This window comes from Pan troglodytes, chromosome X (assembly GCF_028858775.2).
Source record: "Pan troglodytes isolate AG18354 chromosome X, NHGRI_mPanTro3-v2.0_pri, whole genome shotgun sequence".
In the NCBI taxonomy this organism is placed as follows: domain Eukaryota; kingdom Metazoa; phylum Chordata; class Mammalia; order Primates; family Hominidae; genus Pan; species Pan troglodytes.
Window position 1 is genome coordinate 48244051 of NC_072421.2, and position 144179 is coordinate 48388229.

Genomic DNA, 144179 nt, shown 5'->3' on the forward strand with positions numbered 1-144179 from the left:
CTTTCCACCATGATTGTAAAGCCTCCCCAGCCACATGGAACTGTGAGTTCATGAAACCTCTTTTTCTTTATAAATTACCCAGTCTCAGGTATGTCTTTATCAGCAGCATGAAAACAGACTAATATAGTGAACAAATAAAAGAAGAAATTGAATCAGTGGAAGCTTGCTAACACACATATACATATCTAAAAATGTTTCAGGCACAGGAGAGGAAGAGGAGAAAAAGAAAAGGAAAGTATCCTAATGTTATGTTAGAGGTTTATACTGAAGTGTATGGATGAAATGATATGAAGTCTGGTATTGGCTTTAAAATACTCAACCAATGGGGCTGTTTAACTAGGGGTGGGGAAGTGAGGAAATAAAATAGAATGTTGATAACTGTTGCAGCTGAGTTTTGGGTACGTAGGAAGTCACTATTCTATTTGATCTACTTTGGTGTATATATACAAAAAGTTTACAGTGAAAAGGTTTTAAATGAAGAAAAGAAATGGATGGAAATATTCACAAGTAACAATATTAACATTAGACAAAATATATGTTGAAGTATAGAATTTAAAAAGGGATAAACAGAGGAAGTTCTTAATTTAAAACCATGCAAGCCACCAAGAAGACGCACCAATCATGAGCATTTATATGTGTGTGTATGTGTGTGTGTGTGTGTATGTACTTTTGAAATACATAAAACAAAAACTGACACAAATGGGGAAAATTTTGCGAGTATTCAGTTACAAAGGAAGAATAATATATCTCACAGAAACTGACAAGATCAAATAGATGAAATATGTAAGACACAAAGACTGGAATAATACAATCAATAAACATGGTATTTGATATAGCTATATTCAATCTTTATTTTGTACTCAAGAGAATGCACATGTTTTAAACATGAACAAGACACCCTTAAAAATCCTTGCACTAGTGCAACAAAATAATAAATCTTTAAAATGATATCACAAGGCAATATTCATAACCCACAATGAAATAAAAATGGAGGTAAAAGCAAAGAGACAATAAATATTTCAAATACCTGGACATTAAAAGCACTCACATACAATTAATACTTGGGTTAAGGAGGAAATTAAAATGGATTACCAACTATCTAGTATTATGAGAGCACTACATATAACATCTATGGGCTGGGAAAATTAATATACTTAAGATTATTTATATCATAAAATGCATTTATTAGTAAGCAAGAAATTCTGAAGATGAATTATCTAAACTTTTAGTACACACTGTAGGAAAGGAAAATGAAATACCCACAAAGGAGGTAAGTAAATGTTAAAAACAGAAATTAATAAAATAATGAGCAAAACATTACTAATCAGGGAATTGCCTATTGAGAACATAATGAAATACTCTCTTATATCCATTCATTTGGTAAAAATAAAGCAGTTGGGCAAGATTAAATGTTGGTAAGGATCTCTTATACAGTTTTGGTGGGAATGTAAATTAGGGAAACCACTTTGGAAAGAAGTTTAGCATTTCCTTCTATAATTGGACATCCATACACCTCATCACACGGCAAGTCCACTCCCAGAAATAGCCCCAAGAGAAGCTCTTGCCCAGGTACCCCACAAAATATGTAAAAGGACATTCATGAAAGCCTATTCATGTCATAAAAACCTGGACACAAACCAAATGCTCACCAAACGAGTAAAAATGAACAAACTACAGTAATATTTAACAACACAAAGGGATGCTAAGTGAAAAAGTGTAAATTGCCAAAGATTATATAAAGTATGATACATTCATTACAACATTTTATTATGAACATTTTGGGACATAAAGAAAAGCTAAAAGAATTTTAAAGTGAGTATGCACAAAACCACAACCTAAAAATCTATAACAAATATTTCAGTATATTTGCTTTATCTCATATCTATTCATACACATATCTTTCTTTTCATTCATCACCCCATCTTCTTTTTTTGATGCATTTCGAATTATGTTACAGTCATCAGCACACATCACCCCTAAAGTTTCAACATGCATATCATAAACTACAGTTTAGTATTTGTCTATATTCTAAGGCAAAATTTACACACAGTAAAACACACAAATCTTATGTGCACTATTTGATGAGATTTAACAAGTGAACACAGACTTCTAGTTTCAGCTCTGACATGTTAAGAGCTTGGAAGTAATCACTCCCATCCTTGCAACAATAATAAAGGCTGAACAAACTGAAACTCAATGACTTTTCATAGGCCGTCAGAGAGTTTAGGTCACAAGGCAAACTGCCACCCCCAAGTCTGGAGAGACAGACAAATACAGAGAATCACAGCTGAGATCAGCTTACTTTACCTGGAGCAGAAGCTGCTGGATCCCTAAGCAGATAGGAACACTTCACTGGTGATTTTGACAAATTGCTAGAGGCTGAATATGAATAGCTTGAGAATGAGAAACCTCTTATGGAGGTCTCACGCTTTCCTGGGTTTTACCTCCAGAAAGCCAAGAAGGTCCTCAGGTGAAGATCTAAAGACAATCCCCTCACGTTTCTGGCAAGAGGAGGGCAGGAGGGTAAGAGGGTTCAAGTTGCCATTTTGAAACACACTCAGAGCTTTCTCTGTAACGAAGGACTGCTCTCTAGGGGAAGAAATTTTTCCAGAGACTTGTCTACCTGGGTGAAGGGCACCCAGTCAAAAACATCCTGTATAATCTAAGGGGAGAAAAAAAGGCTAAGAAATACTTTTGAAGGTCACAGCCCAGAGACTAAGGCCCACAAAAAGAGTGAGATTTAATTATAAGATAATGGAACATTTCCTCTCTTTCACTCCTTACTACTGCAGTATAATAACAGTGAATTAAAACTGAAAGAGCTGCAAGACACAGACCCTATTTAATGAAGGCGTTCTTAGGGAAACTCAAAGACACCAGGGGAGGGAAAAAACAAGAACACTGGAGAAACCTGAAGCCTCTGGCATCTAGAACTACAGCAAACATTAAACACAGACCAGCTCCTAGATTAACATAAAACCTCATACTAAAGATCTGTATTTGTTAGATACCTGATACATCATGTCCAGCATTCAACAAAAAATTATAAAACCATGCTAAAAGGCAAGAAAAAATATAGTCTGAAGAGGCAAAGCAAGCATCAGAACCAGACTCGGATATGACACAGATTTTGAAATTATCATGTAGGGCATTTAAGAGAACTATGATTAATATGTTAAAGGCTCTAATGTAAAATGTGGACAACATGTGAAAACAAATGGGTAATTTAAGAAGAGAGATAGGAACTCTAAGAAAATCAAGAGGAAATGCTAGAAATAAAAAAACACTATAACAGAAATGAAAGAATGGCTTTTGTGGGCTTGTAAGTAGCCTGGACATAGCAGAGGAAAGAATCAGTGAGCTTGAAGAAAGGTCAATAGAAACGTCTCAGATTGAAAAGCAAGGATAAGAAAAAATGAAAAAAAAGCACAACAGAATTTCCAAGAACTGTGGGATAATTACAAAGAGTGTAAAATATGCAAAATTGGAAAGCAAAAAGAGAAGAGAGGAAGGAGCAGAAGAGAAATATTTGAAGAAATAATGGCAAGAATTCTACAAAATTAATGGCAAACACCAAACTGCAGATCCAGTAAGCAGGATGTCTTAGTCCACTTAGTGTTGTTATAAAGGAATATCTGAGGCCGGGTTATTTATAAAGAAAAGAAGATTTATTTGGCTCATGATTTGGATGATTGGAAAGTTCAAGATTGGGTATCTGCACCTGGTGAGGGTCTCAGGGTGCCTCTACTCATAGTGGAAAGCTGGCATGTGCAGAGATCACATGGTGAGAGAAGAAGGAAGGGAGAGTGGGTAGGTGCCAGACTCATTTTAACAACCAGCTCTCCTGGGAACTAATAGAGTATAAATTCACTCATCGATGAGAGAGAGCATTAATCTATTCATGAGGGATCCACCTCCATGACCCAAACACCTCCCATTAGGCCCCTCCCCTAACACTGGGGATCAAATTTCAACACGAGGTTTGGAGGGAACAAACATCCAAACCATAGCACAAGATAAATACCAAAACAATCTACACTAGTCGTATGATAGTCGCACTGAAGAAAACCAACAACAGAGAAAATATTGAAAGAATCCAGAGGAGAGGGAATCTTACCACTAGAAGAACAAGATTAAGAATTACATTGGACTACTTGTTGGAAACCATGAAAACAGTAAGAGAGTGGAGAGGCACACTTAAAGTGTCAAAAGGAAAAACCCAACAACCTAAATTCTAGATCCAGTGAAATTATCCTTCGAAAATGAAGGAGAAATAAAGACTTTCAGATAAACGAACACTGAAGAAATTCATTGCCAGTAGATCTGCCTTGCAAGAAATGTTGAAAGGGGTTCCTCAGGAAGAAGGAGAATAATCTAGGTCAGAAACTCAGATCTACTAGGAAGGAAGAGGAAGAATAATTAAAGTTAAAATATTTTATTTTTCTTATTCTTAGTTGATCTAATAGACAACTGTTCAAAGTAATGTATTATATATACGATTATAGCATATTTATAAGTGAAATAAATGACAGCAACATTATAAAGGATGAGAGGAAGGAATTGGGAATGCTCAGCTATAAAGTACCTGTACTACCCATGAAGCAGTATAGTGTTAGTTGAAAGTGGACTTAGATTAGTTGTAAATGTATATTGAAAAGTCTACGGCAACTGCTAAAAAATATTTTTAAAAAGTGTAATTGATAGAGGAGAGAGGAGAGAAAATGGAATCATATAAAATGATTAATTAAAACCAAAGAAGGCAGAAAAAAGGGGAAGATAAAAAAGGAAAAAGTACAAGTACAATAAATAGAAAACAGTTTAAAAGATGGTAGATAATTAAACTACATCAATCATCACTTTAAATGTATTAGTCTGTTTTCACACTGCTATAAAGAACTGCCCAACACTGGGTAATTTATAAAGGAAAGAGGTTTAATTGATTCACAGTTCAGCATGGTTGGGGAGGCCTCAGGAAACTTACAATCATGGCAGAAGGCAAAGGGGAAACAAGGAACCTTCTTCACAAGGCGGCAGGAAGGAGAATGAACACAGGAGGAACTACCACACACTTATAAAACCATCAGATCTTGTGAGAACTCACTCACTATCACGAGAACAGCATCGGGGGAACCACCCCCATGATTCAATTGCCTCCACCTGGTCTCTCCCTTGACTGTGGGGATTATGAGGACTACAATTCAAGATGAGATTTTGGGTGGGGGACACAGCCAAACCATATCAAATGTGAATCATATAAATACACCAATTAAAAAACAGGGAGTGTCAGAGTGCATAAAAAACCAAGACCCAACTATATGCCAATCTATAAGAAGCCCACTTTACATATAAATATACAGATAGTTTAAAAGCAAAGGGGATAAAGAAAGGTATATCCTGCTAACACTAAGTTTAGAGCATTCTAATTTAGGAACATTAAACAAAAACATTCCTAAATGAAATAATAGCAAATAGAATCCAATAGTACATTAAAATAATAATAATATATCTGTACATCTATTATATATCAATAATTTTTTTAAAGAATATTACATCATAACTAAGTAGGACTATATTAGGGTTAAAGGGAAGTTTTAAAATTTGGCAGTATATTAATGTCATGTTAACTGAATTAAACATAGGCAAAATTCATTGAGAGAAAAACCAATACACAGGATTTTAATAACATGAAAGCATGCTCAACCACCCTCATACTAAGACAAAAGTAAATTAAAACTACACTTGAGATATCATTTCCCACCTCCCAGATTGGCAAAATCTAAAAGCTTAACAACCCATACTTTTGGTGAAATTATGAGAAAACTAATACTCTCATCTATTGCTGGGGTGAGTCAAAACAATACAATCCTATGGAGATGAATATGGCAATATTCAATAGTTCAGTTGTTTCTCAGTAGAGCTCAAATAAATCAATGAAATCAAGTCATCAGCATGATTCCAGTCACTAGAATCAAGAAGCATGAAGATATTAGATTAGAAGTAAGAAAAAAATGTGGTTTCAGAGCCAAGACAAACATCTGAGGACCAGTATATCTGACATACTGCAATTGGGGAAGAAAACTGCAATTGATGAGTACAGATTATGTGTCCAGGAGTTCTAGTAGAATATTATAGCAGTACTTATCATTTATTCATTGCACTGATATTTCTTAAGCACTAATTGTGTGTTATACAATGTATCTGCAATCAGAAAAGCAGTAAATCTGATGCTGGGACATGACTATAATTATTCTAAAAAAAAAACCCTACATGCACAGGGAAGGAAAATTCTTTAATAAAAAATGCCAGCTAATACAGAAAAATAATAGAATTAGAGAAGCACATTTTGCCACCCTAAAGTTAATGATTATTTTAGGCAAAGATCATCAATGGACCCAAATTAAGGTTGTCGAGGTAGAAATAATTTGCAAAAGTTTTACTGGAAGCCAAATGTGAGGATCAACCCAGGAAGACACACCAACAAAGTTGATCATGTTCAAGTTTGCCACAGGCTGAAGGGCTTTTATGGGAAAATTTAGAAGAAGGGAGAAGGACTCTTCATGTCAGAGTTGTCCTTTTTATTGGAGGGTGTAATATAGAGGTTATAATCATTAACTATAGATTATAACACATATGCTAAAATGTTCTACACGTAAGACAATCAGTAAAACTTTATGACTTAGCAAAAAATTTGTAAAACATCATGATTTGGAAACAAATTAGTGTCCTTTTTAGTGTCAGTAGGTTATGTATTAATCAATTTGTCAATAGTTTGAGGAACTCATAAGATTTTTTACTCCAGGGACAGGAAGTAAGCCATGAATTCTAAGACTTCCCTGGGTGGGTTAATTTGGAAGCCTGCTAAATGTGACCTGTCAGTTATAAGTGCTAAAACCATTTTTGTGAATGCTTCTTGGGGAACAGATTATTCACAGGGTTCCCAAAGAATGACCCCACAGCTAAATACAAAGGGCAGAGGTGGCTTTTTTTGCAATGGAGAGATTTGGTGGTCCATCCCTTAACCAAGAAGTCAAACTTAGTATAATATTACCAACAGAGTGAAGTGACACATGCCTCCAGATATGACTTACCGAGAGGGAAACATCACCCATGTAGTTTTCTTTTCCAAGTCGTTTGGCCTGAATCCGTTTTTGAGAAAACAGAAATGCAGAACCATCTGTAACTGTAACCATCTGTAACAATTGACATAAGCCCTTCAAAAATATTAACATTGTGACAGACAAAAAAGGCTGTGAAACTATTATAGATTAAGACTAAAGAAGAGATTAGAGACTAAGGAGATACGACAACTAAATGCAATGCATGAACCCTGTTTGGATACAGGATTTTTTTTTAAGTTGTAAAAAAAAAAATTGGAGCTAACTAGAAACATATGGAATTTGGACTGCATAATATTTTTGTATCATTGTTAAATTTCTTAGGTGTGATGAGATTTTTTTGGGGGGGAGGTGTCATGGAACTGTTCTGTATGCTGATGGTGGCGGTGGTTACACAAATCTACACATGAATTAAAATTTATGAAACTGGTCTGGGTGTGGTGGCTTATGCCTGTAATCCCAGCACTTTGCAAGGCCAAGGCAGGAGGATTGCTTGAGGCCAGGAGTTTGAGGCTGCAGTGAGCCATGATCAGGCTACTGAACTCCAGCCTGGGCAACAGAGCAAGACTTCCACTTAAAAATAAATTAATTAGGCTGGGCATGGTGGTTTATGCCTGTAATCCCAGTACTTTGGGAGGCTGAGGCAGGAGGATCACTTGAGGTTAGGAGTTAATGACCAGCTTGGCCAACATGGTGAAACTCCATCTCTACTAAAAAAATACAAAAATTAGCTGGGCATGGTGGTGGGCACCTGTAATCCCAGCTACTCAGGTGGCTGAGGCAGGAGAATGGCTTGAACCCGGGAGGCAGAGGTTGCAGTGAGCTGAGATCAGGCCACTGCACTACAGCCTGGGTGACAGAGCGAGACTCCATCTCAAAAATAAATAAATAAGGTAATTAATTAATTAAACTGTACACCAAAAAGTCAATGTTACTATATGATAATTTAAACATAAAATTTTAAATCGTTTAAAAAAATCTCTCAAATTTCTTAGGGGTGAGAATGGGTTTGTGGCTATGCAAGAAAATGTCCTTGTTCTTAGGAGAGTGGAAATATACACAGATGATCCAATGAGAAAAAGCAGAGACTTTTCAGAGCTTACTATAGTAAGGTATTGGGCCATTATCACTTGGCGTTTGTCAAAGACTCAAAGGCAGGCAGAAGAATGGGAAAGCTTTATATGTAGTAGAAAAAGGGGAAGGCTTCAGGTGTGTCCTGATTGGAGGGTGTTGGAGTGCACAAGCTGGAGGTGGACTAACTGAAGTGGGGCATCCTATGCGATTGATTTGGGAAGTAGATTTGGCTTTTTTTGGTTGGCCCTGAGTTGGAAATTGGGTTAAAAAAATTGAGAAGCTAGATGTCATCAATCAAATCCTGACCATCTGGGCTGATTGCTACTGAGGTTGTGGTTTGGCTTCCCATGCTTATTGCTGTAGAGGTTGTAGGTTAGGATTCTATTGTTATATATGGTCTGGCCATTGCCTGTTTGTATATTCAGTCCCTCAGGAGATACATGCTGAGTATATATCCTGCTGAGTATAAGGAGCATGATGTCTGCAGCTTACTGTACAAAGGTATTGTAAAACAAACACGGTGGAGTCCTCAGTTTCTCTGTTGCCTTCTACCTTGCACCTTTCATCCTTTTTTGCTATCTCTCCCCTGCCCCCATGAGCTCTGACTAGCAGATAAGCCACAATGTTTGCAAAAGTAATCCTCTAAAAATACTGTCCTGAAGGGTTCTGATTGAGCAAGGGGCACAAAAACAGGAACGACCCTGCCACCAACTACGAGTTTCACTTAAAGTCAAAAAATGCTATCCAGGCCAGGCATGGTAGCTCACAACTATAATCCTAGCACTTTGGGAGGCTGAGGCAGGAGGATCGCTTGAGGACAGGAGTTTGGTACCAGCCTGGGCAACATAGCGAGACCCCGTCTCTCTCGTGTGTGTGTGTGTGTGTGTGTGTGTGTGTGTGTGTGTATACACACATACAGCTACCTAAGCCAAAAGCAAGAACACATATTCCACTTTCCCTCATAAAAACCCTGACCCTGCTTCAATCAGGACATCACCTGATGCACCTCAGCTGAATAAAGCCTTTAAGCTCTATAGCAGTCACTTCAATCATTTTCTTTTGACTCTGTTTTTAAATGATGGGGCCTGTATATATGCAAACAGAAATATAAGGCAAATGTGACATAGATGAACAATTGTTACTTCTAGGTGGAAGGTATTTGAATATTCATAAGTGCAATTCTTTCAACTTCTGTGTAGGTGTGAAATTTTTCCATTAAAAAGCTGGGTGTAAAATAAATAAGGTATTATTGCTTGCTATCTACTGAAGTATGTAAATGGTTGTGGTTATTGGTCCTGAGGTCCCTGCTCAGCCATTGAACCTGATACTTTTCACAAAGTTTTCTTTGACTTCTGTCAGTGGAAGACTTTGTAAAATGTTTTCCCCTACTAAAGGGAGGCACACAAGACAAGAGTGACCAGGAGACCTTGGCTGTGGATTAATTTTTGCATCTGCTCTAGGACACAGGTGCTCATCATTATGTCCTTAGCTGCAGATATAAAAATACTCGAACTTTGCATTCTTCTTGGTTTTCAACTGGGTACCCACATAGATGTAAAGAATCCCGACTGACCTCTCTATTTAAAGTGGCAGTTCTGGAAATCAGTATATGGAAGAAATACCTGCACTCCTATGTTTGTTGCAGCACTGTTTACAATAGCTAAGATTGGGAACCCACCTAAAGGTCCATCAGCAGATGAATGGATAAAGAAAACATTGTACTTATACATAATGGAATACAATTTAGCCATAAAAAGAATGAGACCAGTCATTTGCAACAACATGGATGGAACTGGAGATCATTGTTAAGTGAAATAAGCGAGGCACAGAAAGACAAACATCGCATGTTCTCACTTATTTGTGGGAGCTATAAATCAAAACAATTACGGAGATAGAGAGTAGAAGGATGGTTACCAGAGGCTGGGAAGGATAATGGGGGGCTGGTGGGGAGGTGGGGATGGTTAGCGGGTACAAGAAATATACTTAGAAAAAATGAATAAGATCTACTATTTGATAGCACGATAGGGTGACTATAGTCAATAATAACTTAATTGTGCATTTTAAAACGTAATTTAAAACATAATTTTTTTTGAGATGGAGTCTCACTCTGTCGCCCAGGCTGGAGTGCAGTGGCACGATCTTGGCTCACTACAACCTCCACTTCCCGGATTCAAGCAATTCTCTGCCTTAGCTTCCCGAGTAGCTGGGATTACAGGAGTCCACCACCACACCCGGCTAATTTTTGTATTTTTAGTAGAGACGGGGTTTCACCATCTTGGCCAGGCTGGTCTTGAACTCCTGACCTCGTGATCCACCCGCCTCAGCCTCCCAAAGTGCTGGGATTACAGGTGTGAGCCACTGTGCCCAGCCAAAAATTTTTTTTTTAAATAAAAACTAAAAACATGAAGTGGCAGTTCTCCCAGCATTTCCAACTCATACCACTCCCCTATAACATACCCTCTTTAGCGTTTGTCACCTTTGTAATTTGCTCTTTTAAAATGCTTATTGCCTCTATTCCCTGCTAGGATGTTAACTCCATGAAGTTAGGGATTTGGGGGCTGTTTTGTTGAACCAAACATCAAGTACCAAGAACAGTGCCGGATGGTCAATTCATCAAGTATTTATAAGTTCTCCATCTCTTTGGTATTTCATACATTACTTATACCAAATTAATTTTATTATAGCAGTCATGTTGTCCAGAGATGCCTGAAGAGTCTTTTGGGGAAATCATTAATATTTTAAGAAAATGACTCTGAAGTGCGTATTTTGCTGCCCTCTACATTGTATAATAAAGATACTAGAAATAAAGCAGTTGATTACTCCATATATGTAAGAAGCAGAAATCACTGCAGTATCAGCATGAACAAGTAAATGAGCAAACAGTAAACAAATACAATAATTTCTGATACAAAGGAAGGCTATGAAGAAAACTGAAGCCTGGCGAAGAGCTCAAGTGTTGGGATAGACCAGGGAAGAAAGACCTCTGAAGAAGAGACATTTGAGCAGGTAAGTGACTCGATAGAGTGACCCATGGAGCCAGGGGCAGCAGTAAATGTCAAGGCCATGGAGCACCTGCCTCCCTGTTCATCCCACCACTAGGTGGCATCTCTGGGCTGCAGCCAAATGTTTTCTTGCCCCATTAAAGGGAGAGATGCCACTTTTCTCCATACAGATTTTTTCTTTTTATCAGTTAGATATTTATCTGTATTAGTCAGGGTTCTCTAGAGGGACAGAACTAGTAGGTGATATATATATGAGTTTATTAAGCAGTATTAACTCACACAGTCACAAGGTCCCACAATAGGCCATCTGCAAGCTGAGGAGCAAGGAAGCCAGTCCGAGTCCCCAAAGCTGAAGAACTTGGAGTCCGATGTTTGAGGGCAGGAAGCATCCAGCAGGGGTGAAAGATGTAGGCTAGGAAGCTAAGCCAGTCTAGCCTCTTCACGTTTTTCTACCTGCTTTATATCCTGGCTGCGCTGGCAGCTGATTAGATGGTGCCCACCCAGATTAAGGGTGGGTCTGCCTTTCCCAGCCCACTGACTCAAATGTTAATCTCCTTTGGCAACACCCTCACAGACACACACAGGATCAATACTTTGCATCCTTCAATCCAATCAAGTTGACACTCAGTATTAACTATCACATTATCTAACATCTTAATTTTCCCAATTAATTTAAATATGTAGTTACTTTTAATAATATAATTAGCTATGATCGTGCCACTGCACCCCAGCCTGGGTGCAGTGTGAGACTCAGTCTCTAAAATGAATGAATGAATGAATGAATGAATATATGCACCTACCACCCAAAAGAAAAGGTAAGGACTTGATGATAACCTCTATCTATCCATGGAGTCCCCCAATTTGTTGCCTTGCCCTCACCCTCAACTGAGGTAAATATCATCCTGAATCCCAAGTTCGTCGTTTTTAAATTTCTTTTTAATGTAATTTTATTGCAACTACACAAAATCCTAAATAGTTCATATCCTTTATATTAGTAGCTTTTTTTTTTTTTTTTAAAGAGACAGGGTCTTGCTCTGTCACCCAGGTTGGAGTGCAGTGGCACTATCATAGCTCACTGCAGTCTTGAACTCCTCAAGAGGCTCAAGGGATCCTCCCACCTCAGCCTCCCGAGTAGCTGGGATTACAGGCACAAGCCACCACACCTGGCTAATTTTTAAAATTATTGTAGGGACGGGGATCTCACTTTGTTGCCCACACTGGTCTTGAATTCCTGGCTTCAAGAGATCATCCCACCTTGGCCTCCCAAAGTGCTGGGATTACAGGCATGAGCCACTGTGCCCAGCCTATATTAGTAGCTTTTAAGTTTATAAAAGTGTGTTATGCTTTATATAATCTTTTGGGATTACAGTTCCTCCCCCTTAATATTCATCCATATTGTTGGGTGTTGTTCTAGTTCATTCATTATGACTTCTGTTGATGAGCATCCATTTTTTTTTCCAGGTTTTGCTGTTGTGAACAGGATGCCATGCTGGTATGGCTTGAATATTTGTCCCCTCCAAAACTCATGTTGAAATTTATCCCCAATGTAGCAGTATTGAGAAGTAGGGCCTTCAAGAGGTGATTGAGTGTTGAGGTCTCTGCCCTGCCCTCATGAATGGATTACCCCATTAATGAGTTACCATGGGAGTGGAACTAGTGACTTTATAAGAAGAGGAAGAGAGGCCAGGTGCAATGGCTCATGCCTGTAATCCCAGCACAAGGTCAGGAGTTCGAGACCAGCCTGACCAACATGGTGAAACCCTGTCTCTACTAAAAATACAAAAATTAGCTGGGCGTGGTGGCACGCGCCTATAATCAGGAGGCTGAGGCAGGAGAATCGCTTGAACCCGGGAGGCAGAGGTTGCAGGCAGCCGAGATCGCACCACTGGACTCTAGCCTGGGCGACAGAGAAAGAATCCGTCTCAAAAAAAAAAGAAGGAGCGACCTCAGCTAGCATGCTCAGCCCCTTCACTGTGTGATACCCTGTGCTACCTTGGGACTCTGCAGAGAGTCCCTACCAGAAAGAAGGCCCTCACCAGTTATTGCCCTTCAACCTTGGACTTCTCAGCCTCCATAACTGTAAGAAATAAATTCCTTTTCTTTAGAAATTACCCAGTTTCAGGTATTCTGTTGTAAGCAACAGAAAACAGACTAAGAAACATGCATATCCTAGGTTTCTTGTGCAAGTGTTTCTCTTGGTTACGTTCATGAGAGTGGACTCACTGGATTGTTAAGGTATGTATATATTCACTGTAGGAGAAAATGCAAAAATATTTTCTAAAGTGGTTGCACTGATTTACATTCCTTCAACAGGGCAAAAAGATCCTGTTGGCCCACATACTCTCCAACTCTTGGTATTGTCAGACTTTTACATTTTTGCAATTTGAATGGGTATAAAATGTCATTTGTATCATGTCTTGATTTGTATTTCCCTTATCACAAATGACTTTGAACATCTCTTTATATGTTTGCTGGCTCTATATTTCCTTCTTCTCTGAAGTGGTCTAACAGAACTTTCTTTTTTTTTTTTTTTGGCACTATTATAACATCCAAGAACACTAACAGTGATTCTTGGCACTCTATTAGAAGTGTATGCATGCCAAATATGCTTCCACTGATTCCATTCTTCTTTCATTTATTCATTCAACAAACATTTGCCCAGACCAGGGATGCAGGGGCAGAATGACAAGCTGGGATAATCAAAGTTCAACTGCTATGGTTCAAATGTTTGTCTCCTCTGAAACTCATATTGAAATTGCCATTGTAACAGTATTAGGAGGTGGGACCTTTAAAAAGTGAATAGGTCATGGAGGCTCCATTCTCATAAACTGATTAATGCTGTCACTGAGGAAATGGGTTAGTCACCTCAAGAGTGGGTTGTTATAAAGTGAGCCCAGTCCCTTGTGCTTTCTCTTTGTTCATACACTTGCTTGCCCTCTTGTCCTCTGCCATGGAATAATGCAGCAATAAGGCCCTCACCAGATGCTGGCACCAAGTTGGACTTCCCAATCTCCAGAACTATGAGCCAAATAAGCTTATTTTCTTTATAAATTACCCAATCTGTGATATTCTGTTACAGTAGCAGAAAATGGACAAAGATACCAACTCTCTAAAAAAATTAAAATGAAAATCGGACTATAAAAATCTGCCTTGCTATTCATCAGGATGGAAGAACAGACACATATAAAGCCAAATGCAAAATTCACAGGAAACATTATTTCTTCTAAGGACAGGCTGCAGTTGTAATGCCATAAAGAACCCCTACTTTAAGTGCCTATTGCTTTCTTGGTCAATGAGAAACTTTGTTCTCTACAATCATAGACTATCAGAAACTTTGCTGTTTGAAATGATATCAGTAAGAGGGAAACATCTGATTCTCATGGGAGATTCTAAGTCACTTCCAGACAGAGAAGCAAGATTCAGTTTTCAACCCAGGTGCAAAGCTTTAGGCAAGAGTTATCTGGGGACACAAAATTCTACATCTAAATTGTTTCCAAGGAAACAGCACTCTGGGTTCACTTCACAGTCCAGACCTGACAATTACCCTTTACATACAGCCCTGCTTTCCTTTGAGCCCACTAAAACACTGCTTCATTTAATTTCATCTGAACTCCACTATTCCTCAAAATCCTATAAGAACTCTATCTTTTCCTTTGCTTAGTGAGCTGCCCATGGTGCCCCTGGTGTGCAGTCTCCCTTATTGATTGCTGGATCTGTCAGACTAAAAATTAGTTTGAGGCTAATTGGACTAGGACACCTCTAACCTTCGAGATTGTTAAACCGAGGGCCAGAGGGGATAAGACTGGATTGAGAGCCCCCAGCAAGTCCACACTTCAGCCTACACCAGGTCCTCTCAAAATATTTTTTTCACCTGAGGATTCAGAAAGGCTTTCAGGAGGGCACACAGGCTTCTAGCTCTGTCAGGATTCTCTGGAGGAGGAGATATTTGAACTTGATTTTGAAGGATGAATAGGCATTCTTACGTGAAGGACTGCACGACTTCTTCCCCTTCTGCTCCAGTGACATCTCCCAGAGGGCAGGGGCATCTCCAGAATTTACACATTGGAGGTGATATGGAGCAGCAAACTGGTTGAAGGGTAGAAGCAGAGCCTTGTATTAAAGCTACATTTCCAAAGTAAGGGCACCATGACCACATATATTTTACTTCATGAGGAAATAAAAATAATAAAGTTTCCTAAAGATTTTTATTGACATATTGCATTGGACTAAGGACACATTAAAAATTATTAGTATTGGTACTACGTAGTCCCTTTTTAGCTGGGGTAGATGGAGTGGGAGATAAGGTAAATTGCTGCAGCATTCAAACCCCGCATCCAAGCCCCACAGGCACAGCAGGAGGGGAACCCAGCACTCTGAGTTCTCCCTTTTTCCCACCTCATGGCATATTCTAGGAGGGCTTGCATAACCATGATTTCTCCTCCTCCTCCTCCTTCCCTTGTGGTATGTCCTAGGAGAAGCCTGTAACCAGCCTGACATCTCCCCGCTTCTCATCCTGTGGTATCTGCCAGGAGATAGCCGCGGCCGCCCCTGACTCTTTCCAAGAGGCCCTTCAGTTTCTCGGAGCGGTATCACACAGATCCATAGACTACAGGTCCAAAGACCCCTCCTCCAGTTAGCCCGCCCAGAGAAACGTCCCCACCCGTGCTCCCTGCCACCAGCGGGACAGCTCCACCTGAGTTTAGAGCAGACAGCTCTAAACTCACAGCCTGCTCTGTGAGTTCAGAGGTGTCCTCATCCTCAATACGGATGGACACTCCTCCAACATGGTGTACCCCATGGGGAAGCGCGACGTAGGCGCGGCCATGTTCCCCACCTGACCACGCCGCCGAGGGGCACCGAACGTCCCAAAGCACCCACTTCCGTAACTTCTCCATGTTGACTCCTGGCTAACAGCAGCTTCAAAGGTGGTTTTGCGCACGCGCGGACCCCCCCTTCCCTCATTCATGTGAAGTCCCAAACCCCGAAAAAGGGCGGTGCTAGGGGTAGTGACCGGAAGCGGCTGCGGTTCTCGCCGGTTCTCAGCCGGGGTTTGATAGTTGTCAGGAGGATTCGACGTTCAGTGCCCAGGGATGTGGAGGTGATGGGGGGCCGGGGAGGGTGAGTGCTGGGCGATTCTGTGTGGCCAGTGATGGAATCGTTTATCTAACTTGAGTTGGATGATTCACTCATCATTTTGCAGGCTTTTCTCTTTTCTAATATCACCGTTAAGGTCTTAAAGTTCATTCTAAGCCCCATTGGGTTTGGAGCATTATGTTTTTTAAGAGTGTTAACTTGTATTCATTTGTCTTTTACCCGGGAGTTATTCAAAAGTGGGGTTTCATTGTGCAAAAGTTTATCTCTGTAATGGATCTCTAACCTTAGTTTTCTGTGTTAGAAAAATATCTACGTGAAGCTCATTCCTTGAAATATAAGGAGACTTATGGCCTAGTCCGTGGTGAATTTTTAGAAACGTTCTATATATAACTTGAAAATAATATTTAATTATTTAGTCGTCAGTTGTGTCATAGAAAATCTATCCTTTTTTGTCTGCTTCTTCTATTACTTCGAGGAGAGAGAAATTCTCCACTGTGATGGTGATTTGTCTGTGTCTCCTTACTGCTGTCTGTGATCCTCTGTGAGTTACTTTTTGTATAAAGTATGAGACTTAGGTCGAGGTGCATTAATTTGCTTATGGATGTCCAGACTGAAGCACCATTTGTTGAAAAGACTATCTTTCCTCCATTGACTTGTCTTTCACCATTGTCAAAAATAAGTTGGCCATACTTGTGTGTGGGCTCTTTCTGGGTTTGCTATTCAGTTCATTGTCTATGTGTCTATCCCTCTGCCAGTACTACCTTGCTGTCTTGAATTGGATAGAGTGATTCCTCTCACTTTATTCTTTTTCAAAATTGTTTTAATGCCTCTGGTTCCCTTGCCTTTCCTATATGCATTTTAGAAAATCTTGTCTCTATCTACAAAGCATCTTGCTTGGATTTTGATAGGAATTGCATTAAACCTGTATACCAACTCGGGAAGAAGTTAAGTCTTAACTGTGCCAAGTCTTCCAATCCATATACATAGTATGTCTCTCTATTTATTTAGATCTTTTAAAATTTCTATAAATGGTGTATTTTAATTTTCATCACCCAAGTTCTGTACATGTCTTATTCAATTTATACCTAAGTATTTAATTTTTTTGGAGTGGTCATAAATGGTGTTATCTTTTAAATTGCTGCTTATATATAGGAATACAATTGAGTTTTGTCTGTTGGTCTTGTATCCTGCAATCTTGCTGAGCTCAATTATTAGGTTTTACACCTTTTTTGGCAGATTCCTTGGGTTTTCTGCATGAGCAATCATGTCATATACAAACAGGGATAGTTTTATTTCTTTCTTTCCAATCTTTATACCTCTGCTTTTCTTCCCTTATTACACTGGCAAGAAGTTCCAGTACTATGTTGAATAAGAGAGTGGACATCTTTGCATTGTTTTCAGTCTTAGGGGGAAAATATTCAACCTTTTACCATTAAGTATGATTTTAGCTGTAGGGCTTTCTTTTTTTGGACCCTCTTTTTTGGTTGAGGAAGTTCCCCTCTATTTTTAATTTCAAAAGTAGTTTTTATCGTGAATGGGTGTTGAATTTCATCAACACTCTGAATTTTGATGATCTTGTGATTTTTTTTCTTTTTTAGCTTGTCAGTATGGAGGGTTATGCTGATTGATTTTTGAATATTGAACTAGTCTTACATTCCTGGAATAAACCCTACTTGGTTGTGATGTATAATTCTTTGGATATATTGAAGGAATTGATTAGCTAATGCTTTTTTGAGGATTTTTGCATCTAAGTTCATGGGAAATATTTGTCTATAGTTTTCTTTTTTATACTATCTTTGTCTGGTTTTATTTTTTATTTTTGAGACAGGCTCTCACTCTGTTCCTCAGGCTGGAATGCAGTGGTGTGATCATGGCTTACTGCAGCCTTGACCTCCCAGCCTCAAGTGATTCTTCCACCTCAGCCTCCTGAGTAGCTGGGACTCCAGGCACACGCCACCACACCCAACTAATTTTATTATTTTTTGTAAACCGGGTCTCACTATGTTGCCCAGGCTGGTCTCAATCTCCTGGGCTCAAACAGTCCTCCTGCCTCAGCCTCTCAAAGTGCTGGGATTACAGGTGTTAGCCACTGCTCTTGGCTTTGTCTGGTTTTAGTATTAGGGTAATACTGGCCTCATTGAATGAGTTGGGGACTATTTCCTCCTCTTCTGTTTTCTGGAAGAGATTGTGTAGAATAAGTACTAATTTTTATTTAAATATTTAAATATTTGGTAGACTTCTCCAGTGAAGCCATCCGGGCCTGGAAACTTCCATTTGGAAGCTTTTTGATCATGGCTTCAATGTCTGTAATAGTTATGTAACTATTCAGATTGTCTATTTAATATCATTTTAGACTACAGGTTAAGCATCCCTAATTCAAAAATCTGAAATCCAAAATGCTTCAAAATCCAAAACTTTCTGAGTGCCAACATAATGCCACAAGCAAAATTTCACACCTGATTTTGTGACAGGTCACAGTCAAAATGCAGTGAAAACTTTGTTTCATGCACAAAATTATTAAACATGTTATATAAAATTACCTTCAGGCTATGTTATAAGGTAACATAGTGTACATGAAACATAAATGAATTCTGTGTGTATACTTGGGTCTCATTCTGCAAGATACTTTATTATGTATATGCATATATTCCAAAATAAAAAAAAACTGAAATCTGAAACACTTCTGTTCCCAAGCATTTTGGATAAGAGACATTCAACCTGCATTTAATAGTGGGTGAATTGTGGTACTTTGCATTTTACAAGGAATTGGACTGTTTCATCCAAGTTGTTGAATTTATGTGCACAAAGTTGTTGTGGTATTCCCTTACTATCCTTTTAATGCAAGCTTGTCCAACCCGCTGTCCGTGGGCCACATGTGGCTCCGGACAGCTTGGAATGCAGCCCAACACAAATTCGTAAACTTTCTTAAAATATTGTGAGTTTTTTTTGCATTTTTTTTAAAGCTCATCAGCTATCGTTAGTGTTAGTGTATTTTATGTGTGGTGAAAGACAATTCTTCTTCCAGTGGGGCCCAGGGACGCCAAAAGATTAGATACCCCTGTTTTAATGGCTGCAGGATCTGCAGTTACATCTCTGTGTTTCATTTCTAATATTGGTAATTTGTGTCTTCATGTCTTCTCTCTCTTTTTTTTTTTTTTTTTTTGCAGAGACAAGTGAACATTTATTTTTGTGCCTTTCTTCCTATGTGTATTTCGAGTCTTTTTCAAAACAAGTCCCCAGGAATCTCCAGATTCAATTATGTCCCTGGGCTTGGTCGACTGCTGCAGGATTCTTAGGAAGCATTATACAAATGCTAGAGTTACTCATTAACCAACATTAAACCCTAGGATAGAAGATGCAGCAAAGCAGGACTCCTTCCTCCGTGGAATGTGCTGATTTCAGATGAGGCCGCAGCCAATGTAGAAAATGCTGGAATTTTTCCTTGGAACTGGACTGTGATGAGAGGTGCTTGCCATGAACATAAGCTACTGTCTTTTCTTTTCTTTCTTTCTTTTCTTTTTCTTTTTTTTTTTTTTTTTGAGACGGAGTTTTGCTGTTGTTGTCCAGGCTGGAGTGCAATGGCGCAATCTCGGCTCACCGCAACCTCCGCCTCCCAGGCAGGTTCAAGCGATTCTCCTGCCTCAACCTCCTGAGTAGCTGGGATTACAGGCATGCGCCACCATGCCCGGCTAATTTTTGTATTTTTAGTAGAGACGGGGTTTCTCCATGTTGGTCAGGCTGGTCTTGAACTCCTGACCTCAGGTGATCCGCCCGCCTTGGCCTCCCAAAGTGCTGGGATTGCAGGCGTGAGCCACCGCGCCCGGCGAGCTACTGTCTTTTCTTTGACCCTTCCTTTCCAGTTTTTGAAGATAAAGCAGGAGATAAACTTCTCTGAAGATACTTGATAAAAATTCCCCCCAAAAATAAAAACACATGCTTCCACTTCATTGATACAAATTTACTGCAGTTTGGCACCTGGGTCTAGTTCAGCTGGTGGATGAGCAGATTGATGTGTTCACCCCGATAGCCAGGTGTGCCCGTCTCCTTGAGGAAGCCTACTCTATTTTTGGTAGCATGACGGGCCACTGACAGGTGGAAAGGGCTCAAGAACCATGAGATCTCCTCGAAATGCTTCCCTGGGAAGGCAATTTCATGAATGAGGTCTTCCAAGCAAATGACACCAAACTTCCCCAGGTGCTCCTCAATCACTGTACTGTCTGTCAGAGGGATGGTCTTATTCTTGACCTTGGCTTGTCTATGTTTAAAAATGAGTTCCCGGACAGACTTCAGATTTGGAAATCCCCAGGTCACATAAGGTTCCATCATACGCAGCATTTTTAGGTTCTGGGAGGTAACTTTTACAAAGACACCACTAAAAATTTTCTTTAGGCGGTCTTGCAATGGTTCTCTGCACCAGTAAACTCACACCATCAATCCTTTCGATGTGTATGACAAAGGCCAAGGAATGTTTATCTGGCAATTCCAAGGCATGAGGTTTCACTTCTAGTCGTCTGAGACGCACCTTGTCACGTTTCTGCCGGCAGGAATCATGTAGGAATGATTCCAGTCACTTAAACCTAAGCCCTTTTCCTTTCCTCTGCTCCTTCTTTGCCAAAAGTGCCTGCTTTGCCTGGGTGGCTTTGAGGGCTTGATAAACCTTCCTCTTTTTTTCAGGAGATTTTCTGGAACCAAAGGGATTTTTCTTTGCTCTTGCTCTGCCATCTTTCTAGTCGTGTCTTTTTTATCTTTGTCAATCTTGCTGGAGGATTACAAGTTTTATTGTTCTTTTCAAAAGACCAGCTATTGGATTTATTTATTTTTTTCTATTGTTTTTCTGTTTTCAATTTCATTGATTTCTGCTCTTGTATTTATTACTTCCTTCCGCTGAGTTTGAGTTTTCTTTTTCTAGTTTCTTGAGGTGGGAGCTTAGATTATTGATTTAAGACCTTTCCTCTTTTCTCACATAAACATTTAGTGCTATAATGTTCCCTCTCAACAGTGCTTTATCTGTACCCCACAGATTTTGATATGTTACGTTTTTCGTTTTCATTCATCACATTTTAATTTCCCTTGGGACTTCATCTTTGATCCATGGATCATATAGAAATATATTATTTAAAGTATCTGGAGATTCTCCTGTTATCTTTCTGTTGTTGATTGATAGTTCTATGCTATTATAATCAGAGAACATACTCTGTACGACTTCAATTTGTGGAGGTGTTTTATGACCCCCGGTGTGGTCTATTTGGAGAATGTTCAGCAGGTGCTTGAAAGGAAGGTGCATTCCATTAGTGTTTGGCTGGAGAAGGCTGTGTATCTTCAAAAAGGTTTTCTGTTCAGCGAAGTCACCTTTTTCCTGGTCCGTTAACAGGAATGGCTTTTCTTGGAGCCATATTGTTTTGGCGGGGGGAGTCTGTTCCTGTTGATGGTTCTGAGTTGTAAGTTTCTGCAGTACCTTTTGATGATATATGGGAGGATAAAGGAAAACCCAGGGAACTCAACCACTGTGCTGTTCAAGTCCTGAGGTCTGCAAGCTGTCCTCCTTACCTTTCTACCTTTCAGAGTCTTCCGATTTGTGTTTGTTGTTTTAATTTTTTTTCTGGTCTCTTCTACATGTACTAACCTCTTCTTTCTTTTCTGTGTTTTGGTTTTGTTTTGTTTTTTTGATAGAGTCTCACTCTGTCACCCAGGCTGGAGTGCAGTTTGTGTGATCTCAACTCACTGCAACCTCTGCCTCCTGGGTTCAAGCGATTCTCCTGCCTCAGCCTCCCAAGTAGCTGGAATTACAGGTGCGTGCCATCATGCTAGCTAATTTTTGTACTTTTAGTAGAGACGGGGTTTCACCATGTTGGCCAAGCTGGTCTTGAACTCCTGGCCTCAACTGATCTGCCAGCCTTGGCTTCCCAAAGTTCTGGGATTACAGGTGTGAGCCACCACACTCGGTTTCTTTTCTTTTCTTATATTAACTTTGTTAATTTGCATTTTACTAGGGAAGCACTTGTTTTATGGCAGTATTAAAATGCATTGCTATACAGTTATGCATAATGTTCTGCAATAACTGCTTTAAACACCTTCCTATCTGGGAAAGATTTTCCTCTCATTTTGAATATATGTATATGTGTATGTGTGTGTATGGTTTCTATGGTTTTAAGGCTCTTCCATGATGTAATAGGTATCCGTACTTCTTTTTTATTACCAAATAATACTCTATTGTATATATATGGCAAATTTTGTTTATCCATTTATCACTTGATGGACATTTGGATTATTTCCACTTTTTGGCTATTATGGATAATGCTGCTGTGACTATTTGTGTATAAGTTTTGGAATGGACATATGTTTTAATTTCTCTTGCATAGACATGGTCTCCTAATCAAATGGAAGATTTGGGTTTTGATTTGTATTTTCCTAATGACTGATGATGATAATTATCTTATGTTATTCCTATATCTACACACACACACACACACACATTCTTGACTCCTTTATCTGATTTGCTAGAGAGTTTTTTTTATGACATTGGTCATTTCCATTTGTTTATTTTTTTGAGACAGTTTCTCACTCTGTCATCCAGGCTGGACTGCAGTGATCCAACTGTGGCTCACTGCATCTTCGACTTCCCAGGCTCAAGCAATCCTTCCACCTCAGTCTTCCTGAATAGCTGGAACTACAGGTGCACACAACCATGCCTGGCTAATTTTTCTATTTTTTTGTAGAGATAAGGTTTCACCATGTTGCCCAGGTTGGGCTCAAACTCCTGGGCTCAAGCGATCCTCCCACCTTGGCCTCCCAAAGTGCTGAGATTATAGGCATGAGACACTGCGCCTGGCTACATTGGTCATTTCATTTCTTTTTTTTCTTTAAACCTCCTATATTTATTTGATTTAGTTAAGGTTTTATTAATTACTTCCTGGTTTTGGTTTTTGTTTTGCTTAATTTTGTTTTTTCTAATTCTAATGTTTTAGGTCAAATATATAGCTCATTTTTGGGTTGTATTTATTTTTAATTAAAACCAAAGCTATTTAAAGCAGTAAGTTTCACTCCAAATACAATGCTGTATTCCGTAACTTCTGGTAAAATTTGTATAGCTTCTGTATTGATTTCCCACTTTGATCCTGGGTTATTCAGGAAAAAGTTTTCTTCCCCTTTTAAAAAATAAGATTTATTTAGGTATATTCCAATACCATAAAATTCACCCACTTAAAGTATGTAGCTCAGTGGTTTTTAGTATATTAACAGAGTTGTGCAGCCATCATCACAATCTAATTTTAGAACCTTTTCAACACACCCAAAAGAAATCCTGTCCTCATTAGCAGACATTTACCATTCATGCCACCTCATACTCCCAGCCCTAGGCAACCATTATTCTATTTCTGTCTCTGTGGATTTGCCTATTCTGGATATTTCACATGAGTGGAATCACAAAATATGTGGTCTTTTGTGGCCGGCTTCTTTCACTTAGGGTAGAGTTTTCAGGGGTCATCCATGTTGTAGTAAGTATTAGTACTTCTTTTGTATTACCAAATGTTATAATATTCCATTGTGTATATATGCGAAATTTTATCCATTCATCAATTGACATCAAACATTTGGATTGTTTCTACTTTTTGGCTGCTATGAATAATGCTGCTGTAAATATTTGTATACAAGTTTTGGAATGGACATGGGTTTTTAAAAATTTCTCTTGCATAGATATCTATGAGTGGAATTTCTGGGTTATATGGTGACTTTATGGTTGATATTTTGAGAAACTGCCAAACTGTTTTTCAGAATGAGTGCACCATTTTATAATCCAACCAGCAATGTATGAGAGCCCCAATTTATTCACAGCTCACCAACACTTGTTACTGTCTTTTCTTCTTATGTTAGCCATTTTAGTGGATGTGACATGGTCTCCTAATACATGAAAGATTTTGGTTTTGATTTGCATTTTCCTAATGACTGATGTTGTTGAACATCTTATGTTACGATCAGAGAATGTAAACCTGTCAATTCCCAACATTAAAACATTTATCAGATTTTTTGGTGGCCAAGTTATTTGAAGGAATTTTGTAAAAGTTCCATTACTATAAGAGAATAAAGTATATTTTCCCTCTTGTTTTGGTATAACATCCTTTTTATGTTTTTAAAATTTAACTTGTTCATGCCTTTTATTTTATTTTACTCTTTATATATTTTACTTTCTCTTTTCCTCTTCATCCCATTCCTACTTCCATTGTCTTAAGTTCCTCTTTTTTAAGTAGATATTTTTCCTTTCTTAACAAGAATGACTAAATCTACAGTGCCTCTAATAATTGATCAGAATAAAATTGTACCTCAACTTGGACACAGAGACACCCTCTCCTCCCTAGTTCCCTCAACGAGGAAACAGTTTTACCTCTGGATATTTTTGAGTTAATTAAAAAACTTTAGTCCCAGGCTATTAATATTTTTCTTATAGCATGTCTCTTCTGTTTCAAGAAATTTTACTTAACTTTTTTATTCTGAATTCAGGGTCATATTTTCAACATCTGTTAAACAGAACCACATTTATTTTGAACCTACCATGGAAAAGGTATCATATGATATAACTTTGACGGCGTGAACTTTGGAGCCTTGGTAGACTGGGTTTGACTTAACACCACTAAACCTCTAATTCTGTGTGCATAAAATGAAATAATAATGATTATAACAACACACAGATGAAAGGATTGTTGTGTAAATTACCTACTATTACATGCTTCCTTATAACAATACTTGGTAACATGTATTAAGTGTTTACCTGGGGCCAGTTCAGCGCTAAGTACCATTGAAACATAATCTCATCTAATTTTCATAACCACTTGAGATAAATATTTCAAATTCATTTTGAAAAATAAACCTGAAGCAGCTTTTTCATGTTCTCATAGCTAAAAGTTGGCAGAGCTAGAATTTAAACCTTTATTAATTTTAGTCCAAATCTCACGCTCTTGCTCATATTCTATTTTAATTGATAAGCAGAATATGTGTTTCTTGGACTTTATCTACTTCACAGTATCCAGTGCAGTGAACTGTACTTTGGTTCCCCCAGGAGATGTCTGTGTAGTAAGTGCTATCTGCCTCTGATCATATGGACACTGTCTTTCCAGAGTTCTTGGAGTCTCTGCGGAGTCCCTGGGCCAGATCTCACAGTGAAAGCTGCAGGATCTTCCTTCTGACCCCAGCAGTCCCTGTTGAGTCCACCGATCCCACTGGAATTATAAAGTTGTCAGCAAGAAAGCCCCAGGGCTGAAGTCCAAGTCCGTCGGGAACATGCCAGCTAACGAGGACGCTCCCCAGCCAGGGGAACATGGCAGTGCCTGTGAGGTGAGGAGGAGGAAGAGGTGCCCAGGGATTGGAATTCATCCACAGCCCTGAAGGAAAGATACTACCTCATAGTTTTCATTTCTAGTACTTTTTTTAGCAGGCAGGAAAATTTCCCCCCACCCCCATTTTTATTGGTCATTTATTTCCCTTTTGTGAATTTCCTTCTCCTGTCCATTGCTGATTTATTTATCTTAGCTTATGGATTTTAAAAGAGGCTTTTGAAAATATTTAGGTTAATAGCCCTTTATCATTCTTGCATATTTTTATGAATATTTGTTGTCACTTCGTAATTTGCAATTAGCTCTTAGTTTCATTTACAAGTGGTAAAGGTATCAAATAGTTCTCTAAGTCTTGTTTAAAAAAAAAAAAAGCTCTTCCATGCTTTGTTTTCCACCAGATTCCAGCTGCCCAGAAGCAAGCACCCTTACTCTTTTTAATAGTTTTAAAGAATGTTTTGGGTGTTATCTATTGGCTTTCCACTATGGAAGATAGAGATTGAGCTTTTCTTTACACCCCTACTCACATACACATTTCCTAACTCCACCTCCCTAAGACAGGTATATCATTGTTTTGGTGAGATTCATGGTCAGTGTTGATCATTGAATCCCATGGTATCTATGCCGTGATGACTATTTCGGCACAACTTTTTTCTTTTCCCTGGAATTAACAATTTTCTGTCTCAGTCATTTGTTTGTGTTACTATATACACATCAATCATTTAACTCCAAATTCTTCCCTGGTGTTAAATCTCCTTTCTATATATTCAAACATATTAGGTATTAATCACAGTGATAATAATTAAAAGCAGCCATACAACATTTACTGCATGCCAAGCACTGTTACACGTACTCTACATGTGTTCACCCATCTTCACAACAACCTCATGAAGTAGGTGCCATTATTATCTTTAGAGACAGGGTCTCACTCTGTTGCCCAGGTTGAAGCGCAGTGGCACGATCATAGCTTACTGCAACCTCGAACTCCTGGGCTCAAGTGATCCTCCTACCTCTGCCTCCCAAGTAGCCGGGACTACAGGTCCAAGCCGCCATGCCCAGTAGGTGCCATTATTATCCCCATGTCATAGAGGAGAAAACTGGGGCATAGGGGAAAACCATTTGGCCCAGGTTTACACAGTAAATAGCCAGTAATAGGTGGGGCTGCTCTCACTTCTGGGCATCACTGTCTTCTCTTTGAAGAAATCTCTCCTGGAGCTTGACTTGCTAAAGTCTGGACTGGTGTCTTTCTCAGTTTGATACAGAGCTGTTACCTTGGTGTCTTCCCTTCACCATCTCCCAGGAAATCCCCTTGACTTCTCTCTTGGGTCAGATCTGTTTCCTGGAGCTTGTGTCTTCATCTTCCTTGGCTTACCCCTTCATTTTGTGGGGAGCACATCCTTGCAAATGGATGCATGACAGGTACATTTTATGAAACTTTGCATGTCTGAAAATGTCATGCAGAAATATATTTACTGAATACATATAACTGTATAAATTTATGTGTAGAAATATAAATATGAATGCCATGGAAATATACCTATTTGATCCTGACACTAAATTTGTCTTTTTGGCTGAGAATAGAATTCTAGATTAGAAATAATTTTTTTTTTTTTTTTTTAGACGGAGTCTTGCTCTGTCGCCCAGGCTGGAGTGCAGTAGCACAATCTCGGCTCACTGCAAGCTCCACCTCCTGGGTTCACGCCATTCTCCTGCCTCAGCCTCCTGACTAGCTGGGACTACAGGCACCCGCCACCACACCAGGCTAATTTTTTTGTATTTTTAGTAGAGACGGGGTTTCACCGTGTTAGCCAGGATGGTCTCGATCTCCTGACCTCGTGATCTGCCCGCCTCGGCCTCCCAAAGTGCTGGAATTACAGGCGTGAGCCACCATGCCCGGCCTAGAAATCATTTTTATGCCCAATTTGAAAGCCTGTTTCCAAAGTCTTCCTAGGCCTTTTCTACTCACATGTACATTTTCTCTGCTTTTCTAAAACTCTTTTTATTTGGTTGTCGATGCTCCTTTGTAAAAATTATTTGCTTTACTGATTTCCATTTCTATCTCTTTTGTTCCTCCTTCTAGTAGTACTTTTTAAAAACTTTATCTTCCAAATCTTCTTTTGTGTCTCTCATTAATGCTGTTATATTTTTTCTTTTAAGTAGCTCTTTTTGTCTTCAGGATATTCCCGTGCTATTTTTGTTTTATGGATGCAGCATCATATCATTCTAAAGACATTAGTAGTAGTTTTTTTGACAACTTAATTTTTTGAATAGTAATATAGAAAAAATGGCTCAAAAAATTAAAGACATATAAAAAGCTATACAGGTTGAGTATCCCTAATCCAAAAATCCAAAATCCAAAATGCTTCAAAATCCAAAACTTTTTGAGCACTGACATGACATTCAAAGGAAATGCCCATTTGGATTTTGGATTTTCAGATTAGGGATGCCCAACCTAAGTATAATGCAGATATTCTAAAATCTGAAAAAAAAGTCCAAAATCCCAAATACTTCTAATCCCAAGCATTTCGGATAAGGGCTACTCAAGCTCCATGGTCTAAATTCTCTTACCCATCTTTCTCCTGTCTGCTCAGCTCTCTCTAATACATAAAACCAGGTTAGTTTTTCTCTGTATGATTAGGGTTTCTTTTTGCAGATAACAGCAGCTGAGAACACATTCTTATTTTCTCCTTTTTATGTCACAGAAGGTAGCCAATTAAAGAAATTTTTATCAATTTTTGTTAATTTAAAATATTTCAGTGAAATATAATATGAATTATAAGCAATGCTGCTAGGAACATTCTTCATGTCTCCATGCACATGTGTATACCCTCTCTTAAATATATACAGGGGGGTGAAGTTAATGGGTCATAGTTATGTCTTAAAAACGTTTTTATTGTGAAATGTAACATACATACAGAAAAGCATACAGAACAGACATGTATGGCCGAATGAGTTATCCTTCCATAGGCCTAGAAAGAGTCCATAGTTAGCATTCCACAATCCCTCTACTCCCAGAGCTAACTACTACCCTGACTTTTATGATAATCACTTCCTTTAAGAAGTGGCTGGGCGCACATAGCTGGGCGCAGTGGCTCACACCTGTAATCCCAGCACTTCAGGAGGCTGAGGCGGGTGGATCACCTGAGGTCAGTCAGGAGTTCGAGACTAGCCTGTCCAACATGGTGAAACCCTGTCTCTACTAAAAATACAAAAATTAGCCAGGCATGGTGGTAGGTGCCTGTAATCCCAGCTACTTGGAAGGCTGAGGCAGGAGAATCATTTGAACCCAGGAGGCGGAGGTTGCAGTGAGCTAAGATCGCGCCACTGCACTCCAGTCTGGGTGACAAGAGCGAGACTCCGTCTCAAAAAAAAAAAAAAGAAGAAGAAGAAGAAGAAAATCGCAATCCATAGAGTGGGAGAAGATATAAACAACAGAGGACTTATACCCAGAATATATCAAAAACAACAAAACAACAAGAAAAAGCAGAATACCCACTAGTCAGAGGCCTTCTTGAACAGATATGTAACAGATGAAGATATTCAGATGGCTAATAGACACGTGAGACAGTGCTCAATCTCATTATTCATCAGGGAAATGCAAATTTAAACCACAATGTAATACAACTACCCCTTACCACCACCACTAGAATGGCTATAATTTAGAACACTGACAATGACAAGTACAATGACAAGTGTTAGGAGGAGGAGCACTGCTCATGAGAATGTAAATTGACACAATCTCTGGGGACCTTTTAGCCTTATTCATCCGTACATATGTAGACCATATGAGGAAACAGTTCTAGGAAAACACCCACCAGAAATCCTTGGCTGATGTACCAGGACACATGTATAAATACTTGTAACAGCCAGAAACTGGAAATAATGCAAATGACCGTCAATAATAGAGTGGGGCCAGGTGTGACAGCTCATACTTGTAATCCCAACACTTTGAGAAGCTGAGGCAGGAAGATCATTAGAGACCAGGAGTTCAAGACCAGCCTGGGCAACATAATGAGACCCATCTCTTAAAAAAAAAAAAAAAAAGAAAGAAAAAATTTAAAAATAGAATGGATAAATACATTGAACATAATATTGAGTGAAAGAAGGTAGACACCAAAGAATTTGTTGTGTTTATTTCAATTTATATGAAGTTTTAAGACAGGAAAAGCAAAAGCATATAGTATAGAGGGGTACATTTGTAGGTGATAAAACTTGAAAGCAAAGTGAGGAAGCACTCACCATCTGAGGCAGAATAGTGGCTTCCTTGACCAGGGGCGTTGCAGGGAGGGAGGGAAAGAGGCATGAGTAAGGCTTCCGGCCAGGGAGCTGGCCATGTTCTATTTCCAGATTGTGGTGGTAATTAGGTTGGTATTTGCTTCAAATGATTAGTTAAGGTGAATATTTGTTTCATATGTTTTTCTGCATGAATATTATATTTAATAATAATAATCTTTTGAAAAGAAAAAAAGTACCCTCCAATTTTGACCCCAGTGGCCTATATATTCTTTCCCAAGGCAGCTACAGATAGTCTGTCCATACAAACACGTGCACTCATTCACAGGCGCACACACACACACACACACACCCCAACACCCCTATATCCATTTTTAAACTGAAATATTAGCATACAAAATTTCCAGCACTTGCTTTTCTCCCTTAACAATAAAGCTTGGTGATTATTCAGTGTCACTACATGTAATGAGTTACCTCATTCCTTTACAAGGCTATGTCTTATTCTATTATATGAATATATCAAAATATGCTAACCAGTTTTCTATTAATAGACATTTAAATGGTTTCTAATCTTTTGCAATTGTACACAACACTGCAATGAATATCCTTATACAAATCTTAGTTAACACAAGAGAGAGTATGTTTAGAGAGAAATTTCTCCAAGTAGAATTCCCAGGACAGATGATATATACATTTTTACTCTTTTTATTTTGTTTTGTTTACACATTTTTATTCTTAATGGATATGGAAAAATTGCCTGCCTCGTGGGTTGTGTCAGTTGTGTGAGTGTCTGTTTTCACCATACCCAAGCAACACAGTGTCTTGTCATATTCATTTTTTCTTTTTGGTCAGTCTGATAGGTTACAACACAGTATCTCAGTATAGATTTAATTTACATTTCTCTTATGGCTGAGGTTGAATATATGTGACTGTGTTTAAAGAGCCATTTATATGATTTTTTTCTGAGACATTTTAAAATTTCCTTTTCCCATTTTTCTATTAGGGTGTTGCTGTTTATGGAAGGATGTTACATGTGTCCCAGTTATTTTCCCCAACTTCCCATTTGTCTTTTAAATGAAAATGTTAGTGTTTTCTCTGTGCATTGTTTATGAATCTTTTCTGTTCTCCAAGTTTTGTATCAACTAGAAAAGCCTTCCTCATTGTTCCTCATTGCTCAGCTGTATTTGGGAAAAAAACTCTTACATTTTCTGTTTAATACTTAATTGTTTTTATTTTTTACTTTTACTGCTGCGACTAGCTGGATTCTTTTTGCTATTGTTGTAAAGCCTTAGCCAGGGATCTGTCTTAATTTTTCTTCAAGATGCCTACACATTTGTCCCAATACCATTTATTGAATAATCTATATTTTCCCCACTAACATGCAATACTACATTAGCATATACAGGCATACCTTGGAGATATTGCGGGTTCAATTCCAGACCACTGCAATAAAGCGAGTATCTCAGTAAAGAGAGTCATACAAATTTTGTGGCTTCCCACATAAAAGTTATGTTTATAGTATGCTATAGTCTATTAAGTGTACAATAGCATTATGTCTAAAAACAGTGTATATGCCTTAATTTAAAAATACTACTACAAAATGGTAACAATCACATGAGCCTTTGGTGGGTCATAATCTTTTTGCTGATGAGAGGTCTTGCCTTGATGCTGATGGCTGTTGACCGATCGGGGTGGTGGTTGCTGAACACTGGGGTGGCTATAGCAATTTTTAAAAATAAGACAACAATGAAGTTTGCCACATCAACGAACACTTTCCTTCCTGAAAGATTTCTCTGTAGTATACAACACTGTTTGATAGCATTTTACCCACAGTAGAAATCCTTTCAAAATTGGAGTCAATCGTCTCAAACCCTGCCCCTGCTTTCTTTCAGTTTATGTAATATTCTAAATCACTTGCTGTCATTTCCACACTGTCCACAGCATCTTCACTAGGAGTAGATTCTGTCTCAAGAAATCATGTTCTTGGCTTATCCATAAGAAAAAACTCCTCATCCGTTAAAGTTTTATCATGAGATGGCAGCAATTCAGTCACATCTTCAGGCTTCACTTCTAGTTCTCTCGCTATTTCCACCATCTCTGTAGCTATTTCCTCTAGTGGCGTCTTGAACCCCTGAAAGTCATCCATGAGGGTTGGAATCCAGTCTTTCCAGACTTCTGTTATTGCTGATATTTTAACCTCCTCCCATGAATCATGAGTGTTCTTAATGGCTTCTAGAATGATGAACCGTTTACAGGAGGTTTTCAATTTACTTTGCCCAGATTCATCCAAGGAATCACCATCTGTGGCAGCTATAGTCTTACAAAACGTATTTCTTAAATAAGACTTGAAAGGTGAAATTACTCTTTGATCTATGGGCTCCAGAATCATGTTGTGTTAACAGGCATGAAAACAACATGAATCTCCTTGTATATCTCCATCAGAGCTCTTTGGTGACCAGGTGCATTGTCAGTGAGCAGTGATATTTTGTAAAAAATCTTTTTTTCTAGCAATAGGTGTCAACAGTGGTCTTAAAATATTCAGTAAACTATGCTGTAAACAAATGTGCTGTCATCCAGGCTTTGTTGTTCTATAATTCTTTTTTTTTTTTTTGAGATGGAGTCTCGCTCTGTTACCAGGCTGGAGTGCAGTGGTGCGATCTCGGCTCACTGCAACCTCGCCTCTGCCTCCTGGGTTCAAGCGATTCTCCTGCCTCAGCCTCCCGAGTAGCTGGGACTACAGACACACGCCACCACGCCCAGCTAATTTTTGTATTTTTAGTAGAGACAGGGTTTCACCACGTTGGCCAGGATGGTCTCGATCTCTTAACCTCGTGATCTGCCTGCCTTGGCCCCCCAAAGTGCTGGGGTTACAGGCGTGAGCCACCGCGCCCGGCCGATTTGGCATAATTCTTAAGGATCTTAGGATTTACAGAATGGTAAATGAGCATTGGCGTCACCTTTTTTGTTGTTGTTTGTTTGTTTGTTTGAGACAGGGTCTCATTGTGTCAGTCAGGCTGGAGTGCAGTGACGTTATCATAGCTCACTGTAACCTTGAGCTCCTGGGCTCAAGCAATCCTACCTCAGCCTCCTGAGTAGCCGGGACTACAGGCATGTGCCACCATGCCTGGCTAATTTTTAAAATTTTTTTTTAAGAGATGGGGTCTTGCTCTGTTGCCAGGACTGATCTCAAACTCCTGGCCTCAAGCAGTCCTCCCACCTTAGCCTCCCAAAGTGCTGGGATTACTGGTGTGAGCCACCATGGCTGGCTGGCTTCAACTTAAAGTAACGAGCTGCATTAGTCCCTAACAAGAGAGTCAGCCTGTCCTTTGAAGGTTTGAAGCCAGGCATTTACTTCTCTTCTCTAGCTATGAAAGTCCTAGCTGGCATGTTCTTCCAATATAAGGCTGTTTAATCTGCATTGAAAATCTGTTGTTTAGTGTAGCCATCTTCATCAATGATTTTAGCTAGATCTTCTGGATAACTTGCTGCATACAGCTTCTATGTTAGCACTTGAGCACTTGCTACTTCACCTTGTACTTTTATGTTATGGAGATGGCTTCTTTCCTTAAGCCTCACGAACCAACCTCTGCTAGCTTCAAACTTTGCTTCAGCAGCTTCCTCACCTCTCTCAAGCTTCGCAGAATTGAAGAGAGTTCAGGTCTTGTGCTTTTGAGTAGGCTTTGGTTTAATTAAGGGAATGTTGTGGCTGGTTTGGTCTTCTTTCCAGACCACTCAAACTTTCTCCATATCAGCAATAAGCCTATTTCACTTTCTTATCTTTCATGTGTTCACTGGAGTAGGACTTTTAATTTCCTTTAAGAATTTTTCCTTTGCATTCACAACTTGTCTGACTGGTGCAAGAAGCCTAGCTTTTTAGCCTAGCTTGGCTTTCAACAGGCCTTCCTCAATATGCTCAATCATGTCTAGCTTTTGATTTAAAGGGAGAGACATGTGACTCTTCCTTTCACTTGAACACTTAGAGACCACTGAGGGTTATTAATTGGCCTAATTTCAATATTGTTGTGTCTCAGGGAATAGGGAGGCCCGAGGAGAGGGAGAGACAGGGAACGGGCCAGTAGGTGGAGCAGTCAGATCACACACAGCATTTATCAACTCAGTTCACCATCTTCTATGTGCATGGTTCGTGGTGCCCTGAGACAACGACAATAGTAACATCAAAGATCACTGATCACAGAGTACCATAACAGATATAATAATAGGCCGGGCGCGGCGGCTCACGCCTGTAATCTCAGCACTTTGGGAGGCCAAGGTGGGCAGATCACGAGGTCAGGAGTTCAAGACCAGCCTGGCCAAGATGGTGAAACCCTGTCTCTACTAAAAAGACAAAATATTAGCCGGGTGTGGTGGCAGGTGCCTATAATCCTAGCTACTCGGGAGGCTGAAGCAGAGAATTGCTTGAACCCGGGAGGCAGAGGTTGCAGTGAGCCAAGATCATGCCACTGCACTCCAGCATGGGCGACACAGTGAGAATCTGTCTCAAATTAAAAAAAATGTACCCTAAAACTTAAAGTATAATAAAAAAAATTCTAACAATCAAATAAATAAATTAATTAATTAATTTAAAAAAAACCCCAAATCTTCCACCTTAAAAAAAAGAGAAGAAACAGATATAATAATAATGAAAATGTTTACAATATTGTGAGGATTACCAAAATCTGACACAGAGACATGAAGTAAGCACATGCTGTTGTACAAATGGTCCCAATAGACTTGCTCTATCAGGGTTGCCACAAACCTGCAGTTTACGAGAAACACAATATCTCTGAAGTGCAGTAAAGTGCAATGAAACCATGTATGCCTATACATACATTCCAAGATATAACTCTGAGTATATTGGGTATATTTCTGGACCTTATCCTGTTCCATTGAGCTAATAGTCATAATCTTTATTATTCTAATTCCTCTATATTTGTTATTTCTTCTAATAGATGGTAGGGCTGTCTCTGATTACCCTTTTTTTGAGGAATTTACTGTTTTCTTGATTGTTTTCTTTTTTGTACACAATTTATAATTTACTTACCAAATTTAAAAATAATTATATTGCCATTGTAAATAAACTTGCATTAAACTTATATCTAAGATAGGGCCATTTGCTTCTTTATGATAATTCAGATTTCCTACTAAAGAATTGAGTATGGGCTGGGTGTGGTGGCTTATGCCTGTAATACCAGCACTTAGAGAAGCCGAGGCAGGTGGATCACTTGAGGTCAGGAGTTTGAGACCAGCCTGGCCAACACAGTGAAACTCTGTGTCTACTAAAAATACAAAAATTAGCCAGGCGTGATGGTGCACGCCTGTAATCCCAGCTACCCAGGAGGCTGAGGCACAAGAATCACTTGGATCCAGGAGGTGGAGGTTGCAGTGAGCCGAGATCACGCCACTGCACTCCAGCCTGGGTGACATAGTGAGACTCTGCCTCAAAAAAAAAAAAAAAAAAAAAAAAGAATTGAGTATGTTTGCTTTTTTCAAGTAATCTTTGCATTTCCCGTTAATGTGTTAACATTTTCTTCAAATATGTTTTGACATCAGTTTTTGTTTCTATTTTCTAAATGGAAAAAATGCAAATATATATGAATGTATATCATTATAAATTGAAACTAAAATTACAATTATTTCCACAGAAGAGATAGTTGAAAGAAAGTAAGTGAAAGGAAAAGCAAAGAATCCTATGATTCTCTTACTCTTTTTCAGAAGAATATAGATATTGATAGACTTTGGGAGAGAAACATGCATAGAATTCTGGTCTTATGTTGGGATGAGTGATAAGACTAAACGTAGAATGAATAGTAATTTTCAAATGAGCATTAAGGGGGAAAACACCAAAAATTTTATGTGCCAAGGAAATTAAAGGAAACCAAAAGAAATATTTAAATAGCAGAAATCCATCCTAGTGTTCCAATAATTACATATGGCTTAAAATCATTCATTAAAAGAAAAACATCGTCAGCAGATAGGAAAAAACAACTGAAAAATTCCCCAAGGTCCAGCATTATTTTATAAATGTGAGTTACATTTGAAATTAAAAGACCCAGCCGGGCGCGGTGGCTCATACCTGTAATCTCAGCACTTTGGGAGGCCGAGGCGGGTGGATCACCTGAGGTCAGGATTTCTAGACCAGCCTGGCCAACATGGCGAAACCCCATCTCTACTAAAAATAGAAAAATTAGATGGTGCTCACCTGTAATTCCGGCTACTCGGGAGGCTGAAGCAGGAGAATTGCTTGAACCTGGGAGACAGAGGTTGGCAGAGGTTGCAGTGAGCTGAAATCATGCCACTGCACTCCAGCCTGCGTGATACAGCGAGACTCCTTCTCGAAAAAAAAAAAAGTTAAAAGACCCAGAAAATATGAAAATGAAGGGACAGAAAATGATAGACTTGGCCAAAAAACACCAATAGAAGCCTGTGGCTGCAATTTTAAAACCTGAGCCGGGGGAATATAAGGTGAAAAACTTCGCAAGGTATGAAAGTAGATGGTTCTTCAAACTGTGAAATACCAAGAATTATAACATTTATCAACACATATATAGCTAATGATATATCCTTAAACTATGTAAAATTTAAACTAGGTGAAATAGTTAATTGTACCACGAGCCACTTTAACCCAGCCTTTTTCAGAAACTAGATGATGAAGCAAAGAAAAAAAAATTTTTAAACTTTGCTGTAATATGGATCATCACACAGAGCATGAAAGCATGAAATTAAAAATAAAAAGTAAGCAGCTAGTGAAAAATAAATATTCCCTACGCACATTAAAATATTTTACATAAATATGTTTAAAGAGAAAGCATAAATCACCTTACAAAATACGTACAAGTAAACATCAAGAGGCACATTTCAAGGTTTATGCAGTAAAGCTAAACTTACAGGTGGACGGAAAATTATAGATTTGAATGTCCATTTATTCCTTTCCTATACCCATGAACTTTCCTTCCTGTTAGAAATGATCTTTCCACTGAACCCTTTCCCCTCCCTTCCAGTTATCTCCTCTCTTTCCTATCACATCACTTTTCCCCTTCTATGCTGGGCCATTCTCACAAGCATGCAACATGCAGAAATATTTTCCATCTGAAAAAATCTGCCCTTGACCCCTTATCCACTCCCAGCCAAGGTGTTTCACCAGAGGAATAAGTAATTCCTGCAAGCTCACTGACAAAACCTGTGACTTGCAAAACAGTTTAATGTCTTCTCCTGTTAGGTGGGTTTTGGGCCAGGGACACATTTCCTCAAACTGGGGCGAGGCTGGGGGTTACTCTCCTGTAATCTCTGTGGTACACTTCTTTGCAGGTCTTGGGAATCTCAATTACGCCAACCCCTGACCCTCAATTATTCCCCTTTTATTCTGTAAGCTGCCATTCTTACTACCAAGGGTCTCATACTTTTTACCTAATGTTGTGGTATAACAGCCTGCCAAAGAGAACATCAGCACTTACAGATCAGCCTCACTCATGAATAGTGATGGAACTGTTATAAATGAAATATTATCAAGCAGAATCCATCAATTCCTTTAAAAGTCACTCATTCTGACCACGTGGTCCAATATTATAAAATCTATAATCCACCATATTAACATATCATCAGAGAAAAGCAATGTCACAAAATTCAACATCCATTCTTGATTTTAAAAAGTATCAAAGTCAAGCATCCCACACTTCCAGTTCCTTCCCCAAACTCACCCTAGGGATTGTCACTGAAGTAGTGAAGGCTGATTAAGAACATCCAGAACTCTTCATTTGGGAATGAGTCCCTTATAAGTCATCTTCCTTTGTCTTGTCTTATACTTTTCCAGAATTCGTCTCTGGCTGATTAAGATGGAGACCATGCCTCCTTTCTTTTGCGACTTCCTTATACACTGATGATGTTCAGAATCCTTTATTTTAGATTGAGTCTTTTATCTTTATAAAGTATCTTCCTTTGTCTTGTTTCATTCTTTTGCCCTGGAATTCTACTCTGGTTGATATTAAGATGGAGGCCTTGCTTCCCTTCTTTTGGCTTTTTCTGATACACCTTTGCTTATCCTTTTACCATCATTCTGAATCTTTGTTCATTTTTCTATATAATATGTGAAAGATGTGTTTTATATTATACTTTCTAATTTTAATGTTTCTTTTTAATATGTTTCACTATATGCTCTATTTTGCTTTGTTTTTTGTTCTTTCTAATAATTTGAAAGGGTCGGCTGGGCGTGGTGGCTCACACCTGTAATCCCAGCACTTTGGGAGGCCGAGGCAGGCAGATCACCTGAGGTCGGGAGTTTGAGACCAGCCTGACCAACATGGTGAAACCCCGTCTCTACTAAAAATACAAAATTAGCCGGGCGTGGTGGCACATGCCTGTAATCCCAGCTACTTGGGAGGCTGAGGCAGGAGAGAATTGCTTGAACCCAGGAGGCAGAAGTTGCGGTGAGGCAAGATCGCACTATTGCACTCCAGCCTGGGCAACAAGAGCCAAACTCCGTCTCAAAAAAAAAAAAAAAAGAAAAGAAAGGAAAAGAAAGGTTTAAATTCTTTTTTTGGTTCTTTAAGTGGTTACCTTTATAACATTAATTTTATAAATTATAATTAATATTCTAATTATTATAACACTATTAACTGTCCACCTTGAGTAGTGACAAGATTTGTATATGTTATTTCAATAATTCTTTTATTAGTTTTCCTTCAGCCTTGTATTTGAAGGCTTATCAGTTCAACTTGCCTGGGTCAATTTTTAAGAACAAATTATATACTGATTTTCCTCTCTTCCATATTTCTGTCATTTTTTTCCTATTATATTTTGAAGTATTTGTTGATTTCCACTTCATTTTGTTTACTGGCCATAATCCTTTCTTTGTTCCTACCTGTTTTGACAGGAACTGTTAAAGACATTCATATCTGTATTGATTTTTTGTTTTTTTAATCACTTCAAATGGTCATGTCAATGTCTTTTCAAAGTTGATGACTTCAAATCAGAATCCAAATAAGGTCCACGCATTTGTTCCTATGACTCTGTCAAGAACTGTGAACAGTCTGAGATTTTTACCCTACTTGTGAGCTAATGTTAGCCTGCGACAGTGTCCTGGATGCTGGCAAAAGAGATATGAAACTCTGGGCTAGAGAAAAGGACTTTATTACTCATGGCAGTCGTGGTAGCTAGAGTCTTAACATTTGTGCCAGCTCCCCAAGTCCTGATTCCTACAGGGTGACGTGAAGAGAGCCAGGTGATGCACAGTGGGTCGCTTAGGTATCCTGAGTCTTTTATACTGAGTAGTAAGCAAACTTGTCCGTTGCTCTGGAGGGAGACACAATATATATTTCCAAGGCTGTTTGCTCTGCAAACATCCTCGAAAAGATGGCCTGGAACAAAAGGCAGTGTGGCATAATAAAAATATATATATTTGGTTCCTGGCACAGAGCTCTGAAAATTCTTGTAATTTCCTGAGTGGATAGGGGTGCCAGGAACATCTGTTGTTCTAATATTTGGTCTTTGACCCTAGTTCTTGACACAGAGCTCTTAATCCCATGCAATTTCCTGGGTGATAGGAGCATCTTTTGTTCTAATGAGATGACCTTTTTTTTTTTTTTTAAGATGGAGTCTCGCTGTATTGCCCAGGCTGGATTGCAGTGGCGTGATCTCGGCTCACTGCAAGCTCCGCCTCCTGGGTTCATGCCATTCTCCTGCCTCAGCCTCCCAAGTAGCTGGGACTACAGGCGCCCACAACCATGCCCGGCTAATTTTTCGTATTTTTTTTTTAGTAGAGATGGGGTTTCACCGTGTTAGTCAGGATGGTCTCAATCTCCTGACCATGAGATGATTCTTGATGGGCTCCTGGATAGCTTCAGGAGTGGGGCTGATCACCAGAAAGACCAAGCTGTGATTAGAAGCTTGGAACTTTCAGCCTCATGCTCATCCTCTGGGGAGGGAAGAGGGGCTGCAGATTGAGATGATCATCATGCCTATGTGATGATGTATCCATAAAAATCCCTATAAACCAACCCCTGATTTATAGCCAATTGGCCAGAAGTACAGAGGCCTGGACTTGTGATTGGTGTCTGAAGTAGGACAGTCTTGTGGGACTGAACCTTAACTTGTGGGCGTATTAAATTGTAGAACACCTGTTGGAGTCTGCAAAAGATGTGGTTTGGAGAGCTTCAGGATTGGTGAACAGGGAGGTGCTGGGTGGATGGCACGCCCGGAGAGGACGTAGAAGCTCTGCGCCCCTTCCCACATACCTTGCCCTATGTATGTGGATAGGGGTGCTAGGAACATCTGCTGTTCTAACATTTGGTCTTTGACCCTTGTTCTTGACACAGAGCTCCTAATCCCATGCAGTTTCCTGGGTGATAGGAGCATCTTTTGTTCTAATCAGGCTGTTTATCTGGCTGTTCATCTGTGTCTTTTGTAATATTCTTTATAATAAACCAGTAAATGTAAATAAGTGTTTTACTGAGTTCTATGAGCTATTCTAGCAATTATTGAACCCGAGGAGGAGTTTGTGGGAATCCCCAATTTATAGCTAATTAGTGGGAAGTACAGGAGACCTGGACTTCTGATTGGTGTCTGAAGTGGGGACAGTCTTGTGTGGCTGGGCCTTAACCTGTTAGTGTCTGTTCCAACACTGGGTAGTTAGTTCAGTATTAAAGTATGGAACACCTGTTAGAGTCTGCAAAGAATTGCTCGGTGTGGAAAACCCCACACATTTGGTGTCAGAAGTGTTCTGTGTGAGTGGAAGGAAAAACAGTTGTTTTTATCCCTTTTTCAGGCAATCAGTACCTGTCCTCACAAGATCTGCAGAAATGTGAGAGCCCCGTAGAGAACTGTCTCACATCTCCGCCTTGTTTCTACACTGTCTTTGATTCTGCACATGTTCCCATGAGTACACTACTCCACTGGTTACTTTAATTATTCTGTCAGAGGCTAGGGCCAAATCTGTGCAATTTGTCTCATGCAGCACTTAATTAAGGGTTGATCAGCAGTGCTCCAAGCAGCAGTCTGGCCAATACTGGGCCAATACCAGCAACACCGGGCCAATCCCCAGTATTTTCCTCAACCGTAACCCTTAGGGTTCCAGGCCCAACCAGCTGAACAAATCCCATAAACCATTAAGGTCTGTCTCCCTGATAAAACCAGGTGTTTTTCTCCTTAACTTTCTAGCTTGACCTTTCTACTTGGCTTCAGGCCTCATCCAGGTAACATGATGTATTAATATTAGCAATCGCATAAATTCTATCTTGACCCCAAAGGGCAATTTCATTATCCATAACGACCTTGGACAGCAAGTTGAGGCTGACCAGAATGTTTCCAGGGCCAAGGTAGCATTATTAATCACCTCGGCTAAAATCAGGGACAGATTTGCTACCACCTTTTCTAACTGGATGATTCCTATCATGGGAATAACTGCTTGCAGGGTACACATAAATAACAAGCCAGTTTATCCCTCTAGGAAGTTCCTCCTAGCAACAATGGGTAGCCTTGTTTTGGTGAAGTCTCAAGAGTCATTTGAGGGTTACGTGAACCGCTGGTAGTGATTCCTTACACACTTGCAGGTCTCTAATGAGCCCCACTCAAGATGCAAATCACCGTATTTTGGGAGGGAACAAGTTAATGTCTGACTTACACACAAAGAGTACAATCTCGGCCGGGTGCGGTGGCTCATGCCTGTAATCCCAGCACTTTGGGAGGTCCGAGGCAGGCGGATCAGGAGTTCGAGACCAGCCTGGCCAACATAGTGAAACCCCGTCTCTACTAAAAATACCAAAAAAAATTAGCCGGGCATGGTGGCAGGTGCCTGTAATCCCAGCTACCCGGAAGGCTGAGGCAAGAGAATCACATGAACCTGGGAGGCAGAGGTTGCAGTGAGCCGAGATCATGCCATTGCACTCCAGCCCAGGCGACAAGTGAGAGACTCCGTCTCAAAAAAAAAAAAAAAAGAAAAGAAAAAAGAAAACTACAATCTCAGGGTGACCCTGGGAAGAAAGTGTTGTTTAAAACTTAGGGGGCTCCCTAAGTAGGAACCACAGCAGTCCAGGGACACAGGGTGAGAGTACCTCCAATGTGCTCTCACAGCCCACTGATAGTCTTTAATTATTTAAGATAAAATCCAAGCAGTGTAAGAAATTGAATGTATTCAGGCTACTGCAAAAGGAGAGTGCCTCAGATCTGGAGATCAGAGTGTCTGGGAGGGGTAGTTTTGAATCTTACTTTTATAGGTTTGAGTGGGGAGAGTTCCAGTGTGGAGGTGGGTTGTTGTTTTTGCATTCAGGGGAAGTCCTAGTCAGCTGAACAGGGAAATGTTTATCTTTGTGGCTAGCTAGTTTCAGGAAAACAAGCTTCCAATCTCAGTTAATCATTCATGAGACACAGAACAGGACGTTAGAGGGTCTGTCTCAGGCGTTTTGGCAGGTTCAGGCAAAAGGAGAGTGGTCTGTGTTTGGCTTTTTCACAGGTAAACCCGGGAGTCATGAGAAAGAGTGGACAGCAAGCCTTATCTAAGCCACGTGGGGGAGAGGGGTCTTTTGCAGTCAGTGTTTCCAAAACATGAAACGGGGAGGGTGGTTCTTAACTGTTGCTATTTTCAGAGTTCTGGTGGAATTCAACATTGTCAGACCCCTTCTTGTTCAAGGCAGCTATAAGGTTGTCCTTGAACAACTGTCTGGAAATGAGGCTACTGGGGATACCAGGTCTACACCATTGTCAGTCTAGATTTGATCTCCACATGTAACTTTGTTGGCTCAGATTTGGCCTCTGGGCACGAAGTCAGTTGGCAGTGCATTTGTTGTCAGGTCTGCTGGATTGTGATATGTTGAATCATTTGTCGAGACTGGCTGCAGTGTGGCACTAAGACTCTGGGCAGGCTGTATCCCCAATTGCAAAGTGTAAGATTATACACAGGAGAAGGATTAGTAATCCCTGCCATCTACCTGAAAGCTAAGATCTTCTACTTCCAAATTCTGGCCAGGAGAACTTGCCCCATAGGCCGTTCATGTGAACCTTAGAGAGGCAAGTAGCCTTTCCCTGGAGTTTAGTGATTGACTATTCTACAAGGCCTGTGGTGTTCATCCAAGTAGAGCAAGAGGTGTTAGCTATGGTGCAGACACCTCCTTGACCAGCTAGGAGGAAGGCAAGAGCTACATGATTGTACTAATTTGAGCCAGTGAGTTTCAACTTATTTGCTATGTTGTAGGGCAGAGGTGGTATCATATCATTTATTACTTCTGCAAGGGTTTTGGAGAGATTTGGAGCTACTTTTTCTAATTGCGTAATTCCTTGAGTGGGTAAAATGATCCTTATAGTGTGCATAAAGAGGAAATTGCTGATTCCCCTGGGGGGTTCTCCTGAATACCCTTTAGTTGCGTCATTTTGGAATGATTAAGTCTCCAGAGGGACATGTGAGTTGACAGGTGAGGTGGTGGTTTTCAATATTCGGAGGTCCTGGACAAGGATTCCAAAGACACTGAAAAGATTAATGTCGGGAAGGCAGGTGTAGACTGGCTGGCCACATACAAAGTAGTACCATAGGGGTCACAGACAGTGTTTGTGGTTTAGGAATTCTTCATAATGGTTGCAGTTAGTCAAGGGGTGGACCCCTCAGGAGGGCAGAGTCTTTGTGTAAAATTGAACAAAGTCTGTGAGGCTGATTGGAAAGTGGTGGAGGAGAAAATGGTGGATAAAAGCTCTGCTATGTTTTTTTTTTTCCTTTGACTGATTCTGAGGAAGTGGAGTCCATTATAAATAATGTACTGGGATATTTTCTCCTTTCCCCTACCCTATTTGGTTACAAATTATTGCTCGAGATTTCAAGAGAAGCATTAATTATGTTAGGAGATACAGTGTCATTACTATGTGCTAAAAGGTTGGGGTTGGTGAGGTGAGATGGTTTAAATACCAATATGAACCATTAAGGGGAAATGGGTTGTGCTGAGGGGAATGGTGATTAAATGTTAGTGCTGAAAGTCAAGCGAGGGTTGACACATCCAACAACTGGCGAGACTGCAAGTGGTAGCAATAGTTGAAAACCAAATAAGGGGCCAGGTGGGGTGGCTCACACCTATAATCCCAGTACTTTGGGAGGCTGAGGCAGGCAGATTACTTGAGGTCAGGAGTTCGAGACCAACCTGGCCAACATGGTGAAACCCCGTCTCTATTTAAAAAATACAAAAAGTAGCTGGGTGTGGTGGTGGGCACCTGTGATCCCAGCTACTGGGGAGGTTGAGGCAGGAGAATCGCTTGAACCCAGGAGGTGGAGGTTGCAGTGAGCCGAGATCGCACCATTGCACTCCAGCCTGTGCGACAGGGCAAGACTCTGACTCAACAACAACAACAACAAAATAAAATAAAATAAAGCCGAACAAGGGAATATCATCCCCTCTTTGTTTGTACTTTTGTACAGTGGGAATATAAAGGAGGGAGAGGACAGAAGGTACTGTGAGGGGCAAAGCCATCTTAGAGTACAGGATCATAAGGGGACGGTTGGGTCAGAGGTCAATGGAAAAGAAGGAAAAATATGACAAAGAGCAGACAAAGAAGCAAGATGGCAGGGGCTAAATAATTTTAACAGCAAAAACCAAATTCTGGTTTCATATCAGTATAATATTTGATACGAAAACTCATTTTGAAAATCTTACAAATAAACTCATTAAACCTTAGCAAACTTTGTCCACAACAAATAAAATTCTTTCTGTGGACCTTCTACAACTTTCTATATTCATTCAAGTTTTGCCCTCTATTTTTCTCTTTTTCATTCTGGAACAACAAGTCATTTTACTTTAGGACAAAACTACTTACTTTTTCCTCAACAAAAACATATCCTGTGTAGCTCACATACAGAGTTATTCCTTTCCGCCACTGTTGCTCCTGGTAGTCTCATTCACATATATAGATTATAACTTTTAACCACAGTAACTTCTATTTCACAAAGAAAACTATGAACTGTGAATAAATGTGAATTGTCTGTCATACACCAGCATTTTGTAGCAGACTAGCAGAGCTTATGAATATACATCTGCCAATTTTTTATAGCCATACACATCCTTTATAGTACAACTTCTCAAAATGACAAAGCTTAACATGTTCATTAACAGACCCAAATATTTATAGCCTCTCTGTACCATATAAAAATAAGACACAGGCCAGGTGTAGTGGCTCACACCTGTAATCCCAGTACTTTGGGAGGCCGAGGTGGGCGGATCACCAGGTCAGGAGTTCGAGACCAGTCTGGCCAACACAGTGAAACCCCGTCTCTACTAAAAATCCAAAAAATTAGCCGGGCATGGTGGTGTGCGCCTGTAATCCCAGCTACTGGGAGGCTGAGGCAGGAGAATCACGTGAACCCAGGAGGAAGAGGTTACAGTGAGTTGAGATCGCGCCACTGCACTCCAGCCTGGGCGACAGTGTGACACTCCATCTCAAAAAAAAAAAAAAAGTCACAAATGTTACATAAACTTAAAATTATGCTTAATGTTTTAGTTTTCTTTCTTACTTAAAAATAACTAGGTATCTGGTGAATAATGATTAACTTAATTTGACATACATCTAAGGCTTTAAGTTACCTAAAAATATTGGCACCTGTCTTCAAACTGACATACTGACATATAATTACTATAGAAATAAAGTTTGTCAGAATAATGATTCTATTTGGTCAAATATACATTTACATTTTTCATAATCTTGAACATCTAGTAGATGTAATGATAGCATATTCAACCAGTAAACCTGTATAAATATAGAAAGAATATATCCAACTGGAATAGAAATGTATGTTTCTGTTTAGTTTCAATTTTTGATATAGAAAATCACCCTAAAGGACGTTTTTACATCACTTGTGGATTTCAGTCTTTTATGCCACAGCCCTGTCTACTCTTACCTGGAATAATCAAGAACTGGTTAGCCTCCAGGGGAATGCAGTGAAGTCAGTCATATAGTGATGGATGGTATTTTGGAATAAAAAGCAAGATGGTTATTGTCCATGAAGCACTAATGTGATGAACAGCTCCCCAATATGCTGCTTGATGGATGGAGGGAGATGCTGACTATGTAGGCTTCAACCAGACATTCTAGATTCTTCAGGCAAATATTTTATCTAATGGAAAATGACATTGCAGCCTGTTGCTTTGCTTGTCCTTTAAGGTAAGCTAGCAAATAGAGCAGAGGCTTTCAAACTTTTTTAAAAAAGTTTCATTGAATTTTTTTCCAAACATGTTTTACTGTGATGCACAGTGAGAAGTACATTTTACATGGTGATCTGTTTGTATGTATACACACACACACACACACACACACACCCCATATACGTAAACATATGTATACACCATATATATAAAATATATATGTGTGTGTGTGTGTGTGTGTGTGTATATATATATATATATAATCTCCCCACTGTGCATTCATATATGCAGGCAAATGTGCACACACACGCACGCGCGCGCGCACACACACACAAATGCGATAGGAAAAAAAGTTTAGAAGCAATACTCTTCGCAAATAATATACTGGGATATTTTCTTTTCCTCTACCCTATTTTGTTACAAATTTATGCTGGTTGCAATAAAAAAAATGCTTGTATTATACTTCATACTGATAATGCAAAAGACATGGCTATTTTTATTAACTAACAACATTAAACTAGTCTTGTTCGGCAAAGATTTACCTCAATTATGTGAATTTGAATTCTGAAAACATTTGAGTTAGTCTCTATAAGTAATGTCCCCTTATCTGCAGTTTTGCTTTCTACAGTTTTAGTTACCTGCAGTGAACCAGGGCCTGAAAATATTAAATGGAAAATTCCAGAAATAATTTCTGTTTTAAATTGCGTGCTGTTCTGAGTAGCATGATGAAGTCTTGTGCCATCCCATTCTATCCCACGTGGGATGTAAGTTATCCCTCCGTCCAGCACATCCATGTTGTCTGCTTTCCCACCTGTTAGTCGCTTAGTAGCCATTTCGGTTATCAGATGGAAAAAATTTAGTATATACAGTGTTTGGTAGTGTCTACAATTTCAGGCATCCACTGAGGGTCTTTCTTGGAACATATCTCCCGTGGATAAGGGGGAACTACTGTACTTTTAAAAAAGCATATTAAGGCCAGGCATGGTGGCTCATGCCTGTAGTCCCAGCACTTTGGGAGGCCAAGGCAGGTGGATCACGAGGTCAGGAGTTCGAGACCAGCCTGGCCAACATGGTGAAACCCCGACTCTATTAAAAATATAAAAATTAGCTGGGCATGGTGGAGCGTGCCTATAATCCCAGCTACTCGGGAGGCTGAGGCAGGAGAATTGCTTGAACCTGGGAGGCGGAGGTTGCAGTGAGCCGAGATCGTGCCACTGCACTCCAGCCTGGGCGACAGAGCAAGACTCCATCTCGAAGAAAAAAAAAAGCATATTAAAAGTATTAGAAGTTCAAGTTATTGGGGGTGAATTTTAGGAATATTCATTTTTTCTCAGAGGTAGGAAAATATTACTTACTCACAGACACATAAACATACAGACACAAATAGAGAGCTTATAGCTCACTGGTTCATACAAGAGCTGTTCTCTTCCCAGTGGGCTTCCTGGGGCAGTGGAGCTGAGCAGAAAGCTCTGCTGGGTTTTGAGAGGTCCTAGTGAGACAGAAAGAGGTCTAGAGGAAGGCAGGTCATGTAGTACATTATCAAGTTCCACCACAGGTTGGTTTGGATGCTCTGAGGGAGGTTGGTGGGAAAATAAGAGACATTAATGGTGGAAAGTGTTGGCCTTGTGTCTGCTGGGAAGGTGGTAGGATGTCTATGCTGGGGATGATTTTCTCCCTTTGCAAACTGAGTCAGTTCTGGACACAAGGGCAAGGGTCCCTCCAAGGAAAGTCACTGGGGAGATGAATTTTTGGATTCTTGTTCCCTTTTGTGATCTAGAGCTTGGAATTCCAAGTCCAATGTCCCCACCCTATCTGTGGGGGTTGCGGGGAGAGCAGATTGCTCTGGCTCAGTCCCTTCTTAATGTTTGAGTTGTAAAGCCATGGATTTGCATTGTGTTGATTTGGTCTTTTCTGTAGTGAAGTCCTTATGGTGTCGAACTAGTGTGTGTATTTAGGAGAGAAGAGTATTTCACCAATTTACATTATGTTTTTGAATCATGTCTCTAATTTCTGGTTGTAAGCTATTAACGAAGTTAATGACCAAGGCAGATGTGGTTTCATCTTCAAGAACAAGACCAGAGTAGTCCTTCCAAACACGTTCTAATCTCTGTCTTTAGTTAGAGATGTATTTATCTCTTTGTTGTGTACAGTCTTGTGTCTTAATTTCTGAGAGGGAAGACAGTGGGAGTAGATTCTAAAAGCCTCTCCCCTATGGTTTTAACTTGCATGTAAGCCTCAGGGTATTTTCCCATCCAAGTACTAACCAGGCCTGATCCTGCTTAGTTTCAGAGATCAGATGAGACAGGGCTTGCATGGAGTTATGGCTGTAGATTGCTTCAAGGTGTTCTGATTTCTTTGAAGTTCCACCTGCAGGGCCACTAGCAGTAGCACAAGTTGAAAAGAGTCAGAGAGCCCAGGAAAATATGCCCCAAGGAACACTCTGAATTGATTACAGAATTCTTCATTCTTATAGGGGTTTAGAAAGTCCTTAACAGTCTCATGTATATATGAGCAAGACCAAGGCTGAAAGAATACTTGGTTCACATGGGGGCTCAGGTCATTGACCTTCCATCACAGGTGGAGAAAGGCCAATAATACAGGTTAGGATGGGGACTTGGTAGCAGGAGAGTTTAATAGACCCAGAGAGGAGGAGTAGGGGGAATCCACAGGAGTAGGGAAAGGGTTCGGTGGCACACATGGAGGGTTCCAGATGAGAAGAGGGTTTTGAGGTTTAGTTGGGGGTGAAGGAGGAGCAGGAGGAGTGGACTGGTGGTTGAGAGATAGTTCTTAAGGGATTATGCAGTTTGAGATACATTGAAGACATTTTCTCATTTTTCAGCCTCCTCATAGAAAACAAAACAAGCTGACCATTGGTGAGAAGAGACAGTAGAGCTCCAAGGTTTGGGAGCATTTCACAAATAAGTAAGTTTAGGGAGATCCTGAGGGCCTGAAAGGGCCATTGGAGTTCTAAGTTATCCTTAGTAAAATTATGGCATTTTTTGAGATCATGAACTGAATTGTTGCCATAGTAGCAAAGCATTAAATCGCCAAGAGTTTTTTGAAGGCGTTGATAATTGGATCAAGAGTTTCCAATGAGTACCAAGGTTAAACAAAAGCCAGCAATAAAACAAAACCAAAAGAGCACTCAAAGAATGAAAACCACATGCTTACTGTGCTACCATAGACAGTGTCCAGAGCACAGGGATCAGGGTCTGGACTTACCCAGATCCCCGAATCACCAGTCAGGGAGGAACACAGTGGGCTGGAGGCCTCGGTACCCGGGTGGAGGAGGTGGTCAGGAAGTGAGCTTCTAGTCCTCTTCAAGTCATGGCACCAAACTGTCCAAGACAAAAACCAAGCAAGTAAGAAAGTGGATTTGATTCAATCTGTTGCAATAGGGAGAGCACCCTAGATCCAAATAGTAGAGTCTCAGCAGGTGGTTTTACCTTATACTTTTGTAGGGAGAATAGACAAGTTGTAAGTGGAGAGATTTCCAGGGGAGATTGTTTTTGCCATGAGGGGAAGTCTCAGTCAGTCAGCTGACCAGGAAATGTTGATCTTTGGATCTAGCTAGTTTCAGAAGGATAACAGTTTGGTTGATCATTCATGAGAAAAGAATGGGGAGTTAGAGGGTCTGTGTCAGGCTTTGTCCACAGGTTCAAGCAAAAGGGGAAAGGTGTATGTTTGGCCTCGTCACAGGTAAACAATGAGTCATCTGCAAGTCTTATAGGAGTTATGACAGAGAGTGGACAGCAAACCTTAGCTCAGGTATATAGGGAAGAATGGCTCTTTGTGGTGAGTCGTTTCTCAAGAAGGAACTTAAACAGGTGGGGGGATTTCTTAACTCACTGTTTTCAGGGCTCAGGTGAAGTTCAGTGTTGTTGAGTGTTCTCACTTCTGTTTGAAAACTTGAGTCCAGTTCTTGTTATTGGAGAGACTGCCTGATGGCAGTCATTCCTACTGGTCCTACATGCCCATGCCACTAGCCCCATGGCATTCTTCTACCCACAGAATGACTTAGTGACAGCTGGGGGAAGGGCTTGGGGAAGACATTTGGAGATGTTGCTAGTTGTTCTGCATGTGAGATGCAGGAGCTGGGTGGAGGGAGGTTGGGGATTGGCCTCGGCTGACAGTTATTTTTTTTTTCATTTTTAAAAAGTTTTTAAAAATTTTTTTGAGACAGCATCTCACTGTTGCCCAGGCTGGAGTGCAGTGGTGCAATCACAGTTCACTGCAGCCTTGACCTCCTGGGCTCAAGTGATCCTCCCACCTCAGCCTCCCGAGTAACTGGGATTACAGGCATGTGCCACCACACCCAGACAATTTTTGTATTTTTGTAGAAAAATGGGTTTCACCATGTTTCCCAGGCTGGTCTTGAACTCCTGGGCTCAAGCAATCCACCTGCCTTGGCCTCCCAAAGTGCTGGGATTAAAGGCGGGAGCCACCGTGCCCAGCCAGTTGTCAGTTAAATTGAAGGCTCTTGCAATAGTTTGGGAGAGATTTATGAGGGCATTTTCCTTTTTGAGGAAGGCTCTAGGGGTGGTCCAAAGGACAAAGATCATTACAGTTCCTCCCTGTCTTGTGCCTCGTGGGGTCGAAGGTGTTTCCTCTTCAGATGCTGAGTTCTTGCTCTCCCTCTACTGACGCAAAATCTTTGTGGCCCTTTCTAGTAGCTATCAGTCATTCCCTAGTAGTTCCTAGAGCTTTCATCTGAATGGATCAGGTGCAGGAGGGACAAGACCATTTTTTAAAATTTACAGAGGTCTATTATGTTCCTCCCTTTGGCCCATGTGGGTTACTGTAGGGGAACACAGTGAGCAGTGTACTGAATCAATGGTGCCTATCCTTATGATCTAAGACAATGTCAGTCCAACCAGAGAATCCAGGTGGCTGAACTGGAATTAAACTTAAATCCCTTTGGTTCCCTTCTGGCTAGGCTGCCACCCAGAGGGTTACCAAACACTCTAGTCAGGGATTGCTGTTAGGGGAAAGAAAGAAGATAATACCCAGAAATATTCAAGACAGAATTTCAGATTTTCAAAACATGTTCATATGACCCTCGACACTTTTTGTTCTGATCGTTACCCAGGGAGAAGCTGAAAGAAAATGATCCCTTTCTGGGGTCAGGCATATTCATGACCAAACTGCCTTACTAAGGTTTGCGGACCAGGAGGAGGCAAGGGAGGTAGACTCTGAAGTCCTTTTGAGTCAGTTTTTGAGGAGGCTTTTCCAATGCTTAATGATACCAGATGCCTGTGGACGGTAGAGAATATGGAAGTCTGTCGAATACCTTGACATCAGCCCATTGTCACATGGATTTTGCAATAAAAGGTACACCATTTTCAGGCTGTGAATAGTCCAGAAAACTGAAAATAGCCACAATTATGAGGCCAGAGCTGGCTGAGCAGATTGAAACAGCACCACTTTTACCTGAGAAGACGTCAACAGTGGTGCAACCTCAGTGAAAGCTCTTAGAATGGGCTTAAGGAATGATGTCATCAATTTGCCAGGAGTGAGTGGGGCCACACCTCATGTGATGTGACCTTTCTTATCACAATGGGTAATCTTTTAGAAGGAGTCAGAAGTTTGGCATGCAGTGGTAGCTTCTGCATCAGAAACTTAAGAATCTTGTAATTTGTGCCCAGTCTGTGACAGTGGATGCATTGCCATCACCAATGGATGATGGATCCAGGCAGCAGTGACTGTAGTATGAATAGTATGGAATCAGCAGCTTGATTTCACTCAGTTTCATCAGAGAGCGGATCCTTACCATAGGCATCTATGGGGTGACCCAAACCACTCAGCCAGTAGCTACAATTTGTTTCTACAGTCCATGGTTCCAAAAAGAGCTGACTGATCTCAGTCTGTAGTCTTCCAAGTGGGAGACTGAAAAGCTATGCCATTGGCAATAGCTCAAGAGTTAAGAAATATAAAAGAGAATATTGAGCAGAGTTACGACAGTGGCCTTGCATTCTGCCTGCTGAGCAGAGCACCCACATCCATTCTCAGTTCTGCTGAGGTTGAACAGCCACACGGCCCAGTGGAAACCATCAGGTTTCAGCTTAGCCAGACCATTAGTGGATCAGGTCCAGGCTTTTAGGGGAACCTTTGTGAATTGAGGGCCCCATTAAGCCCAGCAGCCTTGCTCTAGTTGGCAGAGTGAGAAATAAATTTACCCCCAAAGGGATAGTTGTCCCATTTTCATGTAAAACCGAGATGCCACTGGGGACAGGCCAGTTATACTCTTGAATATACTATTGGGCCCTTCCTACCTTATTAGTCATCAAGTCTGAATCAGCCGACCCCAAAGTGGGAATGTCAGTCAAGCTGGAGAGTCACAAGGCCTCCACTGGTCAGGTGTTCAGTTTCGACAAAGGCCCAGTAGCAAGCTAATAGCTATCTTTCATAAGGGGTGTTGCTGGTGACTCTGTAAGGACAATGAAAAATCCAAAACCCAAAGGGCTCTTCTGGGTGGAGGTTGCCTCCCTTTGTTAGAGATCCCATTAGGCAAAATCACCAGTTACAAACACTAGTAGCTCAACAGGGTCATTTAGGCTTTGGGGACCCTGAAGGTAAGGAGCAGAGAATGTGCCACAGCTTGCTGGACAGCATCCTCCACTGCCTGTTGGGTTGGGCCCCGCTCAAAGGACATTGGTTTGCAGTTTATCCAATATAAAGGATCTAGTAGAATGTCCAAGTGAGGCACATAATGTCTCCCATACCTAAAGCATCCAGAATGGTCTCTTTTGGGGCTTCCTTTTAGGTGTGAAGTTCAAAGAGATGGAAATTTTTCCTTGACTGAAAGAGGGACAGAACATTGTGAATCCACCCAGAGGTCCCAGATGCTTTACTTGATGAGCAGGCCCCTGAACTTCGTCAGAATTTACCAGCCACCTCTGATGGCAAAGGTGTGCTAATACCACCGTCAGAGCCATTGAGATGGAAGCTTCTGACTTGGCAACCAAGAAGACTGATCTCTATAGTGAAAATTTTGTACATCAGAGGGTAGAGGTGGTCACACTAAAGCCTAACCTACTCACTGGTGTTAAATGACAGGGTACTCATTGCCCCTGGGAGAGTACTGCAAACCTGTGTTGAAGGCCTTTGCCACATGAATGAAAATTGATCTTGGCCCTTGGTGTCAAGACCTGAGATTTTACCCTACTTATAAGCTAATAATTGGGCTTGCCACAGTTGCAAGTGTGCTGGCGGAAGTCACCAGATTCCTGAGTCAGTGATAAAAGACCATTACTCAGAGAAAAAGACGTAGCCAGCATCAGCTTGGCTGCATGTTGGAGAAAAGATTAAAAATAAAATTCCTGGCAACCCAGGAAATCCTCTCCACAAATATAGAATAGAAAGAAAAGAGTTTTATTATTGAATATGCACTAAACCACACTGCAGTGTGCATCACAAGAAATCTGCTAATGAAATTGCAAAGACAGAAGGAAATCTCACCCTTGTATGTAGCCGGGCAGATTCATGTTCTCAAGATAAATAACTTGTCTCATGTAAGAAGAACTGATAGCACCATTTGCTGTATATTCTTTCATAATTCATCCTAAGTTTACCTGGTAATTGGAGTGGCCATCTGTGCTAGTTAATTGCCCTTATCCAAAGGCAAAAATCAAACTTCTATATATGACATGCAGGTAGTTACAGACTAGAGCCAGGCACCTAGGCTAGACTCCCAGGGTGACAGGGAGATAGCACCTAGGCTAAACTCCCAGGGTGACAGGGAGATAGGATCCTTGATGTTTATATATCAAAGAGATGTCTCCTGAGCTCTTAAGAAAAACATTCTTGGTACATGCATGTGTGTGTTCATGGCAGCACTATTCACAACAGCAAAAACAAGGAATAAACCCAAATGCCCATCAATGATAGACTAGATAAAGAAAATGTGGTACATATACACCATGGAATACTATGCAGCCATAAAAAGGGACAAGATCATGTCCTTTGCAGGGACATGGATGGAACTGGAAGCCATTATCCTCAGCAAACTAACACAGGAACAGAAAATGAAACACCACATATTTTCATTTATAAGTGGGAGCTGAACAGTGAGAACACATGGACACAGGGAGGGGAACAACACATACTGGAGCCTGTGGGGGGTTAGGGGGAGGCTAAGAGAATCAGAATAAATAGCTAATGCATGCTGGGCTTAATACCTAGGTGATGGGTTGATAGGTGCAGCAAACCATCATGGCACACATTTCCCTATGTAACAAACCTGCACATCCTGCACAGGTATGCTGGAACTTAAAATAAAAACATTCTTGGATTGTAATACAGGCAGAAGACTTGTTTAGCTTTTAAAAATTCATACACATATCAAAAGAGCAGAGGAAAGATTTACAAATACAAGTTTTTTCAGGAAATGCTCTAAGAAAAGGGAAGAGGGAGGAAGGTCTCTTTCCCTTTTGGTAATAAGGAAAATTTAAATGTTTTTTCTCCTTATGATTTCCCCTTCTTTTATAATAACACTACGGTTTTCTAATTTTCTGTGTCACTCACCATTTCTACCTTTCTCTGGGCAGTTAGACATCTAAAGATCCAGCAAATCCATAGTAAAATGCAAAGCAAGCAATTATGAAAATTACCATAGGATGAATTTAAAATGTCAGTGCAACATTTGCATTGTGGGAAAATCCTTTAAGTATGTCTTACCAGTGGTGAATGGTTAAAGCACATTCTTGATTAGCAACGTGCAGAAATTCTCATTTCCTGATATATTACTTTTACAGATTGCTGGTGTTGTCCGTATTGCTTGTTCTTTAAGATGATTGTTTAAGTATTGTTTTGTAGTTCTTTAGGAAGTCTTACCCAATCCAAGTCTAAGGAGTAGCTTTCCAGGGACCTGATATTCTAATTTTTAATTTAGAGTTTTATAACACCCAATAAATTTCTCTTGAGTTCCTGTCAATCAATAAGTAACACCACATTTACAAAACGTAGCCCTGTAGTACTTGTTCCATCTTCTCAAATAATATGTCCAAGATGCAGAACACAAAGATACCCCTGGCTATTATCGAGTTTATTATTATTAGGCATTCTTTGAAGGGTACAGATTGAACTTCCAGTGCTTAATGTGCTTGGCTCTAATTGTTTTAAGTCTTGAGGAAAACCCCAATCTGTGGGTCATTGCTTGCATTAGTCTAAATCAATAGTAACACCAGGCATGTCAGTCCCCATGAGTAACAGGCATCCACCTGTGTTTATCTGTCCCAGTTTATCTCTGGGACTGGAGAGAATCTGCATCCTAAATTAATCCAATGACATTAAACCTGTTTTCTTCAGTCTCTATCTGTGACTGCCAGATTTGTTTGTCTATTAAGTAGATGCTTTTTTTATACTATTCTTCTGTCTCTTCTGGTATAGTCATAGTCTAATGCCTATCTATTTCCTTAAAGATGAACAGCCCTGTGATTCTGAACTAGTGATGGTATCTGGGACTATTTTATAACCAATTGCCTTGGACTGTGCAAATGAACCTCTGAGACCTTCGTGGTGATTTTTGGTTCCGTCATTAAATTACTCCAAATAGTTCAATTCTATACTGTTTTCCATTTCCACTCCTATTGAGCTCCCCTTGCTTTAAAATATCTTACATGATGTGATTCATACAGTTTGTGATTGTATTATGTGCTTTTGTAGTTGTCCCAAAGCACTATGTTTATTATTCAAAGTCTCAATCTCAAAAGAGTTAGGTATATCTGTACCTGTCCCTATTCCTCCCAGGACTGTATTCTAATAAGTCTCCTTTTGCCCTTGGCTGTCCCCGAACAGGCCTGTTAATAAATTTTATATTGGGAAGGCTCAAGGGATACATGTCTAGCTGTGAAGACTGACAGCAGCCTCAGACAGTTCAAGAAAAACCATCTACCTATAATCCTGGGGGCTATTAAAATAGGCTCAGGGCATTGCCATGTTCCAAACATAGTGGTGGGGGGTGGGGGGGATCTCTCTTATATACATCTTGAGGAGTCTGTTGAAAGGATTCCCACCAGTATGGATGTAATTTACCATCGATGTCTTTACAACTATCAGTAGTTTTATTGAACCAAACCTCTACCATAGTAAAGGTGAGAGAATAAATCACAAGGCTTACTCCTATAGGTATTTTGATTGTCATATAGTTAACAGATTCCTTTTTTCCCTCTAAGGATCCTTCCAGTCAAACCAGTTAACAAAACATTTTTGTATCAAATTTAGGGCTTGAGTATCTGGATGCATATAAGTTACTTTAGTATTATCAAACATTACTAGTGAAGATGGCTCTGCCTTTACTCTGCCAATAATTTGACTGTTGGACTTAAAAGTCCAGATCATGTGTATTCTGAGGATATAATACGGAGTTCATCAGGAAAAACAGGACATGGCGCGGGCACAGGACATGGTCTGTGTAATTGTGGAGACCATTACTGGGAGTACAAAAAAAAGCAGCATAACAACAGATTTGTTTTCTAGTAAAATGAGATTCCTAAGTAATCAAAATAAGCCTATTAAGAACAGGAGAGCAAGGCAGTCTCTGAGGATAGTAGTAATACATTTTCCAGAATACCTCTTTTCAGTCGAATCTCAATACCAGTGTAAGTTACTTTGGAAAACTTAAGTTTCAAGTCTTTTGTCAGTGCTGGCTTCACAAGGAAAGCATGGATCCAACTGTATTTTTTGTTTTTTTTATTTTGTTTTGTTTTGTTTTGTTTTGTTTTCCCTTTTTTTGAGATGGAGTCTTGCTCTGTTGCCCAGGCTGAAATGCAGTGGTGCGATCTCAGCTCACTGCAACCTCCGCCTCCTGGGTTCAAGTGATTCTTGTGCCTCAGCCTCCTGAGTAGCTGGAATTATGGATGTGCACCACTGCACCCGGCTAATTTTTGTATTTTTAGTAGAGACAGGGTTTTGTCATGTTGTCCAGGCTGGTCTGAAACTCCTGGACTCAAGTGATTGCCTGCCTCGGCCTCCCAAAGTGCTGGGATTACAAGACTGAGCCACCACACCTGGCCCAACTGCATTTTTCTTTTACTTTGATAGCAGAGTGGGTGATCACAGCACTTGAAAAGGTGAGCGACGGCCTGTCTTTTCCCAGGAACACTTTCATGTAGATGAAATCTCCTGGTTGAAAAAGGTGGCAGACTTCTTCCAGCAGGTCCATCCAGATCTTTATGACTTTATATCTTAGGGTTCCTAAGGAAGAGAGGAACTCTTCTAAATATTGAATATGATTATAAGAAGATTCAATTAAGTTAGGCACAGGACATGGTCTCAGACCCACATCATAGGTCTGCCAAACATAAGTTCAAAGGGAGTGATACCATGCTTGCTAGCAGGGGTTGCTCTAATTTTTAACAAGGCTAGTGGTAAAGCCATTGGCCATTTTAATTCAGAAAGTCAGTGAATCTTGGCCAATGAGTTTTTTTAGACTTTGATTCATTTGCTCCACTTGTCCAGAGGACTGAAAATGCTTGATAGAGCATACAATAGTTTATAGGATTCTGCAAACATTTGCATAATTCTTGAACAACAGAAAATAAAAGGTCTTACTCTGATTCAATCTGCTTTTGTATCCCCAAAGTGAGAATTATGTTTATTAAGGAAAACTTTACCACTGCCTGAGCAATGACTTTTGAAGAGGGCAAAACTTCAGGGCATTGATACACACCATAACTAGACAAACATCTCTTACCTTCTGCGGGCATTGATTCTATGAAATCCAGCTGCCACCAGGTTCCTGGTATGTTGATTGGGGAAAACTTCCTGTGCTTACCTTGGGAGTGGTCTGTGAAGACTTTTGCTGACAAATAGCACATCTCTTTACTATGTTTTGAATAAATTCATCTTTTTGGTAGGCATAGTGAGAGTCTGAAACCTTTAAAATCCATCTTTTATGTAGCTGATTTTGTTGCTGACACAATACTAACCAAGTAAATAAAGACCAAGGAGTAGGAATTATATTGTTAGCTAATTCCCATAGTACAGCCCCCCTTCCTTAATCCCTTTGCCCATTTTCTTTTGGAATGCATATTTTTGAAAATAAATGAAAGTTTCTTGTATTAGAATTGGGGCTTCTGAGCTGGGTGTCAGCCGTGTGTTAACCGTAGTTTTTACAGCCCTATCAGCAGAATCATTGCCTTTAGAAATTTTGTTTTTCTGCACTATGTGGTCTCTACAGTGGATTATCGCTATCTTACTCAGCAGTTGTGAAGCCTCTCATAACTCGGATATTAATTTTCCATGAGATATTTTAGTTCCCATGAAGTCAAGAATCCATTTTTTCAAATTTCCCCTATTATATGACAGACACCAAACACATGTTTATTGTCAGTATATAGATTCACTTTAAGTCCTGAACCAAGAGTTGTAGATCCCTAGTAGCTGCTATTAGCTTGTCTGCTTGTGCTGATTTAATTCCAGGCAAAACATAAGCGTTCAAGATTTCCTGAGCAGTCACCACAGCATAAGAACCCTGAAGGTGGCCCTTCTCATCCCAGGTATATGCCCCTCAGTAAACCTTATCAAATATGCATTTTGAACGGGAATATCAGAAAAATCAGGTTGCTGCCTAGTATCTTCTATTACTGTTGTACACTCATGATCATCTATTTGACCAGGATCTGGTAAAAGAGTAGCTGGTTTTTGAAGATTGCATCTTCCAAGCACAAGATTAGGATTGGGTAATAATGCTGATTCATAATTAATAAGATAGTGCACCGATAAATGCTGGGTCTTATGCACTTGTAAGATAGTTGTCATAGCATGAAGGGTATGCAGAAGAGTCAGGTGACCCAAGGTAAGGGTTTGAGCCTTTTCACTAAGTGTGGCAGCTATTGCTGCTGCTCGGGGGCATCCAGACATTCCCAACAGCATCCAGAAGAACTGGGAAATGAGCTGTCAGTCTATAGCCTAACCCCGCCTTGTGAGTTAAAATTCTACTAGCAGCACTTTTATTTTCATGATAAAACAAGTGGAAAGGTTTTAAAATTTTGGAATCTCCAAAGCTAGGGGAGAGACCATAGCGAATCTTAGTTATTCAAAAGCCTCTTCGGATTCTAGGGACCAAATCAGAACATTTGGAGAATTACCATGCAGTTGCTCCATCCGAGGTTTTCTGCTCTTTGCAGAAGCTGGAATCCCCTGCTCTATAGTCCCCTAGCAGTTCCCAAAATGGTCTCAGTTGTTTTATTGTAGTAGGCCCTTTCATCTGCAAAATTGCAGCCTTTACCTGACAATAGATTCCCTAAATATTTCACTTCAGTTTGGCAGTATTAGAGTTTGTTTAGTGAGGCCATATGTCCCAACCAAGCAAGGAATTGTAACAAAGCCAAAGTATCAGTTTTGCATTGTTCTTCAGTTTTAGAGGCTACCAGCAAATAATCTACATATTGAATAATTACAGATCCCTCCAGTGAGACAGATTTCCCTAAGTTTTCCTGTGAGTGGCTCGAGAAAAAGAGTAGGAGAGTCCGGAAACCCTTGAGAGACCATTTGCCATAAATATTGAACTTCATCATAAGTAAAACCAAACTAGAATTTAGACTCATTAGCTAGAGGAACAGAAAAAAATGCAGAACACAGATAAACTACACAGAAAAAATTTTCAGACAATGGCACTGAAGTCAGAGTAGTTGCAGGGTTAGGAACTAATGGGGTTAATGGAGCAACAAATGTATTTACTTCCCTAAGGTCTTGTATAAATCTATATAGTGGTTGTCCATCTTCATCAAATGTACCTTTCTTGACTAGAAGTATGGGACTATTACAGGGTGAGTGCCCTTTTAAAATTATTCCTGGTTTTTCTAATTATTTTATACATGGTTTTATTCCTTCTGATTGAGCTCTCAACAAAGGTTATTGTGTTATACATGGCCATAGCTTATCTTTTTGGTAAGCTATTTTTATTGATTCGATATCTTGAATTAAACCAGTATCATTATTCTGTGGCGCCCATTGATTTGTTTCAGTTTGGGGTACTTTTCCAGCACAGTGTGAGATTGCTACCCTCTGCCATCCCCTTTTCTTTCTAAAGGCACCTAGTAACCAGATCAGGTGCCTTTTCCTCTAGGCATCTCCACAAGCACTCCATCTGGAGTAGAGAATATGGTAGCCTTTATTTTGCACAGCAAATCTGCAAGGGAGTCTCTCTTCAATAGCTTTACAGGAGGATCAGGAGAAAGTAAGAAAGCATGTTCGTTATCAGAGGACCTATCTTTATGGGAACTGTGGAGGGAAAGAAACAAGTAGAAGGCTGACCTGAAATGTCAGCAGCCTGTATTAACCTGTCACCAGACGGCAAGTGAGAAATTTGAGGCAGTTGTAGAATAAGTAGCACCAGTATCTACCAGAAAAGGCAAACATAGGTTAGCCTGAGGGAGAGTTATTGACACTTGCTGTTCACTAGTTTCCACCCCTGAAACTCCCTCAATCTGCCAGTTTTGAGCCAATTGCCAGTTGTTCCTTAGTGGAGGGTTTTCTCCGGGGCTTTTCTGATTTCTCTCTGTTCCTGCAATTTCTGCATCCTCTGGGGTCTCTATAATCCCTCTTCCAATGTCCTGGCTTCTCACTCTAATGACAGTTTTCTCTTTGTCCTTGGCTCCCTTTGTATATTGTCCAGGGTAGCGTGATTCCTTTGGAAAATAGTTGTAACTGAACAGTTAACGCAGTGGAGTTTGTTTGTTTGTTTGTTTTGTTTTGTTTTGACACAGAGTCTTGCTGTGTCACCCAGGCTGGAGTGCAGCGGCACAATCTCGGCTCACTGCAACCTCCGCCTCCTGGGTATAAGTGATTCTCCTGCCTCAGCCTCCCGAGTAGCTGGGACTACAGGCATGTGCCACCATGCCTGGCTAATTTTTGTATTTTTAGTATAGACAGGGTTTCACCATGTTGCTCAGGCTCATCTCGAACTCCTTGGCCTCAAGCAATCTGCCCATCTCAGCCTCCCAAAGTGCTGGGATTACAGCTGTGAGCCACCATGCCTGGCCTTACAGTGGGTTTTAATTGCTTCTCTTCTTCATCTTTCTCTAACTTGTCCCAAAACTAAGTAGCTGCTGCTAAGATTTGAGTAATAATCCGTCCTTGGCTGAGACAAAGGCAGACAGGACCAGAGAGTGGTTTTGATCTGTCCCTGGATTTGCACTGGTAAATTTTGAAAAAGCCTCAACAAACTGCTGAGAGGAGTCAGCAAGGAACACACTCATCTTCTAGGTTCACTGCTGTAATTTCTGCCAGCTCACTTTTAGCAGAAAGGGGTTCAAGTATGGGCATTAGCAACCCTTTTTAATGGGTCCCTAAAGCCCTTGTTCTTCCATGGCCATGGGGGATGGCAGATAGTAGCAGTCTTTTGGCCACTATTCCTCCTATTGTGACAGGTCATCTTCCAATCCCTAACATGCCTGTTCCATCAAATAAGCACAGCCTGCTGGTTGCAGAATTCCATGCAGGAGCCAGGGTACATCCCCATATTCAGGGTTGTAAACTGGAAACACACAGCCAAGTTCTTGTGCAAACTTCTGTGGCTCTTGCCTGGGCACAGGAAAGGAAGTCCTTGTGTGAGTAATACTGGCTGAGTTGAAGGCATATAGATTCTTACCATTTCAGGTTCCCCTTGTGTAGGTCTGCGGTAGCTTTGTGATGGCATCAGCCTTATTGGTGATGCAGATAGGAAGGGCTGCTGTCCTCTCATTGAGTCAAGTTAGATAGCACTTGGGATTCCTTTTCCATATTGGTATATATCAGCCTAACACACCTTTTTTGTTTGTCTTTTCCAAGTAGCTACTGCAACTGCTGTCCATCTTGTCACCTGCATATGGGGACACAGTCTTGTATCTCAGTTATTCCCTGATGATGTTGCTTTATTACCTGTGCTTCCCTAGCTATATGGTATGTGGATAATAAAGGACTGTTGGAGGTGCAATCTAGGCTAAGCATGAAATGGAATCAGGGCACACAAACCTCACACAGGGCAGATAATTCATTGCTGGTGAAAACAGTTGGGCTTTTGTCCCTCTTTGCAGGGAAACCCCCTAAGGGAACCACCCATCTCAAAGATTATGGCTTTCTTCTTACCAGGAATCAATTTGAGGCCACGGGGGTGGGGGTGGGTAGAGATAAAGAGGTCGATGCAAGGGGAACAGAGTGAATGGGGACGGCAGAGCAAGGAGGAGCAGGAGGGTTTGGTGAAAGAGAAAGTACCTTTCATTCTCCCATTTGCTCTTCTGTTTTCCTCAATCCTTCCAAATAATTTTTAGCTTTCTTCTTAGAATGACATTCATCCCATAAACATGAGTAATGCATTTGCTTGCAATGAGGTCCTTCTAAGAATCACCACAAACAAGTTAATTCACCCAAATAAAAGGAATCATCCTCAGGTCACACTATAAGACTGGATTCTCATTACAGATGGATTTCATTCCAAATGTTATGTACAGATATGTTAGTGCTTTAAGAGAAAGCCCTGCAGGCTTTCCCATATTTTTCTACCATCAAAGCTAGTGGTGATCCTGATGGAGTTATAGGTTCTGCATTACACATGCTTCTCAATCATAAAATCTGGAATTTGGAAAAGTTGATTTGTCTGGCTAGTGTTTGAAAATAGCACAGAGCTAGAAGGGAGACATTTTATAATTCACCTTCAGCTGGTCTGCTCGATTCAGGAACTTCCAGGCCATCCCATCCTCATCAGCAGATTGCTAGGGGAAAATTAAAAGTAAAATCTGGCAACACAGGAAATCCTGACTACAAATGTAGGGAAGAAAGAAAACAGTTTTATTATTGAATAAGCATTAAGCCCACTGATTTGCATCACAGGCAATCTGCTAATGAGATTGCAAAGGTAGCAGGAAATCTCACCCTTTTATATAGCCAAGCAGATACAATCCATTACATACGTGTTCTCATGATAAATGATAACTCATCCTCATGTGAGATGACTTGACAGCACCATTTGTTATACATTCTTTTATAGTTCATCCTGTTTACTTGGTAATTGGAGTGGCCACATATGCTAGTTAATTGCCTTTATACAAAGGCAAAAGTCAAACTTCTGTCTCTGTGATAAGCAGGTAGTTACAACTTAGAGCCTGGTGCCTAGGCTAAACTCCAGGGTTACAGGGAGCTAGGAGATAGGATTCTTGATATCTGTATTCAAAGAGATGGCTCATAAGCTCTTAAGAAAAACATTCCTGCATTGTAATGCTGACAAAAAACTTATTTAGCTTTTAAAAAGATTTATGTACATATCGAAGAGAATATAAATCTTCTCAAGGAAATGCTCTAGAAAAGGGAAGAAGAGAAAAGGCATCTTTCCCCCTTGGCAACAGTGAAAATTCAACTCTTTTTTTAACCTTATAGGCTAGGGGTTCTCCAAATCCCAATTCCTACAGGGGTGGCTCAGATTGTCCTTGATGAGTGCCTGCACATGCAGTGAGTGAGGTGCACTACAGGAAATGAACAAGCCCAGGGAACCTGCTACTGAACAGCCGCCTGTAAGCAAGGCTCAAACTTGCTTGATGCAGATATAAGCCTGAGACGTGTCCAGGTCAAGAGCAGTCCGGGCCTTGCTGTGTAGTCATACCCAGCAAGATGTGTAGGAGCACAAGAGACCCATGGAAGTGTCTTCCACCTCCAGTGGGGTAGAAAAGAAAGCATAGGCAATGTCCAACACAGTGTCCCAAGTGTCATTCGCTTGTGCAGTGTATTCAGTTATAGTCACTATGTTTGAAACAGCCAGGACAATGGGAGCAACAACTGAATTCAGTTGGTGGGAATCCCCTGTCAGCCTCCAGCTCCTGCTACTCTTTTTCACTGGCCATATAGGGCTGTTGTATTGACATCTTACATATCTCACGATACCTGCTGCCTTTCTGTCCTTAATTGAAGCTGTGATTGCTCTTTGTCCTCCAGGGATTCTCTCTCTCCTTTTTGTTGGACCACCTGGGAGAGGAAGGGAGATGGATTGGGGAGTGGCTTGCATGTCTCACTACCATGTGTCTACCTATGGGAGTCCCTGAACAGGAGAATCCCTTTTGGACTGGATGAGCATTCACAGCACAAGCATGTAAAACATCATGCCAGTGATACACTCAGCCATGGAAGCCCCAATAACCATACACTGAATTGGCCCAAAGGGCCCTATCCACAAGGTCACTTTAGTTTACCTTCCTCACTAATCCCTGCCTAAACCCCATCAGTTGAATTTGGGTGCGCCCCCCCGCACCTTGAGATCAGATAGGATGGTCCCTTGGGCGACTGTATCCAACCAAGCCTTAGAAGTCTGAGTCCTTCCCTTCCCTGAAGTTCTCCAGCACACTCAGAGGGGCGTGTATGGTGGCCTTTGGTCCCTCTTGGAAACAGGGAGGCCTCTGTCCCCTCTCTAATAATTTATTAAAAACAGCTGATTTCAGGGTAGAAGGGGACAGAGGGACCAAGCATGTAGTGAGAGAACGCGGTGCCATGCCAGTAAGCAAGTCTTCCCATTTACTTTCAGTTTCAAGCAATGCAGCAGCTGCTCAGAACTCAACCTAGTGAAACTCTCATGTTTTTAGTATGCCCAGAACTCTGTATCAGGCGGCAAGATCAGCCTTACTGACACCATCTGTTTCGACTTTGGGGATGCCTCAGTTCTACAGCCATGGCCACATTGGTTTCTGGTCATGCCCACTGGTGAACTCAGGCATTACTAGCACAGTAGCAACTTCTTATTTTTAAGATGTCCACTTTAAGCTGGCACATTTGCTGCTCATTTTCCTGATAGCATACCTTAAGTTGTTGCTTAGTTTTAAACATAAAAACGAGGGGAGTTTTCCAGGACAGTGTGAGCTGACCTAAAAAACATCTTGAATTCTTTGGGTCAGTTTCTCATTTCCTAGCATTATAGATCCAATACGGGGCAGTAAGAGCCCAATGCTAGTCAATGCCTCATCTGTGATTTCCCACAAGAGTTCGTCTCAGGCAGCTTACCAAGAGGGCTAACTATAGGCCTAATAACCGCAGCCAGGATCTACTGCAAAAAACCTCTGAGACCTTTTCCTGTTGCTTCTGAAGGGCTCTAAGGTTGGCATGATCGACTGTAGGAGGGGCCGAGCCGTGAACATCCCAGCTGTTGCCATTCTTCCTTAACAAACTTTACATCCCCTCCTGCCTGTCGTGCAACCAGACCAGCCAAAGTTCTGACCATTTTCCTGGTTTCTGTGCCTACCAGTCATGAATTTTCCTCTTTTTGTCTTGAGTGTAGATGCTCTTTTCTGTAACTATTGTCTGCAAAAGGGTTGGGAATTGCACCTCCACCCCTCCCACCAATGATTCTCAATACTGGTTGTTACTAAGGGTGGAAGGGGACAGAGGGACCAGGCATGGAGTGAGATGGTGCGGCGCCATGCCAGTAAGCAAGTCTTCCCATTCACTTTCAGTTTCAAGCAATGCAGCAGCTGCTCAGGACTCAACCTAGTGAACCTCTCATGTTTTCAGTATGCCCAGACCTCTGTATCGGGCAACATTCCCCTCAATGACATCCCCCGATTGGGGGGAACCTGAGACTGACCATCAGATTGGTAAGGAAGTCCTCCACCTGGATGAGACTTTGGAATAACTAGGAGACTCTTTAAACCTACTTCCTGGCACTTAGTGTGTAAGAATTTCCCCAGTTCCTCCTCATTGACAAGCAATAAAGTGGAGGACCATTTATTTCACAGTTGACCATACAATTTAGTCAACATATTCACTGCTGATTCACCTTAAATCCTCTTAATTGCCCCATATATTAGTTTTCTATCACTGCTGTAACAAATTGCCACGAACTTGGTGGCTTAAAATAACAGAAGTTTGTTATCCTATAGTTCTGTAGTTCAGAAGTCCAAAATGGTTCTCACTGGTCTAAATTAATCAAGATGGCAAGGCTGATTCCTTCCTCAAGGCTCTAAGGAAAATTCCATTTCTTTGCCCTTTCCAGCCTCTAGAGGCCACCCATATTCCTTGGCTTGTGGCTGCTTCCTCCATCTTCAAAGCCAGCAACAGTGAGTCCAGTTCTTCTCACATTGGGTCACTCTAACCTTCTCTTCTTCCTCACTCTTCTTCTTTTAAGGATCCTTGTGGCTACATTGGCCCCACCTAGATGATACATGATAATTTCAGTATTTTAGGTCTGCTGATTTAAAACCTTAATACCATATGCAACCTTAATTTCCTTTTGCTATGTAGTATAATATATTCACAGGTTCCAGGGATTAGATGATGGACATCCATGGCAGGGAGTTTGGGGGATTATTTTTTCCTTCCAGGGGTCGACAAGGCCCTCATCTTTCCTTTTCCAGAAAGCTACATCTCTGTGAGTGGCCAATCCTAATCACCAGAACTTCAAGAACTGTGAAGGGTCTGAGATATTACCCTACTTGCAAGATAAAAACCCAGCACAGTATCATGGATGCTGGCAAAAAATACAAGACTCCTCAGTAAGAGATAAAGGACTTTATAATACTTGTGGTAGCCGGAGTGTTAGCAGTTGTGCTGCTTCTCTAAGCCTCAGTTTCCACAAGGCAATGCAGAGGGCTAGATGATACCTGCACATACAGTGGGTTCCATTATATGAGAGAAAGCCTAAGTTTATGGACTCCAGATCTTTTATAATGGGCAATAAATCTGCCTCTCCTTTGTCCTGAAGGGAGAAATTACATTTAGTATAATTTCTAGTATAACCTGCCCTTTGTTCTGGAGGGAGACTCTGTGTTCCAGGGCTGCTTGCTGTATTAACAGGCTTGAAAAGATAAGTTGGAAAAAAGGCAGTCAGTGAGTCTGCTTTCAAGATGTGCAGAGACCTGTGGAGAGCCATCTCCCAACAGCCTCTCAAGTCCCTTTTAATCTATGGCAAATCTCCCAGATTCTCCTCTGTCTTGTTTTTCTCCTTGCTATTTATTTGTTGAAGAAACTGGGCCATTTGCCCTGTGCTATGTCCCACATTTTGGAATTTGCTAATTGTATTCTTGTGGTGTTATTTAACGTGTTCCTGTATCTTTATATTAATATGAACTGATGAATCTAGAGGCTTGATCAATTCAGATTTAATTTTTTTGGGCAAGAATACTTCATAGGTGGTGTTGAACACACTTGCTAATTCATCCCTCCAGGAGGCACATAATACCAAATATGTCTGTGTGTTCAGGGGTTCTCAGCCTGGTCCGTACATTATAAAATTTCTGCAGTCTTTCACTCAGTAGTTTCAGCAGCCATTGATGATCAGTGCTTTCTTTTGAGACAGGGTCTTACTCTGTCATCCAGGCTGGAGTGCAGTGATGCATCACAGCTCATTGCAGCCTCGACCTCCCAAGCTCAGGTTATTCTCCCACCTCAGCCTCCCAAGTAGCTGGGACTACAGGTGTGCGCTACCATGCCTGGTTAATTTTTTGTATTTTTTGTACAGATGGGTTTTTGCCATGTTTCCCAGGCTGGTCTCAAATGCCTGGGCTGAAGCGATCTACCCACCTTGGCCTCCCAAAGTGCTGGAATTACAGGCATGAGTCACTGCACCTGGCCTCGTGATCATTGCTTTTATTAGCATTTCTCAGCTGGAATTCTTCTGTAAAGAATAAATTTCCAAAATCAATTATTTGTGTACCCTGAAATGAAGTACTTGTGGGTGGGATAATAATTTTAATATAAAACTCAGTAATACCTCTTTCTTGATATATAAAACACTTCATTGGCAAACTGTTACTTAAAAGAATTCATGCTATTTCCATGATCAGACTCCAGCATACTTACCTGAATGTTTTTCTCATAATCACCTCCCTAATTGTCTTACTTCCATTTTCTGTTGCTTATAACAGAATACCTGAAACTGGGTAATTTATAAAGAAAAGGAATTTATTTCTTACAGTTATGGAGGCTGAGAAGTCCTAGGTCAAGGGACCACATCTGGTGAGGGCCTTCTCGTTGGTGGGGACTCTGCAGGGTCCTGAGGTGGTGCAGGGTATCACATGGCGAGGGGATTGAGTGTGCTAGCTCAGTCTCTCTTCCTCTTCTTAGAAAGCCACAAGTTCCATTCCTGTGATAACCCATTAATCTATGAATGGACTAATCCATTTTGGAGGGTGTGGAGTCCTAATTAGGGAAAAGGAGTTGGGCTAGTGGGACTGAAGGAAACAAAAAGATAAAGCAGATAAGCTACAAGTCTGCCTTTCTTCATGGTCCAGGACACATAGCCCTCCTGCACAAATAACTCGCAATCTTCCTGCTCCCAACTATTACCAGGCCTTCAGCTGATGTTATCAGTACTGCACAAAGCCCTCTTCAGCATACATCATAAACACCATTCTATAAAATCCCCAGCAAGCCTTTCTTTCCTTGCAGTTAGCTCCTCTCTTGCTGGTCTGCCCATTGCACCCTTGCAACATATTTTCCTACTTTCTCTAACAAATCTGCCTTTCTTCACCTACAACTGTCTTGGTAAATTCTTCTTACCCCTGTGCCACCGGCCCCAGATAGTCGCTGCCTACCTATGACAGAGGGGACAAATATTCAAACCATAGGACTGACATATAAATAGTATTCTCTCTTTTTTACAGAGCTGTTTGCTCTTTACTTAATTCACCATGTATTTTCCTGTTTCCACACTATTTTCCTTGTCTCTTCTGGAAAGTATTTCCCCCACTTATCTTTTCAATTAATTTTTTTTCCCAAGAGCCAATTTAAACTGCACCAACTTTATGGAACCTAAACTTACATCCCCAGTAGAATTGACTGTTTTCTATTTGGGCCCACGGTGTACCCTGAATATATTTCAATATATTTATTTTATTTTATTTTATTTTTAGAGTCAGGGTCTCACTCTGTCACTCAGGCTTGGAATGCAGTGGTGCATCCATAGATCACTGTAACCTCAAACTCCTGGGCTCAAACGATCCTCCCTCCTCAGCCTTCCAGGCAACTGGGACTACAGGCTTATATCACCATGCCTGGCTAATTTTTAATTTTTTTTTAGAGGTGGGGTCTCACTGTGTTGCCCAGCCTAGTCTCAAGCTTCTGGCCTCAAGCGATCCTCCCAAAGTGCTGGGATTATAGGCATGAATATGTTTCTAACATGCCCTTTTGTTTTTTGTGGTTTTTGAAATTGAGTCATATTTGAAATATACTGAATTGCCCAGATCTTAAATGTATAGTTTGATGAGTTTTGACAAGTATATGTGTGTGTGTATATATATATATATACACACACACATATACACACATATATGTACATATATATACACATCCATGCAAATTAAAATATAGAAAGTTCCCTCTTGACCAGTCAGTATTCTCCCCTTGAGGCAACAACCATTGTTAAGGTTTTAAATCCCTGTAGATTAAAATTCTTGATTGTCCTGTCTTTGTAATGGAATCAAACCATCTGTGTCTGACTTCAGTGTTTGGCTTCTGTTTGTAAAATAGCATAATGCTTCTGAGATTCTTCCAGGTTGTTGTGTCTATCCGTGGATTTTTCCTTTTTTGTTGCTGAGTATTCCATTGTATGAAGACACCACAATTTGTGTAGACATTCATGTGTTGATGAACATTTAGAATGTGTCTAGTTTCTGATTATCATGAATCAAGCCTGCTATGGGCATTCTTATATAAGTTTTCTGAGGATGTATGTTTTAATTTCTTTTTAGTAACTACTAAGAAATGGAATTGCTAAATTATATGGTAGGTATATGTTTAACTTTATTAGAAATTGTCAAACAAGGTCTGGCACAGTGGCTCAGGCCTGTAATCCCAATACTTTGGGAGGCTGAGGTGGGCGGATCACTTGAGGCCAGGTGTTCAAAACCAGCCTCGCCAACATAGCGAAACTCTATCTCTACTAAAAATACAAAAATTAGCCGGGTGTGGTGGCACACGCCTGTAATCCCAGCTACTAGGGAGGCTGAGGCATGAGAATCCCTTGAACCCGGGAGGCAGAGGTTGCAGTGAGCCAAGATCACACCACTGCCTCCAGCCAGGGTGACAGAGCAAGACTCTGTCTCAAAAACAAAAAAAAAACAAAAAAAGAAATTGTCAAACAGGTTTCCAAAGTGATGGCTTGGTTTTACATTCCTACCAGCAATTTTTGAGTTTCTTTTTAATTTTAGCTTTTCTAGTGAGTGTCTATGCTTTCTCAATTTAGCTTAAATTGCATTTCCCTTACAACTAATGATGGTGAACATCTTTTCATGTGCTTTATTGGCCATTCGTATATCTTTTTTGTGTCTGCTCAAGTATTTTGCTCATTAAAAAAAATTGGGCTGTGTGTCTTTTTCTTACTACTTTCTAGGAGTTCTTTCTACATTCTTAATATGGGTGTTTTGTATATGTATTGTAAATATTTTCTCCCAGTCTGTGGCTTCACTTTTCATTTTCTCAATAGCGTCTTTTGATGAGCAGAAGTTTTAATTTTGATAAGGTCCAGTTTTTGAAGATTTTCTTTTATGGCTGGGGCTTTTTCTACTATGTCAAGAAATCCATGCTTACGTCAAGGTTGCAAAGATAACCTCTTACATTTCCTTCTAGGGCATTTTTAGTTTCAGCTTTTATGTTTAGGTCTATAATCTAGCTCAAGTTAATTTTTTGTTAACTTTTTCTATGATTTGTTTTCTATTTCTGTTCTTTAGTAATTCCTTTCTTTTACTTCCTTTAGGTTTATTTGGTCCTTCATTTTCTATTAGCTAATGGCTCCTTGAGGGTAAATTTGAGGACACTGATTTAGACTTTTGTAATATAAGTGTTTAAAGCTATACATTTCCTTGTAAATTTGTCTTTTATCTGCTTTTCACAAATTTTGATACACTGTAGTAAGCAGCCTTCTAAAATGGCTCTCAGTGATCCCCACTACGCAGTATTCACACCCTTGTGTAATCCACTTCCCTTTATGTGTGGGCTGGACCTAGTGACTTGCTTCTAATACATAGAATATGGCAAAAGTGATGGGATGGCCCTTCTGAGGTTAGGTTATAAGAGATTGTGGCTGGGCGTGGTGGCTCATGCCTGTAATCCCAGCACTTTGGGAGGCCGAGGCAGGTGGATCATGAGGTCAGGAGTTCAACATCAGCCTGGCCAAGATGGTGAAACCCTGTCTCTACTAAAAATACAAAAATTAGCCAGGCGTGGTGGTGGGCACCTGTAATCCCAGCTGCTCGGGAGGCTGAGGCAGAGAATTGCCTGAACCAGGGAGGCGGAGGTTGCAGTGAGCTGAGATCACGCCACTGCACTCCAGCCTGGGCGACAGAGCGAGACTTCATCTAAAAAAAAAAAAAAAAAAAAAGGAGATTGTAAGATAGCTTGCTGGCATACTCTCTCTGGCTCTTCTCGCTTGCTCTGATGAAGGAAGGTGCCATGTTGTGAGCTGCCCTCATCTATTACCTCACAGTTTCTGTAGGTCAGGAATCCAGGTGTGGCTTACATGGGTCCTCTCACTCAGGGTCTCTCACAAGGCTGCAGTCCATGTTGGCTGGGGCTGCATTCATCTTGAAGGGAAGGATCCACTTCCAAGCTTACTCAAGTGATTGTTGGTAAGATTCAGTTTCTTGCAGGCTGTTGTGCTGAGTGATTCAGTTGTTTTAACTTACTAAGTTTTAGAGTGATTTGCTATGCATCAAATAGATAAGTAACACAGATTTTGGTACTGGGAATGGGGCAGCCTGAAAATGTGGGAGTGTCCTTCAAACTGAGAAGTTGGTGGAGGCTGGAAAAGATTTTAAGGAGAATGTTAGAGAAATCCTAAATTTCAGAGAGATCTATGGGTGTACAGCTTTTGTCTAATGGTGTGAACCCAGTGAGATTCACAGAAAATAAAATTTTAGAGCAAACTATATTAGCAGAAATACTACCACTTTGGACTGAAAGGGATATAAACAATAAAAAATGGAAAAACATGTTGGCCCCCCAAAATTCTTTGGCAGGAAGCAGGTTGAGCAAACTCTTTTGTTGCCTTTCATGAAAAAGGAAGGATACCTCAGATGGTGGTGCCAAGGACCCAGAGTGTGGAGCCAAAAGCCATGAAGAATTATTCCTAGGCCTCGAGACCTAATCAAAGAACTCCTAACATTTAACCAGTCAGATAATACTTTACTTTCTTCAGCATTTTAAAAGTACCATCCAACTGTGTTTTAGCCTCCACTTCTTCTGTTGAGCAGTAAGTGGTCACTTGAATCACCATTTCTCTGTATGTAATATTTGGGGGGACTTTTTGTTTGTTTTTGGCTTTTCTGGCTGCTTTTAAAATCTTGTCTTCTTTGGTTCTCAATAGTTTGACTATGATGCTCCTAGGAATGGTTTTATGTGGGTTATTCTGTTTGGAATTTGCAAAACTTATTGAATCTATAAGTGTATGTCTTTCACCAAATTTGAGGAGTTTCTGCACATTATTTTTAAAAATACCTTTTCTGCCCTTCTCTCCTTCTGAGTCTTAAATTGCATGTATGTTAGATCTTTTGATTTTTGTCTTACTCATCTGTTTTAGTTTGTTTGTCCTACTGTAACAACATTCCTGAGATTTGGTATCTTATAAACAATAGAAATTTATTTCTCACAATTCTGGAGGCTGAGAAGTCCAAGATAAAGGCACCAGCAGCTTAGGTGTCCAGTGAGGGCTGCTCTCTGCTTCCAAGATGGCGCCTTGTTGCTGTGTCCTCCAGAGGGGGTGAATTCTGTGTCCTCACGTGGTGGAAAGTGTGGAAGGTCAAAAAGGAAGGATGTAGCTAGTTCCCTCCAGCCCTTTTAAAAGAACACTAACCCATTCATGAGCCCTCATGACCTAAATAACTTCCAAAGGTCATACCTCTTAATACTGTTGCATTGGGATTAAATTTCAACATGAATTTTGGAGGGATAACAAACATTGAAACCATAGCATCATCCCTGAGACTCTGTTTGTTTTTATTTTCAATTTTGTTCTCTCTGCTTTTCAGATTGGATAATTTCTGTTGGTCTATGTTTAAGTTAATTACCTCTTTCTTCAGTTACCTCTATTCTTCTGTCAAGCCCATCCAGTGAACTTTTTAGTTTCAGATTGTATTTTTCAGTTTTTTTAAATAGTTTATATTTCTTAGTTGGCCTATCCTATTTAATCATTCATTATGAACATATTTGTATGTTTTTGAGCATAATTATAACTAACTGATTTAAAGTGCTTTTCTGCTAATTCTAGCGTCTGGATCACCTCAGGTCAGTCTCTGAGTGCATTTTCTCTTGAGCCTCTTCCCTTTCTCTCCACATCTTTCTGTCTCTTTCTCTGTTGAGTTGTTTTGGATTGTATCTTTGTTGTGAAACATATATTAGAGATGCTTGATTCTGTTTAATTCCTCTGACTATTGTTGATTTTTTTGTTTTGCTTTGTGTAGGGAGCACTTAACTTGGCTAGACTCAAACTAGGAAATGTTTTCTCCGTGGTATGTGGTAGCTCAAATTCCAGTTCATTCAGCTGGTCAATCAGAGATCTGGGCAGAGTTCATTCACAGAATTTAGGTACCCTTCTCTCTTTCAATGCCTTTCTGGATTCCCCCTTGATTTTCCAATGGTAGTGATGACTGCAGAACTCCCCTTCAATTCTTCAAGTCAATAACACTGGTGGTTTTCTTTTCTTTTCTCTCTCTCTCTCTTTTTTTTTTTTTTTTTTTTGAGACAGGGTCTCACTCTGTCACCCAGGCTGGAGTGCAGTGGCACAATCATAGCTCACTGAGCCTTGACCTCTCAGGTTTAATCAGTCTTCCTGCCTCAGCCTCCCAAGTAGCCGGGACCACAGGCATGTACCACTTCTCTTGGAATTTTAGTTATCCCACGTGGCACTGACTGGGCCTATTCACAAGCTAAAGTGCCAGCCTCTCTTCTAAGTGTCAGCTCTCCTCCCATAGATGCCTGACTTGGGTTGCTCCTTAGTATCTTTAGATAGTTTTTAAAATATTTTTTGTTCAGAGTTTATAGTTGTTATGTGTATGAAGGTTGGTCTGATAAAAGCAATGCAGTCATACTGAAACTTAATTTTTGTTAATTTTTGTATATGGTGTGAGGGGTGGGTCAAGGTTTATGCTTTTTTCCTAATACTGATATCTATCTCTTCCAACACAATTTGTTGAAAAGACTTCACTTTCGCCCATTGAATCACATTGGCACTTTTGTCAAAAAACAATTGTCCGTACATGTGTGGGTCTGTTTCTGGACTTTATTCTGTTCTAATGATATATCTGTCTGTGCATACATCGTCCCATACTGCCTGTATTACTGTAGCTTTACAGTAAATCTTAACATTAGGGGGTATAAATCCTTCATACTTTTTCTTGCTTTTGGCTATTCTGGGTCCTTCGCATAGCAATATAAACTTTAACATTTGTCAGTTTTTACCAAAATCTTGACAAATAAGTGATTAAACAAGTAGAAAACAAATCAGTGATGCAACAGGAAATTTCAACAACACTCAACCAACTTGATTTATACATTACAGAACAATACAGCCATCAATAGCCAAATATATATTCTTTTCAGGGAGACATGGACCATTATCCTAGATAGACCATATGTTGAAATCATACAGAGTATACTTTCTGACCATGATGGAATTAAATTAGAAATGAGCAATAAAAGGGCATCAAGAGAAAGAGGCCATATTTTTGAAGAGTAAATGAAAGCAACAGGAGAGGGAGCTATGTGAAATTTTTAAAAATTGGGATGGAAGGGATATATGTGCTTCCTTCTACAAGTTATAGAGCACAAATTTCTCATAAAAATGAGCAACAAAATAGGATCAAGGTCAAATCCTTACTAAAAATTATAATTTTTAATAAATGGAAGAGTAAATGTCATATATAATAAATAGCAGAAATTTATGATTAGATTTTTATATTCTACACAATATTACATATGTGTATATATATAAACTAAGTATTTAATGGGCATACCATATCGTATATTATGATGAAAAAGTATCAAAAAGAGCTTCCTATCTGTTTTCTCTCCATCCTCCAGTGCTGATCATGTTGCCTTGAACAAGATTGTGTTGTTACAGGTATCAGTGTCATTTGAGGATGTGACTGTGGACTTCAGTAGAGAGGAGTGGCAGCAACTGGACTCTACTCAAAGACGCCTGTACCAGGATGTAATGTTGGAGAACTACAGCCACCTGCTCTCAGTGGGTAAGGACAACCATCCTGTGAAGTTGTGAGGAGCCTGTTATGGGTTAAATTGTGTCCCCCAAATAAAATATGTTGAAGTCCTAATACCCCAGCCCCCCAGAATGTGGCCTTATTTGGAAATAGAGTCTTTACAGAAGTAATCAAGCTAAAATGAGATCATTAGGGTGGGCTTTAATCTAATATAATTGGTGTCCTTATAAAAAGGAGAAAACTGGACACAGACACATATACACATACGCACGCACACACACACACAAACACACACACAGAGGGAAGACAATATGAAGATACACAGGGAGAAGATGGAATGTGACTAGAATGATACATCTGTAAGCCAAGAAACACTTGAGGCCACCAGAAGCTAAGAGAGGCCTGGAACAGTTCCTTCCCTAGCACCTTCAAAGAGAGTATGGCCCTGCTAACACCTTGGTTTTGGAGTTCTGGCCTCCAGAACTGTGAGACAATAAATTTCTCTTGTTTTGAGCCCCCTAGTTTGTGGTACTTTGTTATAACAGCCCTAGGAAACTAATACAGAGTTTTACACTTGGAAATGGGGTGTGGCTGTGATAAATACCTTAAAAATGTGAAAGTGGCTTTGGAATTGGGTAACGGGTAGAGGCTGGAGCTAGGGGCTAGGTTTTGATATGCTTGACAGAAAAAGCCTAGATTGCGTTAACGAGACTATTGGTAGAAACATGAATGTTAAAGGTACTTTTAGTGAGATCTCAGATAGAAATAAGGAACATATTATTGCAAACTGGAAGAAAAGCGATCCTTGTTATAAAGTACTGGAGAACATGGCTGAATTGCGTTCTGTTGGGTGAAAAGTAGAACTTGTATGTGATGAACCTGAATATTTAGCTGAGGAGATTTCCAAGCAGTGTTGAAAGCACAGCCTGGTTTCTCTGTGCTGCTTATGTAAAATGTGAGAAGAAAGAGATAAATTGAAGAAAGAATTGTTAGGAAAAAGGTACCAGAACTTGAAGATGTGGAAAATTTTCAGCCTATCCATATGGCAAAAATTCAGAAAGTGTACTCTGGAAAGAACACCAAGGGTGTGTCTGGACAACCGATTACTAAAGAGATTAGGTGTGTGACTTGTGGATCCAATCAACTGTCTCACTAGAAATGCTTCCAGGTTGGACTGAAGGGGACAGAGACAGGAGAAAATGAAGGAAGGCTGTTGGACTTCTGGGATTCTATAAGCAGGAAATGTGATGATAAAGCTATTTTGACTGTGAACATGTGTCATCCTTCAAGAAAAGGGAAGAATGACTTTGAGGATAGTTCAGAAGCTAGTAGGGCTGCAGCTGCCACCACAGGCCCTGAAGGCACAGGCTGGGGAGATGGGGGGACCCATTGCCTCCTTAGTTTCAGAGAACAGTGCCATCTGTTTTCAGGGCTGAGGGGGCAGGGCCAAGGTTGCAGGGTTATCATGTCTGATCTGAGGTTACACCATGTATTAGTTACACCATGTATTAGTCCGTTTGTTCTCACATTGCTATAAAGAAATGCCTGAGACTGGGTAATTTATAAAGAAAAGAGGTTTAATTCGCTCACGGTTCTGCAGGCTGTAAAGGAAGCATAGTGGCTCCTGCTTCTGAGGAAGCCTCAGGAAGCTTCCAATCATGGCAGAAGGCAAAGGGGAAGCAAGCATATTACATGGTGGGAGCAAGAACAAGAGTGAGGGGGAGATGCTGCATACCTTTAAACAACCAGATCTCACGAGAACTCACTCACTTTCATGAGAACAGCACCAAGGGGATGGTGCTAAACCATTCCTGAGAAATCCGCCACCATGATCCAGTCACCTCCCACCAGGCCCCATCTCCAACACTGGGGATTACAATTTGACATGAGATTTATAGGGGACAAAGATCCAAACCATATCAGGTGATGAAGACCAAATATATATATCTTTTTAACCTTTCCTTATGGTTCTTGTTGACTATCAATTTTGTGCACGTATTTAGCCTTAGTAGATGGAGTTTACTACCCACTTTGGGGTACATTCTCAAGCAACATGGCCCCAATAATGCCCAGGCCCAGTGCACCAGAGCCTGCTTCTGGCCTTATACCATCATCAGGCTGGGCCTCAATCAGAAGGACTTGGGTGCTATAAGCAGCAGTGGGGAGTGGGTCTTCTCTATGCCACATTTCCAACACCCCCACTGTGGGGCAGAGGTTTAGCACTGGGCTCTTCCATGTTCACTTGCTGTTACTGAGGGAATCCTTGTTAAGTTTCTTCTCCACTAACTAGTGTGCTTAAATTCAGTGGGTGAGTAAATTCTGGCCCAATAGCAAGCCAAAAATTATTTCTCAAAAAGAGAGTAGTTATCCACTACTACAGGATGGCAGGACTTTGCTCCCAAATCCTAAAGATCTGCACTGTGATTCACCTATAGGGGATTGCCAAAGGCTCCAAACAGCATCCCTGTCTGCCATTGTCACTTCAAGCACCATTGGATCTGCTGGATCATATGGTCCAAGCAGCAGAGCAGCTTGCACAGCAGCCTGGATCTGTTGTAGAGTCTTCTCTTGTTCTGGTCCCCACTGAAAGCTAGCTACTTTTTGGATAACTTGATAAATGGGCCAGAGTAGCTTTACCCAAATCAGGAATGTGTTACCTCCAAAATCCAAAGAGGCCCAGTAAGCATTGTGCCTTTTCTCTTTTTCTTATAGGAGGGGCCAGATACAACAATTTTTGCTTCACCTTAGAAGGGATATCCCGACATGCTCTATACCACTGGACCCCTAGAAATTTCCCTGAGGTGTAAGGCCCTTAAATTTTTTTTCAGATTTATTTCCCACTCTCTGATATGTAAATATCTTACCCATAAGTCTAGCGTAGTTGCTGCTTCTTGCTCACTAGGTCCAATCAGCATTATCTCATTAATGTCATGGACCAGTGTGATATCTTGTGGAAGGGAAAGGTGATCAAGATGCCTGCAGACTAAATAATGACATAGGTCTGGAGAGTTGATACACCTCTGAGGTAGGACAGTACAGGTGTATAGCTGGCCTTGCCAGCCAAAAACAAACTGCTTCTAGTGGTCTTTACTAACAAGTATCACAAAAAAACATTTGCCAGATCAATAGCTGCATAGGGTACCAGGGAATGTGTTAATTTGCTCAAGCAATGAAACCACATCTTGAAGAGCAAGTGTAATTAGAGTCACCACTTGGTGACGTTTACAGTAATCTGTCACTCTTCAAAATCCATCTATTTTCTGCACAGGCCAAATAGGCAAGGTGAATGGGGATGTGGTGGGAATCACCATCCCTGCATCCCTCATATCCCTGATGGTAGCACTGATTTCCGCAATCCCTCCAGGAATGTGGTATTGCTTTTGGTTTACTATTTTCCTAGGCAGAGGCAGCTCTAGTGGCTTCACTTGGCCTTTCCCACCATAGGAGCCCTCATTCCACAGGTCAGGGAACTAATATGGGGATTCTGCCAGTTGCTGAATATGTCCTTCCAATTATGTATTCAGGAACTGGGGAAATAACCACAGGACAGGTTCAGGGACCCACTGGATGCACTGTGAGATGGACCTCAACTAAAACTCCATTAACCACTACACTTTGTAAGCTCCTACGCTGACTGGTGGACCATAGTGGTGTTTGGGGTCTCCTGGAATTAGTGGCAGTTCAGAGCCAGTGTCCAGTAATTCCCAAAATGTCTGATTATTCTTTTTTCCCAATACATAGTTATCTTGATAAAAGGCCATAGGTCCCTTTGGGGAACACTGGGAGAAAGATTTCATAGTATAAGTTTTTGGCAGTGTACCAGGGTCCTTCCCTAAGGGAACCTGGCTTCCCCTTCATTCAAGGGGTTCTGGGTCTGAGTCTGTAAATAGGCTCAAGTCTGGGAATTGATTGAAGAGCTGTGACTTTGTGCTTTTATGATTCGAGTTAGAGTTTTGTTCACTTGACCTAGAACTCCTCTACTTATACAGATCAACTTATTATTGTGTAGACTGCCTATCTGTTTCTTTTCTCAGGACACCATGATCAACTAGCCAGTGCCATAGGTCTCTGTGAATCAGACTATTCTGATTGTTGCTTTGACTCTGCTGTCCATTGTGGTAGCCATGTTCACCTTGCATTTGGCGATTAAGTACCTCCCTTTAACCCCTGCCACCCCAGGATCCAACTACCCCCATTGCACTTAGGTTTCCCTACTCAGTGGCTGCAGTTCCCACTGTAAGTTCCAGCCTACAGACAAGAGCACTTGGACATCTTCAAGGATGCTCGGGCTCCCCTTAAAAATTTGTTTCTCACATTGGTGACAGGTGTGTCCTCTGGACCCTCCCAGAGTAGATGAACAGGTAGGTATCACATGATAAATCCCCTCCAACAGTCCAATTCTTTGGATACCTTCCTCTGCAGAGTACCCAGGCAGTTCTGGCATTTCAACTTCATTTAGTGTAGGCCACCTTTTGGTCCATGTTTAGCCAACCAGCCAACCAAACTGTTAGAGCCCTTTCTAACCCCTCCAGCAGCAATATCAAATTCAGAATCTCTGCTTAGTGGGCCCATACCAATCAATTCAGCCTGATCCAACTTTTTGTTTCTTCCACTTTTATCATACACCCTTGATATCCACATCAATGTATAGTCTTTAGATTTGTCTGCATAAATTAAATGAATCGTGCCGTTCTTTTGGTGTACACACATCCTCATGGGTCATTCTTTGTACTTCACCTTTTGGGACCTGCTTTGACTTAAGTCCAGTTATATGTCTAAAAGCAAAGAAGGGTGGTGAGCATAGGCTCTTAAGGGAATTGGCAGTGCCTGTCAAGGCAAGTACCTCAGGGGAAGCCACTGAAAGTGCTTCAGGCAAAGTAGGGTTAACCTTCTCAGATAGGGTAGAAGGGCTGCCTCTACTGGCAAAGGAGACTCAAGAATTTAAATGTTCAATGTCTAGTCTATTTCCAATTAGTTTTTTTTTCTTTTTTAGTCTCAGATGGTTGCTTTTAGGGTTCCCTCAGTCTCTTGAGAGCCCCTGATGGGAGGAGGGGTCCCAAAGTTCAAGTGACTGTAGGGAGTTAAGAGACTGAAGTAGGAAGGGAAAGGTCTGGCAGGAATGGATAGAGGGGTGGAAGAGGTAGGGGTTTGAAGAGTGACCTATGCGAGGATTCAAGAGAGCTTAAAGGGAAGATCAAAGGTGGTAAAAGGAAGAAGGAGGAGCAGAAGCAATGGGAAGGGAGAGGTTTTGGAGGAGACAGTTGGGGGAGATGTAAAGTTTCCCAAGGAAACCCCTGAAGTTCCAAATTATCCTTAGTAAAATCATGCCAACAAGACAGGAAACAGGTAGAGTTGGTGGAGCATATAGCCAGCAGGGGTTCAAAAAGGGATATTTTGGTAGACTGAGAAGTTCCCATGTTTTTTAACTAATAGTACTTTTATGGTTATAAATAGAGAAACTTGGGACTCTGACCCAGCTTCTGTTCCTTACAGAACCCAGCCTCTTACAAAGAGAGAAACCTAGGAGACTAACCCAGCCTTTCCTTGCATGAGACTCTAACTTATTTTCTTATAAACAGCTGCTTACCTGGAACTTTAACCTACCTTCTAGCATGAGAATCACTTGAACCCAGGAGGCAGAAGTTGCAGTGAGCTGAGATGGTACCACTGCACTCCAGCCTGGGTGACAGAGTGAAACTCTGTCTCAAAAAAAAAAAAAAAAATCAAAATCTGTCCTTACTGTGCTTCAGTGGACTGTCATCCAGAGGCTCAGGAGTTGGACTCATCAATGGGTCCCCAATCAGTCAGGAGTGAAGACAAAGGCTTCGAAGGTGCATACTTCAGATTCTGAGTGAGAAGTCTGGGGTCCAGTGATCAATCTGATCTTATCCGAGTTGTGGCACCAAAACTGTCAAAGAAAACCAGAGCTGGACAATAGTTAAAGCAGTGAAAATAGATTTTATTCAGAACTATTACAATAGGGGAAAAGATACTTCGGTATAGAACTGGGCTCAATTCCAAATACAACGTGGACAAGTGGGGATTTATAAATATAGCCCAGGAGCAGAGTGGGGCCAGTCGATGGAAAATGACTAATGAGAGGAAACATCAGGGGTAAAGGGGGATTGTTACTAAACTGACCTGACAAGATTCTTGCTGAAGGCAGGTGAGGGTGATCAAATATTATGTGGGGGATAGTAGAAGATGAGGAATTTGATCAGATATCGAGGGTGATCAAATATTGAGGCTGGGAGATTCTAGCTAAACTGACTTAACAGGAATCTTGCTAAAATTAGGCAATGCAAGGATTCCCCTTGGTAATCATGATCAGTTACCCCAGCCAAAACCATAGCTCCCTTGTTTGCCAGTTGATTCAGGAGCATGAGGGACCCGAAGTGGTCGGGTGGGAGTTTTCACTTTTAGTTTAGTGGAATCATTGTGTGTCTCCTGGTGGAAGTATTTCTCCCTTTGGAATTAAGACCTCTAGAACAGCAGAGCATAAGGTCACAGAGACAGGTAGCAAAAATTTTGCTAGTGGACCATTAGGGGTAATAGGGGTGTCATTCCTGGCCCAGGGCTACCTGCCACCCAGTGGGCTCAGAGGACAGATCATGGAGACAATGAGATTATTCACAAGCCTTAAAATCTAATTGAATTTTCCCTGCTAGGTTTCAGACTTGGGTCCCATTATCTCTTTTTTCATTCCAGTTTCTCCATTTTGGAATGGGAATATCTATCCTATACCTGTCCCACCATTGTATTTTGGAAGCAGATAACTTGTGGTCTGGTTTCATAGGTTCACAGATAGAGAGGAATTTTTCCCCAGGATGAATTATATCCTCTCTCATCCATAACTTATTTGGATGAATTAGATGATGAGATTTGAGACTTTTAGTTGACGATGTCGAGATGTGATTTTTGACTTACAAGTTGATGTTAGAATGACTAAGGCTTTGGAGGATGTTGGGATGGGGTGAATGTATTGTGCATGTGAGAAGGAAATGAATTTTGGGGGACTAGAGGGCAGACTCTTGTGGGTAGAATTTTGTCTTCCCCCAAAACTATGTGGAAATCCTACCCCTCGATACTTCAGAATGTGACCATATTTGGAAATAGAGTCTTTGCAGAGGTAATCAAGTTAAAGTGAGGTCATTAGGGTGGGCCCTACTCTAATCTGACTGATGTCCTTATAAAAAGGGGAAATTTGGACACGGGGGAATGCCATATGAAGATGAAGGCAGAAATTGGGGTATTGCTGCTACAAGCATGCGTAGAGGGAAGACAATAAGAAGATACGCAGGTAGAAGACAGACATGTCACTGGGGTGATGTATTCACAAGCCAAGGAATGCCAAAGAGTGCCAACAAACACTAGAAGCTAGAAGATGCTGAAAGGGTTCTCTCCTAGATCCATCAGAGAGAGCATGACCCTGCTGACACCTTGATTTTGGATTTCCAGCCTTTAGACATAAGAGACAATAAATTTCTGTTGTTGTAAGCCACCAGGTTTTGGTACTGTGTTATAGCAGCCTTAGGACACCAACATAGAGCCTCGTTGTGTTTCCCTTCACCACCACTGAGCTATCTGGGACATTAGAACCCTATGATGATGTCCTCCTTGATTTGTCTGAGATTCTTCAGTCCCTTTTCACCTCTGTGATTATTACTCAGTTCCCAATGAAATGTGGTTACTTCTCCAAAGAACAAATGGAAAGCAATTTGCTGGACCCAATTCTCTATCGTGTCCTGTTAACAGGGTTCGAAGTTCCTAAACCAGAGGTCATCTTCAAGTTGGAGCAAGGAGAGGGGCCATGGACATTGGAAGGGGAAGCCCCACATCAGAGCTGTTCAGGTGAGTGGGTGTGACCCAGGCAGATGGGGACACGAAGTAATTTTTTTTTTCCCTAAGGAAGACCGATGCCTTTAAAATGCTGTTATTGCTTAAAAGTTGGAAACTTTATAAATTGCTTGAGGATAGGTAGCATTGGCCTCTCGGGTGCCAAATTGTTCTCTCCTTTTATTTCTCTTACTGTTATCACCTGTCTTCTTTGCTTGGCTTTCTTCCAGGAGAATTGCCCCAATTCCTATACTCTGGATCACATGCCAGTCTTCCTCACTAGCGGTCTTGCTTTCTTGGATATTCTTTCCTTCCTTCAGTCCCATTTTTATGTGTAATTCCTTAAACCACACCCCAGAGTCTTAGACTCTTATCACATACATTTCAGTTTTACTGGATTTGACTTTTTGAAAATCCGTTGGTTGCCTCACTTCTGTTCTTCCTAGCACTCTTGCACTTTATTCTTTCTTTTGTTCTCACCTTCTCACTCTAAGGTACCAACAAACTCTCATCTACAACCAGCCTCACCTCCTGTTGCCTTTGTAAGTATCACCTTCAGATTCCTCACTCCTCTCCACCTTCCCATGGCCTAGTACCTCTCTCCCATCTTCTGACTTTATGGTCACTATCACTTAGCATTTCTTCTTTTAAAATCCATTTTATTAAGGTAGAATTTACACAAAATGAAATGTATTTATTTTAAGTGGACAGTTTGATGAGTTTTGATAAAGATATACACCAGTGTAACCACCACCCCTATTGTGATATATACCATTCCTTCACACAGAATGCTCCCTCATGCCCCTTGCAGTCAGTACACACAGCCCCAGGCAACTACTGACATGCTTTTTGTCACTCTAGATTAGATCTGTCTTTATTAGGGTTTTATATAAATGGAATAATACCTTACATACTCTTTTGGGTCTGGCTTCATTTGTTCAGCATAATCATTTTGCAATTCATCCATGTTATTAAGTATATCTCTGGTTTATTCCTTTTGAATGACAAATAGTATTTCATGGAATGAATATATTACTATTCATTAATCTCTACACCTATTGATGGATAGGTGGTTAATATTTGGTTATTATGAATGAAGCTGCAGTGAACATTCTCGTATGTCTTTGTGTGAACATACGTTTACATTTTTCTTGGGTAAATACCTAAGATTGGAACTGCTAGGTCATATAATAAGTGTATACTTACCTTTGTAAGAAATTGCCAAACTGTATTCCAAATTGGCTGTACCACTTTACATTCCCAGCAGCAATACATAAGGATTCCTCTTGCTCTACATCCTCGTCAACACTTGTTATCATCAAACTCTTTTATTTTTGCTATTGTAGCGGATATTATAATTTAAAGTTGCATTTCTCTTATGAGAATAATGATGTTAAGCATCTTTTTATGTGCTTATTGACCATTTGTACATTTTTTGGTGTGAAATATCTACTCAGATATCTTTCTCATTTTTTAATCAGGTTGTTTGTCTTCTTATTAGTGAGTTTTAATATATTTACTGGATACAACTCCTTTGCCAGATATATGTATTGCTAATATTTTGTTCCAATCTGTGGCTTGAAATTTCATTTTCTTTTTGGTGCCCATCAAAGAGCAAACATTTTAATTTTGATGAAGTCCAATTTATCATCTGTTTTATTGTTAGTACCTTTTGCGATCTGTTTAAGAAATCTTTGCCTACCACAAGGCACAAAGATTTTCTCATACTTTCTTCTATAAGTTTTATCATTTTAACTTTTCCAGTTAGGTCTGTGATTCATTTTTCAATACTGATATCTAATTGTTCCAGAAACATTTGTTGAAGGGGCTTTCTTTTTCCTATTGAATTTCCTTGGTATGTTTATCAAAATCAATTGACTTTATGTGTATGAGCCTGTATCTGGTCTCTCATTTCTGTTCAATTAATCTATTTGTCTGTCTGCTTTAAAAGATAGGTTTTATTATTATTTAGGTTCGATGAAGCCAACAGATCAGGAGACAACTGCCATTGGAAAGACAGTTTGTTATAATTCCCAAGAGGCGGGGGCATACCACACCATACAGGGCCATGCATACCACACATGTGGAAGCACCAAGGTCAGTTGGGATCTAGAAGGAGTGAGGGGAAAGCATGGGCCAGAGCCTTTATTTAGGTTTTGTGGGAAGGAATGGACTAGGCAAGGTCAGAAGGCTAGGCAGATTTAAGATTGGCTAGTTTGGATAATTCCACTGGGCTCTAGGGTATAGGGACTCTCCCCAGTTGCTTGGTACCTGGCCCTGGGGTGATTAGAGCAGGGGGATAGTGGCTCAACCTGTGAGAGCTCAATAAAAGAGGCAGTTGTGGGTATGGGCTGTGTATTGGCTGCTTTGCATATGAAAGGCATCCTCAAGGTCAAGTTATTTCCTAATCTCTAGAATTAGCTATCACTGGGAGGGGGCAGTCTCTCCAGGATCAGTTAAGCCCCAGATGCCAGAACATCAAGGATACAGAAAATAAGAAAATATAGTTAATACGTTATCCTTTTAGCAAACCCATACTATCTTTATTACTGTAGTTTTTACAGTAAATCTTCAATCAGGTAGTATAAGTCCTTCAACTTTGCTTTTTAAAAATTACTTTGCTCTTCTAGGTCATTTGCATTTTCATATACATTTTATAATCAGTTTGTAATTTTTACAAAAAAGCCTACTGGGATTTTGTTTGGAGTTCAGTTAACTCTGTAGATCAATTTTAGGAGAACTGACATCTTAACAATATTGAGCCTTCTAACCCATGAACATGGCATATTTCTGCAATTATTTAGTTCTTTAATTTCATTTAGCAGAATTGTATAGTTTTCAGCATAGAGGTCATAGGAAACCTTCATTAAGTTTATCCCTAAGTACTTGATGTTTTTGATTCTGTTTTACATGGCATTGTTTTAGTTTTATTTTTTGATTTTCATTGTTAATATAAAGTTTTTTAAATTTTATTTTTAGATTGTTTATTGCTAGTATAAGTTGCTAGTGATTGATTTTTGTGCATTAACTTTGTATCCTGAGGCACTACTAAATCTACCTATTAGTTTTCTTGTAAGTTCCTCAGGATTTTTCATATAAGTAATCATTATCACCTAAAAATAGGGACACTTTTACATCTTCCTTTCCAAACTCATGTTTTAATTTCTTTTCATTATTTTACTGTCTAAGACTTTCAGTTCAGTGTTGAATGGAAGGGGTGAGTGTGGGCATGTTTGTCTTGGTTCTGATATTGTGGGCAAAAACTTCAGTCTTTCACCATTAAGTTATGATATTAGCTGTAGGTTTTCTGTACCTGCCCTTTAACAGGCTGTGTAAGTTCCTTTCTAATCCTAGCTTGTTTCATAGTTTTTTTTTTTTTTAAATCATGATTGAGTGTTGAATTTTGTCAAATGCTTTTTCTGCATCTATTGGAGTGATATTATATATATGAGCATTTTTTGTTCTGTTATTATGGTGAATTCATTGATTTTTAAATGTTGAATTAACCTTGTATTTCTGAGATAAATACTAGTTGATTATGACGTATTAGCTTTATTATATATTGTTGGACTCTAGTTACTGATATTTGACTTAAAAGTTTGCGTTTTTCATGAGTGATTTGGTTCATGGTTTTCTTTTTTTTCAATGTCTTTGTCATGTTTTGATATTATGGTTATACTGGCTACTAAAATGAGTTATGAAGTGTTCCCTTCTCTATTTTCTGAAATACTTTGTGTGAGATTATTATTTCTTTTAATGTTTCATGGAATTAACCAAGAAAGCCATTTGGACCTAGAGTTTTCTTGACAGGAAGGATTTAATGACAAACTTAATATTTTAAATAGACGTAGAGCTATTCAGATTTTTTGTTTCATCTTTTGCCAGACATAGTAAGTTGTACTTTTCAAGGAATTTTGTCTATTTCCTCTATGTTGTCCAATTTAATCCTGTTGTGGTCTGAGAGCATACCCTTTATGATTTCAGCATATGGTCTACCTAGGGGAATGTTTTGTGTGTCCCTGCAAAGAATGTATGTTCAGTTGTTGATGGGTACAGTGTTCTATAATCTATAACTCAGGTTGGTTCCATGTTGTTGAAATCTTCTAATGCCTTACTAATTTGTCTTCTACTTGCTCATTCAATTATTTGTAATTTGGGGGGGTTAAAACTGTCAAAGAGATTTAAAAATTTATATGGATATGCAAAAGACCTAGAATGACCAACACAGTCTTGAGGAAGAAGAAAAAGTATGGAGGATTGACACTACCAAATGTTAAGATTTACTTTAAAGCTATAGCAATCTGGACAGTATGTTATTGGTGTAAAGACACACTAATATATAAATGGAACAGAAGGGAAAGACTAAAAATAGACCCATTAATATATAGACAACTGATTTTTGACAAAGGTGCCAATGTAATTTGAAGGGAGAAATGAAAGTCTTTTCAAATTGTGCTGGAACAAATGGATGTCAGTATTGGGGGAAAAATTCATACTTTGACCCATACTTCACATCCTATACAAAAATTAACTCAAGTTCTAGTATTATAGAATTGTTTATATTGAAATAACCTGCCAGACAGTTAAAAAATTGTTAACCCTGGAAAGCATATTTTTAAAACTAGCTACTGAAGATGCTGGAGAGTGATCAAAAGAACATTTTTCTGCTCCATCATATTTTGAGTAATTTGGATTGCGTCCTGAACATTATCAATGTTTATGGTAACATGGTATTCTGTTATATTGTTCTGAAGAATGTCAGTGTTCTTATCACAGCAGGCAATTAACTAGGTTAGATTGACACTGGAAATGCTGTCTCACCTAAGGCGAGTGGCAACTCAGGTGCACTTCAGCCCTGCTTTAATTTTGCTCTACCCATGCAAAGTTGAGGGGTCAGCCAGAGACTTAGGCAGATTTTATACACAGAATTAGGAATTTGCTTTTTTTGATTCTTTCTTTTTGAGTTGCCCCCTTAATCTCTAGTGGCCCCGGGTACCCAGGCCTTCTTCCCCTGATTCCTCTCGCAAAAGGATTACAAGCTTTTATGAGAATTTTAGCTGCTCCACATTGCTGCTAGGAGTGCAGCTACTCTCAACAGAAACCCGAGAAAAGGGGAACTCACTACATGCTAGTCACTTCCTCTAACTTTTGACCCCCCTACAAAATCTGCCTGCTTTTGTTTGTTTTTTTATTTTTGTTTGTTTTTCTAGAGATTACATTTACTATCTGTAGAAGGGTCTTTTTCAGAAGCTTACTTCTCCATACTGGAAGTAGAACTCTTACCATTGATTCTTGTACATTGACCTTGTATTCCGAGACTTTGCTACATTTTGCTTATTAATTCTAGTGGGTCTTTTTGTGAATAAATACCATAAAACTTTCTGCAAACATTATCATGCCTTTCTGTCATTTCCTTTTTGGTCTATATGCTGTTTATTTTTATTTTATCTTGTTCCCAATCTGAAGGCAAAAACTTTCAGTCTTTCACCATTAGGTGTATTAGCTGTGATTTTTCTTAGATGCTCTTTATTAATTTGTGGCAATTTCTTTCTATTCCTAGTTTGATGAGAGTCTTAAACATGAATTGATGTTGAATTTTCTAAATGCCAAATGCTTTTTATGTATTTATTGAAAAGTGCATTTTATCCTACTAATATGGTGAATTTTTACTGATTTTTAGATGTCAAACTAAACTTACATTCCTGAGATAAACCTTACTTCATCATGGTGTATTATCTTTTTATGTATTTCTTGGTTTGATTCGCTAATATTTGGTAAGGATCTTAATCTCCATGTCTTTGAGAGAGATTGGTCTTTAGTTTTGTGGGGGGGGGGTTCCCTTATAATATCTTTGATTTTGGTATCATGTTAATTCTAGCTTCATAAAATTAGTTTGGAAATTTCATGCCTGCTCTGTTTTCTGAAAGAGTTTGTGTAAACTTGCTATATTTGCTAGAATTTTTCAGTGTTCACGTCTCTTGTGATTTTGTATAAGATTACTTTAAATTTCTTTTTCTTAAATATGTGATAAAATTCACCAGTGAACTCATCTGGGTCATCTGAAGTTTTCTTTGTGGGACTGTCTTTAATTTCAAATTCAGTTTCTTTAATATAGGAATATTCAGATTTTTTATTTCTTCTTGTTTTAATAATTTGTTCCTTCAAGAAGTTCGTGTATTCCATCTAAGATGTCAATATTTCGACATAAGTTTTTTTCATTAATACTTCTGTATTGTCACTTTAATGTCTTGTATCTTCGCCAATGTACTCTCTTTCTCTGAAGTTGATAAAATTTCAATTCAACAAGAATATATATATATAAACCTAATTTTCTATGTACTTAATAACATAGCCTCAAAATATATAGTAAACACTGACAGTATTAAAAGGAGAAGTAGACAAAATGCACAATCATAGTTGGAGATTTTAACACACCTATTTCTCTAACTGTTGTAACAAGCACACAAAAGAATCCCTAAAGAGGTAGAAGACTAGAACATGATAAACCAATATGATGTAATCGACATACATAGGTTACTACATCCAACAACTACAGAATACACATTCTTTTCAAGTATACATGGCACATTCACCAGAGTAGACTATTTTGGGATATAAAGCTGTTTGCATCAAATTTCAAAGGATTGAAGTCATAGACTGTATGTTCTCTAACCACTGTTAAATTAAAACTCTGAATAGAAAAACAACTAAAAAATATCTAAATGTTTGAAAAGTAAGCAACACACATCCAAATATCCCATAAGTCAAAAAAGATATCACAATGAAAATGTATTGAGTGAAGTGATAGTGAAAATTGACACATCAGAACTTGTGGGGCCGGGCGCAGTGGCTCACACCTGTAATCAGCACTTTGGGAGGCCGAGGCGGGTGGATCACCTAAGGCCAGGAGTTTGAGACCAGCCTGGCCAACGTGGTGAACCCCATCTCTACTAAAAATATAAAAATTAACGCAAATCAATAAATGTAATCCAGCATATAAACAGAACCAAAGACAAAAACCACATGATTATCTCAATAGATGCAGAAAAGGCCTTTGACAAAATTCAACAACCCTTAATGCTAAGAACTCTCAATAAATTAGGTATTGATGGGACGTATCTCAAAATAATAAGAGCTATCTATGACAAACCCACAGCCAATATCATACTGAATGGGCAAAAACTGGAAGCATTCCCTTTCAAAACTGGCACAAGACAGGGATGCCCTCTCTCACCACTCCTATCCAACATAGTGTTGGAAGTTCTGGCCAGGGCAATTAGGCAGGAGAAGGAAATAAAGGGTATTCAATTAGGAAAAGAGGAAGTCAAATTGTCCCTGTTTGCAGATGACATGATTGTATATCTAGAAAACCCCATTGTCTCAGCCCAAAATCTCCTTAAGCTGATAAGCAACTTCAGCAAAGTCTCAAGATACAAAATCAATGTACAAAAATCACAAGCATTCTTATACACCAATAACAGACAAACAGAGAGCCAAATCATGAGTGAACTCCCATTCACAATTGCTTCAAAGAGAATAAAATACCTAGGAATCCAACTTACAAGGGATGTGAAGGACCTCTTCAAGGAGAACTACAAACCACTGCTCAATGAAATAAAAGAGGATACAAACAAATGGAAGAACATTCCATGCTCATGGGTGGGAAGAATCAATATCGTGAAAATGGCCATACTGCCCAAGGTAATTTATAGATTCAATGCCATCCCCATCAAGCTACCAATGACTTTCTTCACAGAATTGGAAAAAACCACTTTAAAGTTCATATGGAACCAAAAAAGAGCCTGCATCGCCAAGTCAATCCTAAGCCAAAAGAACAAAGCTGGAGGCATCATGCTACCTGACTTCAAACTATACTACAAGGCTACAGTAACCAAAACAGCATGGTACTGGTACCAAAACAGAGATATAGACCAATGGAACAGAACAGAGCCCTCAGAAATAATGCCGCATATCTACAACTATCTGATCTTTGACAAACCTGAGAAAAACAAGCAATGGGGAAAGGATTCCCTATTTAATAAATGGTGCTGGGAAAACTGGCTAGCCATATGTTGAAAGCTGAAACTGGATCCCTTCCTTACACCTTATACAAAAATTAATTCAAGATGGATTGAAGACTTAAATGTTAGACCTAAAACCATAAAATCCCTAGAAGAAAACCTAGGCAATACCATTCAGGACATAGGCACGGGCAAGGACTTCATGTCTAAAACACCAAAAGCAATGGCAACAACAAAAGCCAAAATTGACAAATGGGATCTAATTAAACTAAAGAGCTTCTGCACAGCAAAAGAAACTACCATGAGTGAACAGGCAACCTACAAAATGGGAGAAAATTTTTGCAACCTACTCATCTGACAAAGGGCTAATATCCAGAATCTACAATGAACTCAAACAAATTTACAAGAAAAAAACAAACAACCCCATCAAAAAGTGGGCAAAGGATATGAACAGACACTTCTCAAAAGAAGACATTTATGCAGCCAAAAAACACATGAAAAAATGCTCATCATCACTGGCCATCAGAGAAATGCAAATCAAAACCACAATGAGATACCATCTCACACCAGTTAGAATGGCAATCATTAAAAAGTCAGGAAACAACAGGTGCTGGAGAAGATATGGAGAAATAGGAACACTTTTACACTGTTGGTGGGACTGTAAACTAGTTCAACCATTGTGGAAGTCAGTGCGGTGATTCCTCAGGGATCTAGAACTAGAAATACCATTTGACCCAGCCATCCCATTACTGGGTATATACCCAAAGGATTATAAATCATGCTGCTATGAAGACACATGCACACGTATGTTTATTGCAGCACTATTCACAATAGCAAAGACTTGGAACCAACCCAAATGTCCAACAACGATAGACTGGATTAAGAAAATGTGGCACATATACACCATGGAATACTATGCAGCCATAAAAAATGATGAGTTCATGTCCTTTGTAGGGACATGGATGAAGCTGGAAACCATCATTCTCAGTAAACTATCGCAAGGACAAAAAACCAAACACCGCATGTTCTCACTCATAGGTGGGAGTTGAACAATGAGAACACATGGACACAGGAAGGGGAACATCACACACCAGGGACTGTTGTGGGGTGGGGGGAGGAGGGAGGGATAGCATTAGCCGATATACCTAATGCTAAATGACGAGTTAATGGGTGTAGCACACCAACATGGCACATGTATACCTATGTAACAAACCTGCATGTTGTGCACATGTACCCTAAAACTTAAAGTATAATAATAATAAAATTTAAAAAAAATCAACTCCAAAAAAAGAAATACAAAAATTAGCTGGACGTGGTGGCGGGTGCCTGTAATCCCAGCTGCTCGAGAGGCTGAGACAGGAGAATCACTTGAACCCAGGAGGCAGAGGTTGCAGTGAGCCAAGATGGCACCACTGCACTCCAGGCTGGGCAATGAAGTGAGACTCCATCTAAAAAAAAAAAAAAAAAAAAAAAAGAACTTGTGAGATGAAACTGAAGCACTATGATGAAAGTTTCTTATTTTATATATATCTACCAGAAAATTAAAAAGATTAAAAATTGGCCTATCTTGATTTTATAATCTGATGTTTTCAAAAACTATTTTTCACCATGGCCACTGCTTCTCAAACTGGGGAACCCTAGCCATCTTCCAGGAGTGTCATTTTTTTTTTCAGACATAGAGGTTTAAAAAATTTTTAATCTTAAAAAGTCCTGTTGTATATATTCACAGGTAAAATAAGAATAATTTTAAAGATAAAACATATGACTTCAAAGAAATTACAAGTTGACATCTTGGACTCTACCCCTCGTACTTTATCTCCTATGAGGAGGATTTCAGTAATTACAGCTGCGAAGCAATGACCTAGGAGATCCTGATTTCTCAAAGCATAGCCAGGTCTTTACTGACAGTGAATGTAAATACAATTCAAAGTCTTGGTGCATTCTCCTGAGTTCCATCTTCAGATATAATGTAATTCTCTGATTAAATATATATAGTCCTGTCTATACTGATCAGGAATTAAGTCAACAAAAGAACTCTGGACTGATTTTGATTTTTCACTGTTTATAATTAGAGGAATGCTACAGTTAAAGATTACTGCTTTACAACTAAAAATATACAACATATATCATCAAAGGGAGTGGAACTCATGAAGCCAAAAGATTAAAACTTGACCCAGTGAAAATAATAGGGAGAGTAACTGTGGGTGATTTTATCCTTCTTCCAAATTTACATTAAAATATATTATCCCTATTCTTTACTGCTCTTTTGGTTGAAGAGGTAAATACATGCATTTTTCTGAATAATTAATTATAACACCTCCTCTAGAATCCCAAATCCACTAGGGATTCTTTCTTGACCCCAAAGAGATGCTTTCAGTATGTCATGAGTATAAACTCAAACTGCTTGCCAATTATAACTACTTGTCACATAGAAAGTCAATAGCCACTTTCTGTATAAATAACATTTATAAAAAACAAAATGAAGTTGCAAATGAAATTATGTCAAATTTACAGTTTCTTTTTTTAAACAAAGGGTCAATGTCATCAACATTATCTGTAAATCAAGTTATCATCAGATACATTTAATAATTAATGCCTGTAATCCCAGCACTTTGGGAGGCTGAGGCAGGTGAATCACCTGAGGTCAGGAGTTCAAGACCAGCCTGGCCAACATAGTGAAACCCCGTCTCTACTAAAAACACAAAAATTAGCCGGGCATGGTGGCTGGCGCCTGTAATTCCAGCTACTCAGAAGGCTGAGGCAGGGAGAATTGCTTGAACCCAGGAGTGGAGGTTGCAGTGAGCTGAGATCATGCCACTGCACTCCAGCCTGGGCGACAGAGCGAGACTCCACCTCAAAAAATAAAATAAAATCAAGATAACCTCTTGAATGTAATAGCTCATAGCACTTTAATTTGGCAAGCCATTTTTCCTGTTTTATTATAAATCTATATTAGATGTTTGAATATGGTTTGAAATATTTCACTACCGTGCTGAAAAAGATTGGTTGATAGCAGCTTGGAGTGCTAACTGGAAGATCAAAATCATGTCTCTTGCTGATAACCTAAGAGCATTAAGCTCTGAGTCCAGTGAGGTCATAGTAGTGTATGCTCCTTGCCCTTACGGAGTGTCTGTTTTTAGAAATTTAGATTTTAAAAGGCGTGGGACATACGACCAGGCCCTATAGCCACATAAATATAAATTTCATAGAAAAAGAATAAAAGCGGAGATATATTTTTTGACACAGAGGCACCCAAAGAAATACAAACATTGCCTAGCTGCTGCCATTTCTGTAACTGCCCAGAAGGGTGACAGATTTCTGAAGGGGAAAGGATTCAGATATGACCTTTTCTTTAGTCCCAGCCACTAGTTTTAACAAATGTGAATTATTGAAATGTGAAGGGACAAAAAGAATCATACATTTAAACTGTCTTGCTCAGCATACCAATATTGTATGTTACAAATCATCATTTCTAAATCTGGATTGATTCTGTTGTGTTTTTGACTGTTTCTAAAGTAAGTGTGTATAAAAGTTGTCTCCTTTTTAAAAAGATCATATTTTTAAATAAAGCATTTTTTGTAGAAAAAAAAAATTGGCCATCTAAGTTTGCACCTCAGGACATACAAAAGTGAAAACTACCAAAGCCAAAATTTGCTTCTTTGAAAGATTAACACAATTGATAAATTTAGCAAGCTCAATCAAGGAGGAGAAAGAAAACACAGATTATCAATGCCATAAATGAGAAAAGAAACATCATTACAAATCTTACAGGCCTTAAAAGGATACTAAGAAAATATTATGACCAACTTTATCCCCCAACATTTGATAACCAAAATGAAATGAACAGTCTTAGAAAAACAGAAATTACCAGAAATGTCACAAGAAAAAAGGTCAAAATCTTAGTAGTATTTCTATCTATTAAAGAAATTGAACTTATAATTTAAAACCTATCCACAAACAAAGCTCTCAACCCACATGGCTTCATTGGTGAACTCTGGTCTTTTAGAGAAGAAATAATACCAATATTATTCATGTTCTTTTGAAGGAAATAAAGAGAGAATACTTCATATCTCATATGATAGTAAATTGAACTATATTAGAATAAAGAATTACTCTTCTTTGAAAGACATCATTAAGAAAGTTAATAGGGAAGCCACAAGCTGGGAGAAGATATTTGCAATACATATATTTGACAAATGACTTTATATTCAGCATATATAAAGAACTCTCACAAATCAATAGAGAAAAAATAGATAAAAGACACAGGCACTTGAAAAAAGAGGTATTCAAATGGGCATTATATATATGAGAAGGTGCTAAAGATCATTACTCATCAGAGAAATGTAAATTAAAACCACAATGTGGCAGCCCTACACACATACATACATACAAAAAAAAGGGCTAAAATTTAAGACTGACAATTATCAAATGTTGATGAGTATTTAGAGCAACTGGAATTCACATTCATTGATGGTAGGAGTGTAAATTCTTTCAACCACTTTGGAAGATAGGCATTACCTACTAACACTAAATGTACACCAATTCTGTGGCCCAGTAGTGCCACTCCTAGGCATATATTTAAGAGAAACAAGCAAATATATTCACTAAAAGAAATGTACAAGAATGCTCATACCAGCTTTAGCATAATTGCTCAAAATTTGAAACCACTCAAATGTCCATCAGTGGGAGAATAGATGAGCATTATGCTATATTCTTACAATGTGATACTACACAACAATGAAAAGAATGAACTGCTGTTACAAGAACTTGGGCGAACCTCAAAAAATTTGTTGAACAAAAGAAGCCAGACATGCAAATGGGTATATGCTATATGATTCAATTTACATAAAGTTCAAGCAAGGACAAGCAAAACTAATCTATGATTGTGATAATATTGATAAGTGATTGGCAATCTATGGTCAGAATGGTGGTTACCGCTGAGAGTCAATTATTGACAGGAAAGGGCCACCAGAGAACTTTCTGGGATAATTAAAATGTTTTCTACTTTCATCTGAGTTGTGGTTACATGGGTGTATACATATGAGTATTGGAGTTCAGCTTTATAGCTAAGGTCTATACTATATAGCTTTGCATACATTCATTGAGCTTTACAGTTAATATCTACACTTTACTATATATAAATTATACCTCAATAAAAAATAATTAGCCTGTGAGATTATTCCTCAGGGATGTTTATATAGAATTGGTATTGGTTGATCATTGGATCATATGTGCAATCCACAAGTGTGCCTATTTTACCACATTTATGCCAACACTCAGCATCGTTCAGATTTCTTATCTTGTGGCCAATATAATGGATGTAAAGTGGTATTGTGTTCTCTTCCCCCCTTTCTAGTATCTGCTGTACATTTAGGTTTCCCCTTTGTTAATTGCTTGTTCCTATTTTGTCTCATGTACTTTTCATAGAGGCTTTTTTCCCACTAAGATGCACTAGCTAGGGGTACCATTTACTGTCTTCAGGATACATGTTCTAGTAGTAATTAACTCAAAGGGGTCTTCCATTTGGAACACTTAAGGTTTTTTGTTTGTTTGTTTGTTTTTTAGGTTGTCCTACATGGCTTTTATTGTTTTGACGTATGTTCCTTCTATACCTAGTTTATTGAGGCTTTTTTTTCTTTTTCTTTTTTTTTTTAATTATCATACTTTAAGTTTTAGGGTACATGTGCACAATATGCAGGTTAGTTACATATGTATACATGTGCCATGCTGGTGTGCTGCACCCATTAACTTGTCATTTAGCATTAGGTATATCTCCTAATGCCATCCCTCCCCCCTCCCCCAACCCCACAACAGTCCCCAGAGTGTGATGTTCCCCTTCCTGTGTCCATGTGTTCTCATTGTTCAATTCCCATCTATGAGTGAGAACATGCGGTGTTTGGTTTTTTGTCCTTGCGATAGTTTACTGAGAATGATGATTTCCAATTTCATCCATGTCCCTACAAAGGACATGAACTCATCCTTTTTTATGGCTGCATAGTATTCCATGGTGTATATGTGCCACATTTTCTTAATCCAGTCTATCATTGTTGGACATTTGGGTTGGTTCCAAGTCTTTGCTATTGTGAATAGTGCCGCAATGAACATACATGTGCATGTGTCTTTATAGCAGCATGATTTATAGTCCTTTGGGTATACACCCAGTAATGGGATGGCTGGGTCAAATGGTATTTCTAGTTCTAGATCCCTGAGGAATCGCCACACTGACTTCCACAATGGTTGAACTAGTTTCAACAAAAGCCAAAATTGACAAATGGGATCTAATTAAACTAAAGAGCTTCTGCACAGCAAAAGAAACTACCATGAGTGCACAGGCAACCTACAAAATGGGAGAAAATTTTCGCAACCTGCTCATCTGACAAAGGGCTAATATCAAGAATCTACAATGAACTCAAACAAATTTACAAGAAAAAAACAAACAACCCCATCAAAAAGTGGGCAAAGGATATGAACAGACACTTCTCGAAAGAAGACATTTATGCAGCCAAAAGACACATGAAAAATGCTCATCATCACTGGCCATCAGAGAAATGCAAATCAAAACCACAGTGAGATAACATCTCACACCAGTTAGAATGGCAATCATTAAAAAGTCAGGAAACAACAGGTGCTGGAGAAGATGTGGAGAAATAGGAACACTTTTACACTGTTGGTGGAACACTTAAGGTTTTTATTTGTATTCTGATGACTTCCATGTTGACACCACTAGGTGCTGTATTATAATTGTGCTCTAGTACTTACTTACCTGCATACCACACAATTCCCATTGAATATTCTACTTTATTCATCCTCAATATGGGAGGAATTGGGATCATCATTACCCAAATCAGGAATCCTCACATTCCAAATTTTGTCAGATTCTGCTGTTTCTTGTTTCTTCCCTCTTAGCTGTCTTTTCTTACTACTGCAATTCCTATTTTTTCTTTTTTAAAGAATGCTACTTAGTCTCTCATCTTAGTTCCAGTAACATCACTCCAAAACAGGTCTGTATTTTCTTATGCTTGGATTATTCTGTTCCTAATGGAAACTGCAGATTCCATTCTTGTTTCTAGTTAATCTTTGAAATGCTACTGATAGATTTCATTACCTAAGACATTGCATTTATCTTTGCCATTAGCTTCATGAAGTAGTCTTACAGTTACTCCATATTATATAACACATGACCAATAACTTTTCTCTCAGTGCCATCTATAAGATTACCATTATTCCCAGTTTAAAATTTTATCTGTACGGTTTCCTTAATTTATGCTTACTTCAAATTGTTTGCCTGGTCTTTAATGCCTGTCATATATGAAGTGTGTCTGTGTATCTGGGCTTTTTATTATTTTGTGCTCTGCCTGTCCAGGTAATAGACATTTTCCTTTTGTGTTCAGGCTTTCATCTATTCCATGAAATGGCCCTTACCTACTCCAGATTTATTACTCCATTATTTATTATTCTTCCCCATTTCTGTTTCCCCATGTCCCAGATGCTTTTGCCCCCAGTAATTTTTGAAAGTCTCTGAAAGTAAGAGCTCGTATCTTATTTTCATCATTCAAATGTTGAGCATGAAGAAAATACTTACCAATATTAACTAATTGAATTTGTGGGGGATAAGAATAGAATTTTGCTGTGTTTTAGAGGGATTTTAAAAAATTATACTGAGAGGAATTCAACGAAGATTGTTATTGGAAAGTAAACACAATGGCACCAAATATTTAAAAGTTTACCCTCTTACACATTGTGTTTCTGTTATAATTAGGAGTCTATTACAGGGATTAGCAAAATGAATAGCATAGAGAGTGCCTGCTCTTGACATTCAGAAGAAAAAAACTTACTAGCAATATAATTAGATTAGTTTTCTAAGTAAAAATTCTTAAACTGCTTGATGAAGCACACATACCTTTTTTAATGGCATAAAAGAAAATGCTAAGCAGGCTTAATGGGGAAAGAGGACATGAATATGTCCTTTGATTTGAAAATAAACTGGACTCTTTTGAGGCATCTTTGTGTGTGACAAGTAGAATGTAAGCTCACGTGAGCAGCTCTTTTTTCTAGAGTGATGACTCTTCATTTACGTACTCTTCATAGAATCGGGGGCTCAGGAGAGGTATAAAGAAGCTTTTTATTGCAGGAGCAAATTTTTTACGATGAACATTGGTACTAGTGACATAAAAAATAATTGTCTGGTACAGCAAGGGATTTATAATTTAAATAAAGTAAAAAGTAGAACTGCTTCTGAAACCAAGCCTAGGAATCCAGTGCTTAGTATCTCCAGAATAAATTAAAGCCAGATGTGTGAGAATACAAATGCAACCTAAGAATAGGAGGATGAGATTTTGGATGGGACATGTGTCTGAAGTACAGTATCAAACCGACTAAAAGGGGATAAGTGGATTTGATGACTCAGAGCATTCTCAGTATCTAAAAATCTCTTATTGAAAAAGTCAGTGGTATAATTTATTCATGTTAAAATTATTTATCAGTAATCTAGTATGTCTCATGCACTGTACTAGGAATGGAAACATCTGTAATTCCCACTCTGGGCAAGAATAATGTATGAATTATACTAATGCTAATTTGTAGCAATAGATTGTCAAATACAGTGACTAAAATAGTAAGGAATTGTATTTCCCTCTTATAGGAAACCTCATTGCTCATGATTGTTCAGGAATCCAAGTTCCTTCCAACACACATTACTCCACCATCTCTTAGGATTTTTGTGGGATCTGCGTGCTTGACTCTGTGTTTCTGCCAAGTCCAGGTTTTAGTAAGCAAGAAGGTAGAAGCGGGTGTGGAGAAAACATGCCTGTGGTCTCAGTGCTCCCATCTGAAAGTGGCACCATCATTTTCTCTCAAATTCTCTTGATGAGAACATTGTCACATGGCCACACTAATTTCAAAGGAGGCTAAGAAATGCTCTATGACTGGGCATCCATATGCCTGGATGCTACTCTGTTAAATGCAAAAGAATGGGGTAACAGATTCTAGTGGGTAGCTTTCAGTCTCTACCAGAGATGACTTGTCTTTTCTGCTATTTTTTTGTTAGATATATATATATAATGTAGGTCCAAGAAAACAATTACACCTGGATGTAGAGTCAGAGTATAGACATCTATTTATTGTTTGTATAGGTTAGGATGGCTATGACTACAATATTTTTATAGACATGAATAAATTATTTTATCACATAAATTTTGGATTTTTGCTGATAAGCAAGATTAGTGAGGATTTAGAATTGAAAATGAGTATAAATAGCAGAGCATTTGTTATAACAGAAAAAAAAAGTTCTGCAATCCCAGCTACTCAGGAAGCTGAGGCAGGAGGATGGCTTGAGGCTAGGGGTTTGAGACCAGCCTGGGCAACATAGTGAGACCCCTTGTCTAAAAACAAATTATGTAAAAATTAGCTGGCTTGGTGGGGCATGGTCCCCAACACTTGGGAGGCTGAGGCAGGAGGATCATTTGAGCCCAAGAGTACAAGGCTGCCATGAGCTATGATTGTACCACTGCACTCCAGCAGCCTGGGTAACAGAGTGAGACTCTATTTCAAAAAGAATAAAGAAAAGAAAAATATGGAGAATTTTGTCATCAAGGTGAAGTAAAATTCATTCATTTATTGTATTTTGATCATATTCATTCTTCACTTTGTATTGAGCCAGCTCCATGAAAGACAGTAATAGGACCACTTAAATTTGTAGTTATCACCCCCTCTATTAAATTCAATAAACATTTTTTGTTATCTTTTACAAGCAGTGCTTGTTAGAAGAACAGTGTGGTGTCAACAAAGTAAGACATGCACCTTTAGTCCCTATGAAGAAAACCTTTAAGCACATAGCAAAGGACCTACCTATATTAGAAGCCCCACAGAATTAAAGAATTGAAACCCATCGAGAAGAGTTGTTGCAGAGAGCAAGATTCAAAGTGTGAACACTCATCCTTGTCAATCAGGGTTCTCACTCTTAAACACAATGTCAGAAGTAAGCTGATGGTTATATTTAATATTTAGGCAAGAAGATACATGTGTATGCATTTTTGGACTTGTACACATACCAGGATTCAATATAAGTATCATCTATTAGTGGGAAAAAAAAGAATTGAAAGCTAATGAGGACTTAAACTCCAAGCCTAGGCCCTCCTAGATCTTTCCCCTGAAAACTCTTGTATTATCAATCTTCTGTCCACCCTACCTAATAGCCAAGCTTCCTACCAAAATAGGACTAGACTGCTTATGTTGAATGCCAGCCTCCAACACTTAATAACCATGTTTTATGGCAAATTATGTAACTGTCATGAGCTTCACTTTTCTTATCTACAAAAGGTGGATAGTAATAATAGATACCTCATAGGACCTCTGAAAGGATTAAATGAATTCATATGTACAGTCATGTACCACATAATGATATTGAGTGACTTAAGATTGTAATGAAATTGAAAAATGCCTATCACCTACATACATCATGGCTATTGCTGCGTTGTAGTGCAATGCATTACCTTTTCTATGTTTAGATATGTTTAAATACACAAATAGTTACTACTGTATTATAGTTGCCTACCGTATTCAGTACAGTCACATGCTATATGGGTTTGTAGCATAGGAGCAATATTCTATACCATATAGCTCAGATGTGTAGTAGGTTATACCATCTGGGTTTTTATAAGTACTGTATACTCTATGATGTTTGCACAACAACGAAATTGCCTAATGACAGCTTTCTCAGACTGTATCCCTGTTGTCAAGCAATGTTTGACTGCATATATTTCTTAGAATGGTGCCTGGAATATTGTAAGTGTCGTGTAAGAGTTTGGCACATAAAAGTGCTATATATGTATTTCCTGTCATCATTGTCATCATGAGATTTACTGATTTCCACGTGTTCAATTTGTATTAGCTTATGTGTACCTTTTAATCTCTTGCGGTCTATTGTTTGTGTCAATTTTACTTTTTCTTTCTCTTTTTAGATGGGAAATTTGGAATTAAGCCTTCCCAGAGGAGAATTTCTGGGAAATCTACATTTCATAGTGAAATGGAGGGTGAAGACACAAGAGATGATTCATTATACTCTATTTTAGAAGAATTGTGGCAAGATGCTGAACAGATAAAGAGATGTCAGGAAAAACACAACAAACTTCTGAGTCGCACTACTTTCCTGAATAAGAAAATATTGAATACAGAGTGGGATTATGAATATAAAGACTTTGGAAAATTTGTTCATCCAAGCCCAAATCTCATTCTTTCACAGAAAAGACCCCATAAACGTGATTCATTTGGGAAGAGTTTTAAGCATAATTTAGACTTACATATTCATAATAAAAGCAATGCAGCAAAGAACCTGGATAAAACTATTGGGCATGGTCAAGTTTTTACCCAGAACTCTTCTTATAGTCACCACGAAAATACACATACAGGAGTGAAGTTCTGTGAACGTAATCAATGTGGAAAAGTCCTCAGCCTCAAACACTCACTCAGTCAAAATGTGAAATTTCCCATTGGAGAGAAAGCAAACACATGTACTGAATTTGGGAAGATCTTCACCCAGAGGTCACATTTCTTTGCTCCTCAGAAAATTCATACTGTGGAAAAACCTCATGAGCTTAGCAAATGTGTAAATGTTTTTACACAGAAGCCACTACTCAGTATATATCTGAGAGTTCATAGAGATGAAAAACTCTACATATGTACTAAATGTGGGAAGGCCTTCATCCAGAATTCAGAATTAATTATGCATGAGAAAACTCATACTAGAGAGAAACCCTATAAATGCAATGAATGTGGGAAATCATTTTTCCAGGTGTCATCTCTACTCAGGCATCAGACAACTCATACTGGAGAAAAACTCTTTGAATGCAGTGAATGTGGTAAAGGCTTCTCCCTGAACTCAGCCCTCAGTATACATCAGAAAATTCACACTGGAGAGAGACATCACAAATGCAGTGAGTGTGGGAAAGCCTTTACCCAAAAATCAACACTCAGGATGCATCAGAGAATTCATACAGGAGAGAGGTCCTATATCTGTACTCAATGTGGGCAGGCCTTCATCCAGAAGGCACACTTGATTGCACATCAAAGAATTCATACTGGAGAGAAGCCTTATGAATGCAGTGACTGTGGGAAATCTTTCCCTTCTAAGTCACAACTCCAGATGCATAAGAGAATTCATACAGGAGAGAAACCCTATATATGCACTGAATGTGGGAAGGCTTTCACCAACAGGTCAAATCTCAATACTCACCAGAAGTCTCATACTGGAGAAAAGTCTTATATATGTGCTGAATGTGGGAAGGCCTTCACCGACAGGTCAAATTTCAATAAACACCAGACCATTCACACTGGAGAGAAACCCTATGTTTGTGCTGATTGTGGGAGGGCCTTCATCCAGAAGTCAGAGTTGATTACACATCAGAGAATTCATACTACAGAGAAGCCTTATAAATGTCCTGACTGTGAGAAATCCTTCTCCAAGAAACCACATCTCAAAGTACATCAACGAATTCACACAGGGGAGAAACCATATATATGTGCAGAATGTGGGAAAGCCTTCACTGATAGGTCAAATTTCAATAAACATCAGACAATTCATACTGGAGATAAACCGTATAAATGCAGCGACTGTGGAAAGGGGTTCACCCAGAAATCAGTTCTCAGTATGCATCGCAATATTCATACATGAAAGTAATCCTGTTTCTTGAAAATGAGAGCCTTATAAGGCTGACAAAAGTCAGGTCTAACTATATATTATAAAATTCATCCAAGACAGATCCTATATTAATACATTGTATAAGGAAAAGCATCAGGCTATCTCACTTGAGATGGAAAAAAATTATTCAGAAGAAACTCTCTTAAAAATGCATTGAAGGAGAGAGAATTTGCACAGCCTCATGAAATATAGTAAAAGTCATACTGGGAAAAATGTTGTCAGTTTGGTGTGTTAGGAAAAGCCTTCCTATAGAAAGTATTATAAGTTAAATTGTTACCAAATTCTTTATAGGAAGGAGAGTGCAAAATTATGTAAATGATGGTCAGGTTTACTGTGTTATATTAAGCAATTTAAAGTGATAACAAAATGAAAGGTAGTGCAGCAAAATAATATAACTGGTGAGTAGACCTACTTTCAGTTCCATAGGGTGTTTGTGGCAGAACACAGTGCAGAACAGGAGGAATATTACACTTTTTTTCAAATTTAGAATAATTATGTCCATCAAATGTTTCTTACTGAATATGTCTATCAAATATGTTTCTTATTGAATATTTCTATCAAGTGAATCCACAATTTAAAAGTCACTTTGGTTTTATATATACACACATCTGCAGATATAATTTTATAAGAACACACAAATATAATCCTGTCATTCGTACTGGTTTCCATGACATAGTATCTTGTTTTCTTTCATTGTGGTACAATGCAAAGTAGCCACAGATTCCTCCCATCCCAAGTAGCGTCTATTTGTCTACTACTTGACTTTGAACTTGGCCATGTGACTTTCTTTGGCCAATGGAAATTAGCAAAGAGAATCAATAAGAAGCTTGAGAAGTGTGCAAAGCCTGCCTTGAAGCTTACCCTCTCTTGCTGCTCTTTGCAAACCTGAAGAATCTCAAATTGCCCTACTCGGGGGTGAGGAGCCACCACATGGAGCAGTGGTGAGCCAGCCTTGCTGAGGCCCCTTAGACCAAGTAGCCTGCCAATTGTCAGAATTGGGAGTGAGGTTTTCCAAGACCTCTAGCCCCAGCTGAGCCAGCCTAGCCCAGAAGAGCCATACCAGTTATTCCAGCTGATTTACAGAATTGTGAGATAAATAAAATGATGATAGTTTTAAGCAACATGAGTTTTGGGGTTAGTTTGTTGTACAGAAAATGCTAAGTAATATTTGAAAGTATATGTTTGGGGGAGGGGGCATAGTGGACCAAAACGTGACATGTGGCATTGGCTTTGGGTCTGAGTGGCACGTAGAAACTGGAAAAACAGTGAGGAAAACTGTTTTTCCTCAAATAACAAAGGTTGGATAGATGGCAACCCATGTTATTTAGTAGGGAAAGATATAGAAAAAGTCATCACCATACTCTGTGGGAAGATAGAGAATGGACCAAACGAACTGGTGGATCTGGCTAAGGAGATTTGCAGCAGAATATGGGAAGTATCAGTTTGCTTCTTTTAGCTGCATATGATACGATACAGAAAGAGAGAAATGAACTAAAGAAATAACTGTTTCTTTGGCAAGCAGAATTCAGAAGAAATATGGAAAAGCCAAGGATTGCTGGGTTGAAAAATAATGCTTTCACATCACTAGTCTCTCCAGCTATCTAACTATTCTCAAGGTAAAAAATGGCCTCAGGGTAAAGATCAAATCATGGTTGTGTCTGTAAGACTCTATTACAGTGTGTGAAATAGTTCAGTTGGTGCTTAGGAGACCATCTCAGCTAAACTTAAGGGCTTCTAAAAATCTTCATGACGTTGTCCCATAGAAGCCTGACATACTACTCAAAGTGGAGAGAGACCTATCTTAAAAAGAATTGCTGATGTGGCATTTGGGGAAAGGAGTAGATCCAAACCAGATTCATAGGAAACTCACAAAGTTTTTAATAGAGTTTTACTAGTAAAACTACCTCCAGGTTGGACTTCCAGGGACTGAAACAGTTCAAAATGAAAAGTGGCCTCTGGATTCCCCTCCCTAACTTCTATGAATAGTATACATGCTGAGAAAGTTACTCAGATGCAAACATGGTCCATTTCTTATGGAAAATGAAGGGCATCTCAGAGGGAAGACCCAAGAACAATATATTAAAATGAGCTGGGGAGCCATTCCCAGGGAGAACTGTGCCCTAATCAAGAAACGTATCTGCCCCTGGAGACAAGGGAACCGACAACATTTGCTCTGTGGGATTTCAGAATCGTTATGGAACAGTGACTGATATGTGCCTCGTGGTCCTCCTCTTTTTGAATGGGAGTGTCTATTACAGTTATCCTGTACCTATCCCACCATTGTATATATTGGGTGTGTGTTGGGGGGCATGTAACTTGTCATTTAGCTCACAGGTATCTGGATCAAGAAACTGAAAAACTGTACCCAAGGAACCTCAGCCACAACTGAACCTGATACAGAAGACTTGAGATTCTGGATTGGAGCTTGATGCCACAGTTTTGGATGAGAAATTTGGAGGTCCTGGAATAGGGGTGAACACATTTTGCATGGGGTGGTAATGTGAATAATTTGTGACCAGAAGACACCATGTGTTAGGTAGAAAAATGCTACAGATGTCTTCATCCCTGTATATGTGTCCTTCTTCAGTCTTTATTTCTCTTTGTGTTTCAGTTAGGATAATTTCTATTGATCTGTCTTCAAATTCACTGATGTTTTTTCTCTCACCCTGGCTTTGTCAAGTCTACTGATGAACCCATTGAAGGCATTCTTCAACTCAGTTATGTTTTATTTTTATTTGTAATATTTCCATTTGATTCTTACAATTTTCATATATCTGCTGAAATTCCCCATCTTTTCATGCATGTTCATGTTTTCCCCTCTACCCTTTGTCTTAGTCAGTTTGAGCTGCTATAATAAAGCACCATAGACTTGGTGGCTTATAAACAACAGAAATTTATTCCTCACAGTTCTGGAGCCTGGAAGTCTGAGATCAGAATCTAGCAAGGTTAGGTCTTGGTGACGCCCCTCTTCAAGGTTGCAAACTGCTCACTTCTTGCATTTTCCCATGTCTACAGCTAGAGAACTCTTTGGGATCCCTTTTATAAGGGCACCAATCCCATTCATGAGGTCTCCACCCACATTACCTAACTACCACCCAAAGGCTCCACCTCCTAATACCATCACATTGAGGATTAGGATTTTAACATATGAATTTTGGGGGGGATGCAAACATTCAGCCCATAATACCCTCTAACATATTAATCATAGTTATTTTTAACTCCCTGTCTGATAGTTCCAACTACTAGGTCAACTGAGTCTAGGTCTGTTGTTGTCTTCTCTTGCTCTTTTCCATCTAATAATTTTTGGCTGAATGTCACAGATGTTGTACGTAGGACAGTAGAAACTGAGGTAAATAGTAATTATTCCTGGAAACAGCCATGGTTGCCCTTTTGATAGGCCATTAGCATGGGGAGATTGAATCCATCTAATCAGGAGTTGGGCTGAGTTTGTGTTTCTTTGTTGCCAGTGTTACCTTTGCTGTACCATAGACTTAAAATTCCTCTATTGTTATCTCATGCTTGAGGTAGGCACTGGTTTGCCCAGAGAATTTTTATTTTTCCCAGACCACACTTGCCTTTAGGCCTGTAGGCCTTTCCTGTGTGCCTGCATCTCAGGGAGGGTCTCTCTCCATGTTGTTGCCTCTATGTTAGTAGTAGACAACTGTTATTACTTGTTTCTTGCTGACCTGGTGAGTTGGGGGGCAGGGGTTGTCTTGGGCCAGCCTCAGTTTTTGTCAGGCCATGAATCCCTGGGTCTTGAGGGTGGGATTTTTTAGTGATCCTGCCCTCTTCCACTGGTAGAAGGCCTTTAATGATCTGGGCCCAGGATGATTTCCTGCCCTTTTATCATGGGTGGAATTTTTTTTTCCATTTCCCTCACTCTAGTCACAGTGAATCTTTACCTGTGTCCTGAGGGGAACAGGGTTTGCTGCACTTCTTTTAGTGGCTTAAGGATTTTGTTCTGTAGGGGAGTAGGGTTTCATTGGAGCTTTGTGCCATTTCTATATTAGCAGCAGCCCCCTTGCAGGCCTACCTCACGGAGGTAGGCTTTCTCCAGTCTTCTTCCTTGTCCCCGTGTTTCTTGAGAGCACTCAGTGGATGACTATGGAGAAGAGCCTGCAAGCAGAGACCAACTACCCTTAGGTCTACAGCTCTCATGAGTCTCCCGCACTCAGCCTTTAGCAATTCATTAAAAATTCTTGTTGAATTCTTACTGCTTGTATAGTGGCCTCATCTTCCTTCCTGCTGTACCACAGATGGCCCAGGAGAGGCACTTGTCTTTTATTATATTTCAAGCTAGTTGGTTGCTCTGTAATCTTAGCTCTCTGATGGGTTCGAGAAAACTTATGTTTTTGCAGATTACCCAGCTTTGTTCTTGTTATAAAGATGGGAGCAGTGTTCTTTCCAGATGTCTACATGCTAGGCAGAAACTAGAAGTCTGGACAGTCTCCATTGTCTCCTACTATCAGAATATGTGCCCTTTTCAGTGTGACTTTGCCACTTCACCCATCAAGAGGTAGAATCTATTTCTTCAACCCCTGCAACTGAGCTTGGCTATTTTGTTGGCCAATGGGACATTAACAAGTATGATACAAGCAGAGGCTTGAGAAGTGCCTGCACAATGAGGCTTGCCCACTTTTGCAGCTCTTTGGAATCCTGAACCCATGTGTGGAAAAGCCTGAACTGTGCTGTTGGAAAATGAGAGCGATCACATGGAGCAGTAATGGAGCAAAGACCAGCCATCCCAGTTGAGATACCCTACACCAACCAGATTTTCAACTGCTGGACATATGAATGAAGCTATCCTAGGCATCCAGTCTTGGTCAAGGCAACTTTGGCTGGCAGTCTCTGAGATGACCCTGAATGATCCCCACCTCCTGGTATTCTCACTCTTATATAATCCCCTCCTCTTGAGTTTGGACTGGAATTAGTGACTTGGTTCTAGTGAATAGAATAAGGCAGAGGTAATGGGATGTCATGTTCAAGATTAGTTACAAAAAGACTGTGGCTTCCATTTTGGGTGCTTGCTTACTCTCTCAGATGGCTCATCATAGGGGAAACCTGCTGCTACATCATGAGATAGCCCTGTGGAAAGGTCCACATGAGTGAACTTTGAAGCATATCCTCCCCCAGTTTAGCCTTTAGATGAGGACCACAGCCAAACAGCTTGACTGTAAGCCAGATAGCTTGACTCATGAGGGACCTTCAGCCAGAGGCATCTTTTGAGCCACACGAATTCCTGACCCACAGAAACTGCAAGACAATAAATGTTGTTTTAAGTTGCTAAATTTTAGGGTAATTTGTTACACAGTAATAGGTTAATAATACACTGGCCCAGATTAGGAAGGTTCTGCCATCCATCCCAGCCATCCCAAACAACTACCAGAATAATGGATTAAAACGTTAACTGTTTTAAGTCACTAAGTTTTGGGCAGCATGATACCAACCCAGCAAAAAGCTAACTGATACATTGATTATTTATTGCATTTCTTCCTCCACTATTCTTCCCTAACAGATGACCAATACTAATAAACTACTGTGAACACTTTCATGTTTTAATCTCTGCTCTGTGCTCATAATCATATATAGACATACATACGTTCCCATGCTTGTAATCAGAAGTTATATAAGATTGTTTCCTCCTTTGATTTTCAAAAATGGGATCATAACATACAACCATCTCTGCAGCTTGCTTTATTATTATTCAACAATATTTGTTTTGAATGGTTGCATGATAGTTTATGGGGTGGATATACAATAATGTATTAAACTATTTGCATTGTTAAAATTTATTCACTCCCATTTTCAACCCTTTTTTGTCACTGGGAACAATGCTGCTAAAAATATTAAAAGATAGTTTGCATAGTGGTTAGGTAGATAGGCTCAGGAACCCATCTGCCAGGGTTTCAATCGTGGCTCTACCAATTTACTAGTTTATGTGACCTTGGGAAAGTTAGTTAACCTCTGTCCTGATGGTTTTCATCTATAAAAGATGTACACACTAGCACCTATCATAGATTTGACTAAGAAGCATATTTCTTTCCTCGGGCTGCTATAACAAAGTACCACAAATTGGGCAGCCTAAAACAGCAGAAATTGTCTCATTGTTCTTGAGGCTGGAGATCCGAATCACGGTGTCAGCAGGGTCATGCTCCCTCTGAAGGTGCTAGGGAAGGAACGGTTCCATGCCTCTCTCCTAGCTTTTGAGAGCCTCAGGTGTTATTTGGCTTATAGATGCATTATTCCTGTCAGATGGCTGTTTTCTCCCTGTGTTTCTTCACATCATGTTCCCTCTGTGTGTCTGGCTCTGTTTCCAAATTTCCCCTTTTATAAGGACACTAGTTATATTGGAGTGGGGTTCACTTTAATGGCCCCATTTTAACTTAATTACCTCTGTACTCTATTTCCAAATAAAATTGTATTCTGAGGTTCTGGGGATTAGGATTTCCACGTATCTTTTTTGCAGGTACACAGTTCATTAACAAGAAGTTAATGCATATTGTGTAGAGCTCTTAGAACTATGCATGGAGAGAATTTCTTAATGGGTATTAGATACACCTCACTTCCTGAGCCCGCACAGGTCCCCCTACAACTCTCTGTGCTTGGGACACTGAGGTGGGATTTGAGAGCTTGTTTCCGGCATCTTAGTGTCATCCAGCTATCTAAGGAAAATGTAGGGAGTAACAGGAAAAGCAGGCCTAAGACCAAAGCTTGTGCTTTGGGTCGAGAAGGATATGTCTATAGAAGATAATGAGAAGGAGCAGCCAGAGAGGTAACAACATACCAGGTGAGCAAGGGGCTCATAGAGAACAGTGTTTCCAACAAGTGTTTTAATGGAGGACTTGTCCAAATTAGACATCAATTCATATGAGGATGGAAAATTGGTTCTTGATTTTATGACACAGAGGTTGTTGTTGGCTTTGATGAATGCTATTTTGGAAGTAAATTTAAACAAAGCAATTGAGCAAACTCAGAGGAATTTCTGAATTCAGGTGGTGTTACTTCACCATGAAGCAATTTTTCTCATAGAAAAATATCAAGCCATTGGACTAGATTATTCTGTCGTTTGGGTTATACTGAGAAATAAGAGTTGGCTAAAGTAGAAATTACATGAGATTTGGAAGGTCAAAGGGAAGGAGCAACTATTGCTGTGAAAGTCTTTGAAATTAGAGACAGTGAAGGACAGATGCAGAGGTACCCAGCAGGTTCCAATTTTTCCTATCTTCCACTCTATATCCAGCCCTTCTTTCCATCTTCCAGCCCTGCTGACCAACAGTAGCCCCAGGTCTACCACCAGATGCTTGGCTGCAGGCTCACAAAAGCTTCTCATGGACTTCTCCACCAGCTTCTCATGGCAGTCCCACATCAGCAGCTAGATGTGCCTGGCTTCTCAGATTTTCCTGAAAGCTCTGATTTATCCACCCATGCTAATGTCTCAAAAGGGCTGGTTTAGTGATTTCTTTAGTCTTCTAACTCCCCCTTCTAAACCTTCCCCAGCTACTTCTATAAATTGTGCATGCATCCCTTATTCCATAATACTCATAGTTATTATGCTTCCCTGATTGACATATTTATACTTTCTTTTCCTGAGAATTTGGTAGATGCTGCTCTTCTAAAATTGAGTGATGTTATTGAGAAGTCTTAGACAAACTTGCTGTCTTTTTTCTTGTATATAATGTGCCTTTCTGCCATATGATTCTTTTTTTATTCTTGAAGTTAAGGATCTATGGAAGCATATGCTTTGGTCCTGATCTTTGTGTATTAATTTTACCTGAGTTATAGTGAGCCATTCCAATCATTCATTTCAAGGAAGTTTTATTTTGCTTAACATTTTTTCTGATCCATTTCTTCTCTTCTTCAGGGACATCAATTATGCATATGTAAGATGTCTTTGTCATCTTCTACATTCATCTTCTACCAATCAACATTCATTTCACATCATTATTCTTTTCAGTTTTGTATGATTGACTCTAGCCTTGTCTTCAGAGACAATTCTCCTTGAATCTCATGTTCTTCATGTTTAGACATTAACAAGCAATTTGCTCAGATTTATTTACATTCCAGGATAGTAAAGATAGAGAATGTCTCCCTCCCTGGAGACTTTCCCAGAGAAGATTTGGTTGCATTCCAGGTTAATAAAGATTATATATATATATATACCCAAAGAAGAAGATGGACAATAAAACAATATAACATTATTTCCCTCACATCTTAATTATGTGTATTTTCAATCATGTAGAAATATTGAAAACACAGTACAACCTATATAACATCCATCTAGATTTAACAATTTATATGTAATTTTTCCTGAAATACCAGTGGTAAGTTATAGATATAACATTATAACCATAAATAATTGAGCATTCATCTCCTAAAAATAAGGACATTCTCCCACATACCTGGAATATCATTATCAATCTAATTCTATGATATATCCAGTCCATTTCCAAATTTCTCCCATTGTCCCCAAAACATATTTTACAGTTTTAATGAGGTAGAATTAGCATACAAAAAGTGGAACTTGTTTAAAGTGTACAATTTGATGAGTTTTGACGTGTGCACCTTTCCAACCATCATGACAATACAAATAATGAACATATCAATCACCCCAAAAAAGTTTCCTTATGCCTCTTTGTCATTCAGCCCCCTTTCCCCACATTCTTCCCACATCCACAGGCAATCATGGATCTGTTTTCTATTGTTATAGATTAGTTTGCATTTCCTACAATTTTATACACATGGAATAATACTATAGGTACTCTTGTTTGGCTCCTTCCATCCAGCATAATAAGTTTGAGATTCATTCATGTTGTTATATGCGTCTATGTTCATTCCTTTTTATTGCTAAGTGTTATTTCATTATATGGACATACCAGAATTTGTTTATCCATTCATGTTTTGATGGAAATTTGTATTTCCAGCTTTTGGCTATTACAAATAAAACCGATGTGAACATTTGTTTACAAGTCTGTGTGGACATAGTTTTCATTTCTCTTGAGTAAATGCATAGGAGTGAATGGCTTAGTCATATGGTAGGTATATACTTAATTATTTAAGAAATTGTCGAACTGCTTTCCAAAGTGGTTGTACTATGTTACATTTTAACCAGCAGTATATAAGTGCTGCAGTTGCTTCATTGGGTATGATTATTATTTTTAATTTTAGTCATTTAATGGGGGTGTAGTGGTATTTCACTGTGGTTTTAAGTTACACTTCCCTAATAAGTAATGCTGTTGAGCATCTTTTCTTGTGTTTATGTACCATCTGTATACCATCTTGGTTGATGTGTCTTCTTAAATATTTTGCCGATTTGTAAACTCAGTTATTCGTCTTATTATTGAGTTGTAAGTGTTCTTTATATATCCTAGATATATGTCCTTTGTTGGATGTACATTCTGTAAACAGTTTCTTCTAGGTTTGCCTTTTCATTTAAATAACAGAAGACCAAAAGTTTTTAATGTTAACAAGCTCAATTCATTTTTGTTTTCTTTTATACTTCATGCTTTTTTGGTCATGGTTAATAAATTTTTGCAAAGCTCAAGGTCATTAAGATAAAAGTTTTTAAAAAGATTTATGCTTTCTTCTAGAAGTTTTATAATATTGGCTCTTATATTTGGTTACCTAATCCATTTTTATTAATTTTGTATATGATGTAAATCCTTTCCAAAGATAAGGATTTAGGTTGATTTTGTTTTGCATATGGCTGTCCAGTTGTTCCAGAACCATTTGTTGAAAATGATAATGCATTGGATTGCCTTGATATATTTATCAAAAAATTAATTGGTTGGTTCTATTTCTGCTCTAGTTTTCTATTATGCCAGTACCACTACTGCCAGTACTACACCATTACTGTAGCTTCTGTACTATTGTAGCATTACTCTTTGCTGTAGCTTCATAAGTCTTGAAGTCAGATCATGCAAATCCTCTAACTTTATTCCTCTTTTTCACACATGTTTTGGCTATTCTGGTTTTTCTTTGAATTTCTATATAAATTTTAGAATCACCTTGTCAGTTACTATTAAAAGCCTGCTGGGATTTTGAGATTGAACTGAATTCATAGATCTATATGGAGAGAATTGACATCTTAATTACATTGTTTTCATATCCATAAACAGGACATATCATTCCATTTATTTAGGTCTTTAATTTTTCTTAGAAGTGCTTTGTAGTGCTGGGCGCGGTGGCTCACGCCTGTAATCCCAGCACTTTGGGAGGCCGAGGCGAGCGGATCACGAGGTCGGGAGACCGACACCATCCTGGCTAGCACGGTGAAACCCCATCTCTACTAAAAATACAAAAAATTAGCCGGGCATTGTGGTGGGCGCCTGTAGTCCCAGCTACTCGGGAGGCTGAGGCAGGAGAATGGCGTGAACCCGGGAGGTGGGGCTTGCAGTGAGCAGAGATTGTGCCACTGCACTCCAGCCTGGGTGACAGAGCGAGACTCCGTCTCAAAAAAAAGTGCTTTGTAGTTTTCAAGTGTACAAGCCTTAGACATATCTTGTCAAATTCATCTCTAAATAATTCATATCTGTGCTTTTGAATGGTACCAGTTATTTTTAAATTTCAATTTCCAATATTTCTTTGCTAGTACATAGAAATATAATTCACTTTTATGTGTTGATCTTGTATACGATAACCTTGCTAAACTCACTTATTATTTCTAGTAATTTTGTAAATCCTGTAAGCTTTTCTACACAGACAATCATGTCATCTGTGAAGTGTGATAGTTTCACTTCTTCCTTTCCACTATAGGCGCTCTTTCTTTTTTTGTCTTATTGCATTGACTAAAACCTACAATATAATGTTGAATAGAAGTGGTCAGAGTGTATATCTTTGCCCTTTTCTTGATCTTCAGAAGAAAACATTTAGTCTTTCACTATTGAGTATGATATTAGCTATATGTTTTTCATACATGATCTTTATCAGGTTGATGAAGTTGCCTCTACTCCTGGTTTGTTGATAGTTTATCAGGAATAGGTGTTAGATTTTGTCAAATGTTTTTTCTCCATCGAGATTATCATATAGTTTTTCTTTTTTAGTTTGTTAATTTTTTGAATTACATTGACTATTGATAGATTTAGTATTCCTGGAATTAAACTCTTCTTGGTCGTGACGTACTACCATTTTTATATTTCACTAGATTCACTTTGCTAAAAATTTTGTTAAGAATTTTTGCATATATGTTTATGTGGGATACTGGTCTATAGTTTTCTTTTCTTGTATTTTCTTCGTCCGCTTTTGGTATCAGGGTAATGCTGGGCTCACAGAATGAATTGGGAAGTGGTACCTCCCCTGAAAGAGTTAGTGTGGAAATGGTATTATGCCTCCTTTTAATGTTTGGTACAACTTTCCAGTGAAGTCATTTGGTCCTAGAATTCTTTTGTGAAAAGGCTTTTAACTACAACTTCAATTCCTTAATAGTTAGGAAACTATTCAGGTTGTCATATTCTTCTTCATTAAGCTTTGTTTGTATATTTCAAAGAACTTGTCTATTTTACATAAGTTGTCTAATTTAGGAACGTGAAGTTGTTTGTCACATCCCCTTTTTATCTGTAGAATTGGAAATGATGTTTCTTCTCTCATTCTTGATATCAGTAATTTGTGTCTTCACTTTTTTTCTCCTGATCAGTCTGGCTAGCAGTTTCTCAATTTTATTGATTTTCTCAAGAAGCTTTTAGTATCCTTGATTTTCTCTATTGTTTTTCTATTTTGGATTTTATTGATTTATGCTCTTTTCTTTATTATTTCCTTTTTCTGCTTATTTGACTTAAATGTGCTCATTTTCAGCCAGGCACGGTGGCTCACACCTGTAATCCCAACATTTTGGGAGGCCGAGGTGGGTGGGTCATTTGAGGTCAGGAGTTCACGACCAGCTGTGCCAACATGGTGAGACCCTGTCTCTACTAAAAATACAAAAATTAGCCGGGTGTGGTGGCGCATGCCTGTAATCCCAGCTACTCGGGAGGCTGAGGCAAGAGAATTGCTTGAACCCGGGAGGCGGAGGTTGCACTGAGCCGAGATCACGCCACTGCACTCCAGCCTGGGCGACAGAGTGAGACTCTGTCTCAAAACAAAAAAACAAAAAAACAAAAAAACAAAAAAAAGTGCTCATTTTCTAGTTTCTATGGTTGAAGCTGCAGTCACTGCTTTAAGATTTTCCTTCTTTTGTAGTATAAATTTTTAGTGATATAAATTATCCTCTAAGCACTCATTTAGTAGCAACTCATATATTTTGATGTTTTTACATTTTTACATTGATACTGTATTGTAACGATATTTTTACATTGTTTTTACATTTTCATTCATTCAAAATACTTCCTAACTTACTTTAGGATTTCTTGTTTGTCCCATAGGTTATTTAGAAGTGTATTATTCAGTATGCAAATATTTGAGTATTTTTTACTTATTTTTCCCTATGATTTATAATTTGATTCCATTGTGGTCAGAGAACATACTTTATAGGACTTGGATACTTACAAATTAACTGAGATTTCCTCTATGGCCCTGAATATGGTCTGTATTGTTAAAAAGTTCCATGCATACTTATAAAGAATATGTATTCTACTATCATTGTATGGCATGATCGATAAATGTTAATTAAGTCAAGATTTTTGATAGTGGGGTTCAAGCCTTCTATAGACTTACAGATTTTCCTATACAGTAGTCCCCCTCTTATCCACGGGGGATATGTTTCAAGACTCCGAGTGGATGCCTGAAACCATGGATAGTACTGAACCCTATATACTGTTTTTCTGATCAGATAACCAATATGGCTACTAAGTGACTAACAAGTGGATAGCATATACAGCATGAAGATGCTGAAAAAGTGGAGGATTCACTCCCAGGCAGGACAGAGTGGGATGGTGTAAGATTTTATCATGCTACTGAGAACTGTGCACAACTTAAAACTTACGAATTTTTAATTCCTGGAAATTTCCCTTTGATATTTTTGGACTGCAATTGACTGTGGGTAACTGAAACTATGGAAAGCAAAATCACAGATAAGGGGGGACTACTGTATTTATTCTATCGATTATTGAGGGAGAGGTATTGAAATCTCTAACTAAAATTATATTTTTTCTATTTCTCCCTTTAGTTATACCGGTTTATACTTTGTCTATTTTGAAGCTCTGTTATTGAATACACAAGCATTTAGGATTGTTAAGTCCTCTTGTTAAGTAGACACTTTTATCACTATGGAATGACACTATTCTGGTAAAATTCTTGTATTACAATAGCCACTCCATTTTTCTTTTTCTCAGTTTTAGCAAGTATGTATTTTTCCACTACTATCTACATATCTTCTTATTTTAAAATGATTTTATACTTACAGAAGAGTTATAAAGATAACAGAGTGTTCCCATATACCCATCAGTCATATTCCCCTAATGTTAACATTATACATAATCCTGATAGATTTTCTCAAAATTAATAATAGTACTAATTAAACTACATACTTCATTGAGATTTCCCTTGTTATTTTATTACTGACTGTGAGTTTGGAGGTCCCAAAGACCACCTTCAGATTCAATAATCCACTAGAAAGACTCACAGAACTCTGAAAAGCCACTGTACTGACAGTTACAGTTCATTACAGTGAAAGGACACACACTGAAATCAACAAGGGGAAGAGGCACATCAGGCAGGGTCCAAGAGACACCAGGCATAGAGTTTCTAGTTGTACTCTCCCAGTAGAGTAATGCAGATAGCACTTATTTCTATGAGCAATGATGTGTGACAATACACATGGAATATTGCCAACCAGGCAGATTACCTGAGCCATGTCTAGAGTTTTTATTGGGAGTTGGTTACATAGACATGACTGAGTGCCTGCATTGCTGACCTTAATTCTCCAGATCCTCCAGAGGTTAAGCGATACTGCATGGCTGAAGACCCCCAGGTAACCAAGGACATTCTTATCAAGCAGGACATTCCAAGGGCTTAGAGGTTACCTCCTAGGAGCCAGGAACAGAAAACCAAAACTTCTTTGAGCAAGATTAATCCTTTACTGCATACTGACCTTTTCTGTTCCAGGATCCAATCCAGGATATCACATTGCACTTAGTTGTCATGTTTCCCTAGTCTCTTCCAATCTGTGACAGCTCTTGGTCTTTCTCTTTCATGACCTTGATGCTTTTGAGGAATAGTCATGAATATTGTAGAATGTTCCTCAATTTGGTTTCATCTAATTTTTTTTTATCATGAGCAGATTGAGGTTATGAATTTGAGGGATGGATATCACCAAATCTTAGTCCCTTCTTATTGAATTATTTCAGGAAACAAGATTATGTCAACATGATTTATTACTAGTAATGTTAATCTTGATCACTTTGTTATGATGTTGTCTCCTGAGTTTTTCTGTTGCAAAGTTATTACTTTTTCTCTTTCCATACTTTTCATTAGAAGTGAGCCAAAGTCCCACTCATACTAAAGGGGAGTGGCATTAAGCTCCACCTTCTGGACAGAGGGGTATCAAAGACTTTGTGGTCATATCTTAAAATTACCACAGGGGAATTGCTTTGATGTTACACAGATAATCTGTTTCTTCTTAAAGTTTTGCCCAGTAATTTCAGCATTCATCAGTGAATCGTGCCTTCAGCAACTACTGTGTTTTTCTAATAGTGATTTTCTGTTTCCTTCATTGCTTTCACAATTGTTAATTGGGATTCTTCTGTAAGGAAGATATGTCCTGTCTCCCCTGCTTATTTGTTTATTCAGTCATTTACTTATGTCAGTATGGATGAAGGGACATTTATTTTATTCTTTGTATTATAATCGAATAGTACATTATTAATTATGTGGCACAAATTGTTACAGGTTTGGCTATTGTTAGATCTTTCAGGTTGGTTCTTGTGTTCCCTTTACATGACCCCATCCTTTTATTGGTAGTTGCGGGGGGCACTTTCTTACTTCCTGGAACTATAAGGTGGTCCAGGCTCATCTTGTATTTTCCTTGTCCCAGACAAAGAATTCGCTATTTATTTCTCCAAGGAGATCTGGTTCCTTTTGCTGGAAAATGGCATTTGGAAATCAAGCTCTTAAGATTAGGTGTGTTCATTGTTACTGGTGTGTCGCTGCTAGGAATGTCACAGAGCTAGGAAATTCATGTATGTATTCTAATCCATGTGTGCACACATACCTATTTTTATTTCTTTATTTATCTGTACACATTTAAATATAAACATAGCCAGGCGCGGTGGCTCACGCCTGTAATCCCAGCACTTTGGGAGGCCAAGGCAGGCGAATCACCTGAGGTCAGTTGTTAGAGACCAGCCTGGCCAACATGGTGAAACCCCATCTCTACTAAAAACACAAAAATTAGCCGGGTGTGGTGGCAGTCGCCTGTAATCCCAGCTACTTTGGAGGTTGAGGCAGGAGAATTGCCTGAACCCAGGAGGCAGAGGTTGCAGTAAGCCAAAATCATGCCACTGCACTCTAGCCTGGGCGACAGAGCAAGACTCCGTCTCAAAAAAACAAAATAAATAAATAAATTAATTAATTAATTAAAAAAACATAAGTTCATACTGACATCTCCAGCTCAAACACAGCACTACAGGGTTCCTTCTAGCCTTCTCCCTGCCCTTGCTTATTTTTACTTCTTTCTCCATAAGTCAGGAAAGAAAAACAGTTGACTACATTTGTGTTGGCCTATTTGGGGGTTCTCTATTCTGTTCTTTTGATCTTTATTTCTGGCTTTTTGTCAATACCACACTTTCCTCATTACTGTAGCTCTACAGTGAGTCTTGAAATTGGGTAGTTCAAGTTCTCCAACTTTGTTTTCTCTTTTCAGAATTGTTTTGGCTATTTTTGCTCCTTTATTTTATCATGTTAATTTTAAAATCAGCTTGTTGGTACCTCAAAAGGGCTTTCTGGGAATGTGATTGAGATTATGTTGCATCTATAGATAAAATTAGGGAGAATTGCTATCTCAACTATATATATATATATATTTATTATACTTTAAGTTTTAGGGTACATGTGCACAACGTGCAGGTTAGTTACATATGTATACATGTGCCATGTTGGTGTGCTGCACCCATTAACTCGTCATTTACATTAGGTATATCTCCTAATGCTATCCCTCCCCCTCCCCCCACCCCACAACAGGTCCCGGTGTGTGATGTTCCCCTTCCTGTGTCCATGTGTTCTCATTGTTCAATTCCCACCTATGAGTAAGAACATGCGGTGTTTGGTTTTTTGTCCTTGCGATAGTTTGCTGAGAATGATGGTTTCCAGCTTCATCCATGTCCCTACAAAGGACATGAACTCATCATTTTTTACTCCATGAGCATGGTCTGTCTTTCCATTTAGTTAGATCAGGGGTGTCCGTCCAATCTTTTGGCTTCCCTGGGCCACATTGGAAGAAGAATTGTACTGGGCCACACATAAAATACGCTAACAATAATGATAGCTGATGAGCCAAAAAAAATTAATCACAAAAACATCTCACAATGTTTTAAGAAAGTTTACGAATTTGTGTTGGGCCACACTGAAAGCCATCCTGGGCTGCATGTGGCCCGCAGGCTGTGGGTTGGACAAGCTTAATTTAGATGATCTTTTATTTTTCTTTTTTAAATTTTTCAGCATATAGATCTCACACATATTTATGTATACACACACACACACCCCTAAGTACTTCATTTTTGGCAATATTGTAGATGTTATATTTTAAAATTTCAAATTCTGATTGTTCATAGATAGTACATAGGATACAACTGACTTTTGTATATGACAACGTATCCTGTAACTTTGCTAGCTCACTTACTAGTTCTGGGTAATTTTTTTTGTAGATTTGTACTATTTTCTACATAGACAATAATGTCTGGAAATAGAGTTGTATTTCTTCTTTTCCAATCTGAATGCTTTTTATTTCTTTTCCTTATCTTATTGCGCTGTCTAGAACTTGTAGCATAATGTTGAATAAGAATGATCAAAGAGGACACCTTTGCCTTGCTTCTGATCTTAGGAAGAATGCATGCAATTTCTCTTCATTCAGTATGATATAACTTGTAGGTTTTTGTAGATGCCACTTATTGGGTTAAATAATTTTCATTCTATTCCTAGTTTGCTATGAGTTTTTAAAAATCACAAATGGATATTCAGTTTTGTCAAATCCTTTCTCTGCATCTACTGAGATAATTATACGACGTGTCGTATTTAGCCTGTTAATATGGTGAATTACAATGATTGATTTTCAAATGTTGAAACAGCCTTGCATTCCTGGCATGAACCCCTTTGTTGTGATATGTTTTTATATCTATATATAAAATCATATTTACATATGTCTATATATAAAACGAATATTTTGGGGAAGATTTTTATGTCATGCTCGTGAGGGATATTGGTCTACAGTTTTTTTTCCTGTCATATCTTTTTCTGGTTGTGGTATTTGGGCAATGCTGGCCTAATAAAATGAATTGGGAAGTGTTCCCTCCTCTTTTTTCTGGAAGAGTTTATGTGTTGTGAAATTTTGGCAAGGATGTGGAGCAATTGGAACTCTCATGCGTTGTTTGTGGGAACGTAAAATGGTACAGCCTCTGAGGAAACAGTTTGGTGGTTCCTCAATCAATCAAATGTGTAGAATTATCATATGACCCATTAATTCTACTCCTAGGTATATACCCAAAATACAGATTCTCCTTGACTTATGATGGGGTTATGTCCTGATAAACCCACTATAAGTTGAACTATCACAAGTAAAAAATGCACTTAAACATTCCTAACCTACTGAACATCACAGCTTAGCCCAGCTTACCTTAAATACACTCAGAACACTTACATTAGCCTACAGTTAGGCAAAATTATCTGGCAACACAGAACACAATAGAGTATTGGTTGTATATGTTGGGTTATTGTAAACCACAAAAATAACCAAGTTTCTTTGTCAATTGTGTTTCTAACTGTATCCAAACTGGACATTTTGTTATTTACAGACAATTGTTATTTTGTTTTAATTCTCTTCAAAACATGGTTTATATTCAAGCTGTGGGACTTTAACAGGTGCTCTCAAATGCAGGTTTCCAACAACAACACACACACACAAAAGAAGTACAGAACTCATAAAAAGCGAAAATGTTTATAAATATCAAGATATCAAGCAAAACAAAAGTTAATAAAATTGATTAAAGCAATAAAAAGCAAAAACAAGTTTTTACCTTTTGCTTAGAACACTGCTAATCCTTATTTTACTTTTCGAAGTCAAGAAAACTTGTCTTAAGCTAGCTACAGCCTTTAACAACTAAGTAAATTATACTCTTGTAAATAGGATTTAAAGTGTGTTTGTTTCTCTCTACCTAGTTCCTCTACAATTTGAAAACTAGTTATAAGTTTTCTTAAATTACAACAATATCGTTGTTTGCATCAGTGCAATAAGACTCTGTTTTCTTTTGTAACAGAACGCAATGGGAAAAACTGGTTGTTTTACCAAGGCTTTGACTGGAATGGTGTGCTCTCCTTTAAGGAATCAAACTTAACTTATGGAACCAATAAAGCCCTTGGAAAACTGGCCTTATATTTTGTGTACACAGTCCCTGTACAGGGTTTGTGATCTGTAGTAAGTAAAGAATGTCACTTTCTAACAGGCCAGGAACCCCAAGTTATCTTAAAACCTCAAGAGAAAAGGAATTTGCCCAACTCATAGGTATTTGATAGTACAAATCCATGGCTGGGCTCGGCTTTAAAAAGTCTTATCCCAAATTCCTTCTATGAAACAAAGTTCCATCAAAGCCAATTTAAAAGGCCTATATAGCAAATAATTATTCTTGCTGCACTGTATACAAATAATTAAGCCAAGTATAATAAAGCAAACCAGTCCTACCATAATTTGTCTTTTAATAAAAATGGGAAACTGGAGAATGAAAATTATGTTTCAAAAACTGTAGCACACCTGTTGTTAAATTCTAGCCTTGCCTAATGTTTTTCAATTTTTATCATTTGCTACAGTTTAAATTATATCCGTTAGAAAAACCAACTCCTGGTTACATCACACTCAAGTCAAAGCCTAAAAAGCTAAGGAAGCAACCCCTAACAGCCCAGAGAAACATCCTAAATATCAATGTAAAGAAATAAGAAATCTTAAGCTGAAAATCACAAAAAAATAAGTAACTGAGTGAGAATTACTCATCTTACTCAGTCTCACCCCTACAAATACTTTTTGTCATTTCTCTCCTTTTAAGCCAAATATTAAAACCTTTTTAATGGAAATTATTTACTATGCCACCCTTGTGGGAATTGCTTTACTCACTCTACTATTTGCAGTAGGACTATATGCTGTAGCACCCTCAGGGTGGAATATCAGAAAATCTCAATTACTGTAGCATTTTGCTTAATTATTAGCCTCATAGCAGGAATAACAGTTACTAACAAAAAAATAACACACGGGCCTTTCCAAACATGCGGCTCTGCCTCTCATTGGGTGAGGAATGCTTCTATCTCAACCAGTTGGGCCCAGTAAAACGTGCTGCTGAAAAACTAAAAATAATAATAAAAGGGGGGCTAAAGAGCTAAGGAAATACCAAAACAACCAAATAAATTATTGGTTTAAAAACAAAATCACAGCATGGGTCAACCCATTCCTGGGCCCTCTCCTAATAATATGCCTAGGACTAATGTTCTTGCCCTGCCTAATTAACATTTTTCAAAGATTTTTAACTGACAGGATCACGGCCATCTCACAGGCAAGTACCCAAAAACATCTACAGATGGTGTTGCTCCAGCAGTCAATCCGAGACCAAGAAACTCTCCGCCCCACCCCTCAGCAGGAAGTAGCCAGAAAGAACACATCGCCCCTTGTCCTTTTATAACTATAGGGTCTGCAATGACAGAGCAGGAGTACTGTCATCTCAGACAAACACCGCCACTTTCAGTTCCAGCTCCCTTTCTATCCTCATGCATTTCAAGGAAATCACTTCTCTCCTAACTACAAGCAACCAGAAAAGAGCAGACAGTAAAACACAGATAAGACAGCTCAGGCACTGAGCTGGGACGGGCAGCGGCAGGGGCGGGCGGCGGGGGATGTCTCTTGGGTAACTGCCAAACTTCACCGTCATACAATGGGCCCCATGAAACAGTGGGTCTTAATAAGCACATTCCTTCTCCTTCAGGTGCAGTAAGATAGGGAAGCTAAAAGCAGACTCTCCGGGGGTCGGGGGGAGGGGTGCGGCGGTATGCCTGCAGTTGCAGGAAGATGTATGGGAACAGACAGACACACAAGTCTCCCTCCCAGATAAGCACAACTAAGAGACACAAAAGCAGTCAAAGTCTCTGATAAACTCTCCTGCCCTAAATCCTTAAAAACTCTTACCCCTCTCAGGTGTATTTCTCTAAAATGAACCTGTCTTTGACTGTTGAGTCACCTTTCATGTTTCTTTCCTCTTTCTTTAATTCTTACAGTATACCCTTGTGAACACATGAATGACTGGGAGCTGTGGCTCACTACCACTGCCCAGCATTGTGAGAGACTGTCATACCACTTTCTACTCAATGTGTCATGTTTACACCATTGTAAAATTGAAACGTTGTAAGTTGGGGACCATCTGTAATTGAAAACAGGTGTTCAAAGAAAAACTTGTACACTTACATTCGTAGAAGCACTAGTCACAAAAACCAAAAGATACAAACTACCCAGTGTCCATCAACCAATGAATGGATAAACAAAATGTGGTATATCTATACAATGGAATATTATTCAGTTATAAAAAGGATTGTGTCATGGATATGTGCCACGATATGGATAAACTTTAAAACTATGCTAAGTGAAAGAACCCAAACACAGAAGGCCACAGTATATTTTATGATTTAATCTATATGGAATATCCAGAATAGGCAAATCTGTAGAGACAGAAAGCAGTAGTGGTTGCCAAGGGCTGAGGTGAGAGAGTGGGAAGTGATTGCTTAGTGGGTATAGAGTTTCCTTTTTGTAGTGATGAAAATATTCTGGAATTAGATAGTGATGATAGTTGCTCAAATTTGTGAATATACCAAATGAATAACCATTAAAATGGTTAGAATGGTGAATTTTATATGTATATTTGACCACAATAAAAAATGGATCATAGATCTAAATGTAAAACATAAAAGTGTAAAACTTCTAGAAGAAAACAAGGAAGAAAACCTCATGATCTTGGGTTTGCAAAGATTTCTTAGATATGACATGGAAAAGCACAATCCATTAAAATGTATTGATAAATTGGATTTTTAAATAAAAACCCTGTGCTGTATTAAAAGAAAACAAGCCAAAGACTAGGGTAAAATAATTGCAAAACATATACCTGACTCATATTAAGAATATGTAGATCAGGCATGGTGGCTCATGCCTTTAATCCCAGCGCTTTGGGAGGCCAAGGCAGGAGGATTGCTTGAGCCAGGAGTTTGAGACCAGCCTGGGCAACATAGTGAGACCTCATCTCTACAAGAATAAAAAACTAGCCAGGCATTGTGGTGCATTTCTGTAGTCGTAACTACTGGAGAGGCTGAGGCAAGCGGATCTTGAGCCCAGGAGATCAAGGATACAGTGAACTATGATTGTACCACTGCGTTCCAGCATAGGCAACACAGCAAGACCCTGTCTGAAAAAAATATGTAAAACAACTCTCAAAATGCTATAAGTAAACAACCCATAAAAATGGGCAAAAATCTTGAGCAGATGCTTTACCAAAAAATGACAAATAAGCACATGAAAATATGTTCAACATTATCTGTCATTAGGGAAATGCAAACTACAACCACAACTAAATACCCCTACACACCTCTTAGAATGGCTAAAATAAAAAACTCTGACCATACCAAGTACTTTAAAGGATGTGGGCCAACTGGAGCTCTTATACATTACACAGTTTCATATAAAATTAATCATACCACTCAGCAATCCCATTTTTAGGTATTCCACCCAAGATAAATAAAAACTTATATACACACTAAAACCTGTGCATGAATGTTTTAAGCAGTCTTACTCACAATTGTCAACCTGGAAAGAACTCAAACGCCCTTCAACTGGTGTATCATGACTGTGGTGATGGCTCCATGCATTTATCAAAACCCATAGAAATGTATACCAAAAGAAGCAGATTTGACTATATGGAAAATTTTTAGAAAGGATTTGGGGGGGAACCCAAAGTGGAACACAAACTTTAAAAAATGAACGCAACTATCTTTGGCCAGGCACAGTGGCTCGCACCTGTAATCCCAGCACTTTGGGAGGCCGAGGCAAGCGAATCACTTGAGGTCAGGGGTTCAAGACCAGGCTGGCCAACATGGTGAAACCCCATCTCTAAATACAAAAATTAGCCGGGCGTGGTGGCGCGTGCCTGTAGTCCCAGCTACTCGAGAGGCTGAGACATGAGAATTGCTAGAACCTGGGAGGCAGAAATTGGAGTGAGCCAAGATCGTGCCACTGCACTCCAGCCTGGGTGACAGAGCGAGACTCCATCTCAAAAAAAAAAAAGAAAAAAGAAAGAAAAAAGAACCCAACTATCTTATAAATTAATAACATTACACTGAAGGGGGTGGGCAGAAAAGACAGAAATACATAACTTAGGACATAGTACTTTTACTGGATACTGTAAGGGTATAGACAAAAATAACTGAACACAAATATTATTCTCTAGTTAGTAAATTTGTTGTTCCCAGGGGTATGAGTTAGCAATTCTGAAAGTTCTTTATGTTAATACTAGAGTTGAACAAGTAAGTAAATATATCATAGTTAGTGAGAGCTAGATTTCTCACTGTTATAATTAAGGAAATGGGAAAGGCTAGAATGAATCCTGTGGTGTTGGATTGGAATCAGAGGTGGAGAGAGAGAGAGAGACAGAGAGAGAATGAGAATGAATATATGTGCATGCATGGGTTAATATATATACATATATTTCCAAGCTTTCAAGTTAGCTGAGAGGGTCTAGAAGCAATAATAACTCAGTACCAGTGAGCACATATAGCAGTCAGATCTTGGTTTTTAAATACCATTCTCTAATAAAAGGAACCAGGGTTCCATGAAAAAGTAGTTGAATTGGAGCACCTTCTAGTCTGAAAAGGTAATGAAGTGCTTTTTTAAAAAGATGGAGGCATATCAAAAGAGCACCATAAACTAAACTGAAAGAGCTTGCAGTGGCCAAAGCTGGAATAATTTGAGACAGAAAATAAATAATGATAGATTATAACCCATAGATTAAAATAAATATGTGTGAGTCTAAATTGTTGTACATAAATAATTGAATAAATAAATAAATGGGGGTAAAAGGGACAACTCTTCCTTACTGAATAATTCTAATTAACAAATGTAGAAAGAGTGAGGGAAGCAGAAAATTGTTATTAGAATACTACAGTAATAATTGTTGCAGGGAAGATTGACCCATGGGTGCTAAAATTAGTGGGTAAAACCTTGATGAGAAAGTGTATTTGCATAGTTTCAAAGTACCTTCCCAAGATATTTATTAATTACAAAGGAAAAAATAGTAACTTTATGGTGAAGGAACCTAGTAGATACCACTGGGTTAATCAAGTGATCTAAGTTAATATCACCAGTAAGATGATGTAGCCATTATGTGACCACTGATATAATGCACTGAGAAGGACACATTGCTTCTGTAGTATTCTTGCCAAAAATGTGTAACCTCAATCTAATAAGAAGACAGGCTGGGTGTGGTGGCTCACACCTGTAATCCCAGCACTTTGGGAGGCCGAGATGGGTGGATCATCTGAGGTCAGGAGTTCAAGACCAGCATGGCCAACATGGTGAAAACTCGTCTCTACTAAAAATACAATAATTAGCTGGGCATGGTGGTGTGCACCTGTAATCCCAGCTACTCTGGAGGCTGAGGCAGGAGAATTGCTTGAACCCAGGAGGTAGAGGTTGCAGTGAGCCGAGATCGCACCATTGCACTCCAGCCTGGGCGACAAGAGCAAAACTCAGTCTCAAAAGAAAAAAAAAAAAAAGACATAAGATAAACTCAACTTACAGGACATTCTGCAAAATAGCTGACCAGTACTCTTCAAAAGTGTCAAGGTCATGAAAGATAAAGAAAGAGGAAGGGCCTCCCACAGATTGGTGGAGACTAAAGTGACATGAAAACTAAATTCCATGTGGTATCTTGAATTGGATCCTGGATCTGAATAAGGGACATTAGTGGAAGAACTGGCAAAGTAGGAATAAAGTGTGTAAGTCAGTTAATAATATTGTTCTAATGTCAATTTCTACTTTTTATCATTATATCATAGTTATAAAACATGTTAACATGAAGGGAAACTTGGTGAAGGGAATATAAGAACTCTGTACTATTTTTTCAACTTTTTTATAAGTCTAAAAGTATTTCAAAATAAACAGTTAAATAAAAGTTCATGAATGATCATGATTTAAGAAATCTAGGTGTGGAATTGTTGGTCACATGGTAAGTATATGCTTAACTTTACAAGAAACTGTTGAACTATTGAACTGTTGACCTTTACAAGAAACTGCTCAACCGAGGTGGTTATACCATTTCACACTCCCACCAGGAATTTATGGGAGCTCCAGTTGCTGTACATCTTCACCAACATGTGGTAGATCAATGTGTATTATGGTTGTCAGCTTCTAAGATGGCCACAATGATACCCACCTCCTCATATTCACTCTCTTGTGTAATCCCTTTCCTGAGTGTAGACTGGACTTACTGATTAACTTTCAATGAAGAGAATATAGCAAAAGTGATGAGAAGACACATCCAAGATTAAGTTATGAAAAGATTGTGGCTTCTGTCTTGGGTACTCTAGCTTGGATGACTTGCACTGGCAAAAGAAAGATCCCATGTTTTGAATAGCCCTGTTAAGAGGTCCATATGGTGTAGCAAGGACCAAGATCCTTAGTTCATCAGCCCACAAAGAATTGAGGCCCTCCATTCAGGACCCATGTGAATGAGCTTAAAAGTGTGTCCTCCAGGTCCAGTCAATCGTTCTGATGACTGTATCCCCACGTGACATCTTGACTGCAGCCTCGTGAGAGACCTTGAGTCAGAGGCACCCAGCTATACCACTCACAGATTCTTAACCCACAGAAACTGTGACATAATTACTATTTGTTATTTTAAACTGCTAAGTTTTGGGGTAATTTGTTACTCAGTTAAACCACACTGAGATATTATCCTTTACCTATAACGTTGGCAAAAACAAAAACAAAAACACCCAGTTGATGAGAGAGAGGGGGCACATGCAGTCTCATACAGTGATGTTGGAAGTGCAAAATAAAAATATTACAGCTCTTTTGGGGCTAATTTAGTGCTTCTAACAAAATCAGAAAATTATTTACCTTTGACTAAGCACTCTCACTTCCGGAAATTCATCCTACAGGTGTACAATGTAAAAAAAAAAAAAAAAAAAAGGTGTCAAGAGAATAAAAAGACAAGTCACAGATTCTGAGAAAACATTTGCAAAAGATATATTATTCAAAAGATACAAAGAACTCTTAAAACTCAACAGTAAGAAAACAAACAACCCAATTTAAAAATAGGCAAAAGACCTCAACAAATACCTCACCAAAAAAGATATACAGATGGCAAACCAATAAGCATATGAAAAGATATTCTACATCATATGTCACTAGGGAATTGCAAATTAAAACAACAATGAGATGCCACCACACCTGTTAGAATGGCCAAAACCAGAACACTGATAAAACCAAATGCTGACAAGGATGTGGAGCAACTCTCATTCATTGCTTGTGAGATGGCAAAATGGTACAGCAACTTTGGAAGACAGTTTGGCAGTGTCTTACAACACTAAACACACTCTCATCATATGATTCAGCAATTGTACTCCTTAGTATTTACCCAAAAGATTTGAAAATTTGTGTCCATACAAAAACCTGCACATGAATGTTTGTAGCAGTTTTATTCATAATTCCTCAACTTGGAAGCAACTAAAATGTCCTTTAGTAGGTGAATGAATAAATTGGGGTATATCCAGACAATGGAATATTATTCAGCACTAAAAAGAAAGATGCTATTAAAGCCATGAAAATGCAAGGCTGAGACTTAAGTGCATATTACTAAGTCAAAAAAGCCAGTCTACAAGGCTATGTACTGTATGATTCCAACTATATGACATTTTGGAAATGCACAACTATGGAGACAGTAAAAAGATCAGATTGTCAGAAGCTGGGGAGAAGGAGGGATGAATAGGCAGAGCACAGAGGATTTTTAGGTCAGTGAAACTACTCTGGATGATAGTATAATGGTGCCTACATGTCATTTTACATTTGTTCAAACCCATAGAATGCACAACATAAAGTGTGAATCCTAATGTAGATGAGGCACTTTGAGTGATAATAATGTGTCAATGTAGGTTCGTCAGTTCTCACAGATGTATCTCTCTGGTGAGAGATATTGATAGAAGGGGAAGCTGTGGGGGAGGACAGGAGGAGTATGGGAACTCTTTGTACTTTCTGCTCAATTTTGCTATAAACCTAAAACTTCTCTAAAAATAAAGTCTATCAAAAAATAAAATATAGACATAGTTATATTGCAGCATTGTCTGTTTATACTATTAAAAGACTGGTAACTTAATTGCCCATCAATAGAAACAAAATATGGCAATATACACATTGGAATACACTGAAACCATGTAGAGACAGATCTCTAGAATATATTGAGAAGAGAAAACCAAACTAGGTATAGAACAGTGTAGTAAGCTCAATTTTGTGTGAGAAAGGGGGTTATATATCTATATATATGGGTTAAATATATATGCAATATACATTTATAAATATATATTTTTATCTATTTGCAAATTATACATATTTGCAAAAAGAAATTCAAGTAAACCCATGAGCTAATGAAGTAAAATTTTACCAGGATCTACGCATGTCTGTATGTGTTAGACTTAACTTATGTATTTTTATATCACATTGCTTTTTGAACCACATAAATGTATTACCAATGTATTACCTATTCAAGAAAAATAAAATAGTATAACCCTAGTGCGGGGGGAGTGGGAGAAGCTATTAGAGTTCCAAAAACACTCCCCCACCATCAGTTTCCCACTTAGGTAGGAAGTTATAGGTGTGAGTTCTAGGGAGGATTAAACAGCAAGAATATGGTTCACATGGACAGCCCCCACCCAGGCTACAATCCACTGTTGTTGGGCTTCCTGATGAATGTTTATGGAGAGAAAACACTAACAGAGATGGGGCCATTGTGTTCAGGGAACTAGATCAGTGTCCCTTCCTCCACTGGAACACAGGGTCCAGATCCCCTCCCCATCCTCACAGGCCTCTGAGAATCAAGAGACGTAGATGCTCTCTGAGATAATCCTTGTCTTCTGCTAGAGGCAGATGGCAAGCCGGGCTGGGAGAAGTCATGCCTCAACTTCCCATCTTTGTTCCTGAAAGCTCCTAAGGTGGACTCCACCCACCTTTCTTGCTGACTGCTGCTTTTTTCCTCCCTCTGTCCATGATCACTCATAGGCAGGTCTGCAAATGTTACCTACTGCACCTCAAGTCTGTTTAATGCGACTTGGACTTGAGTAAGTCTGGACAGACTCCTGAAAATATCCTGCGATGGATGTCACAACAGGAGGCTCTAGAAGGGCTGGGAATGCCACCTCTTGATATGGCTGTTTGGGAGTAGCCTGGGAGATAGGTCTGCACATTGTCTTCTAGAGACCTTGAATCTGTGAATCCCTGACCCATTTCTGCCTCCCTGCAGTTATTTTGACTCAATTCCTAACCAAACCCTCCATCACCTAGGCCATATACTATTACCTGACAAACTTCAGCAGGACCACCTGCCTACCTTTTTTCCACATCTGTCTCCCCACCAGAACACAAGCACCTCAACTCCGCTCTGGTAGTGGGAGTGGGGTGGATTTCTGGAGCCCAGTAGCTCCTGTTGAACTGCTGAGAACTCAGCCCCTGACACCATAAACATCCCTCAGTCCCAGTGTTCCTTTTCCTCTTGCCCCTCAAAAACAATTAAGGCTCTTGAAAGGGCCAGAACTTCTGGTTCATGGAAAAATCCCAAAATAAAGATCAATGTGGTTATATCTATCAGAGGACATACCCCAGCATGATATTTCTCATTGCAGGCACAAGTCTCATTCCCTTCCTGATATGGTTTGGCTGTGTCCCCACCCAAATCTCATCTTGAATTGTAGCTCCCATAATCCCCACAGGTCATGGAAGGGACCCAGTAGGAGGTAACTGAATCATGGGGGTGGGTTTTTCCCATGCTGTTCTCGTTATAGTGAATAAGTCTCACAAGATCTGATGGTTTTATAAAGAGCAGTTCCCCTGCACATGCTCTCTTGCCTGCTGCCATGTAAGACATGCCTTTGCTCTTCCTTTGCCTTCTGCCGTGATTGTGAGGCCTCCCCAGCCATGTGGAATGTGAGTCCATTAAACCTCTTTTTCTTTATGAATTACCCAGTCTCAGGTATGTCTTTATTAGAAGTGTGAGAACAGACTAATACACTTGCCCTCTGTCTTTCCCTCTGTAGAGAACTCTCCCTCTGGCCCAACTCCACCAGTGCAGGTATCCAGGGCTGCCCTCCTAGGAACTCCCCCGGCTCCCAAGACACTGCCCCAAGGACCAGCCAACCACAGCTGAATCTATGCCCATCCCAGTATGTCCTGGCCCTCTGGAGCTAAACACTCAGAGACAGATACTTTGTGCTGACCATTGGGACATGGCCTCTGTCCCCTGAAGGATCTTTAGGAATGGGTCCCACAATCCTTTCTATTATCATTTTTGCTGTCCCAAATTTGATTTAGAAATATTAATATGAATTCATGATATATCTTCTCTTAAAATGTATATTTTCTCACTCTGTTTCATTAAAAAGAACTGGAAATCCAGAGCCATGAGCATGCGTAGCACCCAGACTGTGATCTCACATATCATTTCTCACTAAGGCTCCTTGGAGAAATGTTGGATTCCAGGTCTGGACACCAAATATACATGATAAACCTGGAAAATAGAACATCGGAAAGCAAAGACACTCTCAAAAAGTACTAAATTCATGTCAGACTCAGAAGCCAACCCAAATATGTTCCCATCAGCCAAAGATGGAACAACTATGCATCAATAGGAATACAACTGTAATGGATTAAAATACACCAAATGTGTTTAAATTCATGAATTCACAATGATACTTTTAAAATATTATTGGTCATCTTTGGAGGATGCTAGAGAATCATCTCATTATTTGATAATTGGTTTGAAAAGGAAATAATTAAGCATTTATCCTGACTTTCTTAAGTGAACTATACTTCAATGAAATGAGACAGTTATAGAAAGAATGAGAGAATTAGAGTTCACCATGGTGAATTAATGGATATAGAAAGTGATCATCAACAGGTGATACCATTATAACAAGAGAGATGACCAGCCGGCTGTGGTGGCTCATGCCTGTAATCCCAGCACTTTGGGAGGCTGAGGCAGGTGGATCGCTTAAGCCCAGGAGTTCAAGACCAGCCTGGGCAACATGGCAAGACACTGTCTCTACAAAAAATACAAAATTAACCAAGCTGGTGGCGCATGCCTGTGGTCCCAGCTACTTAAAAGGTTGAGGTGGGGCTGGGCACGGTGGCTCATGCTTGTAATCCCAGCACTTTGGGAGGCCGAGGTGGGTGGATCACGAGGTCAGGAGATCGAAACCATCCTGGCTAACATGGTGAAACTCCTTCTCTACTAAAAATGCAAAAATTAGCTGGGTGTGGTGGCGGGCGCCTGTAGTCCCAGCTACTCAGGAGGCTGAGGCAGGAGAATGGCGTGAGCCTGGGGAGGCGGAGCTTGCAGTGAGCCAAGATCGCACCACTGCACTCCAGCCTGGGCGACAGAGTGAGACTCCGTCTCAAAAAAAAAAAAAAAAAAAAAGGTTGAGGTGGGAGGATCCCTTGAGCCTGGGAGGCAGAGGTTTCAGTTTGCTATGATAGCACCACTGCACTCCAACTTGGGCAACAGAGTGAGACCCTGTTTCAAAAAAAGAGAGAGAGAGATCACCAGTCAATATGTGTCTCTTGTAATGGTCTTCTATGCGATGGTCTTAAAAAAAAAAAAGAATAAAATTTGAATGTGATCAACCTCTAGATAAGACTGTCTATTTGTAGGAAATGCAAAGGATAGAAAAACATGTTTGACAACATCATAGGAATGTAACCAGCAATATGCATACTGTGGGAAACTGTACAGGACAAATGGCCTGGGTTTTGCAACAATAAATAAAATGTAAGAAAAACCATTATAGAAGAGAATCTATAGATTAAATACATGTAAAGAAATATCAACCATTTACAATGTGGTGCACCTTGTGGTGTATAGACCCTATGGTTACCTCATGATTCCTGTCACTTGGTATTCATGCCTTTCATAATTCCCTCTCCTTGAGAATGGACAGGACCCATGACTTGCTTCTAGCCAAAGAATACAGCAAAGGTGAAGGAATTTTGTATATATAGTCAAAATCACAGATCAGTTGATTTTGAGTTAACCAAAAGGAATACTGTAGTCAACTGTAACACAATGGTAAGTATTTGTGTATCTAAACATAGAAAAAGTATAGCATAAAAGTTAAAACTGGTATACCTGTACAGGGCACTTACCATGAATGGAGCTTGCAGAACTGAAAGGTGCACTGGTTGGGTCAGTGAGTGAGTGGTAAGTGAACATGAAGGCCTAGAACATTAGTATATACTACTATAGACTTTATAAACACTGTACATTTAGGCCACAGTAATTTTTTTCAAAGAGTTTTTCTTTCCCCAATAATAAATTAACCTTAGCTTACTGTAATTTTTACCTTATAAACTTTTTGTGTTTTAAATTTTTTAGAACTGTTTTACTCTTTTAAAATAACACTTAGCTTAAAATACAGTCACATTGTACAGCTATACAAAATATTTTCTTTCTTTATATCCTTACTCTATAAGCTTTTTTCTATTATATTTAAACATTTTATTTTACTTTTTTTCAACTTTTTGTTAAAAACTAAGACACAAACACACATTAGCCTGGGTCTACACAGGGTCAGGATCATCAAGATGTCACTAGGCAATAGGAATTGCAGCTCCATTATAATCCTATGGGACCATTGTCATATATGCAGTCTGTCATTGACTAAAACATTATTATATGGCACATGATTGTAATAACGGAAAACATCCCACAGAGGAGTGAAATAAATATGTAGGTCTATGATGCCCAAAGAACCCCAAATAGGCTGAACATTAAAAGATCTTCACTGACATATATTATAATCAAATTATCTAAAGTTAAGGACAAGGAGAATTCTGAATGCAACAAGAGAAAAGAGAGTATGTGTAAACTATCATATACCAGAGAATTCCCGTAAGACTATCAGTAGCTTTCTCACCAGAAACCTTTCAAGCTAGGAAAGAGTGGGATGACATATTCAAAGTACTGAAAGAAAAAAATTGCTGTCCAAGAATACTAAACCTGGAAAAATATTCTTTAAAAAGGAAGGAGAGATAAAATCTTTCCCAGACAAATAAAAACTGAGGGAGTTCATCACTAGACCTGCCTTATAAGAAATGTTCAAGGGAGTTCTTCAAATTGAAATGAAAACATGCTAAACAACATCACACATATCAAAGTATAAATCTCACTGGTGAAGGCAAATACATAGACATATACAGATTAATATAACACTTTAGGGATGATGCATCATTTGCTTTTAACCCTGATATAAAAGTTAAAAGATAAGAATACGTTAATGGATACACAATATAAAAAGAAGCTAACTCTGACTACAAGAATACAAAGTGTTGGGACAGGGTGAGTAAAGGTACAGTGTTTTGGGGTGGGATTGTACTTAAGCTGTTATCAACCTAAAATAGAAGGGTGTAACTACAAGATATGTATGCAAGCCTCAAGGTAACCACAAAGAAAAAGCCTATAATAGATTCAGAAAAGATAAAGGGAAAAAACAATACAAGAAAGTCACTATAAAAAAAATCACCAAATAACAAAGGAAGACAGCAAGAGAGGAAAAGGGGGCAAAACAACTACAAAATAGACAGAAAACAATTAACAAAATGGCAATAGTAAGTTCTCACTTATCAATAAGTACCTTAAATGTAAAAGAATTAAAATAACTAATCAAAAAGCACAGAGTGGCTGAATGGATAAAAATACAAAACAGGATCCAGCAATATGCTCTCTACAATAGACTGCGTTTAGATTTAAAGAGACACATAGGCTGAAGTGAAGGGATGGAAAAAGATATTTCATGCAAATGGTAACCAAATGAAAGCAGGAATGGTGATACTTATATCAGAAAAAGTAGATTTTATGTCTAAAACTGTCTCTAATACATAAAATGTCATGAAATAATGACAAAGGGGTGAGTTCAACAGGAAGATTTAGCAATTATAAATATATACACACCCAACATCAGAGTACCTAAATATAATGCTATGGTTTGAATGCTTTTGTCCCCTCAAAAACCCATGTTGGGCAGGACACGGTGGCTCATGCCTGTAATTCCAGCACTTTGGGAGGCCAAGGCAGGTGGATCACTTGAAGTCAGGAGTTCAAGACCAGCTTGGGCAACATAGTGAAATCCTGTCTCTACAAAAATTACAAAAATTAGCTGGGCATAGTGGCATGCACCCATAGTCCCAGCTACTATGGAGGCTGAGATGGGAGGCTTGCTTGAGCCTGGGAGGTTGAGCCATGATCATGCCACTGCACTCCAGTCTGGGTGACAGAGTGAGACCCAGTCTCAAAAACAAAAAAGAAAAAAAGAAAGAAAGAAAGAAAGAAAAAGAAAAATGTTGAAACTTAATCCCCAATGCAATAGCATTGGGAGGTGGGGCCTAATGGGAGGTGTTTAGGTCATGAGGGCTCCACCCTGATGAGCGAATTAATTCTGCTATAAAAAGGGCTTTTAGGAGTGAGTTCACTCTCTCTTCTGCTAGTCTGCCATTTCTGCAATGTAAGGATGCAGCAAGAAGGCCCTCACCAGACACTAAATGCCAGTGCCTTGATCTTGGAATTCCCAGCCTTTAGAGCTGTGAGAAATAAATTTCTGCTACTTATAAATTTCCCAGTCTCAGGTATTCTGTTATAGCAGCACAAAATGGACTAAGACATATGTAAAGCAAATATTGACCAATCTGAAGACAGGTATTGGCAGCAATACAATAAGAATAGAGGGCTACAATACCCCACTTACAATAATAGATAAAACATTCAGACAGAATATCAATAAAAAACAACTGACTTGAATGACACTACAGACCAAATGTAGCTAAGTGACATATATAAAACTTTCTGCCCAACAGCAGAAGAATACACATTCTTCTCAAATGCACACAGAACATTCTCAAGGATAGATCACATGTTAGGTCACAAAACAAGTCTTAACAAATTTAAGATCAAAATAATTTCAAGTATCTTTTCTGACCACAATGGAATGAGACTAGAAATCAATAATAGCAAGAAAACCAGAAAATTAATTTAAAAAAAAAAACAGAAAATTCACAAATATGTAGAAACTAAACTACACACTTTTGAACAACCATTTGGTCAAATAGAAAATCAAAAGAAATTTTTAAACTATCTCAAGACAAACAAAAATGAAAACAAACATACCAAAACATATGGGATACAGCAAAAGCAGTACTAGCAGGGATAAATGTCTACATTAAAAAAGAATAAAGATCTCAAATAAACAAACTAATTTTACATCTCAAAAAACTGGAAAAAGAACAACAAACTAGGCCCAAAGTTAGCAGAAGGAAGGAAATTATAAAGATTAGAGCAGAAATAGAGAATTAGAAAACAGAAAAAATTAACAAAACTAAGAGTTGATTTCTTGAAAAGATAAAATAAACCAACCTTTAGCTAGAATAACTAAGAAAAAAGAGAGAAGGTACAAATGAATGAATCAGAAATGAAAAAGGAGATATTACAGCAGAAATGTCAGACATTGCCTGAGAAATAAAAAGGATCACAAAGGACTATTATGAATAATTGTATTGCAACAAAGTGGGTAGCTTAGAAGAAATGGATAACTTCCTAGAAACATACAGCCTAGCAAAACTGAATCAAAAAGAAATAGGAAGCCTGAACAGACCAATTACAAATAAGGACTTTGAACCAGTAATCAAAAACCTCCCAACAAAGAAAAGCCCAGGACTAGGTGCCTTCATGGGTAAATTCTACCAAACATTCAAAGGAGAATTAATACTAATCCTTCTTAAACAAAGAAGAAGACGGAGAAGGAGAATGAGAAGGAGAAAGAGGAGAAGGAGAAAAGGAGGAGAAGGAGAAGGAGAAGGCACACCTCCAAACTCATTCTATGAGGTCAGCATCACCCTGATACCAAAACCAGACAAAAACACTACAAGAAAATAAAACTATAAGCCAATATCCCTGATGAACACAGATGCAAAAAATTATTAATAGAATACTAAAAAACTGAATTCAAATGATCATATACGATGACCAAGTGGGATTTATCCTGGATGGAAGAGTGGTTCAACAACCTTCCAAATTAAATCAATGTGACACAATACATTAACAACATGAAAGAAAAAATAATCATCTCAATAGACACAGAAAAAGCATTTGACAAAGTTCAACATCTATTCATAATTAATAGAACAAAATTCTCAACAAGATGGGTATAGAGGGAACTTACCTCAAACAATAAAGACCATGTATGAAAACTACACAGCTAATGCCATAATCAATGGCGAAAACTGAAAACTTTCCCTCTAAGATCAGGTAGAAGTCAAAGATGCCAAAGCCACTTCTTTTCCACATTGTATTGGAAGTCCTAGCTAAAGCAATTAGACAAGAAAAAGAAGTAAAAGACATCCAAATTGGAAAAGAAGTTAAATCATCTCTGTTTTTGGATACCATTTTCTTATGAATAGGAAAAACCCTTAAAAAGCCACCCAAAATTGTTAGAACAAATACACAAATTCAGTACAGTTGCAAGATACAAAACCAACCCACACAAATCAGCTGTGTTTCTATCCACTAACAACAAATTAGCAGGAAAATAAATTAAGAAATAAACTCATTTACAATAGTGTCAAAAAGAATAAAATCTTAGCAATAAGTTTAACCAAGGAGGGAAAGGTCTGTGTCCTGAAAACTATAAAATGCTGATGAAAAAAAAATGAAGAAGACACAAATAAATGGGAAGATATCCTGTCCTTATGGATTGGAAGAATTAATATTGTTAAAATGTCCATACTACCCCCAAGTGATCTACAGATTCACTGCAATCTCTATCAAAACTATAATATTTTCCACAGAGATTGAAAAAACAATCCTAAACTTTGTATGGAACCACAAAGGATGCTGAATAGCCAAAGTAATCTTGAGAAAGAAAGACAAAGCTGGAGCATCACACATCTTTTTCTTTCTTTCTTTCTTTTTTGGAGATGGGGATCTTGCCATGTTGCCCAGGCTGGTCTCAAACTCCTGGGCTCTAGCAATTCTCCCACCTTAGCCTCTGGAGTAGCTGGGATTACATGCAGAAGAATGAAATTAGGCCCATATCCTACACCATACACAAAAATTAACTCGAAGTGAATTAAAGACTTAATGTAATGCCTGAAACCATAAAACTCCTGGAAGAAAACATAAGGGTTTGCTCCTTGACATGGTTTTGGCAATGATTTTTTTTTTGATATGACACCAAAAGTACATATAACAAAATCAAAAATAAACAAGTGGTACTACATCAAACTGAAACCTTTCTGCATAAAATATATACAAACTATATATCTAATATATTTAAGGAACTCATACAACTCAATAGCAAAAATCAACCTGATTTTAAAATGGGCAAAAGACCCAAATAGACATTTTTTTCCAAAGAAGACATACAAATAGCCAACAGGTATATGAAAAGGTGTTCAACATCACTAATCATTAGGAAAGTGCAAATCAAAACCACAATAAGGTGTTACTCACACCTGTTAGAATAGCTATTATCAAGAAGACAAGAGACAGCAAGTGTTGGTGAGGATGTGGAGAAAAGGGAACCCTTGTATACTATTGGTGGGAATGTAAATTGGTATGGCCATCATAAAAAACAGTATGGGTGTTTGTGAAAAATTAAAAATAGAACTGTCTTGTGATCCAGCAATCCCACTTCTGGGTTTATATTCCAAAGGAAATGAAATCAGTACCTAGAAGAAATATCTGCACCCCCATGTTTATTGCAGCATTATTCACAATAGGATAGCCAATATATGGAAACCCCTGTCGGGTTTTTCTCAACCTTCTTTCAGTGACATCTTACTTCCATTTAAACCAATTCCTTGTAACAGATCAAACACTCCTTGTAATAAATCAACCAACTTGTAAGGTAACTGGACTCAATCTCTGAGAGACTTTTTTGATTTCAAACACAATAGGCCAGAAGAACAAAAAGCTAAACTCCTTATCGTATCATCCCTAAAGATGGAGATTGCTCTCTCCACTGAAACAATACTTGGAAATATTTTGTGAATTTTGAGTTTTAGAACTGAACTTTCACCAAAATGGAATTGAGAAAGCTTTGAGGAAGAGACGGTGTGTATTCAGAGGCTACCTCACTTTTGTACAACTTATCAAAAAGGCATATTACATAGACTCAACCCAAAGTTCTTTAGGTTTAGATCTACCTGAGGGTCTCTGTTACTAAAAATGGCAATGCTTGGCACCAGACCACTCTTGCTATTCAACATAATATTCAACATATTATGATACTATTTGACACCCTATAGGGGTTATTTTATTTTGGCCAAAGATTGATCACTGGATAGCCCCTGATGACCAGTATTCAGGCTGGGTGCAGTGGCTCACACCTGTAATCCCAGCACTTTGGGAGGCCGAGGCGGGTGGATCACCTGAGGTCAGGAGTTTGAGACCAGCCTGGCCAACATGGTGAAACCCCATCTCTACTAAAAATACAAAAATTAGCCGGGCGTGCTGGCAGGCGCCTGTAATCCCAGCTACTTGGGAGGCTGAGGCAGGAGAATCGCTTGAACCCAGGAGGCAGAGGTTGCAGTGAGCCAAGATTGCGCCATTGCACTCCAGCCTTGGTGACAAGAGCAAAACTCGGTCTCAAAAAAAAAAAAAAAATACCTTGGTCAGCAGTAGGGTGTAGATGATCAGGGTAGGGTGTTCCATCGGTGGATGTGTACTTGACACTAGCGAGGGTACGAGCTTCTCAGGTAAGAAAAGGGCACAGCAACAGAGTAGGGGTTAAAGTCGGAGGTCACCTGTGGCCAGAAGTAGGGATCAGATTGTCCTTTGGGTATCGCTCAAGTGGTATTAGTGGTTCAGAGGTGATGAGTGCATGTCCTGGGTGTGGGGAACAGGTCCAGGTGTGTCCCACGGTACCTTCAGTGGAGGACGTGGGCGGCAGATGAGGGCGTCTCTCTCTGCAGATGGTGGCAGGTGGTTTGCTGCTCCATGGGGTGAGGAGACACAGGCTGAGGATGGTCCTAGTGGGTGGTCCTCGCAGATCCTCATCAGGATTGAAGGGAAGTGGCTCGGCCCTGCACTCTCCAGGAGGCAGAAAGTAAAGATGAAAGTACCAGCTGAAAGTTCCTTTGCTGTGGGAACTACGTCAAGGCTCCTGAGTCTTGTGAAAGCTGGTAACTATCTCTGGTGTGGGCGTGTACACCAGCAGGGGTGGCAGTGTCCTGTTGGCAGTCTCCTCATTTATCGTGAATTTCAATATGGTGTAGTTATGGCATAGGCATGTGAAATAATGATCAGGCCTATGGGCAGTAATTTTTTTACCATTTGGGGGGCTATTTTCCTACAGGTTCTCTTAATAGTCCTTGTTTTAAAAGCCCACTGTGGGCAGGGCATGGTGGCTCATGCCTATAATCCCAGAACTTTGGGAGGCTGAAGTGGGAGGATCACTTGAGCCCAGGAGGTCAAAACCAGCCTGGGCAACATAGCAAGACCTCATCTCCAATTCTTTAAAAAATTAATTAATTAATAAATAAAATCCCATCATGTCTCTCTTTGATACCTGCCTCTTTAGGGTGATGGGGTAGGTGGAAAACCCAAGTAATGTGATTTTGTAACATCCACTGCTGCATTTGTTTGCGGTGAAGTAGGAGCCTTGATCTGATCATACACCTTGTGGCAAATCCAAATGCTGTAAAAGCTGATGTGCTAACCCTGCAATAACGTAAATAGAGGCTGCTACCTTGCATGGGTAAGCCAATAGATGCCTGTGTAGGCATCCACCACTGTTCAGGCATATTTCACGGTTCCAGCCGCTGCAGGGAGATGCCCAATGGAGTCGAATTGCCAGTTTTGATGTAGCCCTTCTCCTCTCCAAATGTTTCCTCCCACGAGGTGGTCCCAATGTCTGGATTGCTGACACCTGGTACGGTCCCTATGACTTTGTTTAAATGTCCCTCCACTGGATCAACTCCTCTCTTAACAACATATTTTCACAACCTCATGGTGCCCAAGTGCCTTGACCTCATGTGTCCATTTGTAGAAGGGGTCAGGTGGCTTGTCTCCAGGGTCTGAGGACTCGCCCTCCTTCGCAGCCCTGCCTGCTTGGCTGGTTGGGTTAGCTCATCTTCAGCATGGTATCGCACCTCCTACACATCTTGTTTAATGTGAGCGGAGGTATGGTACACAACCATGGGCAGAGCAGGGTGAATTTGGCAATTTCCACCCCTGCCCCCGACCCCATCTCTTTATCCCAAATGTCTGGGCCTTGTATTTTCAGCCTTGATTCTGCTAACGCCCCAACTATGTAGTCAGCCCATTAGCCTCTGACCTGGAATCAGTGAAACACCTTGGGAAAATATTTGCCAAGAGCATGGTCTGTTGCTAGGAGCATTGCACACAGCTCAGCCTGCCCGCACTGGGGCCCCTCCCCGACAAGGAAAGTGGACTGGTGGACTGGGGTGCAGATGTCATTGCCTGACTCTCATATTCCCCGTGTTCGCTCCATCTATAAAGAAAGAGCGTTGTTTTTCTTGTTTTGAGAGTGCTGGCTTTCCTCCCTCTGGTCCCCCTTGAGTAAGGGGTGGAATTATTTCTAAGGTTTGGCAAGTTTGCCTCACCAGCAGGGCACGTGGCAATTTGCCCAAGGGCTTGTGGTACTCCAGGAGGGCCGAGTTTAGCCAGAGCCTGTGGAGCCCGTGGAGCCCATTTCTATTTTGACCTGGGGTCCTCTGTTGCAGATTCGGTTTTAGGGGGAGCTTCTCCCACTGTGCAGGGCATACTAGGAATCTCGGTGTGTAGGGTAATGGGCTGTGTCCCAGGAAGGGCTTCCGTTTCCAGAAGTACCCAGGGTGCTGCCAGGTGATGCCTATCTTGTGACGGATACCTTTGGGCTGAGACTGGGAGCCGCCTACAGCAGAAGCCCATGGATAGGTGCTCGCCTGTGCATTTGGGGCAGACACTTTGGGAAGCAAATTTGGAGGCGGCTGGACCTTCTCACTTCGTGAGTCCTGCCCTCAGGACAGGTCGGGGAGCTGACATAACAGCCTCCATGCGTTTATGTGGTGTCTGTTGCTCAGGTCCCCGCTAGAGAGTGGAAGAGGTAAGGGAGACTCCACAGATAGCACCCAGCAAATATTGGAAGTGGGGGATGTGGTGGCGCCAGAATCCAAACATGCCAGCCACAGTTGAGCGTCCTTGCCAGTGTGGGAGGCTGCAGCTCTGGGAACTTGTCTTTTACAGGATCAGGGACAGTTTGCCCTTCTGAGTTCTACACGTAGCCGCCGAATTCAACAGACCGGGAGGGGCCATGGACCTTTTGGAGGGGCAGTTGCCCATCCCCTCACAGTGAGGTACACACTCAGGGCTGTGACCACCTGTGGGACAGCGCCTTAGTCCCTTTCAGTGAGGAGGATGTTGCCAATGTGATGGCAAAGCCGAGCTCTGCTGGGAGTGCAGGCAGCACTCAGGTCCTGTGTGCAAAGCCTGTGTGCAGTCGGGGGCCAGGGAGCGGGTACTGAACAACCCCAGAGGCGACCAGTATAAGGTGTCCTGTTGGCCCCAAAAGGGGAAGGCGATTGTGGTGAGTCTCCTGGGACATTTTCATGGAACAGAACATGTCAGCAGACTCTTCAACTCCAAACTATTTAGCCAGGTTGTTTTGAATGTCGTCTTAAGGCAAAGATGTCTGGTAGAAGTGCTCTAAGCCAGGGGACAGCCTTGTTTAAGGCTCCGTAGTCTGGAGTTAGCCTCATACGTTAGTAGTGGCTTTCAGCACAGCTCGTACTGGGGAGCTGGAAGGTGAGATGGTAGGAGTTCGTTCCCTTTCCCTAACCAAGTGAGCGCAGCAGGACTTGCCTCCGCTGCTATGGGGTGTGTGGACCCCCGCACTGGCAGGGGAAGGGGCTTGGTTAACCGGCTCCCACCTGTCAGTGGCAGCAATAGCACAGGACCCTTAGGCCGTTCTCTGAGGTCACCCGCTGACTGAGAGGGCCCGTTCCAGCGATGGGAAAAGGGGCAGATTGGGGACAACAACCAGGACAGAAACGTCTTTTAGCAACCCTGGGCCAACCTGAATAGGGAAGAGGGTGATGATGCTTTCCTGGTTCCTCCTCCCAAGCGGGCCACCTCCTGGGGAGGGCCCTTTAAAGCTTGAATGTTGCCTGGGATGAGGGAGA

At 39.5% G+C, this 144179-nt stretch overlaps 1 protein-coding gene and 2 pseudogenes across 6 annotated transcripts; 1 reads left to right on the plus strand and 2 right to left on the minus strand.

Annotated features, from left to right (window-relative positions):
* Positions 1–15297: 15297 nt before the first annotated feature.
* On the minus strand, positions 15298–16137 carry LOC134809325 (uncharacterized; annotated as a pseudogene).
* Positions 16138–16180: 43 nt separating this feature from the next.
* ZNF81 (zinc finger protein 81) lies at positions 16181–109142 on the plus strand. Of its 6 annotated transcripts, XM_063804448.1 has the most exons (7): positions 16204–16289; positions 19633–19750; positions 21956–22074; positions 25393–25609; positions 74944–75070; positions 82796–82891; positions 101856–105070. In XM_063804448.1, exons 4-7 carry the CDS (start codon positions 25556–25558, stop codon positions 103562–103564), a joined length of 1986 nt encoding a protein of 661 aa, XP_063660518.1. In that variant the 5' UTR covers positions 16204–16289; positions 19633–19750; positions 21956–22074; positions 25393–25555; the 3' UTR covers positions 103565–105070. The 6 variants fall into 6 exon arrangements, with proteins under 6 accessions (XP_054532778.1, XP_521042.2, XP_063660518.1 ...); XM_054676803.2 differs by lacking the exon at positions 19633–19750 and having other exon boundaries at positions 16181–16289; XM_054676802.2 differs by lacking the exon at positions 19633–19750 and having other exon boundaries at positions 16204–16309; positions 101856–109142.
* Positions 20189–21092, minus strand: LOC465610 (ribosomal protein uL30-like; annotated as a pseudogene).
* Positions 109143–144179: the final 35037 nt, after the last annotated feature.

Coding starts and splice junctions, on each gene's coding strand:
- ZNF81 (XM_054676803.2), top strand. CDS start 25,556: ATGCCAGCTAACGAGGACGCTCCCCAGCCAGGGGAACATGGCAGTGCC. Junction 25,610..74,943: donor AACATGGCAGTGCCTGTGAG/GTGAGGAGGAGG, acceptor GTGTTGTTACAG/GTATCAGTGTCATTTGAGGA. Junction 75,071..82,795: donor CAGCCACCTGCTCTCAGTGG/GTAAGGACAACC, acceptor TCCTGTTAACAG/GGTTCGAAGTTCCTAAACCA.